This window comes from Paroedura picta, chromosome 8, assembly GCF_049243985.1.
Source record: "Paroedura picta isolate Pp20150507F chromosome 8, Ppicta_v3.0, whole genome shotgun sequence".
NCBI lineage: Eukaryota > Metazoa > Chordata > Lepidosauria > Squamata > Gekkonidae > Paroedura > Paroedura picta.
The window spans coordinates 6,617,585-6,757,088 of NC_135376.1; the positions used below are offsets into that span (position 1 = coordinate 6,617,585).

Consider the following 139,504-nt stretch of genomic DNA (forward strand, 5'->3'; position numbering starts at 1 on the left):
AGCAGTACAGGGGCCACGAAGGATAAAGAGCCAGCTTGGTGTAGTGGTCAGGAGTGCGGACTTATAGTCTGGCGAGCCGGATTTGATTCCCTGCTCCCTCACATGCAGCCAGCTGGGTGACCTTGGGCTCACCAGGGCATTGATAAAGCTTTTCTGAATGAGCAGGAATATCAGGGCTCTCTCAGCCTCTCCTCCCTCACAGGGTGTCTGTTGTGGGGAGAGGAAAGGGAAGGCGAATGTAAGCCACTTTGAGACTCCTTTGGGGAGAGAAACGCAGCAGAGAAGAACCAACTCTCTTCTTCTTCTTCTTCTTCTTCTTCTTCTTCTTCTTCTTCTTCTTCTTCTTCTTCTTCTTCTTCTTCTTCTTCTTCTTCTTCTTCTTCTTCTTCTTCTTCTTCAACAGGGCTGCCTTAGCCTCACCCACCTCACAGGGTGTCTGTTGTGGGGAGAGGAAAAGGAAGGTGAATGTAAGCTGCTTTGAGACTCCTTCAAGTAGAGAAAAGCAGCGTCTAAGAACCAACTCTTCTTCTTCAGTGATCTCAGGGCTCTCTCAGCCCCACCTCCCTCACAGGGTGTCTGTTCTGGGGAGAGGAAAAGGAAGGCAACTGTGAGCTGCTTTGAGACTCCTTTGAGACAGGCCTGCCAGTCCCCAAATTATATGAACCTTTATTGTACCACAATGCATCAAGTTAAAAAGTTAAAACCCAGTCAAAGCCCATAGGCTAATAATTGACATCACCTAACAAGCACTGTGTTAGGCTAGGCTTCAAGTGTTCCAGCCTCCTGATGGGTCTCCCTCAGAGGTGTAATCCTGAACACAAATAATAAAATGAAGAATGCCAAGAGCAGCCAGTGAGATTGAAAATATTTTTCCCCCAATGCATTTTCTATGAATCACACACCTCCTTCTCCAAAGCTGCTTAGAGGTCCTGGTGTGTGGCAGCAGCGTTGGTGCATACCTGTGAAGGTTCCCCAAATGTATGCACCAAAACCAGAGAGATCTTCCCTCAGACACAGTTCTCCATAGGTTATTCGCCCCGAAGCCAGAGAGCAGGTCTAACCAGTCTCAGTAGCTGCAAAACATGAAAATAGTTTTCCCCAAAAGTGTCAGGCTTCTTCAGGGGGGAAGTGGGAAGTATCGTCCAGTTGTGGCCGCCTTACACTGACCCTGCTGGGCAGGTACACGCGTGTGTAAGTTCGTGTGACTTTGAGCAATGGCGGGCAGAGGGCTAATGGGGAGATCCTCAGAGGTCAGTTCATGTAGCTTTGGGAGAAAATGAAGTGACCTAACCGTAATTCAGGCAAAGCAGAGCATGCCCCCAAATTCTACATGGGCCAGCTTTGTTCATTTACATAAAACCTGGACTGCCAATGTAGATCCATGCTGGTGGTCCTTGGCCAACAAAGGGTCATAATAACACCACGGTCTTCCAAAGGCAAGCGATTTGAATTTGCTCTCTCAGCCTCACCTTCCTCACAGGGTGTTTGTAGTGGGGAGAGGAAAGGGAAGGTGATTGTAAGCCACTTTGAGACTCCTTTGGGTAGAGAAAAGCGGCATCTAAGAACTAACTCTTCTTCTTCTTCAGTAATCTCAGGGCTCTCTCAGCCTCCCCTCCCTCACAGGGTGTCTGGTGTGGGGAGAGGAAAGGGAAGGCAATTGGAAGCCGCTTTGAGCCTTCTTCGGGTAGAGAAAAGTGGCATATAAGAACCAACTCTTCTTCAAGTTTACATCCCTCAATTAAGGCTAATCATTCCTTAATTCTGTTTTGAGAAGGGATTCCCTGCCAGGGATCCATAGACACCCAGGGATCCATGGGAGCTCCAGACATGGCAAGAAATTTGGTCACCCGTTTAAGGATTTAGAAAAACCCTGGCCCAGCTTGACACGATGCAGGGAGACAGTTCAGCGCACTTCCGTGCTTGACCTTTCATCGGGGCGTTCACAACGCCTCCCTCTGCTTGTGTCCCAAACACCAGGCAGGAGTTACCTTTGTACAGCTGTGGATTTGTGCCCTCCGTCCAGCCGGCTGGAACCTGAAGTGTATCTCTGTTGCGGCTCCAGGTGGACTTTACCTCTTTACACCGGAGCATGGTAAACAGAACGGATTTCGAACAGGGAATCAACTGATTGTCTCTTCAACAAATTTCTGCACAAACTCTTCCCAACTAGTGTTTCTAACATCCAGGACGCAAGACATCTCCATTGCATTTTATGAGCCTTACTGAATTTCAAGCAAGCACGCAGAACGTCCCAGCTTGGGCTTTCCCTCTATTGGGTATTCCTTGGGGCAAAGCGTAAGGGAGGGGTCTGGATATTCAGGATTTTGCGATTCCCAAGCAGGGTTGCAGGGAACCCCAGGGTTCTTTGAGAGCTCCTCAGGGGTTCCGTGGCATCCCCCAGATGTTTGGATGACCATTGACATGACTGGAGCCTACCTTCCCCTGTGGCTCTACCGCAGGGGTGGCCAAACTGTGGCTCTCCAGATGTCCGTGGACTACAGTTCTGCCTGCTGGTAGGGGCTCATGGGAATGGACTTCTGGGCTAATTCTGCACATACTTTGTTTATTCCATTGTGGTTCCTGCTGAATCCAGATCAATTTGAACTCGGGTCTTCCTCTATCCCCCCCTCCCCATTGAAACAGAGAAGTGTTCTGCACGTGGTTAGGGAAGCTCAGAAAGGGGGGGGGGGGAGCCAAGCACAGCAGGAGCCTCTTTCTTTCTTTTCTTGAAAGGGGGGAGGGGGAGAAGATTGGAGTCAGCGGAGGAAGGGGAATAAATCCAAGAGGCAAATCTCTGGAGCCTCTGCTGAGAGAAGTTATGGCTTCCCCTTTAAGGGAAGCCTTGCAACCTGGGAATGAGGGAGACTTTGGACTGATGCCCTGGCCAATCAGGGCTTTTCTACAGCATTGAAGTCTTGGCAGCAAGTTAGTTCGGTGAAAGCAGAGAGCTGCACCTTTAGTCATGCCGATTATTCAAATATCAAGGGTTATATCCACTCCAGGATATCACGGGGAAAAGGTAGAGTCACTCCGGAGCAATCATGCTTGTTGCAGAGGGAAAATTTAAATCTCCCCAAATCAAAATAGAAATCTCATTCAGTGGAGATGGCAGGGATTGAATCGACCTGGGATTGGAATAAAAGCTTCATGCAGATTCAGCCCTGGAATCGGAGCTACTGTTTGGCCACCCTGCTCTGCAGGCCTAGTCTCGTTCTCCACAATGGAAAAATGGTAAATGGTCGATTGATCAGCTGGTTCCTGCATCTAACTTACTGGGCCCACTTCTCTGAAAGGGCATGGCACCAATTCCGGGGTACCTCGGAGCCTGAAAACAATCTGCAGTCAAAGATCAGCCCTGACTGCTCCTTAGAAGGCCAGATCCTGAAGATGAAACTCAAATACTTTGGCCACCTCATGAGAAGGAAGGACTCCTTGGAGAAGAGCCTATGCTGGGAGCGATCGAGGGCAAAAGAAGAAGGGGACGACAGAGAATGAGGTGGCTGGATGGAGTCACTGAAGCAGTTGGTGCAAACTTAAATGGACTCTGGGGAATGGTGGAGGACAGGAAGGCCTGGAGGATCATTGTCCATGGGGTCGCGATGGGTCGGACATGACTTTGCACCTAACAACTGCAGTCAAAAGGCTGTTTTAGGAGAAGAGGCCTTTGCTTCCTCACATGGCAAAGAGTGCTGTTTCAATCCACTTCAATGACTGCTTGCAGGGGGATTGTGCCATTTCACCCAGGAAAATCCAGTAGCAAAGTCCATTGGAAGAGCATTAGAAGTGCAATATTTAGCATGTGTGAAAATGTCCAAGAAGCAGTGTGGTGTAATGGCCGGAGGAGGACTGGGAAGACGCAGGCTAAACGCTGCATTTGGACAGGAAGCTCCCTGGGACATCTTTGTGAAAAGCGGGGTATAAAACCCCCAGCTCTTCCAGCTCTTTGGTAGGCCTGGGGCTCTCCCCGCCCTTAACTAAAGCATTCCCTCTCCAATTTTCCCAGCTCCGGCAGCTCCTGAAGTCACAAGAGCATGGCCAGGAAGCAAAGTGGCCATTGACTCTCTTTCTTTTGCCAGACCTGCCGCTTGCTGGGCCCCGATCCGCTGGGGCGCTACTACTGGCAACTTCCCTTTGGGCCGACACAAAGGGTCGTCCGGTGTGCTTTCATGGGAGGGGAAGATCCATTCACCCATAAAGATTCCTGGAGGGCCTTGGGCTGGGCCCTCTTTCGCCACTGACTCTCCCTCGCAGGGCTGTTGTGGGGGCAGGGCTGAGGTATGTGGCCCCCTCGGAGGAAGGGTGGGATCAGGATGGAATTGAGAGAGAGACCGGTTTGTACAAAGGAACGGCGGATTTTCTCTTGCATTCCTTGGCTCAGTAACATTTCAGGTGCCACGCAATGTCCACATTCCTCGATTTCTGCCATTGTTCAGCTAGGCTAGATCGGCTTGGTTTTTAATTTCTTCACATGACCCAAAGACCTCGGAGGCATTGTTTCCTTCCTCGACTCAAACCTCCACCGGTTTGATCAGCATCTTTTTCCAACTGGCAGGCCCAGAACTGGCTGTTCGAAGGAACTCTTGACCGTCTTGCGTCAGCTCCATCTCCGTCAGCTCCGAATCAATGCCTGTGACACTCACATTCCTGGCAGGCAGGTGGGTGTGGGAAGAGACGGCCTTCACCCTGCCACCTGTTGGGATGGGATGTGCTTTGGGTTGCCAGCCTCCAGGTAGTGGCTGGAGGTCTTGTTAGAACACCCGAAGAGCCCTGCTAGATCAGACCAGTGGTCCTTCTTGTCCAGCATCCTTTCTTCTGGAGGGCCAGGAACAGGGCAGAGAGGCTGAGGCCTTCATTAGAACATGAAAAGAGCCCTGCTGGATCAGACCAGGGGTCCATCTTGTCCAGCATCCTGTCTCACCCAAGAGCCAACCAGTTCCCCTGGAGGGCCAACCAGAGAAGCTGAGGCCTTCATAAGGACATCAGAAGAGCCCTGCTGGATCAGACCAGGGGTCCTTCTAGTCCACCATCCTTTCTCACAAAGAGACCAGCCAGTTCCTCTGAAGGGCCAGCAACAGGACACAGAGGCCAAGGTCTTCAAAGGAACACTAGCTGGTGATCTGTCATTCTGGAAACTCTCCCGTCACCACGTGGAAGTTGATGGCCAACCAATATTGGGGGTGGGGGGGGGGTGCTTATCCAGTATACTGGTGCATGCCCATGAAGCAAAAAGCACTGTATAAATCAACCCAACCTGGTCACGTCAAACTCACCTGCACAAGTTTTATCAAAATCCATGTGCATATTCCTTTAAGAAAGTGCAATATACTCCAATTTTTTCAACTATTATAGGTTCGCCTCTGACGTCCGTGCGAAGACCCGGTAAACATTCGTTTTGCTACGTCTCACATCCTTGATGGACCCACAACACCAGGACCATAAGTCTAAACAAGAGCCCAAAGAGGGCCTCAACGGAAGGCCGCCGTCCTAGAAGAATTCTTCATCGTGGAAAATTAGTGCAGCTTACAGAAACATCTTGAAACCTGGAAAACCAGGCCTGACCTGGGGTAAAACTGTCCAGGTGAGTACGTTGTATTTAGTCAAGCTGGGTCAATGTATTATATTAATCAAAGTTAACTGTATTCTTATTCATATCAAACAATCCAATTACAATATACGCAATCGTATAATCATAATTTAGGGTTCAAAAATTTGAAAGCCGCTTTATGGACCATTAAAATAAAATTGACATCCTCTCCTCTCCTCTCCTCTCCTCTCCTCTCCTCTCCTCTCCTCTCCTCTCCTCTCCTCTCCTCTCCTCTCCTCTCCTCTGCTCTCCTCTCCTCTCCTCTCCTCTCTCCTCTTTTCTGAACGGGTGGTTTCCAGATTGAATTTTCGGCTCAGTGGGAAAGCTAGCAACTGTTGAACTTATTCCCCGGGCTCAGCCCATGGCCTGGTGGAACTTGCAGGCCCTCCGGAACTGTTTTAGGCCCCCGAGGGCTTCCCTCTCCTCAGGAGGAACATTTCCCCAGGACGGGGCCAGAACAGAAAAGGCCCTAGCTTGGTTGGGACCAATTTTACTAGATCTTAGAGCTCTCTCTCGAGGAAAGATGGAGAGAGAGGGCCCCATAGATGCAGGGATCCCAGACCTTTTATACCAGGGTTAGTCAACCTGTGGTCCTCCAGATGTTCCTCCAGATGTTCATGGCCTACAATCCCTACGAGCCCCTGCCAGAAAACGCTGGCAGGGGCTCATGGGAATTGTAGTCCACAAACATCTGGAGGACCACAGGTTGACCACCCGTTTTATACAATGATTTTTTCTTGTTATGTAACCTCTGTCCCTGTGGTGTTTGTGGATCCACTGAGGACCCAGTTTGAGGTACGAGGCAGGATCCAAGCAGGTGTGTAACTGACCAATGTGCTGCTGGATCCCATCTGCTGGATCCAGTCCGGTCCCAGACCAGTACGGGACTGGTGGGCTGGGAGGGAGGAAGAAGGATTATGCTGCTGGAGTTTTTATAATTGGTGGTGGTGGTCGGTCCGTTGGTCCGTCCGTCCATCTGTCCATCCATCCATTCAACTAATAAGTAAGTAAGTAGGTAAGTTTAAACCTGAAACTGACCTATAGTGCTCAATGGCATGGAACATACATTGTCTGCAGTGTGTAGTTGTACACAGCTTGGTGTAGTGGTTAGGAGTGCCAGCTTCTAATCTGACGAGCCAGGTTTGATTCCCTGCTCCTCCTCCACCTGCAGCCAGTTGGGTGACCTTGGGCTCGCCACAGCACTGAGAAAGCTCTTCTGACAGAGCAGGACTATCAGGGCTCTCTCAGCCTCACCCACCTCACAGGGTGTCTGTTGTGGGGAGAGGAAGGGAAGGCAAATGTAAGCCACTTTGAGACTCCTTTGGGTAAAGTGGCATCTAAGAACCAGCTCTTCTTCTTCTTCTTCAGTTATTTCAGGGCTCTCTCAGCCTCCCCTCCCTCACAGGGTGTCTGTTGTGGGGAGCGGAAAGGGAAGGCGATTGTAAGCCGCTTTGAGACTCCTTCAGGTAGAGAAAAGCAGCATCTAAGAACAAACTCTTTTTCTTCTTCTATATATGTTGGGGTGTTTGGCGTTCTGCCTTGACTTCTCTTGTACCAGGCTAAGGTTGGATTAAATATCCGTTTGAACTCCCAGTGTCTTGGCTTCCTTTTAACCCACAGATTTAACAGTCCTCCACAGCGGTTGATACCTCGGGCCATCCGAATTCTGCAGCCCCTGCTTTTAGCTGCTTGCCTGAGCCCAGAAAACTGAGAGGGAGTTACTTGTCTCCAGAGCACATGACTATGCCGTGGGACACATTCTTTGGTTCATCAGAGGCTTATAAAAGCTGCCTCCGGACCAAGAGCTGCTTGTGGTTTGCCAGCCCTCCGGCCGTCCCTCCCTTCACGTGCCAGGTTGTTGATCCATTCCCCAGCTTCTTCCTCCCACCCACCCCCGTGCGACAATCCTGGCCCGGAGAGTGCCAGTTCTGTCCCACAGGAGCCTGGAATTTGTCCCGGCCGCTGCAGCCTGAATCGGCCCATTCCTGCCCACCTTTGCTCCTTTCCTGGAGCACAAACAGCTTCTCTGTTCTTGCTTTTATCTCTGTGGGCATCTTTTCTCTGGTACCCGAGAACAGCCCTCCTACGAGGGAAAGATTTATGCGCCAGGGACGGCCTCCGTCACCAAGTAAACCTCTGCTCACTTCTCCATGTGCAAGGCTTCTGGCTGGCTTCAGTTGCTCTAGTGTGCAGCTCTTGGGTCATTTCCGGTAGGCTCGGGAGAGTGAGGGTTGCCAGCCTCCAGGTGGGGGCTGGAGTAGGGATGCCAGCCTCCTGGTGGGACATGTGGATCCCCCAGGATTACAGCTCAGCTCCAGATTACACACATCATTTCCCATTATGTATGTAGAAGAAATGGCTCTTAGATGCCGCTTTTCTCTACCTGAAGGAGTCGCAAAGCAGCTTACAATCTGCCATGTAGAGGATGGAGCAGAGTTGTTCTCTCTTGCCCCGGAGCGACGGACCAGAACCAATGGGATGAAATTAATTCAAAAGAAATTCCGTCTCAACCTCCGGAAGAAGTTCTTGACAGTTAGAGCGGTTCCTCAGTGGAACAGGCTTCCTCGGGAGGTGGTGGGTTCTCCATCTTTGGAAATGTTTAAACAGAAGCTAGAGAGCCATCTGATGGAGAGGCTGATTCTGGGAAGGTTCAAGGGGGTGGCAGGTGACAGTGGATGAGCGAGAGGGTTGTGAGTGTCCTGCATAGTGCAGGGGGTTGGACTAGATGACCCAGGAGGTACCTTCTGACTCCATGATTCTATGATTCTATGATCTCCTTTTGCACAGCCCCTTTTGCTTCTTGTGCTTGTGTGGTGTTGGTGGAAGAGAATCTGCCCTAGAACTAGACAGCTGCTGCAGTCAGACTCAAAACATATTTTGCAAGTTTCGTGGTGAATTTCCTCTGCCTTGGCTTTGCGTCCTCTTTCATGCCAGGGACTGAATCACAAGCGCTTTAATGGAAAACCCCATCATAGGTAGTGTTTAAATGCATTTTTTAGAAACTTCTATTTGCAAGTCCACCTATGCTCCCTGCTGGCTGTGATCGTTGGCACGTGGCCTAATGTTGGTCTTGACTCCCTCCCTCCATTAAAAACCTCATGGTTCAATCCCTTGCTTGAAAGTGAACCCAAAAAAATGCAGCGGAGTTGAACACCAAGAGAGTGCACAAAGCAAAGAAACCCATCCGGTAGCCACTGGAGCCAGATGTGGCAGTGGAAAGAATGGGGAAGCTGTGGGGTCACCGAGACAGGGAGAGGAAATAATAACATTTTGGATGAAAGTGTTTGCTAGCCTGTTGTGCGTGTCGGTGTGTGCACACCACTTCTGAACTGTGTTCTCTTTAATTCTGAAGACTCCTGCCTGTATCTCAGCATTTCCCTGTCAATAATCTCCTCCCCCCCCAATCTAAGTTTAGTGATAAACTCATATCGCTAGACTCTTCCCAGTTGTAAAAATTAACATTTATACGAGGGGGAAACTAAGCAACAGCTGAGCTTGCACAGTGATGGGGGGGGATGGCAGAAGGTGCAGAATGGGAGGAACAATCTCAGTGTGGGTGGGGGAGTGGCCTCTGAGGGGTGGGAAAGGGGAAGCGAGAATCTGAGGGATACTGTATCTTTTTGAATTACCTTCAGCTCAGAAGCAAAGCAAGGGAAAAACTGCTGCAAAAACACTCTCAGGAATCCCAGGGAAACAGCGATGGGAAAGCGAAATGAAGGGAGGAAAATCAATGCAGAATGGGGGGAAAAAATGACGGGCATTCATGGCAGAAGTGAGGGGAAATGCCTGTGGCCTAAATAACACACTTTCAATCCACAATATGAAATGACCACTGAAGTGGATTCAAACGGCATTATTTAGCATTTGTGAGGTATGAATGATTTGCCACACAAAGCAGACCAGTGGCCCTTTTCTGCTGTCCATGGGCTTGGCTGATCGTCCCAGGAGCCAGGCAAATCTGAGCTGGATCCTGCACAACCGGCAATAGCCTGACAGTCAACATCCATTGGAGTCAGGGCCCCAGAATGGCCCCAGGACACGCCTGGCCTTTCTCAAGGAAGTCAGGGCCACCCCTAGAAACAAACAGAAAGGGAGTGATCTTGATTTTGCTAAGAGACTTTCAAAGAGCAACGGAGGCAGTAGTCTTGTGTTCAAATCTCGCTGGCATTTGGGGGGATGGGGAGGAGGTGCCCTTCGTGTAGGGAAAAACCCAACCTGCCAGCACACATGCTTCTGCTCCCCATTTCTGATATGTGGAAATTCCCTCAATCAGCTACACTCCCCCCATTGCCTCCTCCCATCCCCCCACCTCAGGATTTCTTGCTACTTGTCACAGATGAAGGCTTCCTCGTTTTGCTCGGGCAAGGCACTGCGCACACCAAAAATAAAACTAGCTTCTTAATTAACAAGCATTTTATTTTGCGAGTGATGTCCCGCACCCTGTAAACATGTGACTTTTGGGGGCGTGTCAGGGAGGCGTGGTCCACTGGCATCACTTCTGGGGTTACTCAAAGCCCAAAGAATATTTCAGGGGTTGTTCCATGGTCAAATGGTTGAAAAAGGCCGCTCCAAGATATAAAGACGGATGGACTGCCATTCTCACTCTGCCTGAAGAAGTGGGCGGTGACTCACAAAAGCTCCTCCCCTGCCCCAAATATTGTCTGTCTTTTGGGTGCTCCTGGATTCTGGCTCTTTTCTGCAGCTACAGGAAGTCTAGGCGACCCACCCCAATGCTCTTGCTGCCTGTTTTCCAAACCACACATAGGAATGGGGAACACAATGGCATGAAGCTGGCAGGGGCTCATGTCAATTGTAGTCCATGGACATCTGGAGGGCCACAGTTTGCCCACCCCTGCTCTTGGGAGTGGTGATTTATGGAGACTCTCAAGTGGTTTATGGCGGTGTTGTCAAGGCAAGAGACATTCAGAGGCAGTTTTTGCCAGTGTCTCAAGTTCTCTCATCCAAGGACTAACCAGGGATTGTCCTGCTTAGCTTCCAAGATCTGAACCAGGGAAGCGCTTATTGAGAATCTGTTCCGCTGGAGAGCCGGGTATGATTCCTCACTCTCCCACAGGAAGCCAGCTGGGTGACCTCGGGCTAGTCACAGTTCTCTCAGAGCTCTCTCAGCCCCACCTGCCTCTCAGGGTGTCTGTTGTGGGGAGAGGAAAAGGGAAGGAGATTGGAAGCCCCTTTGAGACTCTTAAAAGCGAGGGACAAAAAAAAAACTAGCTCTTCTTGTAGTGACTTGACCGCTGCCCTGCCATCCTCTGGCTTCTGGCTCCCTCTCGTGGTAAGAAGGGGAAAGACAGGAGAGGCGGTGGGGGGGGGGAGACTGGAGAGAGAGAGACAGAGAGAGACACACAGAGAGAAAGAAGTCCAGGCAGATGGCTCTGAGCCTCAGCCAGATACTTTGCAAGAACCACTTCCTTCCTGAGAGCCTGAATTGCATCCTTCATTCCTCACGCGGCCGCCAGACACACATGGGGAGGGGGGTCTTTGCCAGCGGGCGCAGATGTGGTGGGGGCGGGGAGACACCCTGCAGTGGCACGGTGCCCGCTTGCCAGGAGGGAACCCGCTGTCCATTTTGCAGGGAGCCCAACAGCGAGTTAAGTTGGTGCTTGGGGCAGGATTGCCAGTTCCCCAGGATTTTTACAAGAAGAGTCATTTTTTATACCCCGACTTCTCTGTGAGACCCCAGGTCTCCAGCTTAGAGGCTGCCAAGCTGGCAGGTTGAAGAGCCGGGTGTTTCCCAGCTGCTCTCAAGCGGCACCCCAACATGGCCTTCAGAGCCCCGCCTCAGGACCACCCTCTCTTTCTCCATCACCACTGTCTGGTACTTTTACTGGAGATGCCGGGGATTGAACCTGGGACCTCCTGCATGCCAAGCAGAGGCTCTGCCACTGAGCCATAGCCCTTCTCCTTGGCTCTCCAGGGTCTCAGGCAGAGGTCTTCCCCATCACCCCTTTCCTTGCCATTTTAAGAGGGGATGCTGGGATTGAACCTGGGACCTTCTGCATGCCGAGCAGAGGCTCTGCCATGGCTCCTCCCTGACATTAGTGCAAAGGGAGCCATGCTAGGCTTTCCCCCTATGTGTTTTTATTCTATGGCCATGTCGTCTTTCCCCTGCTACAGTCCAAGGAGGCACAGCCCTGAGGAAGGAGCTGCGAAGAAGCCTCAAACTCTTCGCCAAACCATTTTGCAAAAGCCTTCAGCTGTTGCTGGTTTTTCACCAGGCCCACGAGAGCCCAGAAAAATGGGAAACAAATGGGCTTGATTGGTGTTTGTCGCCGTCCCCAAGATGGGTCCCTTGACAGCCGGTCGCTCTGGAAACCAAGGACCTTCCCGGACAGAAGACGAGAAAGAGCCACAACTGATGTCACTCAGTCCGCTGTGGAGGGAAGTGATTTATGCCGTCCTGCGTTGTCTGGACCTTTGAAACGTCGCCCCCAGAGGGAGCCCGAAGCCCGGCTTGATTATCAGCGGCATGGATCTCTGCAGGCCGTGCGTTTCGCAAACCGATTTCCAGCACGGATCTCCCCTGCCCTTTGGATTCCTTGCAGCCCCGGAGGAATTGCTGCGTGCTTTGGCTCCAACTGGCTAGTGGGTCCGTTTGTTTTGCAGAACCGTTCCCCGAGAGGCATTGGGGGGCGGCGGCGGGGGGGGGGGGGAGTGAATGTCTGCAAAGAAACCCTGAGGCCCTTCTTTCTCTTACGCAAGAGGCTGGCCCATGGTCAAAATGAACAGGCCCACTTCCAGCCCCTGGAACTCTGCGGGGCATGGGAGGGGAAGCCAGGGAGCGAAGGGGAGATGATGAGGATGAGACTCAGACCAAACGCCCCACACGAAAGCAAGAGTGGCCGTCTATGATGCTCGGGAAGGGTGCCGAATCTCTTTCCTCACTTATCTATGGTGCAAGTTGGGCCCTGGCCGTGTGAACACTGAGAGGAATGCCAGAGGGGCCAGTCAGGACTGCCCTGGGAAACGGGAGGCCTTGGGAAGATCTGGGAACTAGAATCATAGAGTAGGAAAGGACCTCCAGGGTCATCTAGTCCGACCCCCTGCACAATTCAGGAACTCACAATGACCTGCCCGTCCACGGTGACCCCCAATTTCATGCCAAGTGATCCCCACCCCCTACCCCCCCAAAAAACAATCAATCTCCAGAATCCAGCCTGGCCTGGAGGGAACTCACCTACCATCCCATGACAGCAACGAGCAATTCCCATGCAAGGAAGGGCCACAAGAGACAAACGCTGGCACATCCCTTCCTGCCCGCCCACTCACCATCTGCCTCAGTTCATCAAATAAGAACCACACACATTAAACCACTGCCGTGTCCCCCTGTTATTTCCAAGAGGCATCGGGGATCCCCAAAAAAGGGGGTAGGGCTAGTCTAACAGCAAAAACTTGTGACTCTTCCAACCCGCCCCGTCCATCGTGAAGAGCTCTGTGGACTTTGAGGTAAAGCCGCCATGCCCAAAAGACAGCTGATGGTCCACCCTGCGGCTTTTTGGGGACTAGTGAACATACGGTGACCAGCCTCAGGGCAGAGCATGGAGGCCTCCTAAAATTCCAGCTGATCACCAGAATACACAGATCAGAAAGACGGCAGCTTTGGAGGGCAGACATGGCAGAGGTCCATGGACTACAATTCCCATAAGCCCCTGCTAGCGTCCCGAGAGCCACTGTTCGGCCTTCCCTGGCCATGATATGCCATGGAATGTAGGTGAAATCCCTCCCCGTATTCCTGCTTCCACAGACTCCGCCCCACCCACAAGCTCCGCCTCTACCCCCCCACCTCCCCGTACATCAATATCCAGGGATTTCCCAGGCAATGTGATCCATCCACCTTCTGGTGGTCTGAGTGGGGACTGCGCGTGACTGCCCTCTGGTGGGCACGACGGAAAGAAGCACGCCTGTTCACGCCGGGGTTATTATTTTTTTCCTCCGCCGGGTTTAAAAAAAAAATAAATACAGAACCTCCCGTTATCGATCCCTTCCCCCTTTGAGCCGGGGAAACGGACCTTGCTCTCCGGAACCATAAATTACGTAACCGACCGGGACGGAGTCCAAACGGAGCCGAGCGACCAGCCCCCTTACAAAACGAACGAGACAATCCCCCCTCCCCCCAGATGTCACAAAAGAGGGCAATTTTACATTATATACACAGTAGTCTGGGGGGAGAACACCCCCCTTTCCCCCCCATGTCCAGGCAAGCAAAAGGCACAGCTACGAATTCTCCCAAGAAGAGGTGGAGCTGCCCATTCCGGGTGGGACGGGGGAGGCCTTGTATGCTTAGCTTTATAATTGCGGGCGTGTCAAGCCACGGGCCGGACAGCATCCGGGATCTGACTCCTCTGCGGGCCTTCGTGGTCGGCACCAAACGTGGCTCCGTGTGCACCGCTAGCGGGGTCAGTCCGTCGTCTCCAAGAGCCCCCCCTTGTTCCAAAGGATCATCTCCCCAAGACCTTTCATGGAGACAGAAGCCGATGGCACACCCTTGCCAGATTTGTGCTTCTGGAGGGGCATTAGGAGGTCCCCCTTGTAGTCCTTAAAGAGCCAGCAAGAAGCTGGAGGCTTTGGGTAAGCCCTACCCAGGGTCAGCTGCAAGGGGCTTCTGGATTCTGGCTCCCTCGCGTGCCGGGTGGTGCCACGATGGCTTCTGGGTTCGGGCAGGCCAGCTAGCGTCTCCAGGAATTCTTGGTCTCTTCTTGGAGGGTCTCGGGAGCTTCTTCAGGGAGGTCTTCCGGCACTGCGGGGCAAAGAAGGGGAAAGGAAGAGGTCGGTGCAAGAGGAGAATTACAGAGCGGGAGAGCAATCCCCCCCCCCCACGGTGCTTTTTGCAATATAATCTGGGCCTGCCGATGCACGGGTGGGAGGGGCTTAGAAGAGAGCTGTGTTCAGATCTTCCCACCATTTTTAAAAAGATCCAAGTTGCTGTCTGGAGTCCCCAATCAGAGCTGACTTATCCTGCCATATTTTTATTTACTGTTTATTTAATTTATTTATGTATCAAGTTTTCTATGCCACCCTTCCCCGGAGACTCTGGGCAGCTCACGACACACCGATACATTCAAATGGAAGCCTTTAAATTAAAAACAAATCATTATTAAAAACCCATTTAGATTAAAACCCAGGAGGCTCCCGTCCTCTCTCTGGTGGGAAGGAGGGGGAAGAAACTGTTGTGCTGATCTAAACGGTGAGTTACGTGGGGCTCGGCGAGCTTTGAGTGAGCCGCTCTGTGAGAACAGCTCTATCAGGACTGGGACTAGTCCAGGGTCACCCAGACGGCTGCAAGTGGAGGAGCTCTCCAGATTAGAAGTGGCCCTCTTAACAACCACCACACCAAGCTGGACGCTGTGGAGGTCATGATTTCATAGGGTCGCCGTCAGTCAGAATTGACGTGATCGCACAGGACACATGCATGACTGTGTCACCTCGCAATTCCAACGCCCTCTTGGGGGACAGGTGCGCCAAAGGCAGGCTCGGATCGTTACCTCGGCACTTGGAGCAGCAGGTGTCTTCCGTTCTCCCTTCTCTGGAGCAAGAGGCTGGGGAGCATTCCTGACGCTGGCAGTGCGTTTCCCCGGACTGGAAAGGAGGAGGGGGCAGAGAGGTCTTCAGGCAGAGGCCACGATCACCTGCCCTGCAGAGCCCAGGATGGCCAGGTCCTGCCAGCACTCAAAACTAAGCAGTGTCCAGGGCTGTCCTCCGTATAAACTGATAGGAGCAGCTATGGGACCATTCCCCCCTCCCCAAACACACACGTTCCTCCTCTGCCGTCCACCCATGTACCCTTTGCCCCTCTGCTTGCCAACACTCTGCCAGTGTCACCCTTGGCTGAACCTGTTGCCCACTGCCACCTGGGAGGGTGTACTCCAAGGGTGGCCAAACCGTGGCTCTCCAGCCGTCCGTGGACTACAATTCCCATGAGCCCCTGCCGGCAGTGCTTCTGGCAGCCTGAAGGTGGTGTTTCCAAGCGGCACAGGTGGGGAAGGCTTGCAAACAGGGAGGGGGCACAGGCCAGAGGGCCAGTGGGGGTGGGCAGTCAGGAGAGGGAGGACAAGCAGGGTTTTTGGTGGTAGGCCAAACAGGGGAGGGGACCCGGGTACTCTCTGCCCGCCCACCTGCCCATCCCCCCACCCCAAAATCCTGGGACTGGTCCGGGAGGGGGTCTGCCCCTCCACACCCTCCCTGGGGAGAGCTGCTCGCTCACCATACACCAGCACGTGATGCACTTCATCTCCCCGAAAGGGGGCACGGTGGGGTGCCAGCTCTCGTTGTGCATGTACCACTGGCGCCCAAATCGGCACGCCCGGGGCCCGTCCGCCTGCATCATGTCCACCAGGGCGACGGGACCCTGCTCGGAAGCTGCTGAAAGAAGAGGGGATGCGAGGAGTGAGGGGAGTCAAGAGACCTACGGCTCTCCTTTGTCCCCAGACCCACCTTGTGGCTTCCCTAGGATCTCTCTCCAGCAACTGATCCCGGGCCCCAGAAATGAGTTTGCCGACTCAGGGGGAACTCAGTCAACCCGGACGACTACTGTGCTTTTAGTGGTCCCTCTTTCCGGCTCGCTTGTGACTCAACTAGCCTGTGAGCTTCACTCTTTGATAATTGTCTTCTTGGGACTCAAGGCTCTGCAGCTGGCTGGAGGTCAAGAGGCCCCTCTGGTGACCCACAGCTTGCCAGTACTGGAACCAGTTATTTGCCCAACCCAAAATGATTCTTGGCTTTTTTGGGGAGATTGTGTTGGTACTTCAATTTAAGGAAAAGAAGGATGGAAGGATGGAGACAGCCTGAATACAGCTTCCTCACAACCTTTTAGAATCATAGAATCATAAAGGGAAGGGACCTCCTGAGTCATGTAGTCCAACCCCCTGCATTATACAGGACATTCACATCCCTCTCGCTCATCCCCTGTGCCTGCCACCCCCTTGAGCCTTCACAGAACCAGCCTCTCCGTCAGATGGCTCTCCAGCCTCTGTTTAAAAATTTTAAACAGATTTCCAAAGATTTTGTCCCTATCCTCAACCGAAGATCTGGCGCAGGGGTAGTCAAACTGCGGCCCTCCAGACGTCCATGGACCACAATTCCCAGAATTCCCAGAGGGCCGCAGTTTGACTACCCCTGATCTGGCGGAAGAGCGCTGTCTTATAGGCCCTGCAGAACCACAAAAGGGCCCTCGGCTCTTCCGGGACCTCATCCCACCAGGTCAGGGCCAGGGCTGAAAAGGCAAACCTCCCTCAGGCCAGGTACCACCTGCAGGGGGCATAAGGCGACAGGCGGTCCCCCAGACCAAGAAGGGCCTTGAAGGTCCCGACCGGAATCTTGAACAAGCTTCCGTGCTGAACCCCGTCCTCCCCGCCGCAGCCAGCGTGTCGTGGCCCTCCTGTGCACAGTGCAGCCGACGCTCCGTCCTGGCTCACCTGGGCATTGCTTGCAGCAGTCGGATGGGCTGGCCCGGATGGGGTTGCTGCAGGTCAGGCGTGGGCACTGCACTTTCTCGCAGTGCACTTCCCCCGTGGCGCCCTGTGCGGAAAAAGAGCAGCATCGAGGTGAGAACGGGAACTTCAGCGCATAGGGGCCACGCTCCGAGAGACTCTCATCGGGGCTGGGCGCACCCAAGTTCAAAGCACCAGTCTGTCACGACATTCGCTTAGGGCAGGGGTAGTCAACCTGTGGTCCTCCAGATGCCCATGGACTACAATTCCCATGAGCCCCTGCCAGCGAACGCTGGCAGGAGCTCATGGGAATTGTAGCCTATGGACATCTGGAGGACCACAGGTTGACTACCCCTGGATTAGGGGGCCCGGGGCCAGTACCAAGCTCGCAACCTCGCCCGCCTCGCAGGGTTGTTATGAAGATACAAAGGGGGACAGGAACAAGACTCATGGTTGCAACTGCCTTTTCCTCGGAAGAAGGATACAAATGGGTGCTCCCGCCTCCCTCAAGGGTGCTGCCCGCCAACCTCACCTTGCAGGTGCAAACGGCGCATTTGATGAGGCCGAAAGGGGGCACCACGGGGTGCCAGCGAGTCCCTGCTCCTCGCCATGTCTTGTCGCCATCGAAGTAACAACCTAGGCCAAAAGGAGGAGAGGGAAGTCAGAGGGCCTCTCCTGCCTACTGAACATGTATGAAGATAAGAAGCTGCCACGGACTGAGTCAGACCCCTGGGCCGTCACGGTCAGTATTGTCTTCTCAGGCCGGCAGCTGCTCTCCAGCTGCTCTCTCAGGCGGGGGTCTTTCCTGTCCCCTCCTACTCATTGCTATTATTCTATTTACATTTATGTTCCGCCCTATCTCTATAGACTCAGGGCAGATTGCAATAAAATAAAATACGTATCACGTTTCAAGAATGCAAAATAGGAGACCAAGACGTAGGAGGAAAAATTGGGGGAGCTTGGTGTCTTTAGCCTGGAGAGGAGAAAACTGAGAGGGGTTCTGAGAACCATTTTCAAGTATCACCAGTCCATGCAATTGAGCCACCGGCCCCACGCTCACCTTCGCTGCTGTCTCGGGCCTTCTCGGCTCTCTGCCCTTCTACGATTTCCTTCTTCTCTGTTCACAAAGAAATAATGCCGGATGGTCACAAACAGAGACAGAAGCAGCTACGGTGGCTGGGACCCTCAGAGCACCCGTCCCTCCCCTCTTCTCCCTGGAGACTCGGAGGCCTTTGTTCCCTTTTCAGTCTAGAGCTGCCAGACTGTGGGGGGATGCTGTCCGCAGCGTCATGTCACATTTGGTAAAAAACAGGAAGTGACGTGAGTAGCTCTAGGAATCGGTAGAAACTCTATGGTTTTACCATAGAGCTTCCAACGATTCCTAGAGCTACTCTATGTCACTTACATGTTTTGCTTTTATCGAAGTGATCTTAACACCGCAGCTAGTGTCATTTTAAAATTCTGTGTGCGGTGGAAGGCGGTGGAAGCCTTGGTGAACCCTCCCTCTCCTTACATTTAGTGTCCAGTACCACTTCCTGCCCCCCCCCAATCTGGATCTCAGTGGAGTACAATTCCCTAAAGCCCCCCCTACAGAGCCTCCATTTTCACCCCACCACTTTTCTCTCCCCACAATAGACACCCTGTGAGGTAGGTGGGGATGAGAGAGCTCTAGAAGAACTGCTTTGTGAGAACAGCTCTGAGGAAACAGTGACAAGACCGAGCTCCCTCAGCCCGCGTGCAAAAGAGTCGGGAATCAACCCCACTTCTCCAGATTAGAGGCCGCTGCTCTTAACCCGGTACCGAGTTGCCTCCTGCACCCTCAACCCCACCTCTTGCTGGCGGCCGGGGAGGAATCTGGCGACCCCATTCCAGAAAACAAAGATTCTCCTCCCGATTCCCAAGGAGACGCCCTTCGGCATCCATCCCCCCTGCTCCGCCCTGTCCCCCTGACCTTCGCACACAGGACAGCACTGGTCCTCTGGAAGTACCGGCTGGGAGCAGTTGAGGGGCTGGCACAGGATCGGGTCGCAGATGACGGTGCGCTTCTGCCAAGGAAGAGACACGCAACGAGAGAAGAGACGGTCATTCCCAAGGAAAGGCCGGTTTTGGGAAGGCAAGCTCCAGGAGAGCACACGCGTCAGGCGTATGCTGAGAGTTTTGGGTCCAGCACTCCTGCATGCTTTCAGGCCTCTGGGGTGTGGCAGCTGTTCAGGCCAGCTGTTTTCGTGCCACGCCCTCTATGCCGTAACAGAATTCCGCCCTCCCTGCAGTCAGATCGAGAGACGGACAGCGGAGTCCGCATTCCTGCTTCCCGAAGGCCCTTCCCTTTTCTTCTACCCACCTGGCAGCTGCAGACGGAGCACCTCTTGTCGTAGTCCGGGGCCCAGCGGGAGCCGTGAGCCCTGTGGTGCCCTTCGAAGAAGCAGGAATTGGGGTCTCTCTTCAGGTCTTCGGGGCTCTTGGGGACCGGGTCGCCCGCCAGCTCGTCCTCCGGGTCTGCGGGGGCCAATCGGAAGCCCCCCGCCTCGCACTGGTTTGGGATGTGAACCTACAAGAGCAGAGTTCGAGTCCAGCGGCACCTTTCAGACCAGCCAAGTTTTGACGCAAAGGATAAGCTTTCGTGGGCATGCACGCTTGGTCAGGCACCATGAAATTGAATACCCTCAACCATTCGCAGGGTTGGTCAAACTGTGGCTCTCCAGATGTCCACGGACTACAATTCCCATGAACCCCTGCCAGGCAGGGGCTCATGGGAATTGTAGTCTATGGACATCTGGAGAGCCACAGTTTGGCCACTCCTGCTCCATGGCATTAAACCCCTCCAGGAGCCCCCCAAAATCCTCCAGGAGGCTGCTTCCTCTCTGGGCTGCAGTTGCTCCATCGGTCCCTGCCCATGCCCCGCAGCTGCCCTTAATCCCCAGTGAGTCCCCCGGCCTGGCTCCCAGTCCTGCCAAGTGCCCTGTGGACTCCCCGGGGGCAGGTGGCACTTGGTCCCCTTCGGCAGGGCACCAGCTCCGACGTGGCTCGGCACAGCTGGGAAGAGGGGAAGGAGGAGAGGCACGCGCCAAGGCCGCTGTCGGGTGCCAGGGGAGCTGGCGGCCGCCCAACCCGACAGAGCTTCTGGGAATCCGTCGGCGAGGCTGGCCGGGGGCCCAGAAGCGGGAGACCGCCCGTCTTTGCAAAATTTGCTGTCGGCGTTCTTTCCAGCCCAGGCGTCGGGGGAGTTAAAGCCGAGGAATCCTTTGCCCCCCCCCAGCTGGGCCCTGCAGCCTTGAGGAAAGGAAGGCCCGTTGCATGCATGCGCCAGAGAACACGCTTTTAATGCGCTTTTGCAGTTGGATTCCTTGGCCGGAACGCAGCCTGGGTCACGTCCTGTCGACGGAATGGAGTTTGTTCCCTCTTTCCAAGGACGCCTGGGAACTGCTGTAACGCTGAGCAGAGGAGGGAAAAATCTGGAGGCTCAGGGCGACCTCGAATCAAGGAGTCTGAGCAGTCTTACTAAATGACTAATCTGGGGGCAGAGGCTCAGCTTGCAAACCTCCAGGCCGGGCCTGGCGATCTCCCGGCGTGGCCACTGGTCCGTGGACTGCAGAGAACCATCAGGGTGGCTGGCCTGGGGGGGGGGGTAGGCTGCAAGATGTCATACCTCGCAGAAGTCCCGCCCCACCCACCAAGTGTCCAGAATTTTCCCCACTGAGAACTGGCAACTCAAGCAGAACACAAAACCCATTAGAGCTGCACAGCACAGAGCCATCCATGAGCTTCTCTCTGGTGGTTTCCCCCCTTTCTGTTAATACAGGACTCAAAATTGAAGAGCGCCAGGATATTATTGTGCATCTCGGCTATATTTGCCAACTCTGGGTTGCGAAATTCCTTGGGATTTGGGAGTGGGGCCTGTGGGGGGGGGGGGCTTGCAGGCTATAAGCAGGGGTAGTCAAACTGCGGACCTCCAGATGTCCATGGACTACAATTCCCATGAGCCCCTGCTAGCGACATCAGGAGGACTGCAGTTTGACTACCCTTGCTCTAAGACAGGGGTGGTCAAACTGCGTCCCTCCAGATGTCCATGGACTACAATTCCCATGAGCCCCTGCCAGCGTTCGCTGCTGGTTTCTCCAGGGGAAGATCCCTGGGGATTCCAGGGGATCTCCGGGCGTTACCGTGCAAATCCTTAACCCTTCGTACCCCACAAAGAAACCTTGAAAACGGGGACACTTTTAACGCTGTGAAAACTCTTTGTCTTTCACGTTGCACAAAGAAAACTCGGAAACTGGGAAGGAAGGAGCCTGCAGTCAAGAACACACGATCCAGGATATTGGTGACTGACGGCTGCTGGCAGCCCAAGACGTTGCTCGGCTGCCTCCCGGATTAAGGAGCACGTGATCCTTTGTGGAAAAACAGCGTCATTTTTTGGAAAATCTCTTGCTCTCCCTGTCTGATCCTCGGCTCCATCAAGAAAGGGGCTTTCAGACCGTCTTTTGCAAGGGCGAGGTTCAAGACTCTATCGGGGCAAGGCCTGGCCTCGAATCCCGGCCTCTCCCCTGTGGATGAGGCCAAGAAATGGAAAGGCCGCATTTCTGAAGGCCTTCCAATTTAAAGGCGAAGATAAGGAAGGATTCCCTGGCGCCAGTGCAAATTGAGATTTCCCCCCACGCGGCGCACGCAAGAGCCAATATGGTTTGGGGTTTGCATTGGGATGAGGGAGTCCTGGGTTCGAATCCTTTTTCAGCCGCAAAGCTCACTGGGCAAGCTGGACTGAGAGTTATTAAGTGCCTAGGAGAGGGGGGAAATCCTGTCCCCTTAACTGATGCTTAACAAGGTATCAATTAACAGGGCGTCAATTAACAGGGTGTTTTGGTTTTTAAGGGAGGGCGATCAGAGAAGGTTGTGCTGCTTTTTATCACCTTCATCTTCAGGACCTGAGAAAGCTCCTCCCCCCCCACTAAACTTTAAATGCCTGTATTATAACCACTGTATATGTTTTTATGAAATAATATTGGAAGCCGTCCTGAGCCAGGGAAAAATGAACGAAACAAACAAAAAAAAGTTTGCACAGACTTGGAAGTCGACAGACTTGGAAGTTGTAGAACTGTCAAAGAAAGGAGTCTGCAACCAGTAGTAACGCTGGAGGATCTCTGGGGTCCGTTCAGGAGGAAAGCGGTGCTGGAGCAAGAGGAGGAAGCATCCCGTGTGCCTACCTTGCCCCGGATCTCTCCTCGCGGGTTCGCTTTGGTGCTCACTTGCAAGAAGGCTGTGCCCTGTGCCAGGTGACGAAGCAGCTCCTGGTCCAAGTCCTTCACAACCCCTTGGGCCTGCGTGGGAAACCAAGGGACAAGAATTGTGATTTGACAGGCAGCATCCCCATCCAAGGAAATCCCAATTCATGTTTTGGACCCTTGAAATGCAGTCAGGTTGGGCTCATGAATTCGTCGTCAAGATCTGACTCCAAAGTTGTGTCAGTGATGATAGGGATGTGCACCAGGGGAAAAAAGGGGGACTTTTTGAATTCGAGATTTCTTGAGTCCGTATAACTTGAATCAACCGAATCACTGATTCGGTATGTTGATTCGAATTGGGCCGAATCAGGATCGAATTTGGCCGAATCAAAGCGATTCGCCTGAAACTGCTGTCAGGCAGCTAATCCTGCCGTGGAGAGAAGCTTCTCTAAGGATCAGCTGTTTGGCAGGTCTTTAAATGTCTCCCTGCAGGGTCCTCTGAGACAGCTCTCCCTTGGGAGGGGTCTGGGGGGAGGCTTTTAAAGAGGCAGCCAAACTTCCTCAGATCAGCCAAATCTCAAATCAACTGAATGAAGCCCAAATCAATTCAGGTTTCTTTGATTCAGCTGATTTAAACAGATGGGATGTTTGATTCAGCTTGAATAAGTCCACAAAGAACAGGATTCAGTGCAGTGGCTTATTTGTGCCTTATCTAAGCTGAATCCACCCGATTTCCATAACCTGATAAAGACCAACAAGAAGTCTGTAGGATTTTACTTGACATGTAAAATACAAAAGATAGCTAATAGAATATGAACAGGCTTGGGCAGTTGTGCAGACCTGTTTTTTAAATGGGCCAAATATTGAGACCTGAATGCTATTGTGGTTCAGCCTGTATTCCATCACAGGAATGTTAACATCGTGCTTTCCAGGGAGATGTGACGGAGCTCTTTGAACTCTCCCCAACTGTGAGTGAATGGACCGAAAACTTCGATATTAGTATCTGAGCGGATGGCCCAATTGCGCTGCATAACCGTGGTACCTACTTGGCTACCTATTTTATTATTATTATATGCTTCCTGTGTGGAACTCTGACACACGATAAATACATTTTATGTATTGTTCTTTGTTCCTATGTAAACCGCCCTGAGCCTCCAGGGAGGGCAGTATATAAATGTAATAAATAAAATAAATAAATAAAATATGTCAGTGGACAAGCATCTTTCCTTAGTTGACTTTAAAAAAATCAAAAGTGCAAACTTTCAATTGACACAGAGGTCTTCAAGTTTGTTTTTTCAAAGCAAACAAAGATTTGGCAAGCAAGTGCCTCACACTGGGTATGATGCTCCTCTGGCTCAGTTAAATATATCCCAAAGAAGGCTGGAGGGCTTACGATCCAGCTACCTGTCCTGCATAGTGCAGGGGGGTTGGACTAGATGACCCAGGAGATCCCTTCCAACTCTATAATTTTATGAATCCTCCTAAGACCAAGCGGACCTGAGCTTGGCCAGTGCCTGCAAGGGAGGTCTTTTAGGGATGTCATGTAAATAGGGTTGAGTTTTACAGAGGATGCACGCTGGAATATCAATGGGGCAGCTGTCTAGTCCAGCTGCAATCGCCAGGCACACACACAGCCCTGGGAAACGGCCAGGCCTTTTGACAACATCTAGAAATCAGCGCTCTTCACTCTCTCAGCACAAGGGGAGTCTATTCATCCCCCCCACCCCCATGACGATGAATGGCCAGCCATTGGTCAAGTCTTACAATGGGCATCTCACAGCCACACTCCCTTTTGTCCCCTGCTCCGCACCCAAAGTTAACAATCCAGAGCAATGGAGATTTTCCCCTGCCCTCTTCCAAAGGACAACCTTTCAGATACTTAAAGACAGCAATCATATCCCCTCTCGACCTCCTCTTCTCCAGGCTGGGCAGTCCCCAATCCCCCAGCCTTTCCTCCCAGGACTTGGGCCCCAGGCCCTGGATCTTCATCGTCGCTCTCCTCTGCACCTTCTCCATTCTGTCTTCATCCTTTTGGAAGCGAGGCCTCCAGAACTGCCCACAGGAATCCAGGTGGGGTCTGACCAATGCAGTGTACAGCAGACAATGTGATGCCTCTATTGATCCAGACTGCATTGGCCTTCTTTGCCGCCACATCACACTGTCTGCTCAGATTTAACTTCTGTTCTGGAGGCAAGCAGGGAGGAAGTGTGCTCAAAGGAGCAGGAAGCCTCCCAATTCGGCCCATCGGAATGCAAAAGGAGAGCATTTGAAAAATACCAGGAAGTTCCTCATCTAAATATGCTAATTGGACGTCTCCACCGATGTCCCCCTGTAGGGTCTTCTTCACCTGCTCTTGAATCACGCGCGTGACAGAATGACGCGTAGTCTAGCTGCTCGCTCCTGCGGCCGCTCGCCAGCTGACTGCCCCGCGCAGGGAGCCTCACCTCTGTGCCGTAGAAGCCCCGGAGCAGTCGCTTGTGTTCCCGGCTGCTGCTCTCTTGGAGCTCTCCCAGCTCCGCGAAGCCGTGCAGGTGGGCGCTGACGGTCCCGTCGTCTGCCCTGCCGAGCCCGGCCACCACGATCTCGTAGTGCAGGTGGCAGTGGTCGTCCAAAGACACCCAGGCGTGGCCGGCAGATCCGGCACGGACAGGAGGCGACACAAAGTGGCCGGCAAGCGGGATGGGCAGCTCTGGAGAACAAAAGGCAGGCGTTTGCAAACATGGGGGGCTGGTCAGAAACGGCTGGTCAGTTCTTGCTCTGGGCATCAAGGAGCCTACGTCATGCAGCTTTTGAGGGCTAGCAGAACTCCCTCCCCCCCCCCCCCACAGGCCAGATCCAGAAGCTGGACCATTGTTTGCTCTCCTCTGATCTAGACCCCAACAGGACTCCTGTAACCGATGTCGGGAAGGGGAGTTCTGCTAAGCCAGTGGTTCTCAACCTGGGGGTCAGGACCCCTTTGGGGGGGTTGAATGACCCTTTCACAGGGGTCGTGGCAGGGCAAGCAGCTTTGCTGGGGGGGGGGGCGCTAGCCACACAACAGCCTTGCAGGGTAGATCAAGATAGAGCGTTCGTCTGTCTGTCTGGAGCAGCGGAAAAGAGCGAGATGGGCATGGTGGGACAAGAGGCAGAACTGAACTGAGAAATCCTGAAAAAAACCCCAATTTATATACAATCATGAACAATGGATCCTCATGCCATTGGTCAGTTTCGGTTCAATTTCTGTGAAAGAACCCTTGCGTAATTTTATGGTTGGGGGTCCCCACAACATGAGGAACTGGATTAAAGGGTCGCGGCATTAGGAAGGTTGAGGACCACTTTGCTAAGCCATAGCAGCGTCTTGACTGGGCTCCCCTAAGGGTGCAGTGGAGCAGAGACAGAGGAGAAGATGTGGAAGCTCCCTTTGGCAAGTTAATCCCAACTTCCTGAGCAATTGTTTGGAAGCTGGCTTCAGGTCAAGCTCCTTTTGCCCCCCTCCCCCCACCAACCAAAAAGTGAGTTTTCGGAATCAGAACATTCAGAGGGTCTGTGGGAACTCTGGAGGGGGTCCATGCCCTTCCCGCTCCTGCCTTAATAGCCCCAAGCGAGGGGATTGGCTGCTTCCATCGCTCCCCCTCCCAAGCATGAGTTCACTCGTGGTTTCTGCTCCTGGGAAAGGGCAGAGCCTGCTTGCAGCTTCAACCACCTCCTGTCTCTCCCCCTCTCAGTCCTCCTTGAGCCTGCCTGTTAACAAGGGTGGTGATGTCACTTCCGGGGGACGTGGCAGGGAGGCGTGGCCAGCTGACATCACTTCCGGGGCTCCTGAGAGCCAGTTTGGTGTAGTGGTTAGGAGTGCGGACCTGGCATGCCAGGTTCGATTCTGCGCTCCCCCACATGCAGCCAGCTGGGTGACCTTGGGCTCCCCACAGCACTGATAAAGCTGTTCTGACCGAGCAGGAATATCAGGGCTCTCTCAGCCTCACCCACCCCACAGGGTGTCTGTTGTGGGGAGAGGAATGGGAAGGCGACTGTAAGCCGCTTTGAGCCTCCTTCGGGTAGGGAAAAGCGGCATATAAGAACCAACTCTTCTTCTTCTTCGAAGCCTGAAAAATTATCTCAAGGGCTCCTCCACGGTCAAAAGGTTGAAAAAGGCTGGTTCAGAAATTGTTACTTGGGGTGAGCGACGTAGCCTGCCAAGACACCGGGTGGCGCTAAACCACTCTGAGCTTGTACAGATAGGGTGGTGCGATTCGGCCCCTCCTCTCTCTGTGCCTTTTGTTTTGTCCCTTCCTCCACATGGCTGTTCACAGGTCTCTGCAGGTGTCTCCTGTGGAAGCAGCGCCCTCATCCTTCCACATCAGCGGCTCTAGATGCTCTGCCCGCATATGCAGCTTTAATAATTGCGTTTTTTTTCTCCTCTTTCAATATCAAGAGAACAACACCTGGTCGTGAAAAATATAAAATGCTCTCTGCATGTGTGGTATGCCTATCGAGTGTATGAGTCACCACTGAGGAAGGCTGTAGAAGCCCAAACACATCTGGTTTTATGCGCTTTGCAGGACGCGTTCGTCCGCCAGGCACGTTTCTAAATTGTATAGTCGACTTAACGTTTGTAATTTTACACGTGTACGTGACAGAATAAGTATCTTAATGATCTTTGTTTGCTGTGGCTTGACCATTCTGACGCAAATCGAATCCTCTTTCCGCCATGGAAGCTTGTGGTGGCAGGGGCAGGGGCAGGGGGCTTGGGCCAGTCGCGCACGCTCGGCCTATCCTACCTCACAGGGTTGTTGTGAAGAGAAAATGGAGGAGAGGAGGGTATAAATCACTTCCCGCTGGGGAGGAAGATGGGGTGTGAATGAAATGTACAGAGAGATGGACAGACAGATAGATAATACAGCGCTTAGTTGGGGAGGGTGTTTTGCCCCTGGTTCCCAAAAACCTGGAGCTGAAGGGATGGCCCTTTCCTTTCCTACCCAGATACGGCATGGCCTCCCCGTGAAGGATGCCACACTGGGCCAGGGAAGTAGCCAGGTACCGGGGGACTGCAACATCCTGAGTGCCATTACATGGCTTCGAGAGTGTGTGTGTGTGTGTGGTGGTGGGGGGGGGGGACGACCAGAAGTGACACAGGGTAGCTCTAGGAATCACCAAATCTTATGGTAAAACCATAGAGTTTCTCACAATTCCATTGCTTCTCAGTTCTCAGTTCCCTCCGGAAGTGATGTAACATTGCGTACAGGGAGACAGCTGTGGGCAGCGGGGGGGGGGGGGTAGGGAAATTCCCCGTCCCAACTGGGAGGGGAGAAAGGGCTGGCAAACTTATTCCCACCTGCCAGTGCAGCTCCTAGTACGGTGCCCCCGTGGTTACCTCGGTGCCGTGCCGGGAGTCCACTGTACGGCAGGGCGTTGACCTGGCCCCGCAGCTCCCCCTCTTCGAAATCCTCGGTCGCTACGTTGAGGAAGAGCTCATTCTGCAGCAGCATGTGAACCTCGCGCCCGCTCACTTGCTCCCAGGTCCCGCTGGCCTGTGAAGGTGCAGAAGGGACACTCTGAAGCAGAGCGGGGAAAGCTCCCTCGGCCGCCCCCGGTGGGTTCTGACCAGCAGCCCACTTCCTCTCCCGACGGTTCCCTTCCCTCCTCTAAGGACATCCAGGTGACTCAGTGGCGGTGGTGATAATTGGAAGCCTCACCACTAGGGAGGGGCCAACTGTCGTGAGCCAATGCCCTGAAATTCAAAGGTGGAATTCACTGCCTGAGATTGCAGGGATGGCTACAGGGCCATTTGCCCCTCCTCCCCTCCCTGGGGCGCTCACCATCCCGTCCCTGTAGCTGGGCATCATGTCGTACAAGACGTTGCGCTTGTTTCTCCTCCGGGGCTTGGTCTCCAGCGTGATGCCAGTCACCTCGCTCCCAGTGCCTGCCACCTGGACCTGCGGGGGAGGGAAGGGAGAGTCAGTTTGGGGTAGTGGTTAGGAGTGCGGACTTCTAATCTGGCATGCCAGGTTCGATTCTGCGCTCCCCCACATGCAGCCAGCTGGGTGACCTTGGGCTAGTCACAGCCCTGATAAAACTGTTCTGACCGAACAGTGATATCAGGGCTCTCTCAGCCTCACCCACCCCACAGGGTGTCTGTTGTGGGGAGAGGAATGGGAAGGCGACTGTAAGCCGCTTTGAGCCTCCTTCGAGTAGGGAAAAGCGGCATATAAGAACCAACTCTTCTTCTTCTTCTAAGCGAGGGCGTGTCATTAAAAGAGTTATAAAGGTTCCCTAACCGGGCTGGGTCCAGGCATGGCTGGATCCAGGCATGGCTGGAGGAGGAATAGAATGGAGAGAAGAGGAAATTTTAAAAGAGAGGCTGGAGAGCCCTCTGACGGAGAGGCTGATTCTGTGAAGGTTCAAGGGGGTGGCAGGTGACAGTGGATGAGCGATAGGGTTGTGAGTGTCCTGCACAGTGCAGGGTGTTGGACTGGATGACCCAGGAGGTCCCTTCCAACTCTATGGTTCTAGGAGGGCAGTGTGTGAATTAAGAGCAGAAACAGGAGGCCTTTGCATCCTTGAGGAACAAATGGGGAGAAGAGGAGAACAGAGTGTGAATTAAGGGGGGAACCAGGAGGCCTCTGCACCCTGGAGGAACAGATGGGGAGAAGAAGAAAGTGAGTTGAAGATTAAGAGGCGAAAGAAGAAGACTTTGCACCCTGGAGGACCAGGTCCGAAAGAATGCAAACCAGTGGCCATGCTCTTAGGTGACCTGGCCCACCACAGATGCCCTGTCCTACCAACTATTTGCCCAGAGCAAAAATCCCAGCCTTACCTGGTACTCCAAAGTCCCATTGGCATGCAGGGTGAGCTTGGCCGAACCTACGGCCCCCGTGTGGGTGGGCATCAGGGCGTCTCGGCCACACAGCACGCTCTGGATGGCTGGGGGTGGGAGAAAAGGGGACCGGGTTAGTTTGAAACCTGAAATTTCCATCCCCCCCCCTGACATCTGGGATTTGTGGAGCTACCCCCCTCCCCCCCCCACACTCACTGTCGCAGCTCGTCCTGGCAGTGATGTGACCGGCGATCTGGCGCCGGAATCGGCCCTCCACCTCCACGGTGATCCTCAGCTGGGCTCGCGCTAGCCAGCCCATCTCTCGGCTCGACAGTCCCGTCAGCACCTCGGCAAAGTCCTGGTCCTGTTGGGGGCAAAGAGGGGAAAAGGTCGTGGAGCGACAGCTGTGGGGAAGTCATTGGAAGAGGTGCGAGGAGAATGTGCCGGGCAGCTTGAACACAGCGCTGAAAGGTGGAGGCTCACCTGCAAGGAGACGTTGGCGGAGACCTCCCTCAGGACCCTGTCCTGGTGCAGGATTTGCACTCTCAAGGGGAGCCCGGGGGATTCTGGGAAGGAAAAGAAAAACAAGACGTGTCAATCGTGCATTGCAACAATACCCGCTGCCCCCGGTATAGATGGCTTGTTCCCAGAATCCCTTGGTCGTTCCCAGGAAAAGATTGGGAGAAGAGGTGAGCAGGGTGTGAATTAAGGGGAGAACCACGAGGCCTTTGCACCCTGGAGGAACCGATGGGGAGAAGACAAACACAAAGCGTGTCCAAAGGAGGGCAACTAAGATGGTGAAGGGTTTGGAGACCAAGACCAAGAGGAAAGGTTGGGGGAGCTTGGTCTGTTTAGCCTGGAGAGGAGACGACTGAGAGGGGATCTGATAACCATCTTCAATGATTTAAAAGTCTGTAGAGGATGGAGCAGAGTCGTTCTCTCTTGCCCCAGAGGGACAGACCAGGACCAATGGGATGAATTTAATGCAACAGAAATTCCGTCCAAACATCCGGAAGAAGTTCCTAACAGTGAGAGCGGTTTCTCATCTTCCTCAGGAGGTGGTGGGTTCTGCATCTTTGGAGATTTTTAAACAGAGGCTGGATAGCCATCTGAGAGAGAGGCTGATTCTGTGAAGCTTCAAGGGGGTGGCAGGTGACAGTGGATGAGCGAGACAGTTGTGAGTATCCTGCATGGTGCAGGGGGTTGGACTAGATGACCCAAGAGGTCCCTTCCAACTCTATGATTCTGAGATATTAACAGGAGATTGCGGTGAGAATTAAAAGGAGAAACAGGAGTCCCTTGTACCCTGACTGCAAAGGGTACACCTTAAAACTGCAAGAGCAATCATGGTCAAGGATGTCAATTCCTGAGCAAGCTTGTGCACCTCTGCCGTGTTAATTGCTCTGCCAAGACAGACGCCCTACTCACTCCGGTCTGTCGACTCCAGCAGGCCCTTGGTCACGAGGACAAAGTGCAGGTTGTTTTCCGTGTCGCTCAGGGTCAGCATGGCGATGCCCCCCATGCCGAGGTGGGTGGGGTCCACAGACGTCAAGATCGCGCTGAACGTTTCTGGAACAGAGAGGGAATAGCATGAGAGCATCACGGACGGCCTGGATATTCTACCCTGATGCTCTTCCATGGGGTTCTAGGTAGCTTCCAGTTTAAAACAAAAAAATATCTCAGTTTGGAGCCCAGCTCAAAGGTCCCTCAGAGCCTGAAAAATATTTCAGGGCCTCCTCCACGATCAAAAGGTTGAAAAAGGCTGATTAACTCAGACTGGCAACAGCTCTCCAAGGTCTCAGGAGGAGGTTGATTTCACAATGGGAGAAGTGGAGGTTTGAACCGGGGATCTTCTGTGTGCCGAGCAGACGCTCAACCACTGAATTGCAGCCCTGCCCTGGAATGTTAGCTACTTAGATTGGCAGCGGTAATCCTGGGTCTCAGGTGGAGACTTTTCCCATCCCCCCCCTGGAGATGCTGGGGACCGAACCTGGGACCTTCCGCGTGCCAGGGAAATACTTGACCACTGAGCCACTTGGCTTGCTCTCGTGGCATCCACTGGATCCACACTGCAACTGGCCGGGTCCAAGGTATGCCCCTGGCTCTGGCCCAGGATGAGGTTATGAATTCATTCTCATTTTGAACAGGCCTCGGACACTGGCTTACCTGCAAGGAGGGCCCGGTGCTTCATGATTTTCCCTCGGATCTCTCCTGCGGGGTGGGACCTGGTGACCAGGGAGATGTGCAGTTGGTCCACCTTCAACAGCCGGATGGAGGACTTTTGCAGGTTCCGCCAGACGCCACAGATCTGCAGACGGGGGCAGGAGGGAGTGGAGACGGTCACAGGATCAGGCCATTAAAGGTAAAGGTAAAGGTACCCCCTGTGCAAGCACCGAGTCATTTCTGACCCTTGGGGTGACACCCTCTAGCGTTTTCATGGCAGACTCAATATGGGGTGGTTTGCCAGTGCCTTCCCCAGTCATTACCGTTTACCCCCCAGCAAGCAAGCTGGGTACTCATTTTACCGACCTCGGAAGGATGGAAGGCTGAGTCAACCTTGAGCCGACTGCTGGGATCGAACTCCCAGCCTCATGGGCAGAGCTTCCAGACGGCTGCCTTACCACTCTGCACCACAAGAGGCTCTATCAGGCCTACGACAGGCCAAACTGTGGCTCTCCAGATGTTGGTGGACGACACTGCCCATGAGCGCCTGCCAACCGGCCTTGCTGGCAGGGGCTCATGGGAACTGTAGTCCGTGGACATCTGGAGAGCTACAGCTTGGCCACCCCCGCGTACATTCATGTGTACATTAATGCCAATCCACAGACCGGACCGAGGTTCGGTGTACCATCAATCCGCACAATGTTACACACTGAACGTTTCAAGCAGAATGGTGCACAGGCCATGGGACCGCACAACCAGGTGGAAGATACAGAGGTGACATCATGCAGCTGGGCCTTCCGCAGCACGAACGCAAACTGGTTTTCCAACTCTGACGTGGTTCCATCACCACAGCAGCAAAGGAATCCAAAAGCCACGTGAGGAAGGGTTAAGGAGACGGACCACGCCGTGGTCAACTCACCATGCCTTCCTGGGGAGAGGCGTTCTTCTGCACAGGGTGTTCAAAGAGGACAGTCCCTTCAGGCTCCGTGAAACGGACTCGGCTGGGCTGGGCTAGCCTAGGTGAAAAGTCACAGAATTGGGCAAGTGGGTGGAGGGGGGATTGGCCCACACCTGTGTAGGGCTGTTGGGGACTTGGCCCTGGGGTGGATGGCCTGATCTCGTCTTAGCTCAGAAGTTAAGCAGGGTCATCCCTGGCCGGTATTTGGATGGGAGACCTCCAAGAGATTTCACGGGCTCGTCAATGGCCAACCCCCACTGAGCATCTCCTGGCATTATCTGGGGACACTGACCCAAGCAGAAAGAAGGCGGGCTGAACCTGACCTACTGAGCCAATCAGATGGTCTTTTGTTCGCCCATTACAGAAAAGAAATGAGTTTCAAACGGGGTAAGGCTTCTGAATAAAAGCAGAAACAGGAAGGGCAAAGTTCTCCGAGGGTTGCCAGATTCAGTCCGGGAAACTCCCGTCAGTTCGGGGATTGAGATGTCCATGGACTGCAATTCCTTAGCCTCTCCAGGGATAGCAACCGCCTCACTGGGTGCTTTTTGGAAGGGCAGAGAGCCTTGGGGATGAGTCACCACTCGGCTATGCAATGGCCTGGCAAAGAAAGGAGGGCTTAGCTGGGGGGGGGGGGGTGAGCAAGCAGAAGGGAAAGCCGCTTGAGCAATCTGGGGGGAGCAGGAGGGACTGCCGCCCCCCATCCCCAGCCAAGCCTGAAGCAGAAGCGACCCCACGGCCACCCGCAGCCGGGAGAGACATCTGGGGCCTGGGAATATGCAGAGGCCAGAACTATTGGCTGTCTTTCTGTTTTTCTCCCAAATTAGGCTGTTTTTTTTTGTAATTGCAAAACCGTGACTGGAGTTGCTTTTCAGCCTGGGATAGAGTCAATGGGATCGCAAACTGGGATTCCCTGGCAGGGCTGAAGATCTAAGTTAACAATCTCCAGGCCACTGTTGGGATGTCGGTCCCCAGGTAGGGCCTGGGGATCCCCTGGTTTTACAGCTCATCTCCAGGCGACATAGATCAGTACCCCCTGGAGCAGGGGTAGTCAAACTGCGGCCCTCCAGATGTCCGTGGACTACAATTCCCAGGAACCCCTGCCAGCATTCGCTGGCAGGGGCTCCTGGGAATTGTAGTCCCCGGACATCTGGAGGGCCGCAGTTTGACTACCCCTGCCCTAGAGGAAAGGGCTGCTTTGGAGGGGGCACTCCCTAACATTAGACTCCACTGATCTCCCTCCCTGTCCCAAATCCTGCCTACTCCCAGCTGCATCCCCAAAGTCTCCAGGTGTTCCGCAACCCAGAGCTGGCAACCCCAGCCCACAGAGATCAGTTCCCCGTGGAGGAAAGGGCCCCTGTGGAATGTGGACTCTATGGTATTATCTCCCACAGATAGTCCTCCCCTCCGGAAACAACACCCTGCTCAGGCTCCGCCTCCCCCAATCTCCAGGTATTTCTCAGCCCAAAGCTGGCACCCCTTAATCAGCACCTCCTTGGCTGTGTCGTTTGGATCCTGGAGAAATACCAACTGCCTGTCCATGTGACGGACTGCAAAATCTGCAATAACTTTGGGGGGGAGGGAGGAGAGCACAGCCCGTATCTGAAAACCAAGGAAGCTCTTTCAGCATGACTGCTTCTCTGCATTAGAAGAAAAGTTGGTTCTTAGATGCCGCTTTTCTCTACCCGAAGGAGTCTCAAAGCAGCTTCCAGTCGCCTTCCCTTTCCTCTCCCCACAACAGACACCCTGAAGGTGGGATAGAGAGCTCTGCGAGAACTGCTTTGTGAGAACAACTCTAAGAGAAATGTGACTAGCCCGAGGTGTCCCAGCTGGCTGCATGTGGAGGAGTGCGGAATCAAACCCAGCTCGCCAGATTGGAAATTGCTGCTCTTAACCGCTACACCAGGGGTAGTCAAACTGCGGCCCTCCAGATGTCCATGGACTACAATTCCCAGGAGCCCCTGCCAGCGAATGCTGGCAGGGGCTCCTGGGAATTGTAGTCCATGGACATCTGGAGGGCCGCAGTTTGACTACCCCTGCGCTACACCATGGTTGCTTTCATGGGTATTCTCTGGCCTCTCTCCCTGCAGATTTAAAACTGAAAACTTTTATTTATTTATTTTTGTGTTTTTAAACTGCCCTCCGCACATCAACCTCTGTGATATCAAATCAACCACTAGCGGGAGCAGAACACATGCAGAAGAAATAGGAGTTCCCCAGAGGGTAAAATGGGAACGAAGACATGCCCAGTGAGAGGGTCCATAGGTATTGGGGAACATGCAGCCTCATTTTTTTCAAATTCCCCTGCCTTCCTGCCCCAATTCACAGTCTCACATTCTGAAAGGGTGCTGTCATAGATTCACAGAATTATAGAGCTGGAAGGGTCCTCCTGGGTCATCTAGTCCAACCCCCTGCAGAACACATGAAATTCACACCTACAGTGACCCCAATTCCACATCCAGATGATGCCCCCCTCCCCAAAAACCCCAGAATCCCTGGCCAGTCTGGCCAGGAAGAAATTCACTTCCTGCTCCCAAAGTAGCAATTGGCGTTTCCCTGGGCATGCAAGAAAGGGCCAGAAGAGCCAAGCACTGACACCATCCCTTCTGCCTACCTCCTGGGTAGGCAGCGTGTGGATCTTTCTCTGAACCTGTCAACTGCCCTCGAGACCTCGGTAGGAGGCAGGGAGGGGAGGTACCCACCTCTCGTAGTTAATGGAGAACAGCAGGGAAGAACGGACCAGAGAGAACCGGCCTTTGGCCACCGCACTGCTTGCAGGCACCCACGGCTCCGAGCCACTGGTCAGCAGTGCCACGAAATCTGAGGAGCAAAAGCATTGTTCTGGTGAACCCGATCTCAGGACCCCAGCAGATGGAAGGCAGTTCGGTGGATGAGGGAAGGAACCGAACCCCGCGTGGATCAGACTCAAACAAGGCAGACACAGACAGTCCGAGAGAGCAAGCATTGCTATCTAAAACCAAGGAGTTTGTATTGGATTTTGTATTGACTGCTTTGGACGGAGGATTCTATAGCATTATACCACGCTAAGGTCTTGCTTCTTCCCAAACCCCGGGCTCTGCCCTCTAAACCTCCAGATGGTTACTGACCCAGAGCTGGTAAACCTATAGTTTCACCTAATGGCTTTTAGTCCACCCTCCCAGGCAACTGATTTCCAGTTTTGCATGTGCTTTTCACCCTCTGGTGTTTGAGTTAATGTTACATTGATTTATGTCCAGCGTATCTCCGTGCAGATTCAAATGTCAGGTTTTTAAGCTGGACGTAAACCGATGTAATATCGAATTGGCCACTAGAGGGAGAGAGACATCTGCAGAACAGGAAGTAAACATCCACACCAGCCCTCCACAGAGCAACAGGAACGCACAAGCAAGGCAAATGAGAATGTGGGAAATCCAAGTGATCGGAGGGTACTGTTGCCCCAGGTTCAACCGGTAAGCACCTTTCCAGTTTCTGAGATTTTAGCAGCCACTGAGCTTCAAGTGGCTCTTTGTAGTGATAAGGGCTCGAAACATGATCCTTGTTCTGAAACGAAACCCAGGAGTCTCCGGAAGGTGCAAGAACTGTGGTCAGCATGACTGAGCGGAATATAAAGAGTATCCTGCAGGGGGCATCGGAGGAGACATGTATTTAGCATAGTTAAATCAGGAACTTGTTGATGTTTTACCAAAAAAGCACTCCTCCCGTCTCCTGATTGGCTCAGCGAGAGACTTCCTGCTCCCCTGAGCAGACTTCCTCCCTGCTTGCCTCCAGAACAACAGACAGAATGACTGTAGACAACAGTGAGACAGCTAGACACTTAGGACCCTCGTCTCTCTTCTTTCTATACACACTTGTTTCTCTTCACAACAAAAACGATTTTATCCCTTAAGGCAGGGGTAGTCAACCTGTGGTCCTCCATATGCAAATGCTGGCAGGGGCTCATGGGAATTGTAGTCCATGAACATCTGGAGGACCACAGGTTGACTACCCCTGCCTTAAGGAGCCTGAGGCTCCGCCTCTCTTTGCAAATTCAGACTCTGCCGACACCTTCTGTGCCCATCCTGGGTCGCTTTTCTCATCTGCTCACCATACCTGTGCGGCTGTCGTCCCGCGCCAAGTCTTCAGAGCTGAGATACGCCCGATCGTTGTAGTTTCTGTGCAAATCCCCTTCTTTCTCCTGGAAATATTCGAAGTTGTCTGAAAGCGGTTCAGCGGGTCTCTTTTCCGGGACGGCGAGGACAGCTGCAGGATGGGAAACGAAAAAGAAGGTTTTGGGGTAACAGGGAACCCAAGGTTAAGGGCAGGACCCCCCCCCCAGATGCCGAGCAGTGGTTTGCTAGGGTGACCTACGGCAGGGGTTATGGCTCCCCTCTTACCAGTTCCCTACTGGATGATGTCTATTTTTATTTTTATTTTTATTTAATTTTTAGACCATCCTTCTCCAAATAGGTCTCAGGGCGGTTTACAACATAAACAGTTAAAACACAATAAAATCTCCATAAAAACCCCCATTTACGTCAAACAAGTCACATATAACATATAAGAGGCGGTGGTCACAATTCTAATCTTATTTACCTGACTTCCCCCCAAGTTCAGCCTGGTGGGGAGAATAATATTCAGAAGAGGGTGGCGCCAATGCAATAGATCTAACAATGATCTGGGGGGGGTGTAGCGGATTTTTTACCGCCGTGTTTCTTAATCTACGTATTGTAATTTTTTTATGTCCCTTTTAAATTTTAATGGGTTTTTATCGGGGTTTTTAAAATCATGATTATTATTTGTTATTTATTTGCTTTTTATACCATTGGCTCGCAGCGGTTAACAAACAACGAAACCCATACAGTTTAAAAAAAACCCTGTAAACAGTTAAAACAATTAAAACAGTTGACAATACATAACAACATATAACAATAGTCTGGGGAAGAGGGCTTGCACTCGAAAGCTCACGCCTTGAATAAATCTTTGTGGGTCTTAAAGGTGCCCCTGGACTCTGATTTTGTTTTAACATATAAGAATAACAAATAGCAAATGGCGGAAGCCTAATATAATCATCTCCCCTGTACTGGGCATCAACCAGTGTAGATCAGGGGTAGTCAAACTGCGGCCCTCCAGATGTCCATGGACTACAATTCCCATGAGCCCCTGCCAGCGTTCGCTGGCAGGGGCTCATGGGAATTGTAGTCCATGGACATTTGGAGGGCTGCAGTTTGACTACCCCTGGTATAGATGAATAATTTTGGACGATTGTAACCTGCCATGGGGCAGTTCAGGCGCATTAAAAGGGGAACCCTGCTGGAAAGAAAAATGCCTGAAGGGAAAAGGTGTGGGGCAGAAAGCAGGGGGAGGGCCGGGTTTGGCTCCCCTCACTTCTGCACGCCCCTTTCCATGCTCACCTCGTCCTCACCTGTTCTGAGTGCGAACGGGGCAGAGGGGGAATGGCTCCTCTTGTCCTTTCTCATTTGGCCTTCTGGATGTAGCGAACGGCCAGGCTCCCTCCCCAGACCTCCCTGGCACGGCCTTCGGAAACTGATCCTGCCGCATTACGAGCGTGTGTGGAATTTCTCTCAATTCTGAGTGCGCCAGGGCTGGGTCGGGAGCGAGAAGCCGTAGTGACAGCCGTGCGAAAATTTATGACATCCACATGCGGCAACTGACGATGCCAATTTCTGGGTGTTAGCAGAGAGTGGTTTTCGGGGTGTGAGCTTCTGAGCATCGAAGTTCCCTTTGGCAGCTACCAAAAGGAGCTTGGAATCTCAAAAGCCTTTATAAGAGGCCTTCACAAGAACGTCAGAAGAGCCCTGCTGGATCAGACAGCGGGTCCCTCTAGTCCAGCCTCCTGTCTCACACAGTGGCCAACCAGTTCCTCTGGAGGGGCAACAACAAGGCAGAAAGGCCAAGGCCTTCCTAAGGACATCAGAAGAGCCCTGCTGGGTCAGACCAGTGGCCCATTTGGCCCAGCCACCCGTCTCACACAGAGGCCAGCCAGTTCCTCTAAAGCAGGGGTAGTCAACCTGTGGTCCTCCAGATGTCCATGGACTACAATTCCCATGAGCCCCTGCCAGCAAATGCTGGCAGGGGCTCATGGGAATTGTACTCCATGGACATCTGGAGGACCACAGGTTGACTACCCCTGCTCTAAAGGGCCAACAACAGGGAAATATTCTTCAGGCTTCAAGAAACCCCAGAAGTGGCATGATCATGCAGAATGTGGTTGGGAAGCATCGCTGTGGACACGCCCATCAGGGGCCCCTCCCCTTCCTATCCCCTCCAGCCCCTTCACTGGCCATTTTCACTAGCAAATGATTAACAAATTATAAAAACATATTTAAAATGAAAGACTCCCACCTATTCAGGGAACCCTTCCCTCTGGTGTGTGAACTTGGGCAGTTCATTCACTCTCAAACTGGCCTACCTCACAGGGCTGTTGTTAGCATAAATCAAAAGAGAGGAGAGCAACGGGAGTCTCTCTGAGTCTGCATTGGGGTGAAAGGCGGGGTGTAAATAAAGTGAATAAAATTACATAAATACCTAAAGGGGACCCCCCACTGGGCCCAGGGCTCTCTCTAGCATGTTTCTCACAAACGGCCTTCGGGACCCTATTTGAGTGGAAAGTGGCCTAGAGATGTTTAAAATAAAGTAGAATTTAAAAAAACAACAACCCTGCTTTTTAGATAAAGCTGGAAAGGAGTAATCTGTAAGGTAAAGGTAAAGGTATCCCCTGTGCAACCACCGAGTCATGTCTGACCCTAGGGGTGACGCTCTCTAGCGTGTTCATGGCAGACTCAATACGGGGTGGTTTGCCAGTGCCTTCCCCAGTCATTACCGTTTACCCCCCAGCAAGCTGGGTCCTCATTTTACCGACCTCGGAAGGATGGAAGGCTGAGTCAACCTTGAGCCGGCTGCTGGGATTGAACTCCCAGCCTCATGGGAAGAGCTTCAGACTGCATGTCGTTGCCTTACCATTCTGCGCCACAAGAGGCTCTTAAAATAATCTGTGCAGCCAATCAAACGTCCATTGGCCCATCAGAAGCTGCTCAGGGCAAAAGGCCTGCCTGGCCTCACCAACTTTCTCGGAACATTTGGCAGGAGCCAGGGGAGGAGTCAGAGGGTGCCATGTGCCCCTGGGCACCATTTTGGGGACCCTTGACTTACACTATGACCCCCACCTTGAAGCTCAGTGAGAAAGGCATACCACGGAATCAAACTTTGCTGGTCTTGAAAGCACCACTGAATGCAAACCCTAAACAGCCACATAATCATCACGTTCTACAGGGGGCTGAACCAGATGACCCTGGAGGTCCCTTCTAACTCTATGATTCTATAATTATATTGTGTCTTCTGCGAATTGCCCGTGCAATTCCCCAGAAAGGGGGGAGGGATTCTCAAGCTCAACCCTCCCTCCCCCAACCTAATCAACCAACTAACTCATCTCAGTGCATCGTCTCCGCCCGGCAGCGTCCCACTGAATTCGGCGGGACAGCCTTGCCTTGCCTTGCCTCCGAGCGTTTCCACCTTCACTGGTGTCAGGATTGGCCAGCCCAGCTGGAAAGCGGTTTCTGGCAGGGACCCCCGTCGGCATGCTGCTCAGGAAAGATTTACGGCACAAGGGCCATTATGTAATCCTTTGTGGAGCAAAGTTAATTGTGTTTGTGCGCAAATCACTTAGGAACGAAGTAACAAGAGGGATGAGGGCCGGAGAGGGAGTTCAAGCAGCCGCCCAAGGCTGCATGGTTTGTGGCCAGCCCTGCTGCTCCTCAAAAGATGGCCTGGGTCCCTATGGAAAGGGGGCTGGGGTCCCAAGATCCTGGGCAGTGGGGCAGAAGGATCTGTGGACCCACTTGCCCTCTGCGTGCTGCTTCAGGGTCGCCGACCTCCAGGGCTGCCAAGTGACGGCTGGAGAGCCCCTAGAATTACAGTCCTCTCCAGGCAACAGAGATCGGTTCCCCTGGAGAGAAGGGCAGCTTCAGAGGGCAGACTCGATGGTATACCATAGATGCTGGGTAAGAGCGCTCCCTGAATTCCCCCCCCCCTCCATGGATTTCACCAGCAGACCTCGAGGAATTTCCCCAGGTCAGAGCTGGCAGCTTTGCAGGGTGGAGGGTGGCAAAAGAATTGTGTTAATTCCGTCCAGAGTTCTGTGGTGCAGAAATAGAAGCAAAATCCTGTCCCGTGTTTGAACCCTCCCTAGGTATAAATTTCCACTGATGGTGCCATTAATAGAAAACCAGACAGGGACATCAGGAAAGTCTCGCTGGATCAGACCCAGTCTTGTCCAATATCCTGTTTCTCACTACCTGGCAGCTAGAACCTTTCCCCTGTGCTTGCCCGCCACCACTGAGATCCACAGGTATACTGCCTCTGAACGTGGAAGCTCCATTCTGTTCTCAAGGCTAACAGAAGAGCCTTGATGGAGGACGACAGAGCTCTCTTCACCCTAGCATTCACGGCACAGTTGCCAACTCTGGCCTGGAAAATAACTGGGGGTTTGGGAGGGAGACAGGGCCTGGGAAAGGTGGCATTTGGGGAGGGGGACGCAGCAAAGCATAATGCCATATAATACACCTGCCAACCCTGCAGTTTCTTCCGGGGGACCGTAAATCGTCTTTAATAAATGAATGTTGACCAAGGCTCCGAGAATTTGACAATTTCAAAGCAACAGACTTGAGCACCATTCATTTATGAAAGATTTATTGTACAGCCATATCGTCATTCCTTTTCTTTGGTTTGCTCGCCTGGAGGTTGGCAACCCCGGTTCGCAGCTGACCTCGCCCGCAGAAATTTCTGCAGAGAAGATCACGAATGAAAGAATCCTCCTGTCCAGAGGCCTTGGCCGCAGTTGCACAGGATTTGAACCCAGGACGCTCATCAACAAAAGCACACCTTTACTTATGCCAACTTCCTTCTGGTGACTTCTAGAGCCTCCGGCATCCCATGATAGTTTCCCATTGTCGTCTGGGCCCGGATCAGCCCCACTTCTTCTCTGAGGTCGGCACGCGGTGGCAGGTGCGCTCAAGGTGGCCACAATCGGCCCACGTTTATCTCTGGTTGCCGAAACAGACCCAAACACCCGAGGAAACAGACTATACAGGGCAAACGTGCAGAGGAAGTAGACACCGTCCACTGCACAGAATCCACAGTGCGAATAAACAAACCGGCAACATGTGTCAGCTCTCCGGCTCCCCTTCCCTCCTGCCTGCCGTCTGAAAGGAGCGGCATCGTGCCTTTGGGCAGTCAGGTGTCGTTTCTCCGACGGACATGATCACGGCCCACTTGTGGGTGGGTCAGCAATGCTCGTGAAAATCAAGCAGACGGTCGGACCCGAATGCAAGGAAAAAATCCCTGAAATAAATGCCTTTTTGCAGAAGGGGTGTTACTAAGGCAGAGTGTCAGCTGGGGATGCAAGTCACCAGGAAAGAGCTGGGAAACATGGAAGGGTGGAAAAGGTTTCAGAGGCCAACTAGTTCCTGTGAAGGGCCAACGACAGGGCAGAGAGGCCTTCGTAAGACCATCAGAAGAGCCTGCAGTCTGACCAGTGAAGGTCCCTCTAGTCCAGCGTCCTGTGGCTAGTCAGATCCTTTAGAGCAGGGGTAGTCAACCTGTGGTCCTCCAGATGTCCATGGACTACAATTCCCATGAGCCCGTGCCAGCAAATGCTGGCAGGGGCTCATGGGAATTGTAGTCCATGGACATCTGGAGGGCCACAGGTTGACTACCCCTGCTTTAGAGAGCCAGCCACAGGGCAGGGAGGCCGAGGTCTTCCACCGAGGTTCCCCTCTCAGCACCGGCATTCAGAGCTCTACTGCCGTTGAACGTGGAGGTGTGCTGTGTTAATAACAAAAATAGAGTCCAAAAGCACCTTTAAGACCAACCAAGGTGTGAGCTTTTGAGTGCTTGCTCTCCTCCTCAGACTAAATGAACAACCGCCATAACTCTGGAGATACCAGGCAAAAGCAAGCTATGGCCAATTAGTAAACTGTGTCACAATATCCAAATGAAGCCATAGGATAATTCTTTGCTTTGGCAATAATTCTTTGTTTTGGCAAGGAATTATCCTATAGCATCCTAGGGCTTCATCTGGATATTGTGACACAGTTTGCTAATTTGCCATAACTTGCTTTTGCTCTGTATCTCCACAGTTATGATGGTTGTTCATTTAGCCCGAGGAAGAGCAGATGCCTTCGAAAACTCACGCCTTAAATAAATCTTGGTTGGTCTTAAAAGTGCTACTGGACTATTTTTGTTGTGCTACTGCAGACCCAACACGGCGACCCACTTGAATCTAGCTTTGTGTTAATAACACTTTCATTACACAGATATTGGACTCTTCCTTTGGGTATTCCCCTGAAAACAATGTGTATGGGTGGGGTCGGGGGGAACGACTTGCAGGTGTACTCTTTGAAACTGCCTCTAAAACAAGCATATTTTCTCCCACTGCTGAGATTATGGTGCCCCAACCCAGAGCAGGAGGCGGCATCCCCCCACCCCCAGGCCCCTTACCTTTCGGACAAGTTCTGCAGCAGTGCCCCGGCAGCAGGACTGGATCCGCGCACGGAGGGGTGGGGCAGTCCTGCTTAATATTCTTGCAGCTGACTTTGCCTGTCGGTTTCCCCCGGCGAGTCTTCTGCTGCGGAGGGGAGGGGAGAGTTGATAGCCAAGCAGCTAAATTAGGTCCCTTTGCCGTCCCAAAAATCACACTGAGAGAAGAACCTTTTATATTTTAAAAAAAGGTAAAGGTATCCCCTGTGCAAGCACCGAGTCATGTCTGACTCTTGGGGTGACGCCTTCCAGCGTTTTCATGGCAGACTCAATACGGGGTGGTTGGCCAGTGCCTTCCCCAGTCATTACCGTTTACCCCCCAGCAAGCTGGGTGCTCATTTTACCGACCTCGGAAGGATGGAAGGCTGAGTCAACCTTGAGCCGGCTGCTGGGATTGAACTCCCAACCTCATGGGCAGAGCTTTCAGACTGCATGTCTGCTGCCTTACCACTCTGCACCACAAGAGGCTCTTCTTTTATATTTTTACTGCAGCAGAAATACAGACACAGGGGCATATCCCAAATTTCCCAAATCTGTGTAGAGAACAAAGAATCGCATGAGACTTTGTAATATTCCATTGAAGGCAGAGAAAGATGATGCTTTTCGGGTCAAGCCAATAACCTGGGGTCTCCACCCCTTGCACATCCCACAGGACCACCCCATTGCCATTATGCTAAGTCACCGGAAAAAGGTTACAAAAGGCAATTTTCCCATTCTTTCTCAGTCCTCTGGCAACATAAAACAATGGCATGATATAAACTATTGTCTCTGGCCTTGGGAATAGAACATACCAGCCTTGGTAACATTTCAAAATACAGTCAAGAACAAGAATAAGTTTCTGGGCTTTCTTTTACGAAGTGTACAGTCTGGTACACAAACTTCTCTTTACAGAACAATAATTAAGAAAATATTATTTCAGCCCCTTCTCCATCAGAGTTATGGACTCTGCAGGCCAGGCTGAGCTATTCGGGCCATTCCATCCCTTGAGCTACGGACACCCATGCCGGGCCCCAGAGAGGTTGCAAAGGATGCCTTGATGTAGAGTCTGAAGAAGACTCCCCCCGATTCTTTATTGTAGAAAGATCAAGTCAACTGGGCAGCCATGTTAGTCTACCCTACAAAGCCCAATGTAAAGTCCAACGGCACCCTACGGACCAAAAAGACAGCCTTTTCAGTGGGTGCTAGATTGGGGGGTGGAAAAATTCTATAAATGGCCTCTCCCTGCCCCCAGGACCTGGAAAGGCTGCAAGCTGGAGGCTCCCGGGAAGGGATCTCACTGGCAGGGCCAGCTCTCTTCATCCAAAGAGGCATTAATGTGTGGAACCCACTGCTGCAGGAAATCACGGTGGCTGCAAGCATAGACAGTTTCCAGAGGGGACTGGATAAACATCTGGAGCAGAGGCCCATCAGCCTCTCTTCCCTGTTTCTGGCCCTCCAGAGGAACCGGTTGGCCCCTGGGTGAGACAGGATGCTGGGCTAGAGGGACCCGTGGTCTGATCCAGCAGGGCTCTTACGAGGTTCTCATGAAGGCCTCGGCCTCTCTGTCCTGTTCCTGGCCTTCCAGAGGAACTGGTTAGCTGCTGTGTGAGGCAGGGTGCTATTCTAGATGGACCACTGCTCTATGTCTTAGGTTCTGACATCCTTACTTCATTGGCCAACTTTTATCTAGGATCCACCCACTCACATGTAGCCCTGCCCCTTTCCATTTGCCTCTACTAAGATCCCTGAGCAGGAGAATTTGCTGTTTCTACTCCTCTTCCTGGACAACAGCAGGTGAACAACAATAGCAGGTGAATGTCAATTGCAGGCACAATTGGAGCAGGTGTGCTCTGCAGAGGGGTGGTAGGCATGAAGAATCAACCATGGTCATGAGAAAGGAAACCTAGGTCTCAATTCGGTCCAGGAGGACACATTGTCTTGAAACTACGCCATTCTCCAAGATTTAGGGGCAGATGAACTCACATTGTAACTGAATCTGAAAAAGTGAGACATGACTCGTGAAAGTTCCTTCCCTGCCAGAAATTTTGTTCGTCTTTAAGGTGCTCCGGGACTCTGCTCTTTTCTGCTGCTAGAGGCAGACACCCACGGCTACCCATCATGATCTACCTCCATAGAAGCCAACGTGGAAGCCAGGGCTGCTCTCAAATAGGAGGAAGAAGAAGAAGAGCTGGTTCTTATATGCCGCTTTTCTCTACCCGAAGGAGTCTCAAAGCGGCTTACAGTCGCCTTCCCCTTCTTCTCCCCATAACAGACACCCTGTGAGGTTGGTGAGGCTGAGAGAGCCCTGATATCACTGCTCGGTCAGAACAGCTTTATCAGTGCCCTGGCAAGCCCAAGGTCACCCAGCTGGCTGCATGTGGGGGAGCGCAGAATCGAACCTGGCTTGCTAGCTGAGAAGTCTGCATTCCTACCCACTACACCAAACTGGCTTTCAGCAGCCCCTTCCTTTCCACTCCATCAGGCTGATGCCTTACTTACCGGTTCGCAGAAGCACACCACGCAATGCATGACCCCAAAAGGCTCCCCCAGGTCCGGATGCCAAGTATCCTCCAGTGCATAGAATCTGCCCCCAAATGAGCAACCTGCAATGGGGGAAAGATACTTCAGTCCTCCTGCCAGGTTTTTAAGGTAAAGGTATCCCCTGTGCAAGCACCGAGTCATGTCTGACCCTTGGGGTGACGCCCTCCAGCATTTTCATGGCAGACTCAATACGGGGTGGTTTGCCAGTGCCTTCCCCAGTCATTACCGTTTACCCCCCAGCAAGCAAGCTGGGTCCTCATTTTACCGACCTTGGAAGGATGGAAGGCTGAGTCAACCTTGAGCCGGCTGCTGGGATCGAACTCCCAGCCTCATGGGCAGAGCTTTCAGACTGCATGTCTGCTGCCTTCCCACTCTGCGCCACAAGAGGCTCTTGCAAGGTTTCTTATATCAACATTAAAAGGTGCCCCTCACCGCCAGCGACCCCCCCCCCCCCAAATGGCTCAGGAAGAAATCTCCTGGCCAAACCATCTTCCACTTCTACGATGATGCAACTCAAATGGGAAACTTGAACCTTTGGCTTCCTGCATGCCTACGATCCACCACGGAGCCACACACATCAGCTTTGACTACTCAGTGAGTCTGCAGGGCTCTGAGTCAAGGTGTTTCCCATCTGCTTGGTTCTTTCAACTAGAGATGCCGGGGATTGAACCCGCAACCTTCTGCAGGCCAAGCAGAGGCTCCACCACTCAGCCACAGCCCAACCCCCTCTTCCTCCAACTCTTCTTTGCTCTTGGCTAGCCCCCTGCAAAGTCTTCAAAAAACGACACCACTGTTTGCCACCTCCCCAAGAGACCTGCTTTTGAGATGGGAGGAGAAGGCCGCCCACCCCCGTTGGGATTCCACCAGCCCAAGACCTCCTCTCGAAAGCCATCGTGTTTGCTCGAGAGAAGGGAGACCCTGCATGTAAGATGATCCCCCTCCCCACCCCCAAAAAGGTTATGCAAAAATATATATTTTTTTTTAACTGGATGCAACCTCCTCTTTTTTACAGCATCCCTGGGGGGGGGGGGGGGAGAGATTTGCACTGGCGTAAATTCTGCACTTTGATATCAAAGGAGGCTCTCCAGGACCCACAATAATAATAATAATAATAATAATAATAATAATAATAATAATAATAATAATAATAATAATAATAATAATAATAATAAAAATAACATTGCAATTGTTTTATAGCCCGCCCTGAGCTAACAGGATTTGTACCAATAACTTTACATTCGTAAATAGTTTCTAACGGCTGAAGTAAATTACTTTACATTATTTTGAATTATATTTGAAAACCACCTTTTTAACCTTATGGAGGGAGCCCGATTTCGGGGGGGGGGGAGGCAGTGGGTGGGTTTTCTGGATGGGGCATTTTCTGTTTTGTAGGTAAGGAGGCCAGTGTATTCTTGGTGTTAATTTCTTGGCCTCAATCTGGGGGGACATGACCCCCCTGCCCCCTCCTCGTGAGTTTTATGCCTCCAAGTTGGATTTCAAGCACCATCCTTGCATGGGGAAAACAGCAGTGTTTAGGGTTGCCATCCTCCAGGTGGGGTCTGGAGATCTCCTGGAGATCAGTCGTTCCCCCCCCCGGGAGGAAATGGCAGTTTCGGGGGGGGCGAGATGCCATGGTATTATAACCCACTGAGTTTCCTTCCCTCCCTAAACCCTACCCTCCTGAGCCTGCGTCCTGCAAATCTCCAGGAATCTCCTGACCAAAAGTTGGCAACCCTAGTGATGAAAACAGATGCTTTAGTCCTTGGGCGGAAGACCACCGCTGGAGGAAATACAAGCTCCGAACCTCTTATTTCATTCCATATTCAGATATTCCAGGCAGGGTGGAGCCGTGGGGAAAGATCCAAGCCAGGAATATGTTCCAGGTGCGGATCCTCCCCCTGTCCTGAAAACTGGCCAAATTGTGGGTCTCCTGATCGATTACAGTTACCATGAGCCCCTGCCACTTGGCCACGTTCACAGGGCTCATGGTAACTGTAGTCCATCCGGAGAGCCACCCTCCCCCCCCCCCCTCCCGGCCAGCCTGACCTATCGTTGTGAGGCTGACACCCAGAGAAGAACGGGTGTCAAAGCGCCACCGGGGAAGAGCAGGATACAAAACGTGCCAGACGATCTGAGCCCCGGGTTCGAATTCTGCCCCCAGGCCGCTCTCCCAGTCCAGCCCAGCCCGGCGCGGGCGGGAGAGAACCCCTTTCCTGGCCGCCTTCCCCGCTCCAGAGGCGCCGTCGGTCCCGTCCGCGCATTCACGGCCGCGCCCGCCGGGCAGTGCGGGGCCAAGCGGGAGGCGGCTGGGGTGCCACCAGCTCCCGTCCCCCCCGTCCCAAGACGCCACCCCACCCGGGCGGGCGGTCGGGCGGAGCGCGCAGCTGCCTGCGGGGTGGGTGGGGTGGGGTGGGGTGGGGGGAGCCGTCAATGGGAACCAGATGCGGCCGCTGCCCGGGCCAAGCCATGCCAAGCGACGGGAGGGAGAGAGGGAGGGAGAGAGGCAGGGAGGGAGAGGCGGCGGGCCGGGTCTCCCCACGTACCTGCGGCGCCCTTGGAAGGCAGGGGCTCCGAGTCGGGCTGGATGGGCAAGAGGGGCTTGGCGGGCCGGGGGGCGGCGCCCCGCCCGGGCCCGGCCACCAGCAGCACCAGCAGCGACACGAGCGGAGGCGCGGCGCGGCGGACGTCCATCGTGGCGAGGCGGCGGCTCACGCTCCCCTCCTCTGGCCGAGCGCCGGGCCCCGTCGGCGGCCTTTATAGGAGGCGGCGGCGGCGGCGGCGGCGGCATGGGCCCGGCGGCGCGGCGGGGGCATCTTCGGGCGCAGACAAAGGCGCTCGCCGGGGGGTGGGCCGGGGAGGGGGGCGCTCCGGGAGGGGCCGCGGGGAGGCGGGGAAGGGAGCCGGCCCAGGCCGCGCCGCTCCACTCGGCTGCGGCTGCCAGCACGGGACGGGGCCGCTTGCGCGACGGCTCCGGAGCAGGAGCAGGAGCCAAGCCCGGGGGGGGGGGGAGGTTGGGTTGGGAAGGGGACAAGCTCCGCCCGCCCGGGCCGGCCGGGAGGGGAGAGGCGGCCACGAGTGGCCCAGCCTCCCGCGCCCGTCGGAACCCCGCACAGCCTCCCCGCGGCGCCCGACGGGGGTCCCGGCCTGGCGTGGGCGAAAGGCGCCCCTTTCTCCCCGCGCCGCCGGCTCCCGGCTTCGACGGCTCCCACGTGCGGGCCAAGCTGGCCTCGGCGGGAAAGAAAGAAGCCGTCGCGGCGACCTCGTCTCCAGGCTGGCGTGGAGGGCTGACTTGGGCTCCCCGGGGCACCCCCAGGCTCGTTTGGGACCCTTCGCAACCTGGAACCCCCCACCCCAATTCACTGCGGCTCCTCTCCCTGTATACAAGCAGCAGCTGGGTTTTGTACCTCGCTTTTCACTGCCCGAAGGAGTCTCAAGGCGATTTGCAGTCGCCTTCCCTTCATCTCCCTGCAACAGACACCCTGTGAGGGAGGGGAGGCTCTGAGAGAACTGGGACTGGCCCAAGGACTCCCAGCAGTCCTGATGTGTCTCAAAGCGGCTTGCAATGGGGCTGAGAGAGCTCTAGGAGAACTGAGACTGGCCCAATGTGCAGGAGAGCTGGGGCTTGGGTTCCAGTGGCCCACTGAGAAATTTCCCTGTAAGTGAAATGGCCAGTCTGCCCCGTCATGTCACTTCAATATGTGGCTAATGGTTTCCTTTCTATGCAGCAGACCAGGAATAAACAGCTTCTAGCCTGGGGGACTAAAGGGAACCTCCACATTCAGAGGCAGTCTGGCACTAAATCTCAGTGCCAGGAAGCAACATGAGGGGAAATCCTTGGCCTCGGTGCCCTGTTGTTAACTCCGCAGAGGAATTGACTGTTTGCTGTGTGAGACAGGGTGCTGCACTGATCCAGCAGGGCTTTTCTGATGTCCTCATGAAGGCCTTGGCCTCTCTGCCCTATTTCTGGCCCTCCAGAGGAACTGGCTGGCTCCTGTGTGTGAGACAGGAGGCTGGACTAGAGGGACTCTCACTGGTCAGATCCAGCAGGGCTCTCCTGATGTCCTTAAGAAGGCCTCGGCCTCTCGGCCCTGCTGTTGGCCCTCCAGAGGAACTGGTTGTCCCCTGGGTGGGATGGGATGCTGGACTAGGTGGACCCCTGGCCTGAACCAACAGGGCTCTCCTGATGTTCATCTCCCCCGTGGGATGTTTGATTCATACCACCCACCCTTGTCCTGTATGCGAAAGCTCCCTGCTTGGATTGCCTGCCCTTGAGGGGCCCAGCAGCTGGAATGGAGCACAACACGGGCGATCCAGATGTTTGGATCCGTGGCGGGTGAGACTGAAGGTCCCGGGTTGGCTGCAATCAACCCATGGCGGAGGCAGAGCCGAAGCCGGAGAGGGAACATCCCCCAGTAGAGGGCGTGCGGAGCTCCTGGAGACGGAACACCTGCAGGGCTGGCGAAGAAGCGGGGACCGGGCCCATGCCGGCAGACCGTCCGTGGTTTCCCCAGAGAGCAAACAGTGAACTATCCGTGAAGGGGAAGCGGGGAGAGTCAGACAGAATAGATCAAGATAATGAGGGAAGGCAGATGCTAAAGCAGGTGGGGGGGATTTCAACTGGGGCAGGGAAGACTTAACTAAACACATGTGGGAACAGAGGTTGATACATGATGATGATGGTGGGGAGAGCTAGATTCGAATCCGGAAGCACCTTAGGGAATAATGGGGAGTGTGAGCCCTGATATTACTGAAGAAGAGTTGGTTTTTGTATGCCACTTTTCTCTACCCGAAGGAGGATCAAAGCGGCTTGCGATTGCCTTCCCTTCCTCTCCCCACAGCAGACACCCTGTGAGGGAGGTGGGGCTGAGAGAGCTCTGAGAGAAATTGCTGTGAGAACAGCTCTTATGGGACTATGACTAGCCAGTGGTCACCCAGCTGGCTGCATGTGGAAGAGCGGGGAACTGAACCTGGTTCTCCACATTAGAGGCCACTGCTCTTGACCATGATGCCAAGCTGGCCTGTAAGAAGCCCCAAGAAATAAACACCTCAAGTCATTTGTGGGGTTTCTTTGAGGGCACAAGTGGGATTCTTCAGTGGTTTAACGACCATCTGCAAAACCTGCTGAAGAGACACCTCTCCATAAAGAACAAGGTGAAAAGGGTGGGTGTGGTTTCCAATCATGGCAGACTGGCTGAATAGGCAGCATCAGGCTCCGATTTGGATCCTATCCACAACTTCCATGCACAGGTCACCTCTGCTGCAGAATGCTCGTTCCGCAGAATGCTCCTTCCGCAAACCATTGGCCTTCCGCAAACGGAAGTGCTCAGTGCGGGCCCCACACTCCATGGTGGAAATTTTCTAGCATGCACAGAAACCTGTTTTTAGAAGCTACAGCAGCCTTTTTCAGCCTTTTGACAGTTGGAGAACCCCATGAAATATTGTTCAGGCTTTGAGGAACTTTGGAATTACTACCTTTCCCCTTCAGAGAGCCAATGTTCCCTTTATCGGATACTGTCTCTTGAGAGTTCATACCCTGAATATCTTGTTGGTCGTTACAGTGGAGAGGTTGTTTCTCAGGGCTCTCTCAGCCTCACCTCCCTCACAGGGTGTCTGTTGTGGGGAGAGGAAGGGAAGGCGATTAGAAGCAGCGTTGAGACTCCCTCAGGTAGAGAAAAGCGGCATCTAAGAACCAACTCTTCTTCTTCAGTAATCTCAGGGCTCTCTCAGCCTCACCCACCTCACAGGCTGTCTGTTGTGGGGAGAGGAAGGGAAGGCGATCGTAAGCCACTTTGAGCCTCCTTCGGGTAGGGAAAAGCAGGGTATTACGAAAACTGCTCTTCTCTCTGAAGGAAACGAATGAAACAAAGGAAAAATGGGAAATGAAATAAACTCAGGGTTTTCCACTTTGGCCTTCAGGATGCCGGCCTCCACATGGGTCCTGACGATCCACATGAATTAAGCCTCATTTCCAGACTACACAAACTTGCTTCCGTCAGAAAGTGGACTCTATGGCCCTGTACCCCACTGTAGGCCTCTATCCACCCCCAACCTGCAGCTGGCAATCTTGTGTGACCCACAATCCCCTCTCTGCTGGGCCGGGGGACCCGGTAACCTTGGGCATGTTCCTCGTTTGACCCCCGGTCTCCTCTACCCTAGCTTTTGCCATTGCACAAGTTTGGTGCCGGGTCCTTGATGCAACAGCCAAATGCACCAGTTTTGGGGGGATGATATTTCTAGATCCGAGGCCCGGCACGTGCTCCTTGCTGTGAGGCAAAGTTGTGAACTCAGCAGATATTTTAAACGGTCTCGGTGACTCATGGGGGTCCGCGGAGGGGGGGGGACACACGGAGCCATCCTCTCTCCCTCAACTCCCTGTGGCCCCAATTCAAATCCTGGCTCAACTCCTGCCCTCCTGAGCTTGGCGGTTTGGCGCCCGGCGCGGGCCGAGGCCTTCTCCCCCGAGAGACGCTTCCCGAGGCAAGAAGAAAGGGAAAGCTCCAATCGCTCGCATTCGGCACGGGAATTGTGCGGTAATGTTTGCACATCTGAGGCGCAGCCAGGCGCAAGGTACCGGAGGTGAAGCCGGAGTGGAAGGGGCGGGAGGAACAGGCCTGTCAGGTTTGGGCCAGGAGGATGGGGCGGGGGACCAGCTGTGTTTTGTCTGCAACACATGGACTTTATTATTTTCCTCATATTAAGCATGAAGCTGTTCCCGCCTTGATTAAGCTATTCCCTGGGATCGCCTGTGGAGACTTCCTGAGGAGAAACATGGGGAGGGTGGGAGGTGAAGGGGAGGCATTAGCCAGGTGTCCTGCAGCAAAGCACTCTGGGAAAAAAAAGCCATTCTTTTTCTTCTTTTTTTTGGTTCGCTTTGATTGTTCCCCCGACTTTGTTTTTAACCCATCCCCATCCCAAAGCCATGAAGAAGAAGAGCTGGGTTCTTTATACCTTGCTTTTCACTACCCGCAGGAGTCTCAAAAGTGGTTAACGGTCGGTAATGGGGCTGAGAAGAGAGCTCTGGGAGAACTGGGGTGGTCCCCAGAGTCATCCAGCTGGCCGCATGTGGAGGAGGCATGGGAAATCTGACCCGGTTCTCCAGCTTAGAGTCCACCGCTCTTCACCTTGACACCACGCTGGCATAGGTATACACATATTTCACCAAGGTTTTGCATCTTTTGTTGTTGAAATACGCATATCAACAGAGGAATCACATCAAAATTGTCATCCTGTACACTGCATTCGCTGGGCTGCACCTGGAACCCTGTGTGCAGTTCTGGAGGCCTCACTTCAAAAAGGATGTGGACAGAACAGAGAGGGTGCAAAGAAGAGGGAAGAGGAGGAGGATCCGGGGCCTGGGGACTAAGCCCTGTGAGGAAAGGGTGAGGGATTCAGGGATGTTCAGCCTGGAGAAGAGGAGGTTGGGAAGGGATAGGATGGCTCTCTTGAAGCATCTGAAAGGTTGTCACTTGGAGGGGGGTAGGGAGCAGTTCCTGTTGGCAGGATAGGTTCTGAGAGAACTGCTCGGTCAGAACAACACCATCAGGGCTGTGACTTGCCCAAGGTTGCCGAGCTGGCTACATGTGGAGGAGCAGGGGATCAAACCCGGCTCGCCAGATTAGAAGCCACTGCTCTTAACCACGATACCACTCCGGCTAGCTTTGTGTGTACACCAGAAACCCGCTTCAGTTTAAAACGCTGAAACGGCCGAGTTGGCCAGCTGGAGAAGGCCGGTGGCTCCTCTAGTCCAGGATCCAGTGTGATCCAGTGGCCAATCGGATCTCTCGCTATTCCAGGTGCTCTCTAGACCAGGGGTAGTCAACCTGTGGTCCTCCAGATGTTCATGGACTCCAATTCCCATGAGCCCCTGCAAGTGTTTTCTGGCAGGGGTTCATGGGAATTGTAGTCCATGGACATCTGGAGGGCCACAGTTTGACTACCCCTGCTCCAGACTCTACCCCAAATCTCCACTCCCCAAATCTTTACCCAGAGCTAGCAATGCCTGAAGTGCCAACAAACCAAGTGCAGAGGCCAAGGCCTTCCCCAATACCACATTCTAGTTCTGGGGTTTGCGACCTCCATCTAGGAAGTTTAGATTTAGACAATATGGACAATATGTCCCAATCCCCTTTAAAGCTGTCCCTCTGTCCACTGTCCGTAAGTGCCAGAACTGAATGACTCGTAAAGAACTTTTCCCTTCGGTCCGCCCTTCAGGTTTATTGGCTGCCCACAAAGAATTCTCGGAAGTGCCTTTGATTTTGGTGCCGAGAATGTTGCGGGTCACTTCTCCCGCCCCGTCCGAATAAACCTTTCATTCTTCCTTGGAGAGAGTAAAAGAGAGAGAGAGAGAGAGAGAGAGAATCACTTCCATGCCAATTGAATGTAAGCTCAGCCTTTGAAATTACGCTCAGACTGCTATAAGAACTGGTGCAGTGCTGTGATTAAGGATGGCAACTTCTCATCTGGAGAGCTGGGTTTGATTCCCCGCTCCTCCTCCACAGGCAGCCTATTGGGTGACCTTGGGCTCGTCCCAGTTCTCTCAGAGCTCTCTCAGCCCCACCTACCTCCCAGGGTGTCTGTGATGGGGAGAGGAAGGGTAGGTGGTTGTAAGCCGCTTTGAGGCTCCAGGTTGTGAAAAAGCAGGGTACAACCCCCCCCCCTCTCCCAAAAAAAGGGGTTGCCAGAACCAGGTTGGGAAATTTGTGGGAAATGGGGATCGAGCACAGGGACCTCGTACAATGCCAGAGAGTTTACCCTCCATAGCACCCTTTTGATTGACTGATTGATTGATTGATTGATTGTGTGATTTTTATACCACCCTTCCCTCATAGGCTCAGGGAAGCTTACAAAATGTAGGATAAAGTCAGAATCACGACTGAAAACATTCCTGACGGTTATACAATTCTAAAAATTGTTTCAATTAAAATTCTGTATAATACACGTGCGTGTGTATATAACGAGAGACAGAGTGTGTACATGTGTATATTGTTATTGTTATATTGATATTGATATTGTTCTATGTAAATGTCCTAAAATGTTTTATGTAAACCCCCCCAGAGCCGTAGGGAAGGGTGGTATAAAAATCTAAATGAATAAAATAAATAGAATAAATATGTGTGTGTGTTGATGTACTTGCATCATACCCTATTTCTGATTTTGACAAACTGGCCTGTTATCAGATGTCGACCCCTGTGTTTCTTACAGGGTGGCACTTTTCGCTTTGGCTGCTGGGAAGACTCAAGCCAAGGCATTTGCACAGGAGTCTCCACCTTGATACACTGATTTTTTAAACCTCATTGTGAGTTACTAGTCCATGTTTACAGTTTTATGTATGTAATATTGGAGAAATATTGATTTGCATTTGTGCTGTACTGTTTTAATTGTGCTTTTGTAATGGCCTTCGCTGATATACAATAAATGTTATCGTATCGTATGTACTTGCATGGCGATGTGCGTGTTTATGTATACATTTATAACCTCAGGGCCGGATTCACAATCTAGGGCAGGGGTAGTCAAACTGCGGCCCTCCAGATGTCCATGGACTACAATTCCTAGGAGCCCCTGCCAGCGTTTGCTGGCAGGGGCTCCTGGGAATTGTAGTCCATGGACATCTGGAGGGCTGCAGTTTGACTACCCCTGATCTAGGGTCAGCTTTCTTACACTGGCTCCTTGCTGACCTCTTACTCTGGATTTTGACAACCTCTAGCTCTTTAATTATAACAGGCTACCAACCCCTTCATTAAGGTAATTAAAAACAAGTGGATAAAGCCATGAATGATCCTTTTCTTTGATCTTCCCCCCCCCCCCCCATATATCCAGGGGAACTGATCTCTGTAGCCTGCAGATGAGCTGTAATTCCAAGGGATCCCCAGGTCCCACCTGGAGGCTGGCATCCCTGGTGGGAGACAGGATGCTGGACCAGATGGGCCAACGATCTGACCCAGCAGGACTTTCCCTATGTCCAAAGGCCCAGAAGCAGGCCCTCTCCAGGGAACATGTGCGAATCTGTGCTCTGGGTGGAAACTGTCTCATTCCAGCTCCAGGGTGGGACGCAACAGCTGTTTAAGCAACCTCGCAGGGTCGTGATGCTAAGGGGTAGGAATTTTAAGCAACCTCGTCTGTCCGCGCTGACCTCACCCTTTCCCCCTTCACAAAGAACATGTCATCGGCACACGGAGAGTTCCCAGGGCTTATTTGTTCCGCCGTGAATCAGAGGTTTTGATTTTGTCGACTTCATGCGGCATACGCGCTCCTCAGGGCCACAGAGAGGTGCCGCCTGCGCATTCAGAGAAACTGGATTGCTTCAAAGGTTTCTCAAAACCAGACCTCATGGAATAAATATCCGGGTCGGATTCGCCCGCAGAGTTAAACCACGCAAAGGAGGGTAGAAGTGTTGGCTGATCAATGAATAAATAGCGTTGTTGATAACAGAAGAGACTTGTAAAGAGGGGAGAGAGATGGTCCTAACAGTTTAACTGACTAATTGTGTCCTTCTGGAGGCAAGCAGGGAGGACACCTGCTCAAAGGAGCAGGAAGTCTCCCAGGGAGCCAATCGGCACAAGAGGAGATTATTAGCAAAATATCAGGAAGTTCCTAATCTAAAGAGGCAAACTAAACATCTTCTCTGATGTCCCTTTTTAGGATATTCTTCATGAGCTGTCAGATCAGGCACACGACAGACCTGCAACTGAGTCACGGCATCTCCCTGGGGTAGTATGTTGTTGTCTGCCTCTTTATAGCAACCCTGGATTTCCCTCGTGGTCTCCCATCCAAATGCTATTTAGGGCTGACCCTGCTAAGAAGAAGAAAAGGACGAATAAGACCACCTGCTTTACATGCCCCACTTTTCAAGACCCAAAGGAACCCCAAGGTAGCTTACAAACACCCTCCCCTTCCTCTCCCCACAACAGACGCCCTGCAAGGTAGGTGAGGCTGAGAGAGCTCCCAGAGAACTGTGACAGGCCCAAGGTCATCCAGCTGGCTGCACGTGGAGGAGAAGTGTGGAATCGAGCCCAGTTCTCCATATTAGAGTCTGCTGCTTCACGTCTGAGATCTAATGAGATCCAGCTGGTCCGGACTGTCCAAGGTCAGAGCGAGAGGTAAATAATATCCCATTAGCCTCTGTTAAAGGGACAGGATCGTCTCTCTCTCTCTCTCTTTCTCTCTCTCTCTAGGAAACTGGCAACTGTCCTTCCAGGGGTAGTCAACCTGTGGTCCTCCAGATGTCCATGGACTACAATTCCCATGAGCCCCTGCCAGTAAATGCTGGCAGGGACTCATGGGAATTGTAGTCCATGGACATCTGGAGGACCACGGGTTGACTACCTGATTCTCAGGTCTCTCACGGACACCGGCTTCTCTTTTTTCCGAAAACAAGAGGACTGCCCTCTAGGCAAGGTTATCAGCTCTGGGTTGGGGAGATGGGGAAACAAGATGGACATGGAAAACATACACTACTTATAGGGTTCCCAGCTCCAGGTGGGGAAATACCTGAAAATTTGGCAGAGTACAGCTGGGGAAAGGTGGGTTTTGGGGAAGACAGGACCCTAAGTAGATTTTAACGCCACAGGGTTCAGTCTCTAAAGCAGTCATTTTCTCAAAGGGAGCTTATTTCTGTATTCCAGAACTCTGTTCGACTTCAGTGAGACCTTTAGGCCTCATTTGGAGGCTGACAGTTCTGAAACGTAAATCTAGAAATGTTGAGGAAAGGAAGCAAAATTAGCTTAGGTAGGAATGGAGATGTCCCTTTATCCCCAAACCCCTCATCCTCTTGGTTGCCCCCCCCCCGCCCGGTACTTTCCCCACCTCCGCAATGTCCCTTTGAAGATACAGTGACCAGAACTGACCACAGCAGCCCAAAGGAGACAACGCCCCATAGCCAAAGAAAGGGCCTGCCTCTGGACTGTCCCCTGGTCCTCCGTCCTCCTCCGAAGAGATCAAAGGGGGCCAGCTGTCCCCCTTTCCTGTGGTCCTCGCAGCTGCCTGTGGGGTTCCCCTGCCTGCAGCCGGGGAGGGCAAGAGGGGCCTTGTTTGGCATGAGGATTATGGGATGCATTAGAAAGGAAAGGTTTAATGACACTGGGGATGCCGAAGGAATTGTGTTTGCCCGGCCAGAGGTTCCCAGCCTCGCCTCCCCAGGAGGGAGACCCCTGCCACACAAGGAGTCCCGGGAGATGCAGGCAAATATTTGTGCCTGGCTTTCACAAGGCAGTGAGAAGGAATTCCATTTCGGTGCCCAGCGAGTCCTCTCTGCCTGTCTCTCCCCCCCACCCAGGCACCTTACACACAGCCCAGGAATTAACTCTTCCCTGCCCTGAAGCACAGAGACCCCCCAAAAAGAGCACAAGTTTGCCCAAATTGAGAGCAAGGTGGTTGAGGAGATGGAGGGATCGATGGAGGGAGGGATGGGTGGGTGGGTGGGTGGACAAACAGACAATGGATGGATGGAAGGACAGACAGACAATGGACAGACAGATTGAGTGGATGGATGGCCAGATCTGCCTCTCTGCCCTGTTGCTGGCCCTCCAGAGGAACTGGTTGGCCACTGTGTGAGACAGGAGGCTGGAGTAGGTAGACCACTGGTCTGATCCAGCAGGGCTCTTCTGATGTTCTTAGGAAGGCCTCAGCCTCTCTGCCCTGTTGCTGGTCTTCCATATGAACTGGTTGGCCCCTGGGCGAGATCGGAGGCTGGACTAGAGGGACCCCTGGTCTGATCCAGCAGGGCTCTTCTTAATTTCTTATTAAAACCTAGGGTGCCTGTTGTAAGGAGAGGAAGGGAAGGCGATAGATTGTAAACCACTTTGAGACCCCTTTGGGTAGTGAAAAGTGGGTTATAAAAAAAAAACCCAACAGAACTCTTCACTCTTTCCCACCTTGCAAAAACACCTCCAGTGCTTTTTGTGGGTTTGCGTTATTCTGGTGGCCCCAGCCTCCAACGATCAACCGTGTGTCCTGTGAAAAACTGGTTTCTTTTTCCTTTGCATTTGTGTGGGTTTTTATCTGACGATGTTTTCAAACCCTTTTCTGGACCATATTTCAACCGCAGCGACCCCTTTAATCCATTAAATCCCTCCTGTTCGTTTATTCCTTGAGAGCTGGGTGGTGCAGTGGGCGAGAATTCAGAACTTTTTGCAGTGTGAAAGTTCTCTAGGTCAGGGGTAGTCAACCTGTGGTCCTCCAGATGTTCACGGACTACAATTCCCATAAGCCCCTGCCAGCAAACGTTCATGGGAATTGTAGTTCATGAACATCTGAAGGACCACAGGTTGACTACCCCTGCTCTAGGTGACCTTGGGCCCATGACCCGCATGTTGCTTGCCCTAACCTGCCTTGCAGGGTTGTTGTGCGGATAAACCAGAGGAAGGGAGAATAACATAAGTGTCTTTGGGTTCCCACTGAGGAGAAAGGCAGGGTAAAAAATGAATTAAACAAATAATATATTAATGGGAAACAGTTTAATTTGTTCTGATTCTTCTCTTGCTTTACTTATCGACTTGCCTGCTCCTATCATTTGAATATTATTTCCTTGTCGGGTTTATCACAGAAGGCTGATTCATTCCCACACAGATGCGATGGGTTGTTTATTCAGTGAAAGGGAGTGTTAGACTAAGATCCGGGAGACCCGGGTTCGAATCCACACCTGTGCCAGGGAAGTTCATCGGGTGACCTTGGGCCTGTGATACTTTCTCAGCCTAACCTGCCTCACAGGGCTGTTGTTATAAGAATAAAATAGAGGAGACGATGTAAGCTGCTTTGGGCTGCCACTGGAGAGGAAAGTGGAGCATGAATATGGATGCCAGACTCCAGGTGGGACCTGGAGTTCCCCCAGAATGACAGCTCATCTCCAAATGACAGAGCACAGTTGCACGGGAGAAAAGGGCTATTCTGGAGGGGGAACTCTGTGGCCTTGTGCCCCACTGAGGTCCCTGTCTCCACCCAGGCTCCATCCCCAAATCTCCAGGAATTTCCTAAATTGGATCAGACAACTCTAGCCCCTTGCAGGAGGGACCTCAGTGAATGAAGTGAAATATATCATTAAAAACTGGAAATGTTCACTGATTTCCCTTGGCCAGTGCAAATCCCCACCCCACCCCGTTCCTTGGGGTCTCTTATTCCACAGAAATCATTGCAACAGGGGAGGGGGGGGGAATTTCCCTTTTACTGATGGAAAATTCAGCATAGCTCCAACCAGGCATCTCCGCTCTTGAAAAGATCCAGAAATTGGGACATTTGAATAAATGTCACAGCAAAGCATGAACCAGAGGTTACAAGAGAGCAACATGAGTTCAGCCGGCGGTTTTATTTATTTGTTTGTTTGTTTGTTTGTTTGTTTGCATTTATTCATTGGACTTCAGTGCCGCCGCTCCTGGGACCAGGCAGCATCTGGCTGCCCAGGCAACCATGATCCCAGCAGATCCCGGAAGCTAAGCAGGATCCGCCCTAGGGATGCCAAGCGGCACCTGGAGATCCCCCAGGTTTTTACAGGATCTCTCCAGGCCCCAGAGATCAGTCCCCCGGGAGAAAAGGGTTGTTTTAGAGCAGGGGTAGTCAAACTGCGGCCCTGCAGATGTCCATGGACTACAATTCCCATGAATCCCCTGCCAGCGTTCGCTGGCAGGGGCTCATGGGAACTGTAGCCCATGGACATCTGCAGGGCCGCAGTTTGACTACCCCTGCTTTAGAGGGAGGCCTGGATGGCATTACAGCCCTCTGAGCCATCTCCCCCCCCCCCAAACTCTGCCCACCCCAGACTTCATCTCCAGGAATTGTCCAGGCTGGGGTTGGCAACCAGGCTGGGAATATGAACATTCCCATAGAACGGCCGGCCGGTTGGAAAGTTTTAAGCGGCTCTGACTCACCATTTCACAGGCCACCTGCCAGCCCCGAAATGGTAACTTAAGGCTCACAGGGAGACCAGAGGCTGAACTAGATAAACAACATCTCAAAGCCAGTAAAAAACGGTTTTGGGCATTTGTATTCTCAAAATGGTAGAAATCACGAAGGGCTGGAGAAGGGGCAGGCGGAGGGTCTTTGTTCCCTTTCAGGGCAGAGGGAACCTGAAGGCTCAGGGGATCGGAAATGATGCAGAACGGCAATTAAAACACAGAACTCCTCTCCCTCCCTCCAAAGGAAGGACATCCAGAGAAAGTGGTGGGCAGTAGACTGGGGACACACACACACACACACACAAAAGGATAGACTTCTTTACACTGAGAGTGATTAAAATATGACATTCGCTGCTGGAGGATGTTGAGATGGAGACAAGCAAAGACAGCTTGAAAAGGGGATCCCAGAGATTCATGGGGGATTAGTCTATCAGTGTCTACTTGTTATCGGGACTGAGGGGAACCTCCACGTTCAGGGGCAGTCAACCTCTGAATCCTAGAACCAGGAGGCAACATGAGGGGAATGTGTCAACCTCTCTGCCCTGTTGTTGGCCCTCCAGAGGAACTGGTTGGCCAGTATGAGACAGGATGCTGGACTAGAGGGACCCTCACTGGCCTGACCCAGCAGGGCTCTTCTGATGTCCTTATGATGGCCTCAGCCTACATGCCCTGTTGTTGGCTCTCCAGGGGAACCGGTTGGCCCCTGTGCAGACCAGGGTTGCCATCACTGGGTTGGGAAATGCCAGGAGACTTTGGGGGTGGAGCTGGGAGTGGGCAGGACTTGGGGCAGGGAGGGATCTCTAATGCCAGGGAGCCCCCCCCCAAAGTGGCCATTTTTCCCAGGGAAACTGATCTCTGCAGTCTGGAGATGAGCTGTAATTCTGGAGGACCCCCAGGGCCCACCTGTGGACTGGCATCACTAGGAATGCTGGATCGGATGGGTCCAGGGTCTGATCCAGCACCATGTGAGAACATAAGAAGAGCCATGAAGAAATAAGGACAATCTCTCACAGGGGAGCTTGGTCTGTCTAGCCTGGAGAGGAGACGACTGAGAGGGGATGTGATAACTATCTTCAAGTATTTCAAAAGCTGCCATATAGAGGATGGAGCAGAGTTGTTCTCTCTTGCCCCAGAGGGACAGACCAGAACCAAGGGGATGAAATTAATTAAAAAGAAATTCCATCTAAACATCCAGAAAAAGTTCCTGACAGTTAGAGCAGTTTCTCAGTGGAAGAGGCTTCCTTGGGAGGTGATGGGTTCTCCATCTTGGGAGATTTTTAAACAGAGGCTGGAGAGCCATCTGACGGAGAGGCTGATTCTGTGAAGGTTCAAGAGGGTGGCAGGTGACAGTGGATGAGCAAGAGGGTTGTGAGTGTCCTGCACAGTGCAGGGGGTTGGACTAGGTGACCCACGAGGTCCCTTCCAACTCTATCATTCTATGATTCTAGATGAGGGACACAGAGTTGCTGCTGTTTTAATCCATTTTTTGTGGCCCTTTGCTAGTTTATTGTGCCCTTTAAGGCAGTCAGATCCAATTGCACAATGTATTAAAAGTATTTAGTTATTTAGGGGATGTGAAAGTGCTACTGAGAGCTACTACAGGCTCTTCCTGGGACAGGATGCTTCCGTCCCAAATTTGCCCCCTCAAAAGCCTCTGCAGTTGGCGGTGTGAGAGAGAGAGAGAGAGAGAGAGAGAGAGGGAGGGAGAGAGGGAGAGAGAGCCACATTCTCCCCCCCCACCTCTTTCTCTCTCTGTTTCTCTACTTTCCCCTCCCCTTCCCTAAAATGACAAGTCATTGTTATACTATCCAGATTCTCTTCTCTCCGGCTAATTAAAAAACACATTTCCTGTTTACTGAGATCATCATAAGCAAACTCAGCCCTGGAGCTATCCCTGCTTACTGGGGAGGAAGAAGAGGAGTGGATTGGAGGGGTGGGGGGCGGGGGGGGCAGGGGGTGCCGCTAACCGTGAAGCATCCGAGCTGTTAAGAAGGTGCAAAAGACCCTCTATCCTCTCCCCTCTCCCAGCCCAACAAACCCCCCTCCCCAGAAATATTTAGAAACCACAGGACAGCCAGGGATTTTGGAAACCCCAAACCTAAAAAAAAAAAAAAAGTTTTGCACGAGTAGGAGTTTGCATACAGACATGCCTATGGATTATATTAATATGAGTGATCCTGAGTGGGCCCACGGCGTAGGGGGCTGAGACACTGTTTATCCCCTCCCCTGCACCTAGTCAAGGCCTGAAACAGCCATGAGTACACCCCATGTAGAAAACGTGGTAGAAAACCACAGTAAACTACTTTACACGGGGAAAGATTCCAAGGTGGGCTACACATCTTTCAAAGGGGATTAGATAGATTCACGGAGGAGTGGTCTGTCCGTGGCTACTAGCTACGGGGCCCGATTCTTACCCTGTTGTTGGCCCCGGTGTGAGATGGGAGGATAGACTAGAGGGACCACTGGTTTGATCCAGCAGGGCTCTTCTCATGTACTTAGGAAGATCTCAGCCTCTCTGAGAGCCAGCTTGGTGTAGTGGTTAGGAGTGCGGACTTCTAATCTGGCATGCCGGGTTCGATTCTGCGCTCCCCCACATGCAGCCAGCTGGGTGACCTTGGGCTCGCCACGGCACTGATAAAACTGCTCTGACCAGGCAGTGATATCAGGGCTCTCTCAGCCTCACTCACCCCACAGGGTGTCTGTTGTGGGGAGAGGAAAGGGAAGGCGACTGTAAGCCGCTTTGAGACTCCTTCGAGTAGAGAAAAGCGGCATATAAGAACCAATTCTTCTTCTTCTGCTGCTGCTGAGGGTGGGGGGCAAACTGTGGCTCTCCAAATAGCATAAGAGTCCTAGAGTTGGAATATCCCTAGAAGCCATCTAGTCCAAGATCAGCCTCAAGCATCCAAAAGGATCTGTCCAGCCGCTGTTTGACTGCCAGTGAGGGGGAGCTCCCCACCTCCTTAGGCAGCCCATTCCACTGCTGAACTACTCTGACTGTGACATTCCCCCCCCCCCCGATATCTAGCTGGTATGGTTCTGTACATAGTTTACAGCCATTACTTTAGCTCCTCTCCTCTGCTGCCCACAGGAACTATTCCCTGCCCTCCTCCAAGTGACAACCTTTCAGATCCTTCAAGAGAGCCATCCTGTCCCCTCTCAGCCTCCTCTTCTCCAGGCTGAACGTTCCCAAGTCCCTCAGCCTTTCCTCCCAGGGCTCGGTCCCCAGGCCCACTGAGGTCCCAGCCCTTCCCAGGCTGTACCTCTAAATCTCCAGCAGTTTCCCAAGCGAAGGGCCTGCAAGACGGAGCTCTTCTGCCAGGCTTTCGGTTGCCGTCGATGATAGGCGAACGGCTTAACTTCTCGTGGGCCCTGACTACCCACCTGCTGACCCCCAACCGTTGACTGTGGGAGACCCAGAACAAAGTCTGATCTCATCGAGATGGTAAAAGGTTCAAGAAATTGGGCTGCTGACGCTGATATTTTAAACTGGAGGCCTTTCTTGTTTCAATTCAACGTACGATGTTTAATTCTTTGGTTATTGTACATGCATAGATGATATTGTACACCACCCTGAGCTGGTCTCTATAAAATAAAACCCTGCCCCCATCTCCTGCCAGTGGCTGGGGGGACCTGGCGACCCTGCTTGCACCTGGAGGCTCTACCACTCCGATTTACACATTGCTATAAGTAAGGTGGTGGAATTTTTTTGGAAATTTTTAAACAGAGGCTGGAGAGCCATCTGACGGAGAGGCTGATTCTGTGAAGATTCAAGGGCAGGGGTAGTCAAACTGCAGCCCTCCAGATGTTCATGGACTACAATTCCCAGAAGCCCCTGCCAGCATTCGCTGGCAGGGGCTTCTGGGAATTGTAGTCCATGGACATCTGGAGGGCCACAGTTTGACTACCCCTGTTCAAGGGGGTGTCAAGTAACAGTGGATGAGTGACAGGGTTGTGAGTGTCCTGCATAGTGCAGGGGGTTGGACTAGATGACCCAGGAGGTCCCTTCCAAATCTATGATTCTAGGATTCTATGAAGGGGCCAGCACCGAAAAGCCTCCGTCCTCCCACCTCTCTTGCGTAGGCACTCAAAGACGTGGCTCTGAAGATGATAGCCATCAACATTTTAGCCAAGAAGTAAACAGTTCTTTCAATGAGGCGTTCTAAAAATTGGTTAGTGGGACTTTAAAGGGAAACATTTTCTTTTGAAAGTTTATAGTTCCAAAATGTTTGGACAAGGGCAGCGGAGCTTGGCAGTCCTATGTTTAAACAGACAGGATATTTTATGACACTTCCTAGAATCCTAGGCTTTCGTTACTCAGGAGTCGTACAGTATTTAAGGAGGTCTACTCTCCAGTCCTGAACAAGCCTGTCGGTCATCTCCACGGAACATCAGAGGACACGATCCAAGTGGCCCACACACCTTGACGCAGCCTAGCTATGCCACCCTCCAGGTGGGGCCTGGGGATCACCTGGAATTACAGGTCATCTCCAGACCACAGAGATCAGTTCCTGCAGAGGAAACAGCTACTTTGGAGGGTGGAGTCCACAGCATTGTGCCTGAATGAGGTAGCAGCCCTTTCCCAGCTCCAGCTCCATCTCCAAATCTCCCAGAGTTTACCAAGCTGGATCTGGCAACTTTACACCTCCCATTTCCCAGTAGTGGCCAGGGGAGATTTGCTTTTGAGCTGCCTGCAAGGTCAGGAAGAGGCAGCCAGGTTCCAATCTGGAGCCCAAGCCCAAAAGAGCCACCTGCTCTGCTGGCTGGAATCATTTCGCAGGCCCTTTTGGCTTTGTTGATTCCCTTAATGACTCCCAGGGGTCAACTTGCAAATGCCGCATCAGAACAGGGGTGGGGAAGAGAGATATTCAAGAAGGTATGTTCCAGTACATATCCTGGGATGGAGGTGGATCTCCCATCCAGGTCTGTCTTTATTTCATGTATACCTCTATCTTTTTCCCCACTGGGAGCCCCCAATGGATTACGGGACCCCGCACAACAGCCCTGTGAGGTAGGCTCGACCCCGGCTGACCCAGCTTAGCCCCCAAGCCCCGGCTCCCTCGTGCCAAGCTGGGTTATTCAGGTTGCTAGAACGGAGTTTGGGGGAAAGGCAAGGAACTCCCCAATTGCACGCTGGTTAGAGCCGTCACTGTGGCAGAGAGCCCCCCCCTCCCACTACTTTGGAGGCACAGGGGGGCATCGTCCCCCTCCCAGAATGGCCCCTCTGCAGTTCAGGCTGTTTGCCTGGCTGGAAGATTACCTCCCCCCCACCACCACTTCGGCTTCCCTTTGTTTGCTCCACTTTGCCCCGCTTTCATGGAGGTTTTCTATCACTCCGAGGGGCTTCAAAGATCTCCCCTCCGGGACGCCTCCATAAATTGGGCAGCATCCTGCTCCCCTGCGGCTAAAGCTAACAGGGCAGCTTGAAGGCCAGGATGAGAAAGTGCCCAGGAGGAGCAGGGGGTGGGGGTGGGGGTGGGGGTGGGTGGTCTCCTCAGGCAATCAGGAGCCAGGCCAGAGTGTGGATCCACAGTGCCTCAGGAGGAGTCATGCATGGCTTGTTTGACCGGGTGCTTTCTGGCAGGGCCTGGCAATTGACCAGAATTGGCACGGAAGGACATAAGAGGAGTCACGTTGGATCAGGCCAAGGGCCCCTCCAGTCCAGCACTCTGTGTCACACAGTGGCCAAGACCCAGGGGCCCTCAGGAGGTCCACCAGCAGGGCCATAAGAACATAAGAGAAGCCATGTTGGATCAAGCCAATGCTCCATCCAGGCCAATCCTCTGTGTCACCCAGTGGCCCAAACCCAGGTCCCCTCTGGAGATCCACCAACAGGACCAGAACTCCAGAAGCCCTCCCACGGTGGCCCCCTAAGCACCAAGAATGCAGAGCATGCCCCAGACATAAGAACATGTTGGATCAGGCCAATAGCCACCCAGTTCAAAAGAAGAAAAGGTGTTTTTATTTCTACCCTACCTTTTCCTACCCGAAGGAGTCTCCAAGAGGCTTACAATCACCCTCCCTTCCCTCTCCCCAGGGCACCCTGTGAGGGAGGTGAAGCGGAGAGAGCCCTGCCATTACTGCTCTGAGAAAACAGCACTATCAGGGCTGCGACTAGCCAAAGGTCACCCAGCTGGCTGCATGTGGGGGAGCAGGGAATCAAACCCGTGCCGCCAGGCTAGAGACAGCTGCTCTTAACTGCTACACCAGTCCAGCTCTCTAAGTCTGGAGCTCCAATGTAAAAGCGGAAGAGCTCCAGGCCACCCCTGGAGGTTGGCAAGCCTGGGGGCCACTCCGGTGCTGGGGCCCCCTTGCTCCAGGGGCTCTGGGCTAGCCGGGCCGAGAAAGGCCTCTGCCCAAGAGACGGGCAAAAGCCGAGCCGCGTCCCTGGCTTGTCGGAGGAGCGAAGTGGCTCAATCCACAGGCCTTGGGCCCCCTGTGCAGCTGCCGTTTGTCCCTGTTAATAGCTGCTGATGGGATCCATTCTGCTCCCCGGCTGGAAGCAGTTTGCACTCCATTTGCATGGGCCTCAGTGAGGCAGCCAGGTGCAAAGTGGGTGAGACTGAAGTGTGGAAAGGAGGAGGAGGAGGAAGCCCCCCCCCCCTCCCTCGAGGCCAGCTGGCCTCAAAGTGGGCAGCCTGCAAATGAGGATCAGAACGGAGGGGGGGATACAATGGGGATCCCCCCCTCCAGAGATTGGGGGAGTGGAGGAGTGGGGGAGCCTAGGGAGGGTATACTCTGGGGAGCAGAATGCTCTGCACCATGGATAGTCAAACTGCGGCCCTCCAGATGTCCATGGACTACAATTCCCATGAGCCCCTGCCAGCTGCCGCTGGCAGGGGCTCATGGGAATTGTAGTCCATGGGCATCTGGAGGGCCCCAGTTTGACTACCCCTGCCTCTGCAGGGCCCATTTCTCCAGGGGGGCTCAATCTCTCTAGCCGGGCGGTCAGCTGTAATTGCAGGGGACCTTCCTGCCTTCCCCTTGGAGGCTGTAAGCCCAGGAGAGGACCCAGCTTGGCTCCTTTTGTTCACCAGTTGGCTCAGGGCTTGGCTTCCTGGTCGGCCTTCCTCTTTCCCTGCCGTCTCCGGCTTTTCCTAGCGCTGCCGTCTTTCCAGTGAGATGGAAACTCGAAGAGCTTGCAGGCGGCGTGTCTTTTGGCTGGAGGTCCTGTTCCCAGGCAGAGAGACTGAGAAATGGACTGCCAGGTCAGCCGTCCAAGACAGCCGTCAGTTCCTCCAAGCTTGACATTAAATCATAGAATCATAGAGTTGGAAGGGGCCTCCTGGGTCATCTAGTCCAACCCCCTGCACTATGCAGGACACTCACAACCCTATTGCTCATCCACTGTCACCTGCCACCTCCCCTTGAACCTTCACAGAATCAGCCTCTCCGTCAGCCTAGCCTTTGTTTCAAAATCTCCAAAGATGGAGAACCCACCCCCTCCCGAGGAAGCCTGTTCCACTGAGGAACTGCTCTGACTGTCAGGAACTTCTTCCGGAGGTTTAGACAAAATTAATTTCATCCCATTAGTTCTGGTCCGTCCCTCCGGGTCAAGAGAGAACAACAACTCTGCTCTATCCTCGACATGACAGCCTTTTAAATACTTGAAGATGGGGATTGATTGGGGAACCCGGTCGGGATGGGTCCGTGCATCCTTTCTGTTGTCCCAGCCATCTAAGCCCACTGAATGAATGAAAATTCTGATCCGTCAGTCCCCTCCCGCCCCTCCGGTTTTGGCAAATCCAGTTTAATTGAGGAGCTAGCGGGGCGCACCCAAATAATTCACCCGTACTTTTGTCCTTTTCAGCAGGCACAAGGGCTCTGGGCAAGACCCACTTCTGGTGCCCCCAGTTTTGCTCCATCAGAGCAGCCTGGTGCCTAAAGATTTGTGGGGGATCCTGCTCATCTCAGGACCCCAAAGGAGGTTTTGCAGCAGCTGTTTGGGGCACAGGACCCAGACTCTTGGGAGGGGTGTGTGTTTGTCTCTCCTTGGCAGTCAGAATATCCCGGTAGATTTTGTGGCCAGTGTTCAAGAGCCAGCCTGAATTGACACAGGCTCAGACCCGGACTCCCTGTTAGGGTTGCCAGCTCTGGGTTGGGACATACCTGAAGGCTTTGGGGGTAGAGCCGGGAGTGGGTGGGATTTGGGATGGGAGGGAGCCCAGCGGAATCTAATGCTAGGAAGTCCATGCTCCAAGGGAACCATTTTTTTGGAGAGGAACTGATCTCTTTAGTCTGGAGATGAGCGATCCCAGGTCCCACCTGGAGGCTGGCATCCCTACTGCCTGTATATTATTTATTTATAAATGGCTCTTCCGTGGCAATTGGAAACGAAGAGGGGAGCACTGTGATGCTCTAACCCAGGGGTAGTCAAACTGCGGCCCTCCAGATGTCCATGGACTACAATTCCCAGGAGCCCCTGCCAGCATTCGCTGGCAGGGGCTTCTGGGAATTGTAGTCCATGGACATCTGGAGGGCCGCAGTTTGACTACCCCTGCTCTAACCTGTGGGTCAAATGACATCAAGTGAAATCCCCGGTCCCTCCTTAGAGCTTGCCGTCTGCTGCCACCTGGTGGCCACCTGGGGGAATCACCTGCAGAGACCAATTCAAGCACGGCTCACGGACGCCCCGGGACGGGCACCTGTTTGCCAAGGGCGTCACGCATCACAGAATTATAGAATCACAGAGTTGGAAGGGACATCATGGGTCATCTAGTCCAACCCCCAGGTGGCCCACCTCCAGGTGGTGCATGGAGGACCCCCTGTGATGACAAGTGATCTCCAAATGACAGAGGTGAGGCCCCCTGAAGAAAATGGTGGCTTTCTAGGGGGATGTCAAAATCATTCCAGAAGAAGAGTTTGGTTTTATACCCCGCTTTTCACTGTCCAAAGGAGTCTCAAAGCAGCTTCCAATCGCCTTCCCTTTCCTCTCCCTTTAACAGATGCCCTGTGGAGTAGGTGAGGCTGACAGAGCCCTGATATTCCTGCTCAGTCAGAACTGCACTATCAGGGCTGTGACAAGCTCAAGGTCCCACAGCTGGCTGTACAAGGAGGAGCGGGGACTCCAACCCAGCTTGCCAGATAAGAAGCCGCCGCTCTTAACCACTGCACCAAAATGGCTCTTTACTTCTGAGGAGACACTCCTCCCAGTGCAAACAAGGACTGTAAATATCCTGTGCCATCACTGTTTGTCAGGGTGGGGAGGGGGGAGTGTCTCCTCAGAAGTAAATATACAAGATGTGCACCATGCAAGCCAGTCCGTCAGTTTCTTTGCTTCTTGGCTGCATGCTCTGCAGGAAGGTTGTTCTTGTTTTGCTTACCTCCAAGAGACGGGGAACCCTAGCCCCCACAGGCCCACCACCCTCATGTGTCCCACAGGGGACCCCCACACTGTTTCTGTGTCACCCCATCCTCTGGTAGATGTGCAAACCATCACGTCCCGCAGAGTCCCGAGGGCCAGCCATGTGCGTCTAGCATCCAGAGTTGGTTGACCTTTCTGTTTATCTCGACCCACCCCAGCACTGCCGGTTTCCACATCTCCCGTGGATCGTTTGTGGACCAGGAGAGGTTCCGGGTCCTCAAATGGTCTGCGGGAGATGCAGGGACAGGCAGACCCTCTCTGGCTCCGGAGTCAGAGGGAAGGAAGCCAGGAAGGGGCCGGAGGAGAACGTGTTAGACGGAAGTTGTTGTTTGCTTGGCCGGGTGAACAGCAAGCGGCCAAAAGGGGAGGGAAAATGCAGCTTCTGGGAAACAGAAGCTGCATTTAGGATCAGGGAACACAGGCCAGCTGAGAGGTAGAAGCAGATGGCCACAGGCTGCAGGTGAGCCTACCCCCAGGTATGCCATGGGGAGCTCCAGGAATCACAAGACAGACGGAAGAATTGGTTTTTATACCCCTCTTTTCACTGCCGGAAGGAGTCTCAAAGCGGCCTACAATTACCTTCCCTTCCTCTCCCCACATCAGAAACCCTGCGAGGGAGGTGGGGCTGAGAGAGCCCTGATCCCTTCCAGCTCTAGGACTCATCCTTCCACGTCAGAAGTGATTTGCTGGCCCTCCACACATGCAGTAGAGCTCTGGATCCCAGTTGGACAGCACCAAGCCGTCTGAGAGGCCTGGCTTTCTGGCCACCTCTGCTGGGTCGCTGTAGAAAGCAAGAAGCCAGTCCACGAGGACCTTGGGTCTGATCCAGCTGCAGTACTGTTTGTCCTTCCTGCACAGATGACTTTGAGAGTGTCAGAAGATTCAGCCAGACTCCTTCTGGGGTTTAGCTTTTTTAAAAAAAAATTACAAGAACAGAAAGTTCATATTCGATCCTATCTTGATGCTCCTTCAACTTCCTGGGCCAAAATGCTGCGGTTCGTGCAGGGGACCAGGCAGTTTGGTTTCGGCAAGGTGGAGCTCTGCATGGACATGTCTTGTTAGGCAAAACCGAAAGCAGATGGCCCTGCCTGTTCCCGGAGAAAGAGGCTGGCGGGGCGAGGTTCCAATTCGGGCTGTGAGTCCTGTAGGCCAGGCCAAGGAGAGCTAGGAAAGTCCCGACCTGCCACGATGCCGGTCTCTGGGCCTGAGCTTAGCTTCCTTCTCCCTCCGCCCTCCCGGCATGGAATCTAATCTTCCAATTGGGCCTTTCTTCTGCCAGCATCATCCGAAAGTCAGGGGGAACTACCCCAGCACGGAAGGCGGTATGGCAAAGATAGGCTAATTTGTACTGGGCCTGAACAGGGCAGGTTCCAAGTTGCTGCATCCACTGTGGGTTGAAGATACCCTTTGCTGAACCTCAGCTGCTAGATGAAGCTCAGTTGCTAGATTCAACTGTAATGCTGGTTTAAGATACACATTGCTGAACCTTAGCTGCTAGATGAGCCTCAGTTGCCAGATCCAATTCTGCTGGTTTAATATAAAAGGTAAAGGTAAAGGTATCCCCTGTGCAAGCACCGGGTCATGTCTGACCCTTGGGGTGACACCCTCTAGCGTTTTCATGGCAGACTCAATACGGGGTGGTTTGCCAGTGCCTTCCCCAGTCATTACCGTTTACCCCCCAGCAAGCTGGGGACTCATTTTACCGACCTCGGGAGGATGGAAGGCTGAGTCAACCTTGAGCTGGCCGCTGGGATTGAACTCCCAGCCTCATGGGCAGACAGCTTCAGACAGCATGTCGCTGCCATACCACTCTGTGCTACAAGAGGCTCTTTGGTTTAATATACACTTTGCTAAACCTCAGGTGCTAGACCAGAGGTAGTCAAACTGCAGCCCTCCAGATGTCCATGAACTACAATTCCCAGGAGCCCCCTGCCAGCATTCACTGGCAGGGGGGCTCCTGGGAATTGTAGTCCATGGACATCTGGAGGGCCGCAGTTTGACTACCCCTGTGCTAGACAAACCTTAGCAACTACATTGAATTATAATGCTGGTTTAATATACCCTTTGCTGAATCTCAGCTGCCAGATCCAATTATAATGCTGGTTTAACATGCGCGTTACAGGACCTCAGCTGCTAGAAGGACAGCTCTGGTCCGGCACGGCTTATACCTCACCAAGCTGAATGCATCCCACTGACCGTCTCTTAGCTGCCTGCCCATGCGGTAGGAAATGCTCCCAGAGGTAGAAGGAATGAAGATACAAGCAGAACTGTCAACAACACCTGTTTTCGAGGTGCTACAATGTCAAAGAAAGCTTTGCAGTCTCACCTGGGATAGAACCCAGACCTGGAAGGGTCCATAGAGGGCATCTAGTCCCACCCCCTGCTCAATGCAAGATCAGCCTCAAGCATCCCGGAGAAATGTTCATCTAGCTGCTGCTGAAGACGGACAGGGAGGGGGAGCTCACCCTCTAGATTTGGGGGGTGGGGGTGGAATCTGAAGAGGGCCAGGACCCCAGCGGGGTACAGGGCTACAGTGGCCAACCTCCAAAGCAGACACTTTCTCAGAGGGAACAAATCCTGGTTGTCTGGAGAGCCATTGTCAAGCGAGAGCTCTCCCGACACCCCCTGGAGGTTGGCCACCTTAGGTCAAAGGGACGGGCACATCGCATCTGGCCCAGGGCACATGCAGAGAGAGAGAGAGAGAGAGAGAGAGAGAGAGACAGACAGACAGACAGACAGACAGACAGACAGACAGACAGACAGAGACAGAGACAGAGACAGAGTCAGAGAGAGACAGAGACAGAGAGAGACAGAGAGAGACAGAGACAGAGAGAGAGACAGAGTCAGAGAGAGACAGAGACAGAGAGAGACAGAGAGAGACAGAGACAGAGACAGAGTCAGAGACAGAGAGAGACAGAGAGAGACAGAGAGATACAGAGAGAGACGGTGGTCTGCTCAGGCGCTGCAAAACTTCCACCCGCCAGGAGACAGCAGCTCCCTGGCCTGCCTCTGGTCAGCCAAGGAGGAAATGCCTGTGAACTGGAAGCCTTCCTGAAGGATCGCCGTGTCGTGGCCCCAAGGTCTCCGGCTGCTGCACAACAGGAAGCCGAGCGCCGCTCGTGCGCCTCCACGGCCGGGAACTGCGCAGACGGCCCTGCCGAGAAGAAGCCCCCCGCAGCTGCCCCGGCCTCTGCTCCCCTCGCTGGACCTCCCGGCCGGGCCGGCGGCCACGAAGCCGCCCATGGAAGCCGGACAGGGGCCGGAGAGCAGCCGCCGTCCCCGGGCAGGGAGATGGTGTGACGAGACCGCCCGCCTGGCATGGCACTGAACCGTGAGTGCTGGCCCACACAGGTGCCCCCCAGGGCCTGGGGAAGGGGATCGGGGAGAGGGAGGCAGGGCCCTCGAGGACGGGAAGCAGGGACGGGCGTTTGCCTGTCCCCTGGCAGGGCTTCTGGTGTTGAAGGACCCAGGGAGGGATTCAGATGTGGGATTTGGTATCAGAGGATGTGAGGATGGACCCTGGAATCAGGAGCATTCAAAGCGGATGAGACAGAAGGCATCATGACTGTGCGAGCCTCCATGTTAAGAGGCAGTCAACCTCTGGATCCCAGGAAGCCACATCAGGGAAAGGCCTCAGCCTCTCTGCCCTGTTGTTGGCCCTCCAGAGGAACTGGTTGGCCATTGTGTGAGACAGGAGGCTGGACTAGAAGGACCCCTGGTCTGATCCATGAGGGCTCATGTCCTTAGGAAGGCCTCGGCCTCTCTGCCCTGTGGTTGGACCTCCAGGGGAACTGGTTGGCCCCTGTGTGAGACAGGAGGCTGGACTGGAGGGACCCCTGGGTCTGATCCAGCAGGGCTTTTCTCATGTTCTTATGAAGGCCTCAGTCTCTCTACCTTGTGGTTGGTCCCTTCAAAGAGATCCATTTCCTCCTGGGGAACTGATCCTTGTCCTCTGGAGAGCAGCTGAAATTCCAGGAGAGCTCCAGGCCCAGACTGGAGGTTGGTAACCCTAGGAATCAAGGTCCAGGTAGAAACTACAGACTCATCTGCATTGAATCCTGTTTTCAGGTTAAGGGCTGCTCCCCAAAGAAGTGTCTTATTGAGCAAGAGGGGTGTGAATGAGGAAACTCTGCTTGACCCTGTACTCCATGGGTAGTCAAACTGCGGCCCTCCAGGTGTCCATGGACTACAGTTCCCAGGAGCCTCTGCTAGCAGATGTCCATGGACTACAATTCCCAGGAGCCCCTGCCAGCAGATGTCCATGGACTACAATTCCCAGGAGCCCCTGCCAGCAGATGTCCATGGACTACAATTCCCAGGAGCCCCTGCCAGCAGATGTCCATGGACTACAATTCCCAGGAGCCCCTGACAGCAGATGTCCATGGACTACAATTCCCAGGAGCCCCTGCCAGCAGATGTCCATGGACTACAATTCCCAGGAGCCCCTGACAGCAGATGTCCATGGACTACAATTCCCAGGAGCCCCTGCCAGCAGATGTCCATGGACTACAATTCCCAGGAGCCCCTGACAGCAGATGTCCATGGACTACAATTCCCAGGAATTGTAGGGGCTCCTGGGAATTGTAGTCCATGGACATCTGGAGGGCCACACTTATCAGCGTGGGTCAGGCGGACCACAGAAATTCAGGCAGCAACATCTAGTCAAGGGAGTCCGATTACCTGGTTTGAAGGCCTGCAACAAGTCCTTGCTCCGAAGGGGCTGGAAATGCACTTTGCACGTGCTCAGAGGCTGTCTTGCCACTTCTTCCCCAAGGGCTAAGCCGTCGTTCGTATAAAACCCAGTTTATTTCCGATTGAGATGGGAGAAGAGCAGAGGAGCCTTAACAGACGGAGAGGGAAAGAGTGAGAAGGCGGCCCCCTTCCCAACGTAGCTGGAAGCCAGGCAGATGGGAGAAGAGCAGAGGAGCCTTAACAGACGGAGAGGGAAAGAGTGAGAAGGCGGCCCCCTTCCCAACGTAGCTGGAAGCCAGGCTGAATTTGTACGGTTTCCAACCTGATCATTGCAGCTTCCAAGGAAACTGGTCCTCTACTGTGGACAGCTGAGTTCCCCTGGAGGAAATGGCTGCTTGGGTGGGCGGGCATTGGGCCCAGCTGAGACCCCTCCCCAGGCCCCAGCCCCAAATTCCCAGGAAATTCCAAACCTGGAGATGGCACCCCATTCAACACTGAGCATAACAGTCCACAGCAGTGCAGCTTGGAGGAGGGGTGTGTGTGAGAGAGAGAGACATGCACACACATGAGTGTTCTTTCTAAAGTTGCCAACCTCCAGACAGGGCCGGGAGATCTCCCACTGTTAGAACGGATCTTCAAATGGGAGGGATCCGTTGGCTTGCAGAAAATGGCTGCTTCAGAGGGTGGGCTTTATGACTGATCCTTCCCCTCCCTAAACCCCGCCCTCCCAAGCTCCACTCCCCAAATCCAGAGGTGTTTCTCAAGCCACAACTGGCAACCCTATTTCTTCCCTACCCGCTCGCAGGTGAGTGGATCTGGGATGAGCGAGAGGCATTGGAGCTTCACTGGCGCATTCCCCTCCCCACCCACCAGATGGCACCCTCTGCCTCTTCTAGGCTCCACCCCTTGCCCCCTTAGGCCCTGCCCTTCAGCTCCAAGGCCCCGCCCCCTCTTGCATCTCAAGATCTGAACCTCAGGATACCTGGGGGTGGGGCTGTCCTTCAGGGGCGTGGTCCCCAGGAGGTGGGAATTAGGCAGCAGAAGAGCAGGGCCACCTTGGTGGTTGCCCCACACCTGTCCATCTCCCTTCCTCCTCTCCTCCCAGGGCTGCTTCTCTTCATCGCATTCTTACTCCACATCAGATGGTCCAGGACGAATCCCATACGGCTGATCTGCGACAGGAGGCTGATCCAGAAATACGTCGCGGAAGCCACGGACATGGAGGAACAAGCAGTAAGGAACTTCCGCTCACTTCGTTTGAATGATGCCTGGCGTCCCGGATCGCCTTCCCCTTCCGCACGAAGACGATGGTGTTCCGGCCACCGGCACGGACAGCTTTAGCATGAGATTGTTGGAGGGCATGGGTGGCTCCTAGCCAGGGTGGCTAAAGGGAATCACCACATTCAGTATTAAAGTGCGTTCACAATGGGTTTTATACCTTTTCAGGAGGGCCATGTTGGTCGGCAATAGAAGAGCAGCATTCGAGACCCGTAGAGACCAACAAGGATTTGGGGGTAGAAGTCTTCTAGAGCAGGGGTAGTCAACCTGTGGTCCTCCAGATGTTCATGGGTTACAATTCCCAGAGCCCCTGCCAGCAAGTGCTGGCAGGGGCTCATGGGAATTGTAGTCCATGAACATCTGGAGGACCACAGGTTGACTACCCCTGTTCTAGAGTAAGAGCTCTTTTGGCAGCCGAAAATCTTATTGGGTCCCCAAGGTAGGGGTGGGGGTAGGGTGGCCAGTCCCCTTGGCCAGCATCGGGGCAGGGGGGTATAGGGCTGCCCGATCCAGCTTGGGAGATGCCTGAAGATTTGAGGACGGAGCCTAGGGGAGACAGGGACCTTGGAGGGACACAAGGCCATAGTCTACTCTATATTTGTAGTCTCCAGGGGAAGTGATCTCTCTAGTCTGGAGAGGAGCTTTGATTCCAGGGGACCCCCACCTAGAGTGGCATCTCTAGTATAATGCCATAGTTACCCCTCCAAAGCAACTCCAAGGGAACTGATCTCTGCAGTCCGGAGATGAGCTTTAATTCCGGGGGATCCCCAGGCCCCACCTGGAGGGTGGCATCCCAGAACCTCAGTGGGGCATAAGGCCACAGAGTCCCCGCTCCCAAGCAGCCCCTTTCTCCAGGGGAACTGATCCCTTAAATCTGGAGAGGAGCTGTCATTCTGGGGATCCCCAGGCCCCACCTGGAGGATGGCATCCCTAGGTAGCACGGTCAACTGGCTAGTGTAGATCTTTGATCTTTTGGTCTTCTCTCTCCACAGCGACAATGTGAAGAGCTCCCCCTGCTCCCAGAACCGGTGCAGCTTCCCTTGGTGGGCTTTGCCCTCAGAGACTGGATGAGGATGACTGTGAGTAAGCAGCCAAGAACCGGGGGTATGCACTCATCCCTTCTGGAGTGCTGGCCCCCCCAAAAATCTACCCAAGAGCCCTCGTGGTGCGGTGGTTAAAAAGCGGTAGCTTCCAATCGGGAGGACCAGGGTTGGATTCTCCGCTCCGCTTCCGCAAGCTGCCAGCTGGGTGACCTTGGGCAGTCACAGTTCTCTCAGAGCTCTCTCAACCCCTGCCAACCTCACAGGGGATTTCTTGTGGGGAGAGGAAGGGGAAAGGGTTTGTCAGCCGCTTTGGGGGCTCTCCTTGGAGTAGCGAAAAGTGAGGGGTGTTATTGCTATCACAGAAAATTAGAACGAGGGAACTGCCAAAGGGGGACAGGTGTCATTTCTTGTGTGACGGTGGAGTGTAGGTTTGCCCTAAATGGGCTAGATTGATTAGGAAGTGGCATCAATTAGTTTGACTACCCCTGGTTTAGGGGGAGGGAAGGGAGCTCAGGAGGGGATGTGGCCACGAAATCCTCCCTTCAAGCCGGTTACTCCCTTCAGCCTAGGGTGACTCCCAGCTATAAGCTGGAGATCAGATGTGATTCCAGGGAAGATCCAGGTCCCGCCTGGAGGTTGGCAACCCTTAACAAACAAGAACAGGCTGGCTGACTATGGTTTGAGGGATTGGTGGAGCAGTGTATGCGGAGGGCTGAGGTTTGGAGAAGGGCAAGAATCCAGCACTTCCTGGGTCACTACGTAGAGGCAGGCAGTGGCCAACCCTGTATTAGTCCCTTTCCTTGAAAGCCCTACGGGCTGGCTGTAAGTCCACTGCAGCTGGACAGCTGTTCCGTGCACACAGGAATCGCAGCAGGTGTAATACCTCAACTTCCCCTCCTCTTGCAAAGCAGGCATTGTCTTGAGGGCTGCTGATGTGTGTGGCTCAGAGAGCAGTTGTGATCTTCGGAGAGTAGCGGGGCAGGGAGGTTGTATTTGCCCATTTCCATTCACTGGCTTTCCTTTCCCCGCAGAATCAGGCCAAAGGGCAAGAAGTGCTCCACGCCCTGGGAAAGGTGGTGGACGGTGCTGCGGTCGCACGGGAGGTGGTGCGGCAGGGATGTGCGGTGGGGCCTCTGCAACAGCTGTACGAGCGGGCCAGCTCCTTCCTCCTCCAGCTGCGGAACTTCAGGGCCCAGGTGAGAGGGATGGTGCAGAGGTTGGTGGGGCAGAGGGATTAGCCTGGTTCATGGAAGACAGACCCACAGTCAGAGGCACTAAGTCTTTGAGTCCCCCAGCCAGGGGGCAGCATCAGGGGAAGGCCTCGATTTCTCTGCCCTGTTGCTGGCCCTCCAGAGGAACTGGCTGGCCACTGTGAGAGACAGGATGCTGGACTGGAGGGGCCATTGGTCAGATCCAGCGGGGCTCATGTGTCCCACTGGATAGAATGGAGCAGATGGGGGCACCCTCTTTCAGAACCCCTGGAAGTGGATCCCATGGCCTGATTGATGTGTAATTTAGAGGGGGGACGGGTCAGGGGAGAGCCTCCCAGAGCTACCCTAAAAGCTTGGAAGCTGTAACTGACCCTTCCCCTCCCAGGACCCGGGAAAGGCGGAAATGCCGGAATTTCCATGAAAGTCAATGGTGTCATTGGGTGGGCTTAGTTAGGAAAGCCAGCCGTTTGATAGTCCCTGCCCTCCTCAACCTGGCCTGGTGGAACAGCTGGGTCTTGTGAGCCCTGGGCTCTGATGTCATTTGGCTAAGCATCCCACCTGAATGGGGCCAGTGCAAAAAAAAATGCCCTGTCCCTTAATGAGGGGAGTTTTATTTTAGGGCTGGGGCCCTCATCTCCGTAGTCTAGAGAGATTCCCAGGTCCCACCTGGAGTCTGGCATCCCTACCCTAAGGACAATCCTCTTTCTCCCCTCCAGGAAGAAAGCAGCAGCCAGCAGCTTGATGGAGCCCCGCAGGTCGCTCTTGAAAGAAACCCGCGGAGGATCTTCCAGACCTACAGCCAACTCGTGCGGGGGAAGCTCCGCTTCCTTTTCCAGGACTTGTGGAGAGACTCGTGTGCTGGAGAAGCCCCCGGGGCCACCTAGCAGCCCACTCACCGGAGCCCCTCAAGGGACCACTGGAAGCCCCCGCCGGCCGCTGGGCTGAGGCAGAGGGAGGTGAAAGCGCTCCAGCACGCCCCTGCTGGCCAGGAATGGAAGTGCAGGGTGGGCGGAGTCCTAGAAGCGGAGCACGGGGATCTAACCCCGCGAGAAAAGCAGGAGGGAGGACAACAGGGCTGCTCTGAGGAAGAGGCTGCCGGACTGCAGGTGGGGTCTGGAGACCTCCCGGAATTGCTACCCATCTCCAGTTCCCCCGGAGAAGACGGCTGCTCTGGACCACAGACTCTATGGCATTGGACCCTTCCCCAAAGCGTACCCTCACAAAGCTCCAGGGATTTCTCGAACTTGACTACCCATTTCACGTGCCAGTTTGGATGCTTCTCTGGCTGGGACCGTGGCAGTTTTGTCATTTTGCACCACAGTGATCTACAGGGAAGACAGACGTGGCTGGCTCTCTTGGAGTCAGCTCCCAGGCCTTCCCTTGATGTTGCCCCCTGGCTCTATGTTACCTTGCAGGGTTGTCTTCAAATGCAGTGGAGGCAGGGAAGATCAAGGTACTCAATCCTGAGTTCTTTAGAGCAGGGGTGGCTCTCTGGATGTCTGGGGCTCATGGTAATGGTAGTCCATAGACTACCGGAGAGCCATTTTGGTCAGCTCTGCCTTAGAGGACGGGGAGAACAATGAGTGGGACAGGAGTAAAAGTCGGAGTTCATTACAGACACTGCCTTGGCAAGCTGGAAATGTTACCACGTCTAAAATGTCACTGCAGTGATTAATAAGACAACTTAAAATATGAGCCTTTTAAAAAAGTGAGCAAAATATACGCCAGATTCACCATATACATCTGGGTGAGCCTTCATTTGAAATGGTTAAATCCCCAAGAAAAGGGGGGGGGGACTGGTCTGGATGGCTCTTTGTATTCTATTCCAGCAATGTGATTCTGGTATCTGCCAAAGCAATTCATGTTGTCAGCTCCAGGTGCAGAAATATCTGGCGATTTGAGGGAGGTGCCTGAGAGGGCAGGATTTAGGGAGTGGGGAGTCCCTGGCCAGCTATACTGCCATACATTTAGAGGTAATTCCTCATCTCCGGCCTCCACCTGGAGGTTGGCAACTCAACAGGCTGCAGCCCCTCACCCATTCCTTCTGTAAGTCACCAGTTCCCAAGGTTTTTTGGGGTGCCAAAAGTCCAAATTTACTTGCTATGGTGACCCACTGAAAAAAACAAAAACCCCAAAAGCACAGATTGCAGGGGCCCAACCTCCCATTTACTTTGTAGTCCTCTTTTGGGTCAGTGCCATGGAATTGGAAGTGCTCTTGTAAGCCACCCTTTTATCCAGACAGATGGCCTGACACATTCCTCGGTGCCCTCTAGTGGTCAATCTGTTAGTTGACAGATGCAAGCCTGCCACATCTCCCTGCAGATTTTTATCCCGGACGTAAAACGTTATAATATCAAATCGGCCACTAGAGGGCGGAACGGCAAGGAAAGCATCAGGAACACATGGCAAACGGTAAGGTAGGAAGGTCCAAGAACGTATGGTCAAAAATGAAAAAAAAACACACCTTTGTTTAATGACAGTAACAAAACTACAATTTGTCGCCTTGAGGAGATGCCCCTTCAGCTAAGTACAGCCCCCCCCTTCTCCTTAGCTTACTTAATACGTCAGCAGTGCCCAGCAGGTGCTTTGGAGGAACACCTGATAATTCCGTTGGCAGAAGAGGCAACTTCCGGCATTTTCTCCGGCTGCAGAACCCACCTTTGACTTCTGCTCTGATCTGACCGCCCCATAAATTTTTCCGGGGAGGGGAGCGTGGTCAAGTCCTACTCTGTGAAGTCTATAGATGGGTGGATGAAGGCTGGTGGGTTTTTTGAGGGGGCTGGGCTTGTAGAAAAGGGTAATGAAGGCCGGCTGGATTCCTTTCTACTTAAAAGTTCCAAGTATTTTTTGAGAAAGGTAATAAAAAAGAGACAGAGATCGGAAGTAGGCAGGATCGGAAGTGGGCGGTGACGCTCCTTCCACTGGAAGGGACAGACCTTCGTTTGCCTAGCCCCGCCCACGGAGCGAGTGGGAGGAGCAACCCTTCCCAGGATGTCCTCCTTCTCAGGGGGAGGAGTTGGCCCATTCAAGCTTTCCGCGGCAAATAGAACAGACGGGTGACCACTGGGGGTGGGTGGGAGGCTGTGCCCTCTGCTAGCCCAGCTCCATGGCCACGAGAAGCACCAAAGCTGTCTTGCCCCCATGGAGTCCAAGTGGCCCCTTGCCCAACTTGAAGCCGGTCAGAAGGCGAGTTTCTTCATCAACAGGTACACCCGGGAATCTACTTCGAATCCGTGCAAGTTGTTGGCGTCTCCCTGAAGCCGCATCAGCAGGCCACCGTAGGACACGTAGGCGGAGCTGGAGGAGAAAGGAGGGCAGGGGTGAGAACGGCGCGAAGGAGGCGCCGAGGGGACCCTAAGAAGCCCCCAGCAGCAAGGCTCTGTGAAGCCTTGGATGGGGGGCATTGCTCCGAAGCCTTTTAAGCAGAGAGGCCAAGGGAGGGCCCTAAAGCTGTCTCAAGGTGTAGCTTAGCTCAAAACAGGGTTTTTTTTGTGCTGGGAGTTTTAGAACAATTACCCCACTTCCTTGGGCTCAGGACTGGAGCCGGCCATGGGAACAAAGGCCGGTGCTTCCTTTCATCCAATCCAGCCAGGACACTGACACCCATCCCAATCCCCCAATCTCTCCCTCCTGCTTCATCGCCACTGAATTCATGGCGAGGTTTCTAGTTGTCCGCCCCTGTTCACCCTTTAAGCCAGGGGTAGTCAAACTGCGGCCCTCCAGATGTCCATGTACTACAATTCCCATGAGCCCCTGCCAGCAATTGCTGGCAGGGGCTCATGGGAATTGGAGTCCATGGCCATCTGTAGGGCTGCAGTTTGACTACCCCTGCTTAAGCTATACCTCCAGGAAAGGCACAAGAAACTGCTGCATCCTAGATCAGTCCACCCTAGCCTGAATGAGGTGACCGTTTGGCTCCGTTGAAAGCAGCCTGGTTCAAGAAATTCAGGGCCAGGACCCACACGCCGGAGGCTGGACCAGCATGCTTTGGGAGTTCAATCCTGTCCATGGGAACTCCCGTATACAGGAATGCTAAATCAGTACGAAATGTATCAGTGGGAGACTTACAGACGCGTGGCTGCCTCCGTGGACGTTTCGTCCCCTTCGATCCTGTACACCTTCCCGTACATCACGTACTCGAACTGGTCGGCTCTGTGAGCAAGGAGTAGATGACAAGACAGGATTGGTAGTGGTGGTTTCAGCTTTGCAAACGCACGAGAGTTAAGAGCCAAGAAAGAGCATGAACTGGCTCATAATGGAATTTTGGCTGGTTTGCAAACTGAAGGTCCACCAAGAACACACACAGGTTTTAAGGCCGCTTATGGTGGTTTGTACAGAGCAGAAAGCAGAGGTTTAAATGGGTCAAAGCCATTTAAACCCTTGCTTTCTGCTGTTTGTGAAAAACAGCTGAGCGGCAGGGGGCAGAAAGCGGAGGTTTAAATGGCTCCAAGACACTTAAATGCCATCTTCCTTCTAGCCGCCAAAAGCAGTGGGGAGCAGAAAGCAAGGATGAACCGATACAAGCTGGTCCTGTTTGCGAACCAACTTATTGCTTCATAGTTCTCCCACTAACAAAACAGCAAAAATGTGGTTCATGCTCATCCCTATTAATAAGCATATCTGGTGGGTGGGAAGTCACAACTTATGACAGCTAGATTTTGATCCTAACGTGCCTGAAAAGATGACTAGACTCACAGCAGAGACCTTTGTGACCCCTCCAAAGGCAAATCTCTCTGGACCTAGCTTTGAAAATTCGACCCATGGTCTGGACACAAAATCATAGAATTGGAAGGGACTACCCGGGTAATCTAGTCCAACCCCCTGCACTATGCAGGGCACTCCCAACCCTATCGCTCATCCACTGTCACCTGCCACCCCCTTGAATCTTCACAGACATGGTAGGGGCTGGGTTGTAACCTTGATTTGTGACTCAACTCCCGTTACATGTCCTCCCCTCTTGCGGAATCATTTCTGCCCATTAGTACCTGGAGGGTCGGTCGTCAGTGGGGTTGTACTCCCCATCATCCAAGGTCCCATCTTCGTACAGGGTGCTTGCGATCACGAGGCGGAATTTGTCCCCTGCGACGGAGGAGAGAACGAAACATCAAAGGTGAGAGTCTCTGCTCAGACCAGCTGTCCCCTCGGTGGCTCCTGAAGGGCCAGGAAGGTGGGCTGAGACAGAAAACTAGCAGCTTATGTATTGTAATCTGACAGATTTGGCCTTCCATCCTTAATTTATTGGTTTACAAGATTTCTAGCCAGCTTTTCAGCCCAATCAGGGCCACCAAGGTAGCTTCCTTAAGGGCTTGAAGAAGCAGCACTGGGTGCGTATCACCTGCTTTTCAATACCTGAAGGAGTCCCAAAGTAGCCAATGAGCACCTTTCCCTTGCTCTCCCCACAACAGAAACCACATGAGGTAGGTGAGGCTGAGAGAGGTCAGAGAGCACCGCTCTGCAAGAACAGCTCTAAGAGAACTGGGACTGATTCAAGGTAGGTAGGTAAGTAGGTAGGTAGGAAGGAAGGCGAAGAAGAAGAGTTGGTTCTTATATGCCGCTTTTCCCTACCCGAAGGAGGCTCAAAGCGGCTTACAGTCGCCTTCCCATTCCTCTCCCCACAAAAGACACCCTGTGAGGGAGGTGAGGCTGAGAGAGCCCTGATATTCCTGCTCAGTCAGAACAGTTTTATCAGTGCCGTGGCGAGCCCAAGGTCACCCAGCTGGTTGCATGTGGGGGAGCGCAGAATCGAACCCAGCATGCCAGATTAGAAGTCCGCACTCCTAACCACTACACCAAACTGGCAAAGAAGACTCAGGGCTGAAGGAAGAAAGGGGCTACTTTTTTATACCCAGCTGGCTGCATGTGGAAGAGTGTGGAATCAAACCCAGTTCTCCAGATTACAGGCTGCCACTCTCTAACCACGACACCACGCTGGCTGTCAGTCACTTCCTGTACCGGGTGGGGCACCAGGGCATCCACCAACACTTTTCATGGTGCCTACCAAGTCTTTCTGGAAGTGGGTGGGGCCATGCCGTGCCAGTGTCTCTTTCCTTCTTTCAGACTTCACTTTCCCCGGACATTTTAAAATTATGCCTCCTCTCCCTGGCACCTGGGCTTCCTCTCTGCTTGTGCCTCTGACTTCTGCAGCAGCCGTTTGTGGGCTTGCAGGGGTAGTGTGAGAATTCCACGTTGGCCCAGAGGCTCAGAAAGTTGGGGACCCCTGTGCTACTGCAACCTTTCAAGCTCTGCCAGTACTGTACAGGGGAATTTACACATAGGCACAGGAAGGGGCTGTGGCTCAGAGGAAAGAGCCTCTGCTTTGCACACACCGGGTGGTAGGTTCAAGCCTGGGCACCTGAAGTTTAAGAAAGGATCATATTACAGATGGACCCCTGGGTCTGATCCAGCAGATTTCTTCTGAAAGCCTTGGCCTCTCTGCCCTATGGTTGGCCCTTCAGAGGAACAGGTTGGCCATTTATACCCCACTTTTCACTATCCGAAGGAGTCTCAAAGCAGCTTACAATCACCCACCCTTCCTCTCCCCACAACAGACACCTGTGAGGTAAGTGGGGTTGAGAGAGCTCTGGAAGAACTGCTCTTCCAGCTCCAACAGGACTCTGATAGACCCAAGGTCACCCAGCTGGCTGCATGTGGCGGTGCAGGGAATCAAACACGACTCTCCAGATTAGAAGCTGCTGCTCTTAACCACAGCACCATGATGGACGCTTGGTCTCATCCAGCAGGGCCCCCTCGTATGTCCTAAGCTAGCCCATCCCTTAAAGTGAAGACCAACAGCTCAGTTATGGAAAAGGCGTAGGTGGGAAACCTCAGTGACACCCGGAAAGATCCCAAGATGTGCTTTGGGCAAGGAGTGTCAATTAGGGAGACCGTGGAGGCCGGGCACACGCAGCACCAGGGCCAGGCTTCCAACTTCAGCCGCCCCCCCCCCCCTCACTCACCTAAGTCAACAGGATAGATCTGCACGTTCACATCGAGGATCAGGTCCATCTTAAAGGACTCGCTCTCGCAGTGGAGCCGGGAAACTGAAAGCATCAATGGGGGCATCTGTTAGAGCAGGGATAGTCAACCTGTGGTCCTCCAGATGTCCATGGACTACAATTCCCATGAGCCCCTGCCAGCATTTGCTAGGGAACTGATGGAGCGAGGGGTGACAAATTTCTCCAAGTTTTGCTCAGATAGTAGTAATTCTGGCTTCCAGAATTGTTTATTAAAAAAGCAAGCCTAGCTTGCAGGAGACTAGATTCTCGGCTGTCTTTCAGAATGCTGTTTTAGATAATCTTGTGGAACGAGGATCCCGATAACCAGTGTTGATGCTATATGTCGAATTGACCTAATCGCAAAGCTAAAGGAAGAAGTCACAATTGTCCATGTAAACCATTGGAGGCTGGGTGGGAGGGGGAGACCTGGTAGCAACTTCTCAGAACCCGTCAGCAACTTTTTGACGGCCGGCTTGATGGCTGCAGGATGGTCCCGTGGGATGTCCAAGGGGGGTGGAGACCCCTGGTTAGTGGCTTGACCCATAAGGGCCTCACCTCTCCCCGCCACCAATGGGTCAGAATGAGTCTGCAAGCCCCAGGGAGCGTCTCTAAAGCGCCGGCCGGGAGGATGGAGGAGGGATGCGGACTAGTCAGGCTTCCCCCAGCCAAGTGCCACTGGGGTCGCGGAGTTTATTGTCTGTGCCCGGGACTGTGACCCTCGTGCAGCTCGGGGGCGTTCGGGGGCTCCTGGTCATTGCGGCCCACGGGCTGGCCAGCCCTGCCCTCGGCGTTCCCAACTCCCGGGAGCAAAGGCGGGAGAAAGGAAGACGTCACATCATTAGGGGAGTGGTAGGCTTACCCCTGTCGAACTTCTTGCCCTCCGGGTCGATGTCCTTCACGTCGAAGATGTCCTCGAAGAGGATGCCGGCCATGGCGAAACCCCCAGGTCCCCCTGCCCGGCTCGCAGCCGCCGCGGCCGATCCCCACGTGCAACACACGGGGGCGATCGGCGCTTCCGCTCGGGCGCAGGAGGATGACGTCAAGCGGCGGACGCCGGCGCCGCCACGTTGGTAGCGGGCGCAGGCTTGCCGGCGCGCATGCGCACGGGAAAATCCGGCCCAGCTGGCTCGCTTTAAAGGCCAGCTGGAGCGTCAATTGCTGAATAGTCGAGTCCTTCTTTTCGCAGCCGGGGAAGCGGCTGCTGTTAATGACATTATTTTATTTCCCTTCGGTTTTTGTGAACGGGAATGGAACCCAAAGCGCGCAAAAGAACCCAAAGAGAATTGAACCCAAATGATCCAGCTTGTTGCGCTCAAGGGCTAGTCAATCCGCGGCCCTCCAGATGTCCATGGACTACAATTCCCATGAGCCCCTGCCAGCATTTGCTGGCAGGGGCTCATGGGAATTGTAATCCATGGACATCTGGAGGGCCGCAGTTTGACTACCCCTTACTAATTGCCTGCTAATTGACTCTCTCCTTGCATCTTTGCTCTGATGGTGAAGACAGGGCTCAAGGTGTTTCATATATCCTTATCAAGCACCTTAATGATGCCTAGAGCAGGTTGGGCCCGTTTTAGCAGAGCTCCGAAGCTAAGCAAGATGGGAGACCGACCACCAACGAAGTCACGGGTTGCTACGCAGAAGTAGGCAGGGGGCAACCCACCTCTGTTTGCCTCCTCTCTTGAAAACCCAGCAGGGTCACCGCAAGTCAGCGGTGACTTGATGGCAGAAACAGCAGACGAAAGGATCTTCTCCCCCCAAAAATAAAATGACTGCAGGTGTTTGAATGAGATTTCGAATTTACAGACCGCCCTCTCCGCGGACTCAGGGCTTTGACCCCCCCCCCCCTGCAGAAACAACGTAATTAAAAAGCACGATTCAGACATCCAGTTGCCAGCTCCAGCCTGGAAAAGGCTCGCAGATTAAGGGTCATAATTTCTGGAGGATGGAAATTTGGGGAGGAATCCGACTCCCCACCCCCATACACCTTGAACCTATGGTATCAGTTAAACTCTGAAGCGTCCCTTTCACAGGGAAAAGTCCTCTCCAGTAGTCAGGAAATGGGTTAGGATTCCAGAAGATCCCCAGGCCTCACCTGGAGGTTGGCAACCCAGAGAACTGGAAAGCTCCCCCACGAATTTGGGCTCATTGGGCTGCCTTGTTTCTAAAGGCCCGCCCACGGTCTTTTTAAATTGCTTTTTAATATATAGACACATAACTTTCCTTGCATCACTCCCGGCTTTGACTTGGGCCTCGGCCCCGAGGCACCTGCAGCCCTTCCCGCACCTTGACTGGGGCGGGGATTCTCCGCTCTGTCGTCCTTTCTCGCGGGGGCGGGGCGCTCCTCGGGCGCCGCGCCCTGATTGGCCGCCCTCTTCCCGTCTCTCCCGGCGCCAGGTTAGCAGCAGGCAAGGGCTGGGCGCCGGGAGGCCGGGATGCGCTCGCCATTGGACGACGGCCAGCGAGGCCCCGCCCTCCGGAGAACCCTTAAAGTTTCTCCTGCTCGCCGGGCGCAGAGCCGCTGCAAGGAGCGCAGGCCGGGCGGGATGCGCGCGGGGAAGCCCCCGGCAGGTGCCAGGTGAGGACTCCGGGCCTCTGATGTCTCCGGGGCTTTGATGTCCTGCGGGGCTTTGATCTTCTTCGGGCCCCAATGGATTACCAGCGGAGGAAGAAGCTGACCAACTTCACCATCGGGCTGCTGTTCTTGGCCGGGGGCATCGAATATGGTAGGTACCCTGCCTGGCACGGGCATTCTGGGCCACTCAGCCATAGATTATAGGCCTTGGTTTATCTTATATATGCCAATAGGTATGGGCCTTTATTTAAGTCTGCCCCCCCCCACAAGTGGTTTGAATTGTTTTCTCCTGGACAACACCCCTGTGAGGTGGGCTAGCCGCGAAGTGCGTGGCTGGCCCAAGGCCCAGTGAGCTTGGGTGGCAGAGTCAGGATTTGAACCTATGCCTTCCTTGGTGTACTGGTTAAAAGGGGTGGCTTTTAATCTGGCGAGCCGGGTTCCCTGTTCCTCCTCCACATACAGCCACCTTGGGCTAGTCACAGCCCTGATAGAGTTGTTCTGACCGAGCAGGAATATCAGGGCTCTCTCAGCCTCACCCACCTCACAGGGTGTCTGTTGTGGGGGGAAAAAAGGGAAGGCGAATGTAAGCTGCTTTGAGACCTCATCTAGTAGCAAAAAACAGTTCTTCTCCTGTTCATGAGGGGCTGAAGCTCAGTGGCCTCAGTTCAGATGTGAGCTTGGAGGATGAGCCCTGAGTTCGAATCCAAGCACAATCTCTGTATCTTGTTGAATAGGTTTTATTTTAACCCATTGTGTTTTTGTTTTATAACTTGAGAGCACGAGGCAGTCGGTGAACAGCGGAACAATGGATGGTCTTAGAGAAAAAGATCTTTGGCCCCATAATGCTCGGAAAAGTTCAAGGGAAGAGGAAGGACATAAGTCCAGTGTGGGGGGACACTGACTCAGTCAAGGGCTCCACCACAGCCCTCCACTGGCAAGGCTCGAGCGAGGCAGTGAATGCTAGGGCATCTCAGAGGTCATAAATCCACAGGTCCCCCAGAAGCAAACTGACGGGCCTAAGACCAAGTGTGCATCTTTGGCTCTGTGTGGAGAGGGGTTTTCAGTCTACTGCCCCGTGGCCCGGTTGTTGGGGGTGTGGAAGAGGTCCTGACTAGCTTTGAAATTTTTCCGGTCAAATGGTGGGGAGGAAGCGCCCTTGAGTGACAGCCCATTCATGTTGTCCCTGGGAGGCGCCTTGCCATAGCTTACCTCTGCCCAGCAACCCTGGACTTAGAATCATAGAGTTGGAAGGGACCTCCTGGGTCATCTAGTCCAACCCCCTGCACCATGCAGGACGCTCACAACCCTCTTGCTCATCCTCTGTCACCTGCCACCCCCTGAACCTTCACAAAATCAGCCTCTCTGACTGATGGCTCTCCAGCCTCTGCTTCAAAACTTCCAAAGATGGAGAACCCACCCCCTCCCGAGGAAGCCTGTTCCACTGAGAAACCGCTCTGGAACTTCTTCCGGAGGTTTAGACGGAATTTCCTTTGAATTAATTTCATCCCATTGGTTCTGGTCCAGACTTCTGTGGTGGTCTCCCATCCAAGCACTAATCAGGGCTGACCCTGCTTAGCTTCTTGGCCTGGATAAGAGTGGGTTAACCTGGGCCAGCCAGGTCGGGGTAAACCCCCAGCCTCAATCAATGTCCCATGTGGGAGAAAGCCTTGACTTGGCCTTTGCATCTCTTACTGGCTCAGCAGATTCACCTTTGGGCACCGCAAGACCCTTGTGTGGGTCCCAGTGCTGCTACTGCTGCACTACTGCTTTGCCTTGGCCCTCTGTGTGTTTGTGTATGTGTGTATGTGGTGTCTTGCCTTGCCCTATTCCCTTTTCCCTGGAGTTGGGGTCGATTGTTGCTGTCGCTGGCGCCTGGCTTGATCTTTGGCCCAGCCGTGTCCTCCTCTCCTTCCAGAACTTTCCCGCTAATTTGGCGGGCCGATCAGCCCTAAATGAGAACCAGGCTTTGGATCGGCTCCGTAAGGAAGGGTTGTGGTTAGGATGGGTGAGGTTTACTGGTACTTACTGGTACTTGGGTGTGGGGAGCCCTTGATGTACGAAGGTGGGGTGTTGGCCTTAGGCGAGCTGAACGGATGAAGGACCCTGCTCACACTTGCTGACTGACGGTCAGCAGTTCTCCTGGGTCTCCGGCAGAAGCCCTTCCCATTCCCTACTGCCTGTTCCTTTTTGAACTGGGGATGTGGGGGACTGAACCTGGGACCCCCTGCGTGCCAAGCAGCGGCTCTACCACTGAGTCACGGCCCTCCCCGAATTGGTTGTGAGCCGCCCCGAGACCATTTGGAGAGGAGCCCAGTAAATAAAATAAATGCACACCGGAAGCTGCCAGGTGCTGACCCAGCTGGCATTCTTCTCCTTTCCTCCGTTTTATCTTCACAACAAGCCTGCGAGGTAGGCTGGGCTGAGAAGGTGGCCCAAGGCAGAGCGACTTAACCTGATGGTTTTCACATCACTTCCCACCTGGTCCTTTAAACTGGGGCCTTCTGTGTGCTGAGCAGAGGCTCCACCATTGGGCCGTGGGCACTCCCCAAAACCCTATGGGGGTTGCCCTAATTCAGCTGTGATTTACCAGGACTCTCCCCCCTGTAGCTTCTTGGCCTGAGGCACTGCTCTTCTGCTGGCAGGGTGTCGGATAATTCTGACACTCAGGGATGCAAAGTCACGCCAAGTTCGGTGAGGGAGCTCCAGTTGCAGGAGCCAGGCCCTGGGGGTGGGGGTGGGGAATGAACGTGCCCTCACAAAGCTGGCCGAATGTTACTATGGCCCTTCTGATGCCACATTTGTCTCTGGTCTGAGTGTTGCTAAATCGTGAGCAGGAAGATGGAAATACTGTAGAATCTTAGAGCTGGAGGGGGCCCTACAGGCCATCTAGTCCCACCCCCTGCTCAGTGAAGGATCAGCCTAAATCATCCAGAGGTCGGCAACCCTATTTCATGGTCATCTACCAGGCTTGGTAATAACTGGGGGTGCGGGGGGGGGGGGGGGTCAGGCGTGGCTCACGTTGCTAGAGGTGAAGGTTTTTCAGATACATCACTGCAGTGCCGGCTTTTCTCCGCCGATGCCTGGAGTGACATTGAAATTGAGAAAGAAGTCAGCTAGAGGGAACGGGATCCTCCAGGATAGGATCCTCTTTTCCTTTGGAAACTTGTGCCACAGTCAGTGGTGAAAAATAAAGCTCGGGATTTGCTGGGTTCGGTTGTCTGTTTATGCTTTGTGTCCCCAAGGGCAGGGGTAGTCAACCTGTGGTCCTCCAGATGTCCATGGACTACAATTCCCATGAGCCCCCTGCCAGCATTTGCTGGCAGGGGCTCATGGGAATTGTAGTCCATGGACACCTGGAGGGCCACAGGTTGACTACCCCTGTCCTAGCCTATAGGGCCCTGCTTGGTCTGTGCACGAATGGGCCATCTCTCCCGATCTGGCCAGCAATTCGGATGCTCTGAGCAAAGAAGATCCGAGGATCGTATTCCCTGATCAAATAGCCAGGGTGCTGCCAGCTTTGCATTGGCTTACATGATTTGGAAAACGGTTCCATGGACATGGGGCAGCCGCTGAAAAAATTCAGCCCACTGCCCCATGCGATAGGAGGGGCGGAATCCACGGAACCTGGGAAGGAACGCCCAGTTCTGCCCAAGATTTATTCTGCTTTTGTCAGTACCCTGCCTTTCTCCCCTACAAGGGACGGAAAACAGCTGCCTTAATCCCCCCTTCTTCCTTTTTATCCATGCAATGAGTCCTTGATAGATCTTAAGGTATGAATCAGCATTTGGCAGCTTCCTCTGTTTGGCGGACGGAGGGGGGGGGAGTTCTCTTTGGGAGCCCTGTGCACCTGTGAGCATGGAGGAAGGGGGGTCCAGTTTGTGTCCTCCAGCCCTGAAAGCTGAGGTTGCCCTAGGTTCACCTTGAACTCCTGGCACCCTCAGGCCTCACCTGGAGTGTCGCTAGCTTTGGCGCTCTTCCTCCTGGGTTTCATAGGTCACCCGCTTTAATATTTCACACACTGCAATCAGAGTTGGTAAGCAATCCTTCTGGGGAAAGAGAGGAGGCCTGCTGGGGAGCGAAGGAGGAGCTGGAGAGCGGGCAAAAGGGCACAGGCCGGCTTGCTTCTATAGATGGTACAAAAAGGTCTCGTCGATGAAGGAGCTCCTAGATTTTTGCCACTCTGCTTTTTTGCAGGGAGCGGTGTAAAGATCGGGAGGGCAAAGGTGGATTGGCCATTTACGACACAAGGAAGGGTCTTGTGGGGGCTGCCCTGAATCTGGGTCATGCCCCCCCTTCACCAGGGCCAGCACGGTTCAAAGAGAGGGGTGGGCACAAGACACAGAGAAGGAGGGCTCACTGCAGGGAGAGATGCACTAAGATTGCTAGATCTGGGAGGGGAAATACCTGGAGATTTTTTTTGGGGGGGGTGGAGCCTGGGGTAGGAGGAGTCTGGGGAGGGAAGGAATCTCAGCATTGCGTAATGCCATAGAGTCTACCATCCCAAAGCTGCCATTTTCTCCAGGGGAATTGATGTCAGAATATCAATTGTAATAGAGACCTATCTCCAGGCCCTACCTGGAGATTGGCAACCCAACTCCTGGCAAGGGCTGGGACACTCCTGCATGGCATTCTAGTGTGGCAAAGCACTTCTGGCTTGGTTTAGGTAGGCAAGTGTGCCCTCCCGCTTTTAGGGTGGAGCTCAGGCAAGGACTTGAAGGCAGTGCATCCTCCTGGACTGAATCGGGATCTAGGTTTCCTTTCTATTTACCATTGCTGGTTTCTCCATGCCTCCTCCTCCTCTGCTTGTTGCAATCACGCCGGCTGTTGTCACTCGTCACCGGCAATCGTCTTTTTCTCTAAGATATAAAGACAGATGGACTCACGTTCTTTGTTGTCTCTCTCCCCACCCCCTTCCCCGCCCCAGCGGTGATCCTGCCCACCATATGGGCTTACCTGCAGACGCTCGAGGGGGAGCCCTACTTCCTGGGGCTAGCCATCTCCGCCTTCAGCTTCTCTGGACTGATCACGGGGCCGATTTTCGGGTACTGGTCGGACCGCACCCGTCAGACCAAGGCCATCATCCTCTTTGCCAACTTGTTTCAGATAGCTGGTAAGTGGGTGGCATCTGGAGGGGGCCGTTGCTTGTGAGGCGGGTGGGGATGAGAGAGCGTGGAGAGAACTGTGACTGGCCCAAGGCCACCCAGCTGGCTGCATGTGGAGGAATCCAAAGGCTGCTGCTCTTAAGCGTTACTGTCCAGGCGCGGCCAAACTGGGGCTCTCCAGAGGTCCGTGGACTACAATTCCCATGAGCCCCTGCCAGCAGCAGGGGCTCATGGGAATTGTAGTCCACGGACATCTGGAGAGCCCCAGTTCGGCCGCCCCTGCACTACACCGAACTGGCCCTTTAAATCTGAGCAGACATTGAAGAGTTGACTGATTTATAAGATGATTTATATCCCGCCTGGCTATCTCGTTTTTTTTTGTGATTGTGCCCTCCCACCACATGTCTTCCTCCTGGAGTCCCTGTGAGAAAGGGGGACTCTAAAGAACAGAAACCAGGATGTTCTTCTCTGCCTTCTCTTCCAGGAAACTTCATGTACTTTGTCGACGGCTCCAAGTGGATGGTGCTCAGCAGCCGCCTCGTGGCAGGTATGGCTTTGAAGGTGTCTTCTGCAGGCGTGGGGTGGGGTGGGGAGGAAGGGGTAGGCCACACGGGTCTGGGCACCATCCCTTCCGTTTTTTTCTCTGCTTGGATGGCCAGGTGTGGGGACAGGAGCTGGGGCGTCTATCTTTGGCTACCTGACGCGGTCCACCACATCGCAGGAGCGGGCCACGGTATTCGCGGCAGTCATGGCTTGCCGGCAAGTTGGGCTAATTATCGGTAAGCTGGTTTTGTTCCTCCCTTTCCCAATGCTACTACAACTAGTAGTAATACTACTACTACTAGTAATAATACTAGTAGAATTACTAGTTATTATTACTAGTAGTAATAATACTAGTAGTATTATTACTACTGGTAGTCATAATACTAATAGTATTATTCTTATTACTACTGCTACTACTAATAATTACGAGCCTCTTGTGGTACGAGCCTCTTGTGGCGCAGAGTGGTAAGGCAGCCGTCTGAAAGCTTTGCCCATGAGGCTGGGAGTTCGATCCCAGCAGCCGGCTCAAGGTTGACTCAGCCTTCCATCCTTCCAAGGTCGGTAAAATGAGTACCCAGCTTGCTGGGGGTTAAACGGTAATGACTGGGGAAGGCACTGGCAAACCACCCCGTATTGAGTCTGCCATGAAAACGCTGGAGGGCGTCACCCCAAGGGTCAGACATGACTCGGTGCTTGCACAGGGGATACCTTGACCTTTACCTTTTTACTACTAATAATACTGAAAGGCTGCCAAGTTGCCACCTATTCATGTCAACTCCTTAAGGAGTTTTTTAAATTAGGAATTTAATTTTAAAAGAATACATCACATGTTTTATATTGCAAAACAGAAGTGGAAAAACAAGAAAGCATCAAATCTTTTTCTAGGAAAACAGCTTTTGGAAGGAGAAGGGAGGGGCCAATAGACCCATAATATTACTATTTACATTTTATAACAGTGGTTTCTTTCCATCGCATTTTCCTATATAGTCTAAGACCGAGAAACCCCAGAGGGGGTGCAATTGTGCGGAATATGGTTGGGAAGCACAGCAGTGTTCAAGCCCACCTGGGGCTCCTCCCCTTTCCACCCCCTCCAGGCCCATCCTTGGCCATTTTGGGTGAGGGCTGTTGACCAGACCAAGTACTAGGCGCCAATCCCATTGGATTCAAGAATACAGTGGGTGCTAGACTGGGGGTGTGGAGTGGAAGAACTCTATGGATGGCCTCCCCCTCCCCGCAGGACCTGGAAAGGCTGCAGGCAGCTGTTAGGGAACTCACCGGCAGGGGCAGCTCTCACGCGGAAGGGATCTGCAGCCTCCGAGCCTCAGAGGGAAGTGGAAGGAGGAGGGGGTGGTCGGGTGGGAGACGGAAGGCGATTGGCTGGCCGCTGGTTGGAGGAGGAGGCACTCAGGGGTGTTAACCGCTGAGTGGCACTTAAGCTATGAGACCAGCTCCTCCTCCAAGGCCTTACCAGAACAGATATTGATATTGGTTTATACTGATGGGTGGTCTGGGTGGTCTTGGCGGCCATGCGGTCTGCCTGTGGGCGTCTGACCTGCCGTGTCTGTTTATAGGGCCAGCCTGCAATCTCTTCCTGTGCCTCTTCGACTTCCGGCTGGGACCCTTCATGATCAACAAGTACACATCGCCTGGGGTGAGTCGTGGCGCTTGAGCCTCGTCACAAACCAGCACGGTCGTCGGGCAGAGACGGAGGATTTTTCAAATTGCCTCCGTATACCGCTTTAGTCGCTGGTTGTCAATGGATTTCCCCGCTGTCATTTCAGAGAGGTGCATTTTATTAACCGGGGAGTGAAGTGGGAACAGGTCCCAGTAAACCAACATAACAGGCTGCTCTGAAGCTTAATTTACAGTCTTGATTGTTGTTAATTCCCACTAACAATTTTTTTTTTTTTTTACTAAGAATGTCTTTTTCACGGTTTCATGAGTGTCGAAGGTTCCAGCCCAGCACTGAGAGACTCAGATTTGCTACGGCTTGGTTAGTCTGCATTCACGAGACACTTTGAAAAACATCTTGGAGTTATTGTTACCACGCTCAGAGCTTGACTTGCCCTGATCTCGGACGTCTTGTAAAAGTATCCAGTAACTAAATACTGTTTACAGTCGGCATCTTGGCTCTTGGTTTCGGCACTTCTGTGTCTGTGGAGTTTCTGGATACTAAAAATTACAATTTGTTAAACAAGCATCATCAGTAAAAATCAGTAAGTCCAGTGGTCCCTTTAAGACCCACAAAGATTTATTCAAGGCGTGAGCTTTCGAGTGCAAGCCCTCTTCCTCAAAGGCGTGAGCTTTTGAGTGGAAAATCAGAGTCCAGTGGTACCTTTAAGACCCACAAAGATTTATCCAAGGCGTGAGCTTTCGAGTGCAAGCCCTCTTCCTCAGACTATGAACTTCGATCATGAGGAAGAGTGCTTGCACTCAAAAGCTCACGCCTTGAATAAATCTTTGTTGGTCTTAAAGGTACCATTGGACTCTGATTTTTATTGTGTTACTTCAGACCAACACGGCTACTCATTTGAATCTATCAGTATGGAGACGGATGGAGCAAGCAACATATGGGGAGGTGAGGATCTTTGATCACTGATAAAAGGCAGTTTGGTTTCTCCCTGTGTTTTTGCAAAGTACACTGAATTCTAGAGGATGAATTGGCTGCTTTGACAAAGGATTATCATTGGCTGTATTGGTTTTGGCATAGTCTACTGATGTAACAGAATCGATTTTTGTTATATATTCCCTGTCATATAAGAAAGAAAAGAAATATAAGAAAAGGAGGTTGAGAGGGGGCATAATAACCCTCTTTAAGTATTTGAAAGGTTGTCACTTGGAGGAGGGCAGGATGCTGTTTCTGTTGGCTGCAGAGGAGAGGACATGCAGTAATGGGTTTAAGCTTCAAGTACAACGATATAGGCTAGATATCAGGAAAAGAATTTTCACAGTCAGAGTAGTTCAGCAGTGGAATAGGCTGCCTAAGGAGGTGGTGAGCTCCCCTCACTGGCAGTCTTCAAGCAAAGGTTGGATACACACTTTTCTTGGATGCTTTAGGATGCTTAGGGCTGATCCTGCGTTGAGCAGGGGGTTGGACTAGATGGCCTGCATGGCCCCTTCCAACTCTATGATTCTGTGATTCTATGATAAGAAGAACATGATGAAGAGGGATTGCACTCGAAAGCTCACGCCCTGAATAAATCTCTGATTTTATTGTAGTAAATACTTTGTTGGCTTTACTAATAAAGGCAGTAATCAAGCTCCCATGAGTGCTATATCTAGTCCTATCCTGCTTGAATTCAAGGGTTAAAAATCCCCCACACCTCTGAGGAAAATCCCTTGGGGAAGGAAGTGGCACCAAATGACTGTGGCCCTTCAGAGACGACATGTTAGCAAAAGGAAACGATCACTTTCTCAAAATCGGACTGATGATGACCAACGTCCGATTTAGTGCGGCAATGGGAAAAATCCCCTTTGATTCTTCCTCCCCGCCCCACTACACAGGAAGCTGTGCGAATGGTCAGATGACTAGCGCAGCCAGCCCCAAAAGGGGCTGGGTGGTCTGGCTTTTTTTTTTGTGTGGCAATTTGAAGAGGGAGCTTAAAGGGATTTTTTGGTGGGTGGGCTTGATAACTGAACCGATAAAATACCCTTTTTGTCACGGATAACGTCCTTAATTGCTGGAAAGCTTGACCTTTGTCAAAGGGAAGAGAAAGCAATTTGTGATTGCAATCTGTGATTTCCTCTGTGAAGGCTCAAGGGGGTGGCAGGTGATAGCGTTGTGAGTGTCCTGCATTGAGCAGGGGGTTGGACTAGATGACCCAGGAGGTCCCTTCCAACTCTATGATTCTATGTCACCGTTCCTTCGGGTGTGCTTGAATTGATGCAGTCAAAGGGGGAGGGGGATGAAATAAAATGAGACGTGGATATCATGAAAAGTCAGATGACAATGTTTCAAAACCTCTCCTGAATAATTCCACCTTACTCAGTTTTATGGGACCTCCCAGAAGACTTTTCTCTATAGCGGGAACATTTCAGAAGGAAATCAAGTTGAGTTCCATAGCAAAGCGTTCGACCGCACGGAATCACAAAAAGACACAGCTGGTTTCAAAGGAGAGATGGGTGTACCGGGGCGGCTGATGCGTTCTGATGGCTTTTCTTCTAGCACAAGTGTATCTGTGATAACCGGGGGCACCTAATAAAAATGACAAACCTGGATAAAAATCTGTCTCTCCTCGCCCCTCCCCAGCTCTTCATGTGCTTGGTGTGGGTTCTGCTGCAGTTCCTTGTGATGACCATGTACTACGACCTCCCACTTTTGCCGCCCCCTCGCTCCGAGAGGGTCGTGCCCTCGTCGTCGGATGCGTTGGAAAAGGAGGAGGAAGAGCCCTTGATGCGCCACGAGGGGGACCAGCCGGAGGAAGTGGTGGTGGTGGAGACGGGGGGCTACGGGAGCACCTGCGCTGAAGCCCGGGGGGCTGTCCTGGGGGACGAGGGCCGTTATGTGCCGAATGGCCACTTGGCAGACGAGGAGGCAGCCTGTGGGGCAGAGAAGAGCCCCTTTGGGAATTTCAGCGCTTGGCAAGGTGAGTCACGGCAGCCAAAGTAAATTGCAGCCAAAGAGCAGAGTTCAGGTCTTGGCTAGGCAAACTTGAGGGGGGAGGGGCTGCGGCTCCATGGAAGAGCCTCTAAGTTCCCGGTTCGATCCCCGTCCTCTCCGGTTTAAATACACTTTCTTCTTTCACTGTCCGCCTTTCGCATCCATATGTAGTAACAGGGAATTCTGTGCCACAATTATCTTGATCTCAGCCGTCGGTGAGACGACATGACCCTTAGGAATCTCCTTCTTGGTTCCAGTTTTCCTTTTGGCAGTGAGACTGTTAAACGCTCAACCGTGGAAAAGTTTGATCTTTTTCTGTCGTTCCAGAGTATTTGCGGGAGGAGGTGGTGGTTCTGCTCACTGCCCAGTTCATCACCCTCTTCAATCAGACGGCCCTGGAGGTGGGTGCCTCTTCCCAAGCAAGAGCACCTTTTGGGCCTGTTCTTAATCTGGTCCATTGGGCTGTCTTTGCTTTCGTTCGCCTCCTTGAGTTGGCGAAGATAACGCGGGATTTAAATGTTTCAGATAGACCATTGCTGTCCGTGGGAGCCTTTTTGGGGGAGGGGGGGTGTTTGGAGGGATGCCACACTGTGTTGTACAACTTGACGTCACTTCCTGTCTGTACCAGGAAGTGACATCCTGGCACTCTAGGAATTCAGTCCTCTGCATTGCCCGTAGAGATGTACAGATTCCTAGAGCGTCGTGACAGTTTTTCCAGATACAAACAAGAAACTACTTCCTGCTTCCATTGCAATGGGGGAGGCCCAAGGATGTGGGAGCTTGCCCATCTTCCCTGCTAGGGTGGCAGCCTGCTTGCCGTACCTCAGTGCCTCACAATGTTGTGAAGGAAGCTGTAACTCTGAACATCTTTCTGCCTCCCCCTCCCCCCGCCCCTTTCTCCTGGGAACTGCGCGTTAGGCTGCCTTTCCCTGTTTTGCCCTCAGAACAGGCCTGTGAGGTCGTAGAAGCCCAACTACATGTGATGTTTTAAGTTGGGTTGAGAAAATTTACAAAATTAAACATGGGACAGAGGATAGATTCAAGTGGGTAGCCGTGTTGGTCTGAAGTAGCACAACAAGAGTGCTTCCACTCAAAAGCTCCCACCTTGAATAAATCTTTGATGGTCTCAAAGGTGCTACCAGACTCTGATTTTGTTATGAGACAGAGGAGGTAGAGACCTCAGGGGCCCTCAATAAAATTAATGCGCAGCAGGCTTAGACCAGGTCAAAGGAAGCCCCTCTTAACCCAAAGCCTTGTTAACGTGTGGAATTCACTGCTGCAGGAAATGGTGGTGGCTAGAAGCATTGACAACTGGAGAAACATCTGGGACAGGGGTCTTTCAGAGGCTGTTAGCCATACGGCATAGAGGTCTGGGGCAGGGATACTCTGGATCCTTGATGAGGGGGAGGGAAGAGCGGTAGAGCTCACATTACGCTGATCTTGTGTGGGTATCCCTTGGGGCTTCCTCAGCCTGTGTCAAATAATGCCCGCTGTGCTTCTCTCTTTAGACCATGGTGACGCCCATCACCCAGCGGTACTTGAACTTTGGGGAGCTGGAGAACAGCCTCATGTACTTCCTGTGCGGCGTGGAGGTAAGGACCTGTCGTAGATGTGACCCATGGGCTTGCCCTCAAGGAGCAGGGCGGTGTGTCTGAGCCATGCTCAAGACATCGGTTTGACTTTCTCGTGCTTCCAGGTGGCTCTGCCCTGGAACCTCTTCAGAATCCAGATCACATAGAGCTGGAAGAGACCCCAGAGGGCCATCCAGTCCAGCCCCATGCGGTCTCAGGGCCTTAAAAATCGCACCCTTGAGAGGTGCTCATTCTACCTCCTCCTAAGAGCTTCCAACGGAGATTCCACCCCCTCTGAGGCAGCATAGTCCCTCTATGATCAGCCTTGGGGCATGGGTCCCCAACCTGGCGTCCCTGGGCACCGTGGCACCTGCCAACACTTTTCCTGATGTTTTCTGGGTATTTTTAAGAAAGTGGGCAGGGCCAGTTGGGGCTTTTTGCCCAGCAGGGCTCTGATTGGGTGTTGGCGACTTGACCAGCTGTGTCAGTTTTAAAACATTTTTGCTCTGGCAGCAGCTGTCTTGGAGTAGTCCAACTGGGGCCCTCCAGATGCCCATGGACTACGATTCCCATGAGCCCCCTGCCAGCATTCGCTGGCAGGGGGCTCTTGGGAATTGTAGTCCATGGACATCTGGAAGGCCACAGTTGGACTACCTCTGGAACTGATTCATGTGTCTTAAAGCAGTGGTCCCCAACCTTTTTATCACCGGGGACCACTCAACGCCTTTTACTGAGGCCCGGTGGGGGGGGGGTAGTTTACTCCTCTACTCTCAACCACTGCCCTAACGCTCTCTGATCGCTATGGTAATGTTTAAACATCCCTTCAAAATAAGATACAGACATGCCACAACAATGAACATGAGGAACATTTTATTTTCATGGAAATTTTAACTCAGGACAATGACAAATCAATGGGAACCCTGAGCTTGTTTTTCTGCAACGAGATAGTCCCATCTGGGAGTGAGGGGAGACAATGACACCTGAAGTGTGTTGTAAAGGGCCGGGGGGATGAAGTAAAGGGCCGGGGGGGGGGGAGGGGAGAAGGCATCCTTCACGGCCCACCTCCAATTAGTCGAAGGACCACATGTGGTCCGCAACCCACAGGTTGGGGATCGTTATCTTAAAGCACTTGCCTGCCTCTGTGGATATGAAGCATGCTACAGAAGCTTCACAAACATTACCCAGGACAAGCTGATAGTTTCCAAAGACAGGGCGATGTGCCTCTTCAGAGATTTCTCGGTGACCCTGACCAGATGCTAACCAGGTCTGATTCTGTTTAGCTAACCTGGTCCATCGTGGACAGGGCAAGTTGCTCAGATCTGTTATTTAAAAATTCCGCTCTCAGAAATCAAATTCCGCAGCCTGAGTAAAGCCGCACACCCGCCTTGCCTCGCGTGCGACTCCGTATCTTCGGTGTCTGACTCCTGCTGGTCTTGTCCGGCATGACTGAATCCCAGTCCTCCTCTTCTCCTCCTCCTCCAGGTCATCTGCAGCTTCTTCCTGGTCCGCTGCCTCAGCACCCGCTTGCAGGACCGCGTCATCCTCGTGGTTGGCCTGGTCATCTGTAACGTGGCCTGTATCTGGGGCCTGCTCTTCCTGGCCCGGCCCCAAGGTAACCAGGCAGCGTGTGCCCGTCTCTCGCCCTCCCAATCGACTCTCGCAGTTTCTGGGTCCGGTAGGCTCCATCCTCCACGGCCCATTCTGCCCTTGGGACCCCCAGCTGGGGGAATGAATGCTGAGAACGTCAGGACTGCCTTTGCCGCTAAGGGTAGCCAACATCTTGTAATGATGACCATCTATCTATTCAGCATGTTTACCTACAATTACAACTGGATGGATGGATGGATGGATGGATGGATGGATGGATGGATGGATGGATGGATGGATGCCCTCCCTCCCTCCCTCCCTCCCTCCCTCCGGGTCTGGGCGGTTTACACAAAACATTTTGGAACATTTACATAGAACAATATCAAAATCAATATAACAGTACAACAACAACAACACACCAACTGGATCAGCACTTGAACAATAACTTTGTGCAATTCATTCTGCTCCTCGTCTCCCACAGGCAGCTTCGCGTTCCTCCTCACGGAGCTGGTGGTGGGCGTCTTCCTGCAAGTCTTGGGCCTGCCCTTCGTGGCCGTCTCCCAGGTGTCGCTCTTCTCCAAGGTCACGGCGGAAAGGACACAAGGTAAGCGCCCCCCTCCCCAGCCCTTCAGCTGTGATCTTGGCTCCGTCGATCCCATCGTTGGAGTTCCCTCCTGCTTTGAATCACAGAATCCTAGAGTGGGGAAGGGCCTATAGAGGCCATCTAGTCCCATCCCATGCTCAGTGCAGGATCAGCCTCCAGCATCCAGGAGAAGGATCTGTCCAGCTTAGGGTTGTGCGATTCGGCTGGTTCGGCGGCCGTTCCCTCCGGGCGCAGCCAGCGCCGCACCGCAGGGGGGGGAGGGCGGTGCCGGCAGCGGCGTGACAGCGGGCGCAACCACGCAGGCGTGCCTGTGTGGTTGCGCGCGCTGTCACGCCGCTGCCGGCACCGCCCTCCCCCCCGCGCGGAGTGGCGCTGGCTGCGCCCGGAGGGAACGGCCGCCGAACCAGCCGAATCGCACAACCCTAGTCCAGCTGCTGCTTGAAGACAGCCAGTGAGGGGGAGCTCCCCACCTCCTTAGGCAGCCCCTTCCACTGCTGAACTACTCTGACTGTGGAAATTTCCCTACCTGATATTTAGCTGATATCATTCTCCATGTAGCTTAATCTCACCCCTCGGGGGACAGTAGGGGACCATGCCATGGAGTCCCCCCTTCAAAACATCGTTTTCCTTCACGGGAACCAACTCTTCTTCTTCTTCAGTAATCTCAGGGCTCTCTCAGCCTAACCTCCCTCACAGGGTGTCTGTTGTGGGGGGAGGAAAGGGAAGGCGAATGTTAGCCGCTTTGAGCCTCCTTCCGGTAGGGAAAAGCGGCATATAAGAACCAACTCTTCTTCTTCTTCTTCAGTAATCTCAGGGCTCTCTCAGCCTCCTCTCCCTCACAGGGTGTCTCTTGTGGGGAGAGGAATGGAAGGTGACTGTAAGCTGCTTTGAGATTCCTTCGGGTAGAGAAAAGTGGCATATAAGAACCAACTCTTCTTCCTCTTTTAGTAAGCCCAGTTGGGCATGACCCCTTTCCCCCCCAGGGTTCAGCCAAGGCCTCCGCCGCTCTGTTGGGGGAATCGCCACCATCCTGGGGCCGCTGTGGGCCGGCAGCTTGACAGAGAACCTGTACATTATGCTCGGAGCCATGATGGTCCTGCTGACCTTGTTGATGGTGAGTTGCCGGTGGGGGTGATGGGGAGACGTTTGGCAGAAGAGGAATGACAAGGCCAAAGGGAAAGGCGGCCTTGGAAAGCAGCAGGACGTTTGTGGCTTATAGTTCCTGGTCACATCCCAAGTGGCATTCATCTTCCCAAGCTAAGGCTGCGTCTACACTGTTATTAGAAAGGAGATACACGTCACAAATATGTATGTGGTTTTGATCTTGGCTTTTTTTTGGAGGGGGGGGATCTTTTAGAGTTTGTATGTGCCCTTTTTGCTGAGGTTTAATATTCCCTCAGAGCCTCTTGTCGTGCAGAGTGGCAAGGCGGCAGACATGCAGTCTGAAAGCTCTGCCCATGAGGCTGGGAGTTTGATCCCAACAGCCGGCTCAAGGTTGACTCAGCTTTCCATCCTTCCCAGGTGGGTGAAATGAGGACCCAGCTTTCTGGGGGGTAAACGGTAATGACTGGCAAACCACCCCGTATTGAGTCTGCCATGAAAACGCTGGAGGGCGTCACCCCAAGGGTCAGACATGACTCGGTGCTTGCACAGGGGATACCTTTACCTTTAATATTCCCCCAGAAGGAGAGGGAAAGAGACAAGTGCTTAACCCAGCAATTCCCAACCAGGGGTTCGTGGATGTGCTCTGATCAGTTATAAGCATTTAGGATTCATTTTAGTGGGACAGAAGGACGAAAGATCCCCCCACAGGGCTTACAGGAAAAAGTCCGCTTTGAGGCCTCCAGAGAGATGTTGACTGCACGGGGACGCAGAATAGTTTCTGGGTCTGATTTCTGGCCTCCCTTTTTCCTTCCCCTCTCTTCCAGATCATGGTGGGGCTCTCCTACGGTTATCTGGTCGAGCCCGCCGGAGACTCTGCAGCTTCAGAAACAGCCCAAGAGGAAGGCAGCTCGTGAGAGTCCCCCCTCCATGGGAGATTCATTGGAAGGGAAGGAATGTCTCATACTTGCCCAGGTAAGAAGGGGGGACATGTCGCGTGGCTTCCAGAAGGCCAGGAAGAAACAGTTGCTGGTTAGAGCAGGGGTCGTCAAACCTGTGGTCTTCCTGATGTCCATGGACTGCCATTCCCATGAGCCCCTGCCAGAATTTTCTGAACTTTGTTCAGTGTCTGTTTTGATCAGAGCAGCTCTCTCAGCCCCACCTCCCTCACAGGGTGCCTGTTGTGGGGAGAGGAAGGGAAGGTGATTGGAAGCTGCTTTGAGACTCCTTCGGGTAGAGAAAAGTGGCTTGTAAGAACCAATTCTTCTTGTTCAGTAAACTCAGGGCTCTGTCAGCCTCACCCACCTCACAGGGATTTCTGTTGTGGGGACAGGAAAGGGAAGGTGAACGTAAGCCGCTTTGAGACTCTCCAGATAGAGAAAGGTGGCATATAAGAACCAGCTCTTCTTCTTCTTCAGTGATATCAGAGTTCTCTCAGCCTCTCCTCCTTCATAGGAGGCCTGTTGTGGGGAGAGGAAGGGCAGGCAATTCTAAGCCACTTTGGGACTCTTTCGGGTAGTAAAAGGGAGGGCACCAAACCCCAGCTCTTCTTCTTCTCTTCGCATAGGTGTCGTCCTGGCCGGGATCCTGGCTCCACACTGCTCTTCTCGTGGGATGAGGGGCGGGACAGAGTGGGCATCCTTTCCCAAGAAGAGCGCCCAACTCAGCTGCAGGACAGACCAATTTTCTTCCTCCTCCTTTCACATCCAGATGCTGTGCGCCACTGTGGCCAGGGCCTGGGCTCGAGGCTGCCTGTTGAGGGATGCCCGTCTCTTCCACGCCCATATCAGTGCCCTCTTTCTCAGCTGCCATGGGTCCTGGCAAGCTGTCATCTCTGGACTAGGGGCTGGACGCAGCGGCCTTGAGATGGAGTGAACAGAGCGACCCCCGTCCCCCGTTTCTGCCTTGCCGTCTCTTTGACTGGGCTTGCGGTGTCAGCTGCCCTCACGGTGGTGGGCATACATGCGCAGCTTTATCCGAGAAGACAGCCGGGCCCGGGGGAGGGGGCCCGAGATAATAAAGGCGTGCAAACGGAGAACAGAGTCAGGGTGCTTTAGCTTTTTCCAAGTTCCTCGTGGGTTCCCCTTGGAAGCAGGCAAAGGGGAGTGGGCCGGAGGCAAAGGCAGCCATGTCGAGCCCCACCTCCTCCCTTGCAGATAGTCTTCCATGAAAGCTGTTTCAGAACCTGGCATCTGTCTGCAAAGTCCTGTGTTCTGAAGCATTAAGGTGAATTATTTGCCCCTGTCAAATCTATCGCCTGGGGAGGTGTCTCAACGTCTGGCCAGGGGAAGCGCTAGAGGAGAACACGAAAAATATAGCCAAGCAAAAGTAGCAACGAATCTTGTGGCCAAATCTACACCGTTGGAGCGCAACGAAGAAAGGATAAATGAAAAGTCTCCTTGCTGTGTTCCTTTTAAACAATGAGATATTCCCTGTATCTTATTGTTGATTATCCTATTTCTCGTTGTTTAGCTTGGCTGCTGCGGAAATCTCTTTGAAACGAGGCTATCCTGGACTCTTGTTCAGCTTTCAGTGTCAACTTTTCCTAGTTGTTGGAAGGGAACACAATCGACTTTTTATTTCCCCTTTCTTCAGTGACGGAGATTCGGTCGCACAATTTGTTTTTTCTTTGGCTCCATTTTCTGGCCAGCCAAACAAAGGGAAGGTGAATTTAGTTGTTTCAGGCTTTCAGGCCTGGCCCTTGTTCCTAGAGGACTTGGGATGTGTTATTATATTGGACATTATTTATCGGACATCTGTAACCCGCCATTAGCCAGTCTCGGAAGTGGTGGGCAATAAATTAAATAATAATAATAATATTTTTCGATTTATTGCCTGCTACTCTCAGCAAGCTGGCTCACGGCGGGTTACAACAATAAAACCCCCACCATAAAATATGTCTGATGACCGATTAAACCTCCCCCCACACCTCTCTTCACCAACACCCCCATCCGACGCCTCAGGGGAAAGGAAGTAATGGGAGGGGAGCCTGATGACCTGGCTGAACTGAGGAGGGGCCCTTGATCTTTTTGCCAGCCGGCCTCAACCAAATGCCTGGTGGAAGAACTCCATCTTGAGGCCCTGCGGAACTGCACAGGCTCTGTCAGGGCCCTTAGTTCTTCCGGGAGCTCGTTCCACCAGCTCGGGGCCAGGACCAAAAAGGCCCTGGCCCTGGTCAAGGTCAGGCGTACTTCTTGTGGGCCATGGACCACCAGCAGATTCATACCCCCTAAGCCAGGGCAGTCAAACTGCGGCCCTCCAGATGTCAAATGCTGGCAGGGGATCATGGGAATTGTAGTCCATGGGCATCTGGAGGGCCGCAGTTTGACTACCCCTGGTTTAAACCATAGTAAGGACCTCGCTTGACGGTAGCCTCATTACAAAAGCCAATGGTCCGTGGGTGTGATTGGAATTGATTTTATAAGGAAGCTACCTCGAGCGAGGCCTGTCGGTGCTTTTAACTTTCGTTATAAATAAAAATATGTGAAAATGCACCTATTTAACCTCATACCAGTTTTCTACGGATTGCCCTTGTGACATCAGGCCGCACGCTCATGTTTCTTGAATTATTTTGGGTTAAGTATTGTCTCCTCTTTGTCCGTTGGCGATGCCAACTTGGGCACCAGCAGTAGTTCGTTTTGGGGGGGAGGGGTATCGAGGCAGGTGTTCCAATGATCTGGGATGGTCTCTGAGGATCTCTCCCTATGCCACGGAGGCCCAAACGGGGGCTCTCCAGCTGTCTGTGGACTACAATTCCCATGGGAATTGCAGTCCACAGACAGCTGGAGAGCCAGAGTTTGGCTAACCCTGTTCTCTGGCCTCTTGCTCTAATGCAGGGGCTCATGGGAATCGTAGTCCACGGACAGCTGGAGAGCCAGAGTTTGGCCACCCCTGCTCTCTGGCATCTTGCTCTAATGAATGCAAAGGATGCCTCTACACAGCCTGTATACGTGTGCCGAAAATTGGCAGGGAATCTCGAATCTTTCCCTTGTCCGTGGTTTCCACCACCCCCTTCCTTCCTTGCAGCCTCTTCCTATGTCCTGCCACCGGGCTGAGGCAGAAGATTACGTAGGAAAAGGAATCGAGGGAGGGAAGTTGCTGCTTCTCCAGGGGAGAAACAGTAACAGTCTCCCCACTGAGGCTTCCCACCTATGAGTGAGAAATGGGTTGAGGAATGGCTACCTGGTATTTAGCGTTGTTGATATGCGCGATCCATTTGGGAGCTCCAGCGTAGCATTTGGTCACAAAAATACCTGTCAGAAGCTAGACCTCCTGAATTGTTCAGTGGGCGGTCTGACACCCCCAACCCCTACCTGGACTAGGGTTGTGAATGACTTTATAATACTCAGTGATTCCATTCCTCCCCTCCCCTCCCCTCGACATTGCCAAAATGAAAAAACCAGCCTCCAGGGCACCAGTCGGAAGAAGAAAGACGAATGAGAGGAAAGGTAAGTGAACCCTTTCTGCCCAGGCGCTTCTCTCTCCAGAACTGGCTTTCCAAAGTCACTCGCTCAGGACTGGCTTTCCAAAGTCACTCGTTCAGAACTGGCTCCCCGAAGTTACATCTGCAAAGGAGGCAAATTTGTATGGAAGGCTCCAGTTTTCGATCCTGGCCTCTGATTGAAAACCAGCATGCTTAGTTCTTTTAGCAAGTCTCACGATACCAACCCCAGTTGGTAACCTGCCCTCTGAACCCAGCATGGGGCATCTGCTTTCCCACAAAACCGAGGGGCTGGGTGAAGATTCTTCCTTGTAAGATGGAGGAGTATGAACATGGTCTTCTGAGTTGTTTCCTCAGGGTTCCATTCGAGCTGATACTTCCTCACCCCACCCACCCCCCTAATTTTCTTTTATATGGTGGGAGAAGATGGATCATTTCCCTGGTAGTGTTTGGCGTCTGTCAGTACAGCCACAAATAAATCCATGTGTCCTGCGGAAGTTGGTGTGAGCCTTATTGAGTGCATAATGTGTGGCTTAACAGAAGCGTATAGGTTTTGTCAATCGTTTTTTGGATTGATCGCGGCAAACATTGTCCAGGAGGGGGTGCTGTGGAGCTGTGGATGCGAATGTTGGCCAGCGCTTATCAGGACCGTACAACAAAAAGAAGAGTCCAACAGCACCTTTAAGACAGAAAGATCTATTCAAGGTGTGAGCTTTCTAGTGCATGCAACTCTATGATTCGATCAAATGTGAGTGGTCAGTGCCCTTGTCTATCTCACTAACTCTATGGTAAAGAGCTCCTGCTTATAGTCTCACAAGTCAGGGGGCATTGCACAGGGAGCCATTTCCAAGGTCAATGTGCTCCAGGTAGAAGCTGAGGGCGGCTCTTTGGGGTCAGCCCACAAGCGAAAGGCAGGCTGCTCCTGAGCTAGTTAAATCTGTGCAAATCAAGTGTTGATCAGCATTGACCAAGGGAAGCAAGCCCCCTGAGGACAGACAGAGAGAGGGACTTGGGGATGTTCAGCCTGGAGAAGGGGAGGTTGAGAGGAGACAGGATGGCTGACTTTAAGCATCTGAAAGGTTGCCACTTGGAGGAGGGCAGGGAAAGGCTCCTGTTGGCGGCAGAGGAGAGCACCTGCAGTAATGGGCTTAAACTGTGCACAGAACAGAACTAGCCAATTCAGCGAGCTCCCCCTTACTGGCATTCTTCAAGCAGCGGCTGGACAGATCTTTCTCCTGGATGCTTTCGGCTGATCCTTCACTAAGCAGGGGTTGGGACTGGATGGCCTCTTCCCACTCTAGGATTCTGTGAGTCTAGTTCAGCAGTCGATGGGCTGCCTAAGGAGGTGGGGAGCTCCCCCTCTCTGGCCGTCTTCAAGCAGAGGCTGGACAGATACTTAAGCTGGATGCTTCAGGCTGATCCTGCATTGAGCAGGGATTGGTCTAGATGGCCTGTGTAGCCCCTTCCGACTCTAGGTTTTTACAATTCATCTATGATTCTATCTGAAGAAATATGTGCGCACCCAAAAGCTGATACCCAGAATTAAACTTTGCTGGTTTTCAAGATGTCCCCTGCACTATGCAGGACACTCACAACCCTCTCGCTCGTCCACTGTCACCTGCCACCCCCTTGAGCCTTCACAGAATCAGCCTCTCCGTCAGATGGCTCTCCAGCCTCTGTTTAAAAATCTCCCAAGATGGAGAACCCGCCTTCTCCCGAGGAAGCCTGTTCCACTGAGGAACCACTCTGACTGTCAGGAACTTCTTCCGGAGGTTGAGACGAAATTTCTTTTGAATTAATTTCATCCCATTGGTTCTGGTCTGTCCCTCTGGGGCAAGAGAGAAGAACTGTGTACCATCCTCTACACGGCAGCTTTTTAAATGAGATGGTTATCAGATTTGCATACACACAGCTAGAGATGCCAGGCTCCAGGTGGGGCCTGGAGAGCCCCTGGAATGGCAGCTCATCTCCAGACAACACAGAACAGCTCCCCTGGACGAAAGGGCTGCTTTGCAGGATGGCCTCTGCAGCTTCATCCCCCACTGAGGTTCCCGGCCTCCCTAGGCTCCATCCCCAAATCTCCTGGGGTTTCCCAGCCTGGATCTGGAAAACCATACCCCACCCCACATCTTCCGCCAGTGGCCAGAAGGAGATTGGCAGCACTACATACAGCGGGAAGAAGGATTCCCCCCCCCCACCCCCATTCTCCTCTTGATTAATCTGCCTTTCCATGTCCTTGCTTATTTGTTCAATTAGACAGGGGAGTTTGGGTAATTATAGACATGTGAAAAGCAAACAGACAAGTGTGGCATCAGCATGCATACGATGTCAGGCTGCTCTCTGCCGTTCCCAGGCACAGAAAGGCTTTCTGGTCCCTTTTCCCCGAAGGAACTGAAATAAATGCTCTTCTCCGAAGAGACAGGAATTGGGAACCTCTTCGTTCCGCAATGCAATGCCCCCCAAGAGGTTTGCTTTGTGTTCTCCCCGGCCAGGAGGGTTACGGACAGGGGCAGGGGTGGCCTAGAACAGGAGGGGACAAACAGTGGCTCCCCAGATGTCCGTGGACTACAATTCCCATGAGCCCCTGTCATGCTGGAGGAAAGAACTTCTTGGGAGTCCTGCTGCCAGAACTTTGGCTGTCAACTCTCATCATCCAAAGGAAATCCAAAGCGTGGCTAAGACGAGGTACGTCTCCTAATGTGGAAAGGGTCTCAGAGCAATGGTCTATCTTAGGGGTAGTCAAACTGCGGCCCTCCACATGTCCGTGGACTACAATTCCCAGGATTCGCTGGCAGGGGCTCCTGGGAATTGTAGTCCACGGACATCTGGAGGGCCGCAGTTTGACTACCCCATATCTAGACCAGCAACCTGTTTCACAGGGGGTCAGTCAGAGGCCCTGGGGCCCCCACAAAAGTGGCTCTTATTGTAGTATCCAGAGGTGCCCACCAAAGCTGTTCGTCCCGCTCTCCAAAGGTTTGCAGAAAGTAGGCAGGTCCAGGTGCGGATTTTGCCCAGCAAGACATCTGATTGGTCCCTGGAGATTTGACTGGCTGTGCAGACCTCTAAAAACATTTGCTGGGGCAGCAGCTTCATGTTCACTGTGGCGGCCATTTTGTGGCTGGCTCTGCCTCCTGCAGCAGCCATTTTGTGGCATTCTGTGGCAGCTGTTTGGTGGTGGCCATTTTGTTTCTGTATCTGCTACACTGTTTCAAAAATATTTGGGACTCCTGGCCTACAAGGCAGGGCCTGACCAGCAAGCAGCATTCAGTGCTGAAGTGAGCAGGGTCATGCATTTGCCCAGAAAAAATCCACTTTGTGCAAATGCCTGAGCCAGGCAGGCTGGAGGTCCTGACCGTGGCTTTTCACAGCTGCTTTCCGGAGAAGGAGTCAGGGAAGCAAAAGGAGCCAACCGAGGTTGACGGCCATTGTCCTGGCCAGCTGGGAGGGATGAGAGGGTCAGAGGCTAGGGGGCCCTCTTGGTCTCCCATCCGGAAACTTCCAGGAACATGCCTCTCCCACAGTGACATGCGCTGGGCTGCCAATCCAGCAGGCTAAATATAACTCCGATTGTGGTGGAGGGCGCGTTGGGGGTGGGCAGGATTGCCCAGGTGGCTCACCCAGTGCCCTGCCAATGAACCGGAATGTTCTCTAATCCCTGCCAGGCAAGGGCGGGATGGGGCGGGATTGCGGAGGGGGCGCGGGGGCTGACAAATCAGGTTATGGAAACACTGCGGGAAGCCGCGGGGCAATGCCACGGGGCGCCACGGCGCTTGGCATCTGCGCCGGGACCTAGAAATACGGGGTCGAAAGTTCAGCTTTGCTCCTCCCCAACGGAGCGAATCTCTCCGCCCTTCTCCGCTTGCGACGGAACGGTGCTGGATCCCGAAGATCTCCATAGAGCATCCTTGACCGTTAGATTTGTGCGGAAAGGAAGAGCAAGCGGGATAGAAGTCTCCCAGAGCTGAAGAGGGTATTGTGGGGACTAAGACCACTGCAAGAGCTACGGCTGACCATCTAGAACTCTGGCCTTCTGGTGGACCCCCTGAGGGATTTGGGCTTTGACCACTGTGCAACACTCAGTGGTGGGCTGGATGGGCCCCTGACCTGATCCAACATGGCTTCTTTTATGTTATGTCTAGTGCAGTGGTGCTTGGGGGGGCAACCGCGGGAGGGCTTCAGGAGTTCCAGTCCCGCTGTTGGGTTTGGTCTCCATTTTCACACGTTGGCCCCTGCGTGCAAACAGAGGCATGTGCAGGCCGTGTACACGTATGCCATAACTTGTTAGCAGGGACCCCTTTGTCATACTTTGAAAAGCGGGTGCTGATGGGATTGGGAAAGGGATGGCGGACGGAAGGCATCTGTGCATGAGAGACCCCCAGGAAATGGAGCTTGAGGATTGCCGGGTGGGGGATTTGGGCTCCTGCAACAGAAGTGTTTGGAGTTCAAGGCAAGGGCGCAGGGGGGGACATCTGGTCTCACGGCTAATGTGAGTTCGGGTTCATCGCGGGGTCGCCGTCATGCGGCTTTGCATCGCCAAATGGTGGGGATGGGTCGGCCTGGCTTAAAGCCCCTCTGTGCTTAATCTGTTTGGACACGAACGCTCTTCCCTGCTCAGTTTAATCACCTTTCCAAGGCAGTCCCCCCGACACACTGCGGGAAAATGGATGCTTTGAAGGGAGGACTCTCCGGCATTGTACCCCACTGAGGTCCCCGTCCTCCCCGGGCACCATCCCCAAATGCCCAGGTGTTTCCCAACCAGGAGGTGGCAATCCTAGGCTTTCCCCCCTGCTGGTGGTCTGGAAACCCTAGTCCCTCTGCACGGGGTTAACCCGGTCCTAATCCACAAAGTCCTTGTTATCTCAGCAGAGCTAGAACCGTGGGCTGCTGGAAGAGGAGGCTAGCCCGGCTTGGTGCCTACTAAGCGTCAGCCAGACCCCTCAATCATATCTGGCCAGGAGGGGTGACGGATGCTGCTTGTTCAGGATGAGTTCCTCCAAAGCCATCAACTGGATGATGGTTGAACGCCGTGGTATAACACAAGGCCCCGGGTGGCTCACGACCTTTCTTGATAAGAAAGAGATACTTTCTGGTTGAATTAGAGGACCCTGCATGGCTGGGGGTGAGAGGAAGAGAGGAGCGTTTCTCCGCCTTCATCCTTCCCAATGAGTTGGGTGTTGGCAAACTCCTCCAAGTCGCAATGAGAAAGCTTCAGGTTGCTCACTAATAGCTCTCCACTAATAGCTCTCTGGACAGCTCAGGCACCCCTGGAATAGCATTTCTCCTCTGGGCTTCAAAGATGGGTTACCAGATCCCTACAGTCCACCAGAAGGGGATGGAGCAGGGGTAGTCAAACTGCGCCCTCCAGATGTCCATGGACTACAATTCCCATGAGCCCCCTGCCAGCATTCGCTGGCAGGGGGCTCATGGGAATTGTAGTCCATGGACATCTGGAGGGCCTCAGTTTGACTACCCCTGGGATGGAGAGTAGGGTTGCCGGATCCCGATGGGAAACTCCTGGGGGATTTGGGGGTGGAGTCTGGTGAGGACTGCCATCCCTTGAAGGGGGCGCTTGACACCTCCGCCTATTCAGACCCCTCGCATTTATTTTTATATTTGTGTTTGTAGTTAGATTCCACCCTCCCCAAAGCTCAGGGTGAATCACATCAGTTAGACGATGAAAAAGAAGAAGTTTTCTGGACCTCACTTTTCAAAGCAGCTCACAATAGCCTTCCCCTTCCTCTCCGCACAACAAGAACCCTGCGAGCTACGTGGGGCAGAGAGAGCTCTGAGCGATCTGCTCTGCAAGAACAGCTCTAACAAGATGTAGAGTTGGTTTTTATATGCCACTTTACCAGAAGAAGTCTCCAAACAGCTTATAATCCCCCTCCCTTTTTCTCTCCCCACAACAGGCACCCTGTGAGGTGGGTGAGGCTGAGAGAGCCCTGATATTCCTGCTCGGTCAGAACAGCTTTATCAGTGCTGTGGGGAGCCCAAGGTCACCCAGCTGGCTGCAGGCTTAGTAGGAGCAGGGAGTCAAACCCAGCTCAGCAGATTAGAGGCTGCTGCTCTTAACCACTATGCCCAACTGACTGTGACTAGCCCCCCGATCACCCAGCTGGCTGCATGTGGGGGAGCGGGGAATCAAACTCGGCTCTCCAGATTAGAAGCCACCCTTCTTAACCTACACCACAATGGCTCTTGGTGTACACAACATACAATAGAAAAATACAATAAAATATAAAATTATCATTGGTTTTGCAATCCAAGTTAAAATTAGATTGCGTGAGCCGTTTCTTACTCAGAGGAAGGGGGTGGGTGGGAGGATATAGCATAATCCTCTGATGGAGGTTAGTCAGGTGGATTTGGATAGATTTGGGTAGGGCTGCCAGTGGAATTTTGATCTGCTTCAGAGGCCTCAGCTACAGGCCCACTGGGACAGTTCTGTTTTACAAGCTCTGTTTGTTGAGATTATGATAATGGCTGTCTTGGATATGTGGGTTCAGTAAGACTAGAACCATAAATACTGAACACAGGCGATCGTAACGGGGGAATTTATATACGTGCTTGAGACTCCCACCAAGACATGCAATTGGTCCTTAACAGGAGCCCATGAAAGGTCCAAAAATCTGCTTGCAGATTGGTGGTAAACCAGAATCCGGTGAATCCATAATGAGATCAGGATCCCAGTCGTTGCTCTGAGCTCAAGGCTTCTGAATGTCCACAGACGCATCATTTGGTCTCTAGGTTGCTGGAATAATTGTCCTTCTTCACCGTGGGGATGGCGGCCATAGGTCAGCGTGCAGCCCACTTGCCAAACTCCGGGTGGGTACAAGCAGGAATACAGTGGTCCGGTAAGTTGCTAAGCCTCCCAAAGGAAAGAGCCAGAGCACAAAGAAAATCATAGAATCATGGAGTTGGAAGGGACCTCCAGGGTCATCTAGTCCAACCCCCTGTATTGTGCAGGAAATTCACAACTACTTGCTCATCCACCGTAAACCCCATTCCCAGATGATCCGCCCCCCCCCCACCAGAATCCCTGGCCAGTCTGACCTGAAAGAAATGCACTTCCCAATCCCAAAATGGCGATTGGCATTTTTCTGGGCATGTAAGAAAGGGCCACAAAAAGACCCAATCCCTTTTGCCCACCTACTCACAATCTGCCTAAGTTCCCAGAATCAGCATTTCAACATAAATCGTAATATCCAAATAAGCGGTGATTCTTTTCCAGTCCCGCCAGGTCCAACCAAGAACGATCTCCGGAACCTTTTGCTGTTTTCAAGAAAATCTTCCTCAGTGGCAAAGACTCCACAGAGCTATAATGCGATGTACATTTCCCTCCTTATTCGCTACGTATGCATCCCTACGAAATCTGCTCTGCAAGAAGTACGCAGGACGTTCAGCTCGCCACATTAGCATAGTAAAGCAAAAGCCGAACGATTTATAACGTTGCCGCAGACATTCCACAAAAAGTAAATGAGCCATTAGTAAAATGAATTAATCCACCAAAAATGAATATATGAATTGCAAAGCATACATGCCTCGCAGGAATAATCTTGTTTACGGTAAAGTGTTCCCTCGGAGTACCAATCTTTCACTGGTAGAAGTATAACCTTCCATAATGCTTATCAGTCCTCCAAAGAGGGACTTCCCAATCTAAATTTTAAATAGCTCAGCTGTGACTCACAACTCGGATTCTTAAAGAGACAGCAACGATAGTCTCATCTACCTGGTGGAATCGAACGAGCTGGGGGGTCCCATTGGGGCTCTCTGAGTTGGGATTCTCTTCTGCCAGGTGTTCTGTTGAGGCCAGGGAAGGCCCCCGGGGTATGTGACCAGGGGCCATTTCGCACGGGGATCTTTGTTGCAAATTGGTCACTGAATGAAAAATCGCCATTTAAAATAGTGGAATTCGTCGTTTTGCACACCTGGCTTTGTAGTGGAATCAGTTGCGTTTTTTAGCGTTTCCCACAGGCTTCCGGTCTCGGCAGAAATCGCTAGAAAGGAAGCGCTATTGCCAAGCTCGTCCCACCCCTGGCCGTCAAGCAGCCAATGGGCAGCCGTTAGCATGCTCCCAAACAGCCCCTTTCCCTTTAAGAAAGGTTTTTAAAAAAAAAACAGACCCATAGCAACGAATCTAGGTAGATTCGTTGCTACGGAGAGACCCATCCAGCTGCCTAATGTGAGCTGTCGTTTGATTGTATGATCGTTTGCACGCTGCCTCGAGTGATAAAAAAAAATTCCCCCCCCCCTTCTCACGGGCTCGATTTTCGGCTGAATTTATGTGTAAAAAATAAAGGGACTTTATTTCAGCAAACGGGCTTTTAAGTGGTTTGTGCTTAGTGACTAAAGGTGAAGGACTGAAGCCAGGGAAGCCTCTAAACAGAAAGAGGCTCGCCGGTGCGTTTATCCCCGCTCGCTCGGAGAAAAAAAAATGGCGATCGCTTCGCCGGAAGTTTGGAGGAGAGAGCCAGGGGGAGGGACTTTGAAGAACCCGCAACAATGGTAACGCACAGGTCTTTAGCGCTAGTGTTGCAGATTGGTTGCAGGAGTGTATCGCTATCCGGAGGGTGAATCCACTTTTCTGGATTCCCCTGAAAGCGCCACAACGAAGCGCTTTTGGCGGGTCGGTTTCAGGATTGTTGCAGATTGTCTACGACGTCGTGGGTTATGGCAAATTAGTAGCGTTTCCAATTAGCAACCATTGTGCTATTTTGAAGCCGTGCGAAATGGCCCCAGGTCTCCCCCTCGCTTCTAGGTCCTTCTTCTTGCACCATATTGGACTGTGTTGGGGGCTTGTACTATAATATTTTCACTACCAGCCATTTTTAACCATAGATACCAAGTTTGGTGCTCTGAGACACAGGATGGGATTTAGTCAGCTGGATACTGCTGTCTTTTTGTGGGTGTGATAATTTTTTAAGGCTTCCTTGGGAGGGGGTGGGTTCTCCATCTTTGGAAATTTTCAAGCAGAGGCTGGAGAGAGCCTCTGACAGAGAGGCTGATTCTGTGAAGGTTCACGGGGGTGGCAGGTGACAGGGGATGAGCGAGAGGGTTGTGAGTGTCCTGCACAGTGCAGGGGGGTTGGACTAGATGACCCAGGAGGACCTTTCCAACTCTATGATTTTATGATTCTATGATTCTAAGGGCTTTTTACCATATTACTGGTGTAGTCAAACTGCGGCCCTCCAGAGGTCCATGGACTACAATTCCCATGAGTTCCTGCCAGCAAACGCTGGCAGGGGCTCATGGGAATTGTAGTCCATGGACCTCTGGAGGGCCGCAGTTTGACTACCCCTGGGTTATTATGTGACTCTTCTTTTTTTGTAAACTGCCGCGGGCCAGTTCTCTGGGAGCGTGCGGTATAGAAGTTTAAACATCAATCAATCAATCTCTCCAAAAGAAAGCAAGAGTGATCAGATGCCAAGTTCAGACCAAAAGGAGACATGTATGCCATTTAAAAATGAAATAAGACCCTTTTCTCAACTTAGCCTTGTATTGCCAGTCCTGTTGTGACAGTCAGATTTATTTTGCAGAAGCCCGAACAATTTGAGGTGGTCCACTTTGACACTTTGAGAAGTAAAAGTTCACTGAGGGGGGGCTTCATATACGTGAATCTTTATGCATTGAGTGATGTTCTAATATTCTTGGCTTCAGTGCTAGTGTAGAAATTCCAATATCAAATGTTTGGCATTTGCAGACCACCCAGCATACAATTAATGAATGAATTTTGACAAGTTTTCATAACTGACAGGTTGATGGTTATCGTGGTCTATTTCCAATGTGAAATTGCCTGCCAAGGGCTTTCCATATTTATGACCACCACTAGGTAGCCCCCCTCTCTCCTTTGGAGATGTCATATCAGAATGCACCACTATATCTTTGAAGAAGAGTTGTTGTTTATACCCCACTTTTCACTGTCCGAAGGACTCCAAGTGGCTTCCAATCGCCTTCCCTTTCCTCTCCCCACAACAGACACCCCTGTGAGGGAGGTGGGGTTGAGAGAGCTCTGACAAGATTGCTCTGTGGGAACAGCACTATCAGGACTGGGGGGGTAGGGTTGTCATATCTAGCTTGGGGAACTCCTGGAGATTTGGGGAGGGGGCCTGGGGAGGATAGGGACCTCGGTGGGGTACAAGGCCACAGAGCCCACCTCCCGCCCCCCCCCCCCACACCCAAAGCATCCATTTTTCTCCAGGGGATCTGATCTCTAACTTGGTGCAGTGGTTGAGAACAGTGGCCTGTAATTGGGGAACCTGGTTGGATTCCCCACTCCTCCTCCACAGGAAGCCAGCAGGGTGCCCTCGGGCCAGTCCCGGTTCTCTGAGAGCTTGTCTCAGACCATGGTTGTGTTGGAGCTCTCTCAGCCCCACCTTCCTCGCAGGGTGTCTGTTGTGTGGAGAGGAAGGAACGGTGATTATAAGCCGCTTTGAGACTCCTTGGGGTAGTAAAACATGGGGCACAAAAACCCAGCTCTTTCCCTCCTCCTCTGTAATTCCTGACCTGTAATTCCAGGGGATCCCCAGGTCCCACCTGGAGGCTGGCAGCCCTAAGAGGAGGGAAGTCTGGGCTGTTCAGTCCCGTTGTCAAGCCAGCCTCTCCGCTTTGCGGACACCAGGAATTTAAGGAGGTTGGCCTTGCTGGGGAGATGTCCTTGGCTTCCAGCCAAAGGTCATCTGGTGGGTGGCCAATTTGGCCCTCCTCGTCTCTTTTAATTGCAGCTGTAGGGTTCAGAGACCCACCCAGAGGGGTTGTTATAGCAGCAACGATGCACCCCGCCGGGCGACAAGATGTGTTAGCCAGACCGTGCGCTGCGGCTTCTGCCTCTGCCGCTTCTGCTGCAGGATCATGGAAACACATCCCCACTGCGAACTCTCTGAGACTTGCAAAAGGGATTTTTGGCTGGGCTGCCACCGGCTTCCTGTGCTCCGTTCCCTCCTTTGTGTTGATGCTCTGTCCCAGCTGCGTTTACGGAGATGCAAGAGCTGCAGCCCGCAGAATGAAATTTCTCCTAGGCAGCAACCCATTTCTTCTAGCTCGGATCTCTATGCTCAAGTGTGACTGATACACATGTCTTATGCTGTTGTCACTGCAGTCTCTTCCATAGCTCCCCCGTTGACAGAATTTAAAGATAAAAGGAAGGAGGGGGTGGGTGGGCGCACACCGGCCGGTTGAAGAATAAAATAGTTTTATTAAGAAAAGAAGCAACTATAGAATCATAGAATCACAGAATCATAGAGTTGGAAGGGGTCACAAAGGTCATCTAGTCCAACCCCCTGCTCAACGCAGGATCAGCCCAAACATCCTAAAGCATCCAAGAAAAGTGTGTATCCAACCTCTGCTTGAAGACTGCCAGTGAGGGGGAGCTCACCACCTCCTTAGGCAGCCTATTCCACTGCTGAACTACTCTGACTGTGAACATTTTTTTCCTGATATCTAGCTTGTATCTATGTAAAGAGAAGGGGAGAGAAATAGTCCTAACAGTCTAGCTGACTAACGGTTGTGAAGGGAATCAGGCAGGCAGGGTGCTCAAAGGCGCACGGAGTCTCCATATGAGCCAGTCAGCAAACAATCTGAAAAAAAAAATATCAGGAAGTTCCTATTCTAACTATGCTAAATACACATCTCCTCTGATGCCCCCTGCAGGATATTCTTCATATGTTTTTGAATCATGCACGTTAAATCTTGTCTATTGCACAAGACCAGGGGTAGTCAAACTGCGGCCCTCCAGATGCCCATGGACTACAATTCCCAGGAGCCCCTGCCAGCAAATGCTGGCAGGGGCTTCTGGGAATTGTAGTCCATGGACATCTGGAGGGCCGCAGTTTGACTACCCCTGCACAAGACCTTTTGCAGCATCTGGATCTTGCAGTGGTATTCCCTTCTTCGTTGTGGTCCCCGCTTTACGGACCGGTCTGCTTAAGGAGGTCAGAAGACTCCCACTCTTTGAGCTTTCTGCATGCTATGCAAAAACGAATTACTCAAGAAGGTTTTTCTGCGCAGGCAATAGGGTTGCCCCATCCTAAACGAATCACAAAGTGACTCAGATAAATTATCCGGAACGGTGGCCTGTGCTAATGCGTTAAGCTTGCCGTAAATGGGATCCCTTTGTGTAATTTTTGCATCGTTTAGCATGTCATTTTAATACCTGAGCTGTGCTTGAGCTCTGCTTTTCAGAGCTTGGTTCATTCTCCTGCCCAAATTCTATTTGGGTTGGAGCCAGTGGGGTGTAGTCGTTAAGAGCGCTGGCCTCTCACTGGAGAACCGGATTTGATGCCCCACTTCTCCACATGCAGCCAGCTGGGTAACCTTGGACCAGCCCCAGTTCTCTTAGGGGTGTTCTCCCAAAGCCGTTTGCTCAGAGCTCTCTCAGCCCCACCCACCTCACAGGGTGTCTGTTGTGGGGAGAGGAAAGGGAAGGTGATTATAAACTGCTTGGAGACTCCTTCAGGTAGAGAAAAGCAGCATATAAGAACCAGCTCTTTTTCTTCTTCAGTAATCTCAGGGCTCTCTCAGCCCCACCCACCTCACAGGGTGTCTGTTGTGGGGAGAGGAAAGGGAAGGTGATTATAAACTGCTTGGAGACTCCTTCAGGTAGAGAAAAGCAGCATATAAGAACCAGCTCTTTTTCTTCTTCAGTAATCTCAGGGCTCTCTCAGCCCCACCCACCTCACAGGGTGTCTGTTGTGGGGAGAGGAAGGGAAAGGTGTTTGTAAGCCCTTTAAAGTCTTTGGGTAGTGAATAGCAGGGTATGTAAAAAGCTCTCCTCCTTTTCCTCCACCTGGAGTCCAAGTGAGAAAGGGAAATCATAAAGAGCATAAATAAATAGAATTCCGTTTGCAATTCATTCTTCCCCTCCTGGCTGCACTGGCCAACGTGTTACCTCTGTGGTTGCCAGCTGGCCTGGAGGAAGGCTGTTCTGTGTCTCTTTATCATCAGTTTAAAGGTATGCTATTGACCGGGGAGGTCATTTACTTCTGTGTCATGGAATACTTTGTTGTCCATTTCCGCACGTTGAGCCTGTGTTAAAAGGGCAAGACGCTTTTTCCTCCAGGCCTGTTGGCACCCCTCACTATATCTCCCGGCTGCCCCCCTTCCTAGCACTTATCTCAAGGGTCTGGGTCTCCCCAGCAAAAGCAGAATCAAAACACTGCTGTTCGTAATTGCATTCATTTCTGTTCCCTTTCCTCCTGGCGTTCGTGGAGCAGATTGTGCTGTAGCCCAGAGCGTTTCTCCGTAAGAAGGGGGGGGTCATCTCATCTTTGAAAACATGTCACGGTTATCTCCGCGAATAAAATTTTATTGTGACTATAACATTTTAGAGGGGTCATCTCATATCCAGGATTGTCTTCCTTTCGAATAAAGGCGGTAGGTACCAAACGCTGACGGAATACATTGTCTTTTCGCCAGTCCATAACTTTTTCAAATGAAGAGCAAAGTTCAAGATCCAGGGACACCCTTGAAGATCAGCCAAGTTTTATTCACGTTATGAACCTTCAGGGCCATCTGCAGTCTGGACCCTATGACCCCCACCCCACCCCACCCCACCCCAAGAGCGCCTTGCTTGGCCAATATGAACCAGCTGGTGATTCCTGGCCCTAGAGAAGTACGTCTAGCCCAGGGGTAGTCAAACTGCGGCCCTCCAGATGTCCATGGACTACAATTCCCAGAAGCCCCTGCCAACATTCGCTGGCAGGGGCTTCTGGGAATTGTAGTCCATGGACATCTGGAGGGCCGCAGTTTGACTACCCCTGGTCTAGCCTCAACTAAGGCCATGAGAAACCCCTGAGACATTCTTCAGACTTTGAGAAACCCCATAAGTGGCACCATCGTGCAGAGCATGGTTGGGAAGCAGAGCTGTGGACACGCCCATCCTGGGCCCCTCCTCTTCCCACACCCCCAGGCCCACCATTGCCCATTTAGGAGGGGGAGCAGGACAATATGACCATAATTAACTCCCACACATTTGGGAAACCCTTCCAGGGCTGTCAAGAAACCCCAGGCCCTGGTTGAGAAAGCCTGGTGTTATAGGCATTCTTCTTCAGATACATTGCAATGAATGTTGCTGGTAGGTAGAGGGTGAGCAGCAAATGAGCATGCGACCCAATAAAGGTTTTTGACAGATAGAAGTACCAAAGTAGAATAACCATATAAACTATGCTCGTTATTCCATTTTTGTCTTTGCATCTGTTAAACACCTTTTCTTGTGCTTATGCTAATTTGCTGTTGGCCTTCTGCTTCTCTGCATGGACTGGTGGTAACTTCCATTTCAGTGTGTTTGAAGCATGCACCCAAAAATTTATACAATGAATGAATGAATGCAATTTTATTTGTATGCCACCCCATTCTAGCAGCTTGGGTCAGTTCACAATGTGCCAAAACTGTCCATAACAAAATATCATGAAACAATCAACAATCTTACATGAAAAACAAATTGCTAAATATTAATTCCCTGTGTTTTTTTTTCCTGAGTTTGGAGGGGTCTCTTTGGTGGATATTTTAAGTGGGGAAGCTGGTATCTCTTGATGTCATTGCCTGGCCTCAACCATAGACAAGGCAGAACTGGAGGGGGTAAGTTCCCCTCCCCAGCAGTCTTCAAGCAGTGGCTGGACAAATACTTACCCAGGATGCTTGAGGCGGATCCTGCATTGAGCAGGGCTTTGGACTAGATGCCCTGTATGGCCCCTTCCAACTCTATGATTCTGTGAGTCTAGTTCAGCAGTGGAAGGGGCTGCCTAAGGAGGTGGGGAGCTCCCCCTCACTGGCTGTCTTGAAGCAGCGGCTGGACAGATCCTTCTCCCGGATGCTTGAGGCTGATCCTGCATTGAGCAGGGCTTTGGACTAAATGCCCTGTATGGCCCTTTCCAACTCTATGATTCTGTGAGTCTATGAAGATCGTTTAATGTACTAAGAAGAACCCAGGTAAGCGCATTTTGCACTACAAAGATTCTCTGAAATGAAAAGCACAGGAAAGCAGGAGGATGGGAGGCCTCAGAGAGAAGGCCAGTTCAGCTCCTGATGGGAGAAACAATCAAGCTGGTGTGGGCCAGGTGTGGCACATGACATTTAGCTTGTGTCCAAGTGCCATTAGTGAAGCACAAGAGAGATTTCTTCTTTTGCCTGCATGACTTCTTACGCGGCAGATGTGGGTCAGCTGTGCAGTGTGGGGACATCTTTGCTGCTGTTCCAGGCACCGAATCAGGGCCAGGAGGTGATGTTTTCTCTCCATGACGCACTGCTTGTCTGCGACGAGGAGAATGAAAAAGGGCTATTCTCTGCTTATTAAACAATTGTAGCTGATTAACCTCCTGCCTCCTAAGTGATGAATCCATTACATATTAATAAATTTGCTTAGTCCCAAGCACTCTGCTTCCGTGCCGATTTCGGATATCGGCGGAAATGTGACGGAAAAGATTGTTAAATATGCAACAGCAACTGCATATTATTAGGAAGAATAATTTCTTCTTTCTTTTTCTTGCAAAACGTCGTCATGTCTAATTCTGAATATAGACCTAGAGGCGGATTCTTAAATCCATAGCCTGGGGCTATGTATAGGTATCGTTCTACAGATCTGGGAGAAACTCCAGGTTTGCTGAAAAATCTGAAAGAAAAAATGTAAAGGGACTTTTAAAAAGGCAACAAACCCCATTTATAGGGGGAAACAAAGACCAGTGCAGCAGTACCCTAAAGCAGGTGTAGTCAACCTGTGGCCCTCCAGATGTTCATGGACTACAATTCCCATGAGCCCCTGCCAGCATTTGCTGGCAGGGGCTCATGGGAATTGTAGTCCATGAACATCTGGAGGGCCACAGGTTGACTACACCTGCCCTAAAGAGTAACAACATTTTGGGCAGGGGGTGAGCTTTCATGAGTCCCTGCTCACTTCTTTATTTAGATAATAGAATCCTAGAATTGGAAGGGGCCATCAAAGCACCTAGTTCAACCCCACACTCAGCGCAGGATCAGCCTAAAGCAGCTATGATAAGTATCGGTCAACCCACTACTTGAAGACTGTCAGTGAGGGGGAGCTCCCCACCTCCTTAGGCAGTCGATTCCCCTGCTGAGCTATTCTGAGTGTGACATTTTTTTCTGATATCTATCCGGTACATTCTCTACATAGTTTAAACCCATTACTATGAGTCCTCTCCTCGGCTGCCAACTGGAACCTTTCCCCACCCTCCTCTTAAGTGACCACCTTTCAGATCCTTCAAGAGGGCCATACTGTCCCCTCTCGCTCTCCTCTTCTCCAGGCTGAGCATTCCCAAGTCCCTCAGCCTTTCCTCACAGGGCTTGGTCCCCAGGCCCCAGATAATTCTTGCTCTCCTCTACGCCCTTTCCATTTTATCCACATCCTTTTTGAAGCGAGGCCTCCAGAACTGTCCACAGGACTCTGGGTGGGGTCTGACCAATGCAGTCTACAGCAGGAAGATGCAGTCTTCTGATTTTGATGGGATGCCTCTGTTGATCCAGCCCCAGACTGCATTTGCCTTAATTGGATCACACTGTAATGATCAATATGGGTAGCCATGTCAGTCTGTCTATAGCAGTAGAAACAAGGAAGAGTCCAGGAGTGGTTTAGATTGGTGGCTTCTATGCTGGAGAACTGGGTTTGATTCCCTACTCTTCCCATCTCCCCTGCTCCCTTTGCAGCTGGCTTGGCCAGGTCTCTTCCCTTCTTTCCCCTTTTTCTCTACTTCACCAGAAGGCTGAATTTGGTCCAAGTTGCCCCTTTTTTGTTCTTTCAAAGCGGTACGGGAACAGTTCCAATTCCACCTCAAATTGCCCCATCAAATCCAAGGGACCCATCATGGGTTGTAAGTTTTTTGGGCGAGGTTGGATGAGCACCTGTCAAGAATGTGTGCATTTTTAAAGTCCCTGAGAAGGTGCGGGGGGGGGGGGGGACTGGACTGGGATGGCCCTTGGTGGCCTTTTCCAAGCTCCATGTGATTCAGATTCTGGAGGTGGCACGCTTTCCTGCCAGTCCCCAAGAGATGCACAGATAAAGAAAGATTTCGGGGTTCCTCTTTGCAACAGGGGTGAACATGCTGAAACATACATGGAATGCATAGCATCAGGTGGCCTTCTCCAGGGGCGGTGACAGAGGTCAGTCAGTCAGTAACCTTTTATTGGCGTAAAAAGTATAAGACATATAAAAATACGGTTTAAAATTTCAACAAAATAATAAAATGGGGTTACATGACCAAACAGATCTTAAAATGATTAAATAAACTATAAGAGATAAAATACAAGGTAGGCAGCATATTATAAAAGCATCTTAGTTAAAACTCTGGCAACTAAAATGGTTATCTCTGGGTCTTTGTCAGAGAGCAGAAATTGCAAGGTCATAGATTTACTTACAGAAGGCTTGTTTCCCAGCAAGGCAACAAAGCTGTCATCCCGACACTGCTCATATAAGGGGCAGTCTAACAAAATGTGTGAGACAGAGTCAGGGCAACCAGAACCACACGGACAGAGTCTCGCATGGTATGGGATATGGTGGAATCTTCCCTCTAAGACTTTTGAGGGGAAAGCATTCATTCGTGCGAGGAGAAAAGCTCTTCTCAGGGGTGGGACATCAAGGAGATGCAAATATGAAGGCATAATATTTCTCTGCATAATGATGCCAAAGAATGCTGGTGAGCAGACTCGAGGCTGGGTAGGTATGAGTTCCTGCTGCTCATGGTCTAAAATTCTCTGTTTAATAATCCGGAAGATACATTTTTCTTCCAGAGGTAGAAGGGAGTTCAGATCAATGCCAATGGAGACTAATTTTTGTTCAATAGCCTGGAACCATTGAAATTTAAGAGGGTCACTTTTTAGACAAGTTAAAAGGCTGCCAGTTTCTATTCTAAAAAACAGTCTGACCCAAAATTTAAAAGTAGCTATCCAGGCCCTTGTCTCTACCCTAATTTGGCCAAATTCTGCGCAAATGGCATGGTAGGAGACACAGTTGGGAACCCCTGCAATTTGCCTATAGAAAGCAGATTGAACACCCTCAATAGATTTATTAAAGGCAGGAACCCATAAGGGGCATCCAAACAGGAGCTGGGACATTACTTTGGCATTAAAAATTTTAATTGCTGCAGGGATAAATTGGTTACCTTTCACAGAGAAAAAGAACTGTTTTATCAAAGAAGATGAGGATTTGGCCAGATTGATAGCTCGTTGGCAGTGGGAGCTCCATTTCTGGTTATACTGGAAGGTAACACCTAGATACTTAAATGTTTTGACTTGTTCTATTGAAGTGCCTCCAATAGACCAAGTCATTGCATGCCAGCTCTTAGAGAAAACCAAAACTTTTGTTTTACCATAGTTAATTACTAACTTATTATCTTGGCAATATTGGTAAAAGGTGGATAAGTATCGTTGTAAGCCAACCCTTGTATATGAGAGTATTGTAGTATCGTCGGCATACAACAACAAAGGAATATGCTGGGAACCAAGTTTTGGGGGATGACCATTAATTGGTTCCAGTTTTAACGCTAAATCATTAATGAATAAATTGAACAACAAGGGGGCCAGAATACAGCCTTGCTTAACTCCAATGGTCATTGGAATCTTGGAGGTTAAGTCTCCCTTTGAAGAATACCGGACTTGGCAGGAGGTGGACACATAAAGTTTTTGGATGAGAAACACAAGTCTCGGTTCCATACCCATTGATCGCAATTTATTCCAGAGCATATCCCTATCTATCTTATCAAAGGCACTTTTAAGATCTATAAAAGCTGTGTATAGCCAGAGGTCATGGCTCTGTATTTTGGTGACTGAGGAAGTGGGGGCATGCCCACGAAAGCTTACACCTTGAAAAAGCATGGTTGGTTTCAAAGGTGCCACTGGATGCTAACTTAGTATCACTCTGTACAGTGCTTGTCGTTCAGGACTTTTCCAGCAGGCGGCAGTGTTGCACTGGGAATGATGGGAAAAGCTGGCAGGCCTGCCTTTTCTCTTTCAAAGATTCAAGGCCCGCTGCTGTCTTCATGTGTCGGTCCGGTAGGACTGAACCCCCTGTCTCCCTCCCCCCTATTCCTGGACCTTGCATCATCAGATACAGGTGGATACAAGAGCCACACCTTGCGCCGATTCTTACTTGTTCCCTGCTTCCAAACTTGACAAGGCTCTGTCCAAAGTCTGCGATTCAGTCCCATCCCTGCCTTCAATACCAGCATGCAGAGAAAGCCCCACCATTCAGTTTTTCCTTTATTTGAACGGTTCCACCCCGCCATCCAACCATTTGCTCCCAAGGTGTTCTGTGCGGAGTCTGCAGAGAAACACGATTCTTATTGTCCTTATTAGTAAAGGTAAAGGGATCCCCTGTGCAAGCACCGAGTCATGTCTGACCCTTGGGGTGACGCCCTCCAGCGTTTTCATGGCAGACTCAATACGGGGTGGTTTGCCAGTGCCTTCCCCAGTCATCACCATTTACCCCCCAGCAGCAAGCTGGGTACTCATTTTACCGACCTCGGAAGGATGGAAGGCTGAGTCGACCTTGAGCCGGCTGCTGGGATCGAACTCCCAGCGTCATGGGCAAAGCTTTTAGACGGCTGCCTTACCACTCTGCGCCACAAGAGGCTCATCTTATTAGTATCAATAATATTATTCTTAGTCGTAAATCAGTCAAAAATCATTAGTAAAAATAATAATATTATTAATAATAGGGATCAGAAGAAACGGTGAGGTTTGTTTGTGTGTTTTTTTGCTTCCTGCCACGACCAGGAAGCGACTCAATTCTCCCTTCTCTGCTGGCATCTTCTTTCTCACCAAGGACGCAGAGGCGGTAACCATCTGGGCTCCTCCGTTTTAAAGAAGAGCACCGCAAAGCCCGGACGGCCACCTGAATGCCGGCAAGACGATGCCTGCTCACACGATCCCGTCCACCATGCTGGCTGCCCCAGGAACAGCTGATCGGAAATGGTGGCTGAATTCTCCAAAGAAGGAGGAGTCTGGGTCAAGCTCCCTCCAAGCCCAGCCTGGGTTCATTGGAACTCGTGTGTGAAGCTTATGTGTGCACAAGTGCGCATCTCATAGCTCTCTGCACCCAAACTGCTTCTTTCCATGCTCTTGAATTGGTGGAGAAAGCATTCCATGGGTCGCATTCACTGTGCACAGGCTCTTTACAAGCCCTCCTGATAAACCCGTGTAGCGGTGCCAGCCTCCAGGTGGGGCCTGGGGATCTCCCGGAATTACATCTCCTCTCCAAAAGACATAATCCAGTTCCCTTCCTCTCCCCACAACAGACACCCTGCGAGGCAGGTGGGGCTGAGAGAGCCCTGACAGAACTGCTCTGTGAGAACAGCTCTAACTGGACTCATTGGCCTCGTACCCTAGTAAGATCCCTGTCTTCTCTGGGCCGCATCCCCAAATCTCCAGGTGTTTCCCCATCCCTGATCTGGCTTCTCTACCCCACCGTGGCCATGAAAGACCTGGCAAACCTAACTGACCAAATTTGTCAAATTCCTGGAGATCCGGGGTAGAGCCCTTGAAGTGCAAGTCCTGGCTGTGGTTGCCTAGAGCAGGGGTAGTCAACCTGTGGTCCTCCAGATGTCCATGGACTACAATTCCCATGAGCCCCTGCCAGCAACGCTGGCAGGGGCTCATGGGAATTGTAGTCCATGAACATCTGGAGGACCACAGGTTGACTACCCCTGGCCTACTGCCCACCCTCCCAAGCCTTTGTCTTCTCCAACTTTCACCTGGAGGATAGCAGCTCTAGATCTTGGCCCGCCGTTCTTCCATGCTGGGTGGGGAACATGTATTCTCGCCCCCCCCTTCCGCAGCCTCTTTACCGGCCCAGGAAATAGCTGCCTTGCAGCAGAGGGTAGAAACAGCTGGCCACCTTCTTGCCCTTGGAGAGTTTTCCGTGAGTTATGAAGTGCTTCTCTGATATTTGAGATCCCCACAGCTCCACCGGAAGAGTTGGGGAGATGCCAGTTTTATAGCTGAAATGGATGGTGTCGAGCCAAAACAAACAGAGGGACGGGACTGGGGCAGGAGAGTTCAAGTCAGGCAGGGTGGGAACGGCAGAGGCCGCGCAGAACCCCCTCCGATGCTGCGTCCTTCCCCGGGATGGCTCCGCTCCTTGGTTCTGTGTCTCGCCCTCCTTGGTTCTGTGTCTCGCCCCCAAACGACCCTGAGAGGTAGGCCAGGGGAGAGACAGAGAGCGCCATGTGGGCCCACCCAGCAATCCTCAGAGCGGATCAGGGATTTGAGCCGGTGTTCCCAAAACTGAAAGCCAACCCTCTGAGCATGCCGGCAACATCTGTGGCAGGATAGAAACTGAAAAACAAATAAACAAACAGCTGGGGTTTCATTAAGGATGCCAACCTCCAGGTGGTGGCTGGAGATCTCCCGGCATGACGACCGATCTCCAGGGGACACAGCAGCTTTGGCGAGTGGGCCGGACGGTCCTCTCCCGGCTGAGCTTTCCCAAATTCCCTGCTCCCCAGGCTCTGATCCCCACCCCAAATCTCCAGGTATTTTCCCACTCGGAGTCGGCGAATGTGGTGTGTGGCGAAGAGCGTCCTACCAGGATGCGGAAGGCCCAGGATGCGGAAGACCCAGGATTCGGAAGGATGCGGAAGGCCCAGGTGGGAATTCCCGCTCGACTCCAATAAGTTAGTCGGAGGGCTTTGCGCCAGTGAGACCTGCTCATCCTAACCTCCCTCACAGGGTTGTTGTGAGGATAAAGTGGGGGAGAGGAGGAGAACCACGTAAGCTGCTTTGGGTCCCTCTTTGGGATGAATGAATGAATGAATGAATGAATGAATGAATGAATGAATGAATGAATGAATGTGTCTGTCGCCTAGCCAAATCGTGTCTCCGCTTATTCATTGGTCCAGGCAGTTCACCATTTTCAAAAAAGAGGCTTCTTCCTGTCCCCGGGAAGGAGGCAGGCGGAGGCGTGTGCGAGGGTGGGACATTTCACAGGTCAACATAGCTCTATTTAGGCTCCCTACCTTCCTTGTGCTGGTTGTCAGCTGAGAGCTAGGGCTTTTTTGGTGGGTGAATCCCCTTTTTGCGATTCCCCAACTAGCGCTATAAATTCCCGGATATAGAGAAGAGTTTGCTGGAACAACGCAGGATGTGGGTGACGCCATGCGAAATACCAAAAATATAGCATGTGCATAAGGTCAGTATGAAGATACATTTCTGGCGTGCGGAATGGCCCTACATTTATTGCTGGGTAATCATCTTCTGCAGCAGGAGTTGGGCTATGGCCATGTCCATCCCCCTCTAAAGCTACTTGAGCCTGTGGTCAACTGGATCCTGTGTAGAACTGAATACTCATGGATCGACCGATCTAGAATACCCTGTTTCGACACTAGGACTTAAGAAACATAAGCCACCAAGGAAGGACATGTCATAGAATCATAGAGTTGGAAGGGACCTCCTGGGTCATCTAATCCAACCCCCCGCACTAGGCAGGACACTCACAACCCTATTGCTCATCTACTGTAACCTGCCACCCCCTTGAACCGTCACAGAATCAGCCTCCCTGTTTCCTTCAAAACGAGTTTAATGCCGGATCTAGTTTTGGGGCTGCTGTTCCTGTTAAAGAGCAAGGAAGATTCTTGGTTTGCACAGAGCCACTTTGTCAGCTGTCTTTTCAACCGTCACTTCCTTTGGTCATCTTTTCTCTATCGATGGGGGCAGGGCGGCCGATTCTGGGTTGGGAAATTCATGGAAAATTAAGGATAAACTTTGGGGAGGGGAAGTATCTTGGCAAGGCCCCTTGGCGATGCCGACCAGTCCCCCCCCCCCAAGGCAGCCATTTCCTCCCGGGGAACTGCTTTTGGTCATCTGGACAGCAATCGTACTAGCGGGAGGTCTCCAGGCACCACCTGGAGAATGGGCAACCTCCTTTGGAGCTCTGGGATTTCTCCGGGCTGTGGGGTCCAGCCCCGTGTTGATCCCAGCACAAAGATGGTGCATTTCTCCCTTCTTTTCTGTTTCCGAGCCTCGCTGCCAGCACACGGAGTCCTGGGAATGATTTCCATGTGCAACTTTGGCTACATGCAAACAATGGATCGGGAATGATTCAGAGGTCGGTGTGGTGGCGTCCTCATTGTCCACCACAGGCACATCTGTCCGATCCCATTAGAGGAGAACATGTTATTTTGCCGTGCTGTACCTTGGGGAAAACTGGGGCCAGCTGCTGAAAGCACACCCTCCGCCACACCCGTCAAAGGTGTGCATTCCCACCAGCAGTTTGCACACGGAAACAGGGACATGCTTGTCATGTTCTTATGCTCAAGCCAAGGATTATTCTACTGGCTGAGTCACTGCCTGCTCTTACATGCCGCTGAATTGGGTTGCCAAATTCTGGGGGTGTGGTTATTCTCACAACAACCCTGCAGGGTAGGTTATATGGTGACTGGACCAGGTTTTCATGGTGGAGTGGGAGATTTGAATCTGGTCCTCCTAGACTGATGCTTTTAACCACTACAAGAGGCAGCTTGGTGTAGTGGTTAGGAGTGCAGACTTCTAATCTGGCGAGCTGGGTTTGATTCCCCGCTCCTCCCCCACATGCAGCCAGCTGGGTGACCTTGGGCTAGTCACAGCACTGATAAAACTGTTCTGACTGAGCAGTGATATCAGGACTCTCTCAGCCTCACCCACCCCACAGGGTGTCTGTTGTGGGGAGAGGAAAGGGAAGGCGACTGTAAGCCGCTTTGAGACTCAAGTGGCATATAAGAACCAACTCTTCTTTGTCAGTACTATCAGGGCTCTCTCAGCCTCACCTCACTCGCAGGGTGTCTGTTGTGGGGAGAGGAAAGGGAAGGCGAATGGAAGCCACTTTGAGCCTCCTTCGGGTAGAGAAAAGTGGCATATAAGAACCAACTCTCTTCTTCTTCTTCTTCTTCTTCTTCTTCTTCTTCTTCTTCTTCTTCTTCTTCTTCTTCTTCTTCTTCTTCTTCTTCTTCTTCTTCTTCGGGCCTTGCCACCATTGTCCCTTCTGTCAGCTCCCCCCCAGGGCCCCGGGGCCGCTCCCCTCTGCCAGCCTGCCAGCCTTGCCCCAGCTCTGCTCCCAACACGGCCACGGGGTCTGCGATGCGCCAAGCCTTTCATCCCTGCCCATTCATCTCTGCCCTTCCCAGCGGCCCGGAGCCAGAAGAGCGGCCTTCGCCCGGCGGTGCTTTAATGAGCTGCTCAAATCACCCTGACAGCTGCGGGCTGGGAAGCCAAGCTGGCCGGCCCATCCATCAGCCGGGCAAGGGGCGGACGTGAAGGGGAGCCAGGCACGCCTGGCAGAAGTTCACGGTACCCTTCACCGCTAGGCCGGGCCGATTTATGGGCACTTCTGTCCTCCAAGAACCAGCCTGGAAGCGCTGGAGGTGGAAGCAGGGAGGGCTCCTTCGGGCAGATGGCGAGCCAGGAAGTCTCCCTGGCCCAATCTCATCGGGAGCTGCCTTCTACGGATATGGCCGCAGCTTCCGCGATAGAAATTAGCTCTCCTGGAGAAAAAGGCAGCTTTGGAAGGTACATTCTAGGGCAGTATAACCCGTCCTGCTTGTCCCGTGCTGGGGTCCCAATAAAGAGTTCAAATCACGACCCATGTCCGTGTCCACCGCGTAACTCATGGAATTTACGGCGATGGTGGTGGTGGTGGTGGTGGGGAATTTAGGCAGGCCCCGAAGGCCTTGCTTTCCTGTTCTCTCGGTCTGACCCCGTTCCCCCTCGGCATCTCGTATCTGCTGACAGCTCTGGAATCTCAACTGGAATCCTGGCTCAGAGCTGGCTGCTCTCCCGGAGCCAGACAATGGCCCTACAGATCTCTGCTGGCAGCCCTTTGAACTCAGGTGAGGATGCCGAACCCAAACGGGCTGCTCTCTTTCTCTCTCTTCTGCAGGTGCCCGAGCCCTGCCCGGTCCGCACAGCCCTTGTCCCCCTACCCCGCACTGGTGCATCAACCCACCTGAAAGAGGCATTGCTTTGTCTAGGGTGATGGGGAGGCGAACCTGTGTCCTGACCAAGGGATGACCCTGGGCCCAGGGCAAAGAGGGACACGGCTGCCAGGGATTCATCACGGGGACCCCCAGTAATTCCTGGAGGGAGCCAGAAGCAACCAGCTCCCTCCGGGCAAAGTTCTCATCTGAGACGATCGACGTGCCCCCTTTGGAATGCCTCCGCCCTCATAGCCTTTTCCGTCAGACGAAGCAAAACAGAGATGCTTGTCTGATCCTCGGTGAACAAGGCAGTCACAGTGTGATGGGGGAGCAAGCCGAATGACATACATCTCCCCCCGCCCCCCAATGCTCTTTTTACAGGGCAGGGCGACAGGGCCCGAGCAAAGAATGCTGGAACTATTTGCTGTAATATGCAGCCTCAGCCTGTCGGGAAGGGGGCAGGTGGACAATGGCGACCTATTCCTCAGCACCAGTTCACTGAAATGGGCCGCGTGCGACGACTTTTGCAGGGCGCAAACTCCAGCTGCATAACTCCACCATTGGTGGTTCTGGGAACGTAGGCAGATTGTGAGTGGTTGGGCAGCAGGGATTATGTCGGGGCTTGGCTCTTGTGGCTCTTTCTTGCCTGCCCAGGGAAATGCCCATTGCCACTTGGGGGTCGGGAGGTGAATTTCTTCCAGGCCAGGGATTCTGGTTTTTGCAAGCATCTGGGCATGGAATTGGGGTCAATGTGGGTGGACAGTTCATTGTGAGTTTCCTGCATTCTGCACGGGTTGGACTAGATCAGGGGTAGTCAACCTGTGGCCCCCCAGATGTTCATGGACTACAATTCCCATGAGCCCCTGCCAGCGAATGCTGGCAGGGACTCATGGGAATTGTAGTCCATGAACATCTGGAGGGCCACAGGTTGACTACCCCTGCCCTAGATGACCCTTCTGACTCTTATGATTCCATGAACTCTGACTTCTCTGCCTCCTTTGCTGGATAAGTTTTGACCCATCAGCTTTTCTCCTCCCCTCTCCCAGCACATAGCCGAAGAGGTGAGGTGTGACGGGTATGTAGTTACAACCAGCCGTCAAAGGCAATCAATGCGCATTTAAAGCAAGCCTTATCTAGCCATCAACGGCCATTAAGGAAATGGCCTTCACTATTAAGCAAAGCACAGGCCTTGCGGAAAAAGCCATTCCCTCGCACGGCGCACTCATCCCGGCGTAATGCGAATGAGCAAAGTGCGGCGATGTGCAGAGGAGGCTGAGATGCTTGTTAAAATGGGTCCTGTTAAAATGCCCACCTCACAGTTGGCAGCAAAGGGATGCTCTCCCACTCACTGCGGTCCTAGAATCAAATCGAATCATAGAATCATAGAGTTGGAAGGGTGCTCTTGGGTCATCTAGTCCAACCCCCTGCACTATGCAGGACACTCACATCCCAATCGCTCATCTATTGTCACCTGCCACCCCCTTGAGCCTTCACAGAATCAGCTTCTCCGTCAGATGGCTATCCAGCCTCTGTTTAAAAATGTCCAAAGATGGAGAACCCACCACCTCCTGAGGAAGCCTGTTCTACTGAGGAACCGCTCTAACTGGCAGGAACTTCTTCCGGATGTTTAGACGGAATTTCTTTTGAATTAATTTCATCCCATTGGTTCTGGTCCCTCCCTCTGGGGCAAGAGAGAACAACTCTGCTCCATCCTCTACATGGCAGCCTTTGAAATACTTGAAGATGGTTCTCAGATCCCCTCTCAGTCGTCTCCTCTTCAGGCTAAACAGACCAAATTCTCCCCAAATTCTGCACCAAAAGATGTCGGATTATGCTTTTCAATGAATGAATAAATGAATGAATGAATGAATGGATGGATGGATGAGTGAATGAATGAATGAATCCATCCATCCATCCATCCATTACTTATATTTATATACCTCCCTTCCCCGAGCCTCAGGGCGGTTTACATAAAACGTATAAACAATGCAAGAAACAATCCATAACATAAATAACCGTAACATTAATACTACTAACTGATCATTGTAACAGTACAAACGGGTCCAGGAGCAGAACGCATTGATGGATTTCTGGGGGGAGGGAGGGAGCAGGGGCCCTGTAGATGCTGTTGGTTGTGTCTGGTCTCAAGCAAATGCCTGGCGGAAGAGCTCCCTTTTGCAGGCCCTGCAGAACTGTTTTAGCTCTGTCAGGGCCCTGATCTCCTCCGGGAGCTCGTTCCACCAGGTGGGGGCCAGAACAGAGAAGTCTCTGGCCCTGGTTGAGGCCAGGTGGGCTTCTTTAGGGCCAAGGGACCATTAGCCGGTTGGTGGTGGCGGAACGTAAAGCTCTTTGAGGGGCATAGGCAGGGAGGCGGTCCCTCAGGTATACTGACTAGTGGTGTAAACTTGTTCTGTTGGAATTGTGTTTCAATATTACTGGCCATTTTTTAAAAAATGGGCAGGAAAGGTTGCAAAGACAGAAGTGACAATCGGGGTGCAGGGAGGTGGGTGCAAGGGCAGGAAAAGTACGACTGGGGACAGTCTGGATTTTTCGCCTACAGATAGCCTGACTTACACCCTGATGGATCCTGGTGCAAAAAAGGGAACACAGATTTATCCATATTCCCTTGTCACAGGGCAACTGAGGGGCTTATTGGCAGTCCCGGGTGCATTTTCTGAGCCTGTCAACCTCTTGCAATGGGTCAGCCATGGGGCAAAGGAACCACTCAGGCCATCTGGTTAATCCCCTCTGTTCTCACAGCAAAGGAACAAACAGTCTTATCTGGAGAGACTTTGGGCTGAGAAGAAGGGACCTCTTTCTCTCCATTGCTTGTTCTTAACATTCCCCATTTTTTTACAGGCATTCCAGAGACTGCTGGCCTGGGGCTGTCTATCCTCACAGCTAGGGGCTGGGGGAGAGCTACTCAAGAGCAGACCAATCATTCAAGAGAGGCAGCAGTTGAGCAACCAAAAGAGATGACTCCCCCACACCCCCCATCACACCATGTTATGCCTTCTAAATGTCAAAGTCTTGGGCCACAATCTGGAGATTTGCGCAACAATGACGGTGCATTTTTGCAGTTCTTTGCGGTTCTTTATTTACAAAGTGGGTTTTTTGGGGGGTGGGGTGGGGTGGGGTCTGCCTAGGGGTTCCCTTATGTCCTGACTTAACATCCCACCTGTCAACAGGTTTAGTGACGGGTCAAGGAGAACCACAAGACGGAGAGCTGCTTTTGGGTCCCACTGACCAAAGTCTCTGGGCTCTTAGCATATTTAGGACAGCCCTGCCACACAGCATGAGACGTAAGTCCAATGGGGCTTGCTTAGGGTAGCCAGGTCCCTCGTGGAAATTGGAAGGAAGCCCAGGTGATGTAGCCCGATATCTGGCAATATCAGTTCCGGAGAATACCGGTTGTAAGGTCACCGTGCTGCAACATCAGGGCAATGCTCTAGTAGTTAAAGAACAATTCTATGGTAAAATGGCTTCTGCCATAGAGTTTTTACCCAAATACCAGAGCGTCACCCAAGTGCTGTTCAAGTGATGAGGTCATTTCTGGTGCATACCGGAAGTGATGTCACCATGTCTGGGCTATGTTTCCTGTCCCTCTTCCAATCACCTTGTAAGTCCCTCCACTGACCAGGGTGTAGTCTGCACGGCGCTTTTTTATTTATCCACTCCCAGCCCAAATAAATCCCTCGGAATTCGGTTTCCATTTTGATTTTGGGTGCTTTAAATTTTCCCTCTGCAACATGCATGATTGATCCACAGTGACCCTACCTTCCCCTCCCCAATATCTAGGAGTGGATAAAAGCCGCGATATTTGAAAAACCACCGTCAGCAAGTGTGTAGATTTTTTGCTTTTTGCAGATTAACTTCCTGCTCCAAAGCAGTCTTCCCTGATTGGCCAGGGCGTCAGTTCAAAGACTTCCTGGTTCTGTGCCCTCCCAAATGCCTACCGGTCCCAAAGGGACCATTACTGGAACTCACCGTTTTGCTCCATCCGTCTTCCTAATCACTACCTCCTGCCCTGGCTGGCACCCTCTGCGCACCCCCCGCAGCCCCATGCCCAGCCATTCCGGTACAGACGGCTTCCCAGCTGGTACAGGACAAAAGCTAACCGGCTGGTGCAGGATTTGCAGCGGTGCCCGCAGCCCTATGATGAATTAGCCGACCATCTGCTTGATAGCTGGCAGGACCATTCTGCACCAGATGGGGCTCCACAAAACGGCATAATGTACGACATGGTCCCTTCTCACCCCTGGCAGGCTGCCACTGCCCTCCCCTCTCTTTTATGGGGCTCTCTGCTTGGCCCTGGTGAGAAGAGTGCAGCCAGGCAACTGTTGATAATGCCTTTGCTTCTTTCTTATATGGGTGAATATAAGAACCAACTCTCTTCTTCTTCTTCTTCTTCTTCTTCTTCTTCTTCTTCTTCTTCTTCTTCTTCTTCTTCTTCTTCTTCTTCTTCTTCTTCTTCTTCTCGTGTTGTTAATAGCCTTTTCTTCTCACTATCCTATTGATTTATCATAGATAAATCTAATTTCCGAAGTCAAGGAAGTTTGTATTCTGCACACCCAGATATGTACTGCTGAAGGAGTCCCGCACCACAGATCCGAGATGGGAAAGGCTGCAGTCTGGCCTGGAGGAAATTCACCTTTGGACTCCAAATAGCCGATCAGCATTTCCCTGGGCAAGCAAGAAAGGGCCACAAGAGCCAAGCCCTTCTGGCAACCACACACAATCTGTCTAAGGCTGCTTCAAATGTAGCTGGGATTAAATGCCTTGCCAGCCCCCAGCCCCCCAGTGGCTTCCCCTGGTGCCCTCTACTCTCTTGGCAGTTGTCGGATTCTGGGAAGTGAAAAACCCAGAAGTTGCACATTTCCCAGTGGTAAAATTCTCCACCAGCGTCTTTGTGTGGCCGCACGGATTTTCACAGATCTCCGAGATGTTTTATTTACCAAGAAGCATCCTTGCTGTGATGTCGGGTGGTGCAGTTTTGAAAAGCAAGGCCAAGGTCTCTGGGCTCCACTTTGAGACAAAGTTCCCGATACGGAAAGGCAAAAAGAGGGCAGGCAGGTTTGGATGAATATTTGAGTCCCCACTGAAATGTCGAATCCCAATTCAAAGCAAATGGGGATGGGGACTCCCCACTGGCAACAAATCTGTGGGAAGCCAAAGAAGCCCTAAAGAGATCAACCCTACAGAGATCAGAGCTTATCAGCTCTGGCGGAAGGTTCTGCTGGACCTCAGGCAGTTCCGCTGGGCTTGTAAGAGAGAGAGAGCTGTTCCGCCTGGCCTATGGCTGAGGCCTAAAAACATCTATTCCGCAGGCCGCCCTGTGAGAATCCGTCCGCTGACTCAAACAATCATCTCTGTGTCCCCTCCCCCCTTTCCCACAATAGAAAGAGTGGCCAATTAGTTCTAATTCTCATTTTAAGGCTTATGATTTAATTTATTTATGTTCTCTCTGTTTTTGTCCTACATCTTAATGTGTTTTTACCTCTACTGTAATCCGCCCCGAGTATTACAAGATAGGGCAGAAAATAAATATAGTAGAAGAAGAGTTTTATACCCCACTTTTCACTGCCCAAAGGAGTCTTCCCTTCCTCTTCCTATAAGAGGTACCCTGCAATTCTGGAAAGCGACAAGGATGATCCGGGCCTCGGCACCAAGCAAGGGCTGAGCGACTTTGAGTCTCTGATTCTATCCTTTGTCATTCGTAATAATCTTGGCTAGGTGGCTTTCATCTTTTGAGAGCCAGTTTGGTGTAGTGGTTAGGAGTGCGGACTTCTAATCTGGCATGCCAGGTTCTATTCTGCGCTCCCCCACATGCAGCCAGCTGGGTGACCTTGGGCTCGCCACGGCTCTGATAAAACTGTTCTGAGGAAGGTGATTGTAAGCCACTTTGAGCCTCCTTCAGGTAGGGAAAAGCGGCATATAAGAACCAACTCCTTCTTCTTCTTCTTCTCCTTCTTCTTCTTCTTCTTCTCCTTCTTCTTCTTCTTCTCCAGAACATTCTTGGCCACGCGCCTGCTCCACCCACCTCTTGCCCAAGCGCCTTATCCATGTCACCTTCTCCTGAACCCTCGTTCCAAGTGCTCAGATAACGCCAAGGACGCGTTCCCCCTTTCGCGTGACCCACGCCAGAAGGTATGGGCCCGCTTTCCCCATGGCGTCCCCGATGGTTATCGAAGAGCAAACACTCGTCTCTGTTCTCAAAGCTTCTGGCGAGTTTCTGTAGCGTGAGGGAGTATTTAGCAATTCCAAATGAGGGCAAGGCAATCCTTGCGAGGAAACTCCCTAGTAACGGGATAGTTCAAGAGAGTTTAGATGTTCTTCAGAGTTGGCCAAGAGCCCTGGAGGGGCACTCTGGATCTCTCGGGGTGCTTGACACGAGCCTGGCTCGACCCCGTGCAGAAACCGTCATTCATTTTTTTACGGGGCCCACGCCCTGTCCGGTCTGCCCAGCCATCCGTCACGGGACGGATAATCTGGCAAAACTCATTGCCCAAGGAGCGAGTGGATGCGTTCAGAAAGTGGACATTTTCTCTACATGAAGTCATGGCTTGGACAAACGGCCCATCATGCTGCCTTCTCCGCCAAATTATCTATTGCGTGGTGTATGTTGCAACTCCAGAAAACAGGCAAGTTTAGAAGAAGGACCCTGAATATTATGCCTCTTTCTTCGCCCAGAAGCACACATAGTGAAGAAGAAGAAGATGAAGAAGAACTGGTTTTCTATACCCTGCGTTTCACTACCCAAAGGAATCCCAAAGCCACTTTCCCTTCCACTCCCACCACAGACATCCTGCGAGGGAGGTGGGGCTGAGAGAGCGCTGACAGGACTGCTCAGTGAGAACAGCGCTATCAGGGCTGTGATGAGCCCAAGGTCACCCAGATGGCTGCATGTGGGGGAGCGGGGAATCAAACCCGGATTGCCAGATTAGAACCCGCTGCTCTTAACCACAACAGACACCCTGTGAGGGAGGTGGGGCTGAGAGAGCGCTGACAGGACTGCTCAGTGAGAACAGCACTGTCAGGTCTATGACAAGCCCAAGGTCACCCAGCTGGCTGCATGTGGCGGAGCGGGGGGTGGGGGGATATGTGTATGTGTTTTTCGGGGGTAAATCAATGGGCACAGAAAGGCTTAAGCGCTTCCCTGTCCCTGGTTTCAAAGGCCCTGATCCTCCACCCACCCTCCTTCCACATTACATGGCCATCGTGGGGGTTGCAGAAGACATCGGAGGCGATCGTCTGTGGTTCCCTCTGCCTCTTCCCTCCAATCATGCCTTTGGCCGTGTCCTTCCTATTCCTGGAATTTGACTCACCACGTTGGAAGGCCCTCAAAAGCCTCCTGGCCCAGCCCCGGCAGTGGGTCAACCAGCCAGCCACCCCTCGGTCTAGGAGGCAGAGACCACAGGCGCTTCCTGGGCCAGGAACGTGGCAGGCTAAAGCGGAGACCCTGCCAGGTGGGTGACGGGAACAGCAAGGGCTTCTGGGAGCAGCAGGGTTCTGCCAAAGGCGTTTCGTTGGGGTCATGTTTGGTTCGGTGATCTTTTGAAAATTCAGCGGATTATAATTATTATGCTGTTCCCCGCTCCATTTTTTACTGGTTGCAATGGGAACCACCCTCCCAGGGCCTCGTTTCTTTCGGTTTTCCAGCAAATTGGGACAAAATTCTCAGAGCATGCGGACTTCTTTTGAGGGAGACTCGTCCCTGACAATCTTATAGCACCTCCAAACTGTATTGTGCACATAAAGGTAAAGGTATCCCCTGTGCAAGCACCGAGTCATGCCTGACCCTTGGGGTGACGCCCTCTAGCGTTTTCATGGCAGAC

The 139,504-nt window shown here is 52.5% G+C and overlaps 4 protein-coding genes across 9 annotated transcripts; 2 read left to right on the forward strand and 2 right to left on the reverse strand.

Annotated features, from left to right (window-relative positions):
• Positions 1 to 13,998: 13,998 nt before the first annotated feature.
• Positions 13,999 to 48,169, reverse strand: CHRD (chordin). Of its 3 annotated transcripts, none has more exons than XM_077348248.1 (23): positions 47,746 to 48,169; positions 45,161 to 45,264; positions 42,644 to 42,767; positions 36,239 to 36,388; positions 34,852 to 34,969; positions 32,114 to 32,210; positions 31,198 to 31,339; positions 30,460 to 30,600; positions 29,515 to 29,597; positions 29,248 to 29,395; positions 29,032 to 29,138; positions 28,034 to 28,150; positions 27,589 to 27,745; positions 24,686 to 24,930; positions 22,224 to 22,337; positions 19,367 to 19,573; positions 18,977 to 19,070; positions 18,086 to 18,142; positions 17,558 to 17,661; positions 17,011 to 17,113; positions 15,801 to 15,958; positions 15,082 to 15,175; positions 13,999 to 14,336 (listed from the first exon to the last, which is right to left on the reverse strand). In XM_077348248.1, the coding sequence occupies exons 1-23, from the start codon at positions 47,891 to 47,893 to the stop codon at positions 14,266 to 14,268; spliced, it is 2,883 nt and encodes a 960-aa protein (XP_077204363.1). In that variant the 5' UTR covers positions 47,894 to 48,169; the 3' UTR covers positions 13,999 to 14,265. The 3 variants fall into 3 exon arrangements, with proteins under 3 accessions (XP_077204363.1, XP_077204362.1, XP_077204361.1); XM_077348247.1 differs by having other exon boundaries at positions 15,801 to 15,955; positions 42,644 to 42,770; XM_077348246.1 differs by having other exon boundaries at positions 42,644 to 42,770.
• A 24,278-nt stretch (positions 48,170 to 72,447) lies between these two features.
• Positions 72,448 to 79,392, forward strand: THPO (thrombopoietin). Of its 2 annotated transcripts, none has more exons than XM_077347817.1 (5): positions 72,448 to 72,776; positions 75,243 to 75,370; positions 76,408 to 76,494; positions 77,490 to 77,654; positions 78,386 to 79,392. In XM_077347817.1, exons 1-5 carry the CDS (start codon positions 72,764 to 72,766, stop codon positions 78,551 to 78,553), a joined length of 561 nt encoding a protein of 186 aa, XP_077203932.1. In that variant the 5' UTR covers positions 72,448 to 72,763; the 3' UTR covers positions 78,554 to 79,392. The 2 variants fall into 2 exon arrangements, with proteins under 2 accessions (XP_077203932.1, XP_077203933.1); XM_077347818.1 differs by having other exon boundaries at positions 72,449 to 72,776; positions 75,280 to 75,370.
• A 728-nt stretch (positions 79,393 to 80,120) lies between these two features.
• Positions 80,121 to 85,706, reverse strand: POLR2H (RNA polymerase II, I and III subunit H). Its single transcript, XM_077348249.1, has 5 exons — positions 85,524 to 85,706; positions 84,626 to 84,709; positions 82,655 to 82,748; positions 81,738 to 81,821; positions 80,121 to 80,966 (listed from the first exon to the last, which is right to left on the reverse strand). Exons 1-5 carry the CDS (start codon positions 85,594 to 85,596, stop codon positions 80,849 to 80,851), a joined length of 453 nt encoding a protein of 150 aa, XP_077204364.1. The 5' UTR covers positions 85,597 to 85,706; the 3' UTR covers positions 80,121 to 80,848.
• Positions 85,707 to 87,028: 1,322 nt separating this feature from the next.
• LOC143842919 (major facilitator superfamily domain-containing protein 8-like) lies at positions 87,029 to 104,385 on the forward strand. Of its 3 annotated transcripts, none has more exons than XM_077348252.1 (13): positions 87,029 to 87,390; positions 92,164 to 92,349; positions 92,826 to 92,888; positions 93,001 to 93,120; positions 94,456 to 94,535; positions 97,167 to 97,470; positions 97,812 to 97,885; positions 98,993 to 99,076; positions 100,538 to 100,667; positions 101,124 to 101,246; positions 102,230 to 102,360; positions 103,175 to 103,322; positions 103,915 to 104,385. In XM_077348252.1, the coding sequence occupies exons 1-12, from the start codon at positions 87,315 to 87,317 to the stop codon at positions 103,262 to 103,264; spliced, it is 1,461 nt and encodes a 486-aa protein (XP_077204367.1). In that variant the 5' UTR covers positions 87,029 to 87,314; the 3' UTR covers positions 103,265 to 103,322; positions 103,915 to 104,385. The 3 variants fall into 3 exon arrangements, with proteins under 3 accessions (XP_077204367.1, XP_077204368.1, XP_077204366.1); XM_077348251.1 differs by having other exon boundaries at positions 87,030 to 87,390; positions 97,134 to 97,470; XM_077348253.1 differs by lacking the exon at positions 98,993 to 99,076 and having other exon boundaries at positions 97,134 to 97,470.
• Positions 104,386 to 139,504: the final 35,119 nt, after the last annotated feature.

Excerpts from the sequence above, each read along its gene's own strand:
- THPO (XM_077347817.1), top strand. Across the intron at positions 75,371-76,407 it reads CGGACATGGAGGAACAAGCA|CGACAATGTGAAGAGCTCCC; the intron begins GTAAGGAACTTC and ends CTCTCTCCACAG. Across the intron at positions 76,495-77,489 it reads GAGACTGGATGAGGATGACT|AATCAGGCCAAAGGGCAAGA; the intron begins GTGAGTAAGCAG and ends CTTTCCCCGCAG.
- LOC143842919 (XM_077348251.1), top strand. The coding sequence starts at position 87,315 with ATGGATTACCAGCGGAGGAAGAAGCTGACCAACTTCACCATCGGGCTG. Across the intron at positions 87,391-92,163 it reads GGCCGGGGGCATCGAATATG|CGGTGATCCTGCCCACCATA; the intron begins GTAGGTACCCTG and ends TCCCCGCCCCAG. Across the intron at positions 101,247-102,229 it reads CACGGCGGAAAGGACACAAG|GGTTCAGCCAAGGCCTCCGC; the intron begins GTAAGCGCCCCC and ends TTTCCCCCCCAG.
- CHRD (XM_077348246.1), bottom strand. The coding sequence starts at position 47,893 with ATGGACGTCCGCCGCGCCGCGCCTCCGCTCGTGTCGCTGCTGGTGCTG. Across the intron at positions 36,389-42,643 it reads CTGCAGAACTTGTCCGAAAG|CTGTCCTCGCCGTCCCGGAA; the intron begins GTAAGGGGCCTG and ends CCCATCCTGCAG. Across the intron at positions 27,746-28,033 it reads CCAGCTACAGGGACGGGATG|GCCAGCGGGACCTGGGAGCA; the intron begins GTGAGCGCCCCA and ends GCACCTTCACAG.
- POLR2H (XM_077348249.1), bottom strand. The coding sequence starts at position 85,596 with ATGGCCGGCATCCTCTTCGAGGACATCTTCGACGTGAAGGACATCGAC. Across the intron at positions 82,749-84,625 it reads GATCTATCCTGTTGACTTAG|GGGACAAATTCCGCCTCGTG; the intron begins GTGAGTGAGGGG and ends CCTCCGTCGCAG. Across the intron at positions 81,822-82,654 it reads ACTGACGACCGACCCTCCAG|AGCCGACCAGTTCGAGTACG; the intron begins GTACTAATGGGC and ends CCTTGCTCACAG.